Genomic DNA, 135971 nt, shown 5'->3' with positions numbered 1-135971 from the left:
TCTTTCTTTCTTTCTTTCTTTCTTTCTTTCTTTCTTTCTTTCTTTCTCTCTCTCTCTCTTTCTTTCCTTCTTTTATTTATTTTTGGCTGCATTGGGTCTTCATTGCTGTGTGTGGACTTTCTCTAGTTGTGGTGAGCGGGAGCTACTCTTCATTGGGGTGCATGGGCTCCTCATTGCAGTGGCTTCTCTTGTTGCGGCATGGGCTCTAGGCATGTGGGCTTCAGTGGTTGTGGCACACAGGCTCAGTAGTTGTGGCTTGTGGGCTCTAGAGCATGCAGGCTAAGTAGTGGTGGCACACGGGCTTAGTTGCTCTGCGGCATGTGAGATCTTCCTGGAACAGGGCTTGAACCCATGTCCCCTGCATTGGCAGGTGGGTTCTTAACCACTGCACCACCAGAGAAGTCCTCATTTTCCATTAATTCTTTTTTTTTTTTTTTTTTTTTTGCGGTACGTGGGCCTCTCACTGTTGTGGTCTCTCCCGTTGCAGAGCACAGGCTCCGGATGCATAGGCTCAGTGGCCATGGCTCACGGGCCCAGCTGCTCCGCGGCATGTGGGATCTTCCCGGACCGGGGCACGAACCTGTGTCCCCTGCATCGGCAGGTGGACTCTCAGCCACTGCGCCACCAGGGAAGCCCTCCATTAATTCTTGTCTGACTTTTCTCTATATTAATAAATAAATGTTAAGGTAATATTCTTCATATCTCTAATTCAGGAGTCTGTAATTTCTTACCATTTTATTGAAACATCTTTACAAATTACAGTTAAAATGGCATATATAAACTTTATCAACTTTTTAATAAATGTGTTATTGAAGGTTTTTTCTGTCTTCAAACATGTACTTTAGACTCTTAAAGTATTATTGTTCCCATGTACTAAGTCTTGAAAACATTATAATGAGTGTATTATTCCACAGCCAGAGTTATTAAGAAACTCACATGTTGTTAAAGAAAAATCCAAGTCATGTGTGTCTTCAAAATGCTCCATCTGCAAGGAGCATAAACAAAACAAAAATGTGTTGAAAAAATTGGTAGTCAATTTTCCCCTACCAATGAGATTAGGTGAATGAGCTGCATACTGCACACCTTCTGCAATTCTTAAAATATTTTAAAGAGCCCTTACAGCCATTTGTCTTCACTATTGTCATATGCTAATTACTATATTAAGCACTTTACATGCACTACTTCTTTTTTATTTCCACAACTATCTTATTAGTTGTGGATATAATGACTATTATTGTCCCCATTTTATAGGTGAAACAGTTGCTTGAAAGTGTATGTAGCTAGGAAAAGACTGAGTCAGAGTCAAGCTCAGAATCTCTGAATCTAGGACTCAGGCTCTTAACTACTACAAGACACTGCTTTCTTTAATGTCTGTATTTATATAAGTGGGAAAAAATATTTAGAAGAAGGAAGTATTCATCCTGAAGGACCTGAAATGTCTGTATAGCCTTAGCTTGGGGCTATGTGTGGCAAGGAAAACACATTTAGCAAAGCTGAAATGGTCCATATTTTTTCCCACTACTTGTTCCAATGATTGACTGGATTGTGGCAGACATTTTTAGCCTCTGAGACCTGTAGAGGGAGCACGTAGGCTTGAAGCTCTTTCACTGTTTTGTTGGCTCTACAAACCACAACTTTAGTGTGTTGGAAGCATGATGGTATCTTGAATCCACCCCTGACTGACTGTGACCTCTGTTAACCTCTATCACCAGACTAAGCTACAGCTTCCTCATCTATAAAACTATGGAGAACTATACTAAATGGTCTCTGAGGGTTTTTTCTAGCTCTAAAATTCTATAAACTTCACTTGCAGTGCCAGTTTAAGTAGGAACATGGGGTTCCTAGTACCAAAGACATTTATTCATCTTGCTGAAGTCACACTGTTTAAATATGGAGTCATAGTTCCAGGCAGCATGTATAGTAAAAGACAAACCAAACTATTGCCTCTTCTCAAATATTCTGATTTATTGACTATGCACAAAATTAAGGTGAAGGGGCTTTGAGAGTAATATGCTGTATTGTATATAAGTAAAGGTATTATGGAAGATAATACTGCTGATAAAACAATAATCATAATAATGTTCTTACTTGCATTAATATTGGTTTATGGTAACCAGATGTATAACTTCTATAAATCCAACTTAGAAAGTCAGTCATTATTGAGGCATGTTTATAAATAAATATTCCTGACAAAGAATTATAAATGACCAAGAAGCTCATGAAAAAAGTATCTTAGATATGACCCCTCAAGGTATGAGCAACAAAAGAAAAAAAAATAGACACATTAGTCTTCATCAAAATTAAAAACTTGTGCATCAAAGGACTTTATCAAGAAAGTAAAAAAGACAATCTATAATATGTGAGAATATATTGGCAAATTATGTATCTGATAAGGGTCTAGCATCCAGAATATGTAAAGAAATCTTACAACTCAACAGCAAAAAAGACAAACCAAATTAAAAAAATGAACAAAGGACATGAATAAACATTTCTTCAACAAAGGTATACAAATGGCTAACAAACACATGAAGAGATGCTCAACATCATGGTGACTAGAGAAATACAAATCAAAATCACAATTAAGTACCATTTTACACCCACAAGCATGGCTATAATTTAAGAAAATGCACAAATATAAATGTTAGCAAGGATGTGAAGAAATTGGAACACTTATATGCTGCTGGTGGGAATGTAAAATGGTACAGCCGCCATGGAAAACAGTTTTGCGGTTCCTCAAAAAGTTAAGCATGGAATTACCATATGACACAGAAATTCCACTGCTAGATATATACCCAGAAGAATTGAAAACAAGTATGTGTACACAATATTCATTGAAACATTATTTCACGGTAGCCAAGGATGGAAACATCCAATCCATGATGAATGGATGAACAGATGGGTTATATCTCTGCAATGGAATATTATGCAGTCATAAAAAGGAATTAATTAGTGACACATGCTTTAAGGTGTATGAATTTTAGAAAGATGCTAAATGAAGGAAGCCAGACACATGGGATCACATATTGTATGATTCCATTTATATGAATTATCCAGGATAGATAAACCCATAGAGATAGAACATAAATTGGTGGTTGTCAGGGGCTGTGGGATAGGGGAATGGGGATAATTTTATAGCTATATTTGGAGTATAACCTTTAAAAATTGTGAATCACTATAGTGTACACCTGTAATGTAATATTGTACATCAACTATACTTCAATAAAATTTTTTTAAAAAATATTTAATTTTATGTTATGTGAATTTTACCTCAAATTATTTTTTTTAAGTTAGTAGAGGTTATCTTTGACTAGGGGTGTTATGCATGATTTCTTTCATCATTTATCTGTATTTTAAAAAATTTAACAATGAACAGTATTGTTTACATAGTTCGGAAAAACTTATAAAAAAATATTAGCTCCCAAGAACATGACAATTTAAAGCTACACTTTAAGGCAGCTGGAAAAAATGGCTAAGGAAATTCTAAACATCTTTTTACACACTTTGAGAAAAACATGTCTTTGAAAAAACTGTTAAAAACATAATGTTTAGAATGTTCATCTTTGTTCATTAGCAATTAAGGTTTTTTCATGTATTACTTCCTAGAACTGTTTTAAGCAAATTAAGAAGAATGGCAGCAGAAAAGTTCATAGACTTACGTTAGAGCTAGTGTCTTTGGGAGAAAGGAGAGTTGGTGAGAGGGATGGGATAACTGTGATGAAAAGGTAAATTCAAATCTACTTTTATGAAAGAAACAACTAACCATTTAGAGAATGAGAGTAAAGTCCATTTCACAGCTGGCTTTGTTTTCCCTCCCTTTCTCTGCTTGATATAGAATTGAGAGAAAATAAATGCACAGTACTCTTTTTTTTTTTGGCCTTAATCATAAAACTATTCCCTGAAGAGTTTAGCTAGGGCAGTTGAGTTTTGGTTTGAAAAAATTAGAGAAGCAATAAAGGAGAAGGATATGCACTTCTCATGGCTTCTAATTTCCTTCTGTAATGAGTTTCCTGCTTAAATGTGCATGCAGTTTGTCCTCCTTCCTGATGGGAAAATATGTGCAGTAGCAACTTTTCCAAGAGCCAAGTTTCCTTCTAGTGCTCAGTTTGCTCCATTGGGGAAAAATACATACTATTAGTACCAGCCCAACCCTGTGTGGGACACATTTGGAAAAACATGGAGGGTGTTGCTAAAAGGAATAATGGATCAGAGCTTTTAATTTGTCTTGTTGTGAGCTATTTACAAGAAAACCATATATATCTAATAAAATAACTAGATACTACAAGAAAAAAATGATGGCAGAATGTGTTTCTCAAAGTGTGGTATGCTGACCACATGAATCAAAATTTTCCAGGTGCTTGTTAAGAATACAAATAGCAGGTCCAACCCTAGAACCACAGAAACAGAGACCTTGGGAGATAACACTACTTAAAAAACAAACAAACAAACAAACAAACAAAACCTCACAGAAACACACCTATGTACTAAGCTAGAGGTCAGTGAACTATGACCAGTGGACCAAATCCAGCCCACAGCCTGTTTTTGGAGGTGAAGTTTTGTTGACACAAAGCCAGTCTTAGTCTGTGGCTGTATTTGTGTTAAGATGGAAGAGTTGAGTAGTTGTGTCAGAAACTCTACAGCCTGGAAAGCTTAAAATGTTTACTATCCAGTCCTTTACTGAAAAATTCTGCCACCCCTGTTCTAATGCCTCTCAAATTCAAATGTGCATACAAATCACTTAGAAATCGTTTGAGAAAGAAGATTCTGATTCAGTAGGTCTGGGGTAGGCCTGAGAGTCTCTCAGATCTCCCAGGTGATGCTGATGCTGCCGACTTGTAGATCACAGTTAGTAGCATGACCCAGAGAAGTGGTTCTCTGAATATGATAAATGCAAATTCTCAGCTCCGAGGCAGACCTACTAGATCAGAAATGCTGCAGGTCAGACCCAACAATCCAGGTTTTATCAAGCCCTCCAGGTGATTTCTGATGCTTACCAAAGCTTGCAAACCACTTGTCCAGATTTTCCTTACACAGATTAAACCTCAATAACCACTATTTTCAAAGAGCCTAAAATCGTATGTTTACGCTAGACTCCATTCTCATTGATCTCCTAAACATAGTATATATTTGTTGATCATTATAATCAACACGGAAGGAGACATTGTACGAAATTGCCACTTAAAACCATATTATATATTTCTTCCTTATATATTCAGAATGGTGTGGTTGGATAAATAATATTTCAACTGTGTCTTTCTTTGGAGGGAGGGTGTCTTCTATTTTTGTGGCTGCTCAAAATAGTTTCAAATGCCATATCTTTTCTAAAAGGACCAATAGAGGGAGCTGGTGTTATAATCCTCATCCTTAAAGACCAGGGGAATTTTTCCTCATTGGCTGAATCAAAGAAAGAACGACATCTTGACTCTTCCTTGAGTAAAATGTTATTGTTTGGATGTATAGTTCCTACTGCCCACGTTATATGCAGCTCTTTCTAATGCCAAAGCAGCTATATGATATATTCAAACTGAGTGTGACCTGTAAGCAATTCTATTCAATTATTTTCAACATTCACAAAACCCCCTAATATATTCAAACAATGTTGACGGTACAAGAGACTCCTATAACACAGATCCTATTCTCATTACACATATGGTTCCGGGGAGAGCAGGTGTTAACAAAAGCACGTAAATAAATCTAATTATATAGAATATGATCCCTTTCCAAGATCAGAGAGGAACTGAGGTAGATGTTTTTGTGCATTTCCTAGAAGATAGGGTAGATGATATGAGTGGTCACAGGAGGAACTGAGCCATGTAGCACTGAGCTGAATGATGTCCCTTACCATAGCACTAGAAGAAGTAGGAACTCTTAATCTAATTGTCCAGTTTGTCAGCAGGAGAGACGGTGTTTACAACATGCAAAAGAAGATATTCCCAGGAGTGAGAACCAGCACACAGATGACAAGTGGACCATACTTGTCCCTTGTCTTTATCTCCAGGAAAATTCAAAACCCATGACTGGCGTGGGTTTTGACTCCATGATTTGACTCCGTGATTCAGGAGTTGGCTTTGCTTACCCAGTTAATGATACAGTTAAAGGATTGAAACAAATGATATTGTATCCATTTGTCCTACCAAGTGACTTTTTTCTGATCAAGGACACCATTTAATGGCACATTTTGTACAATTATGGGCCAAGTACTTAGTGCGGTGGGGACTAAATAAATGTTTGCTGATGTATGAAGAGACAGATGAAGGACTGAATGGCTGACCGGATTGATGGAATAAAGAGATAGTCAAGGTCTGGTGAGGGTGGGAATGAAAGGAAAAGACAAACTAGAGAAATGTTGTATATATAGCTAGACTCAGGGTTTGATAATTATTTAGATACAAGGATATAGAAGTCAGTGGATACAAAATGACTGTTGACTGAGGGATGATAAGGTCTTGAGCACTAATAAAAAAATTAGAAAGCTAACTGAGCTTGGGTGGTGAGTATCCAGAGATGTGTTTAACTTTAGACTGAATTTGGAGGATCTATACCATCTAGGATGAGGTAAACAAGAGGCTGTTGTTACTGCAAGTTTCAGGTTTGGAAGAGAGATTTGGAATAGAACTAGAGATTGGAGTTGCCTTCAGAGCGATCTTAGGATAGCTTAGATATATGATCAAAAGAAAATATATTCAGTCACAAATGAACTGATCCATTCCGTAGCATTTATCAAAGACCTAATGTGTTCTCTACTCTGGGCTACAGGCTGAGGAGTATATTAGACAACATTTTTAGAGCCTTTATTATATGATAGGCACTGCCTGGCACTGAGGTTGGAAGAGTGAATTTTGATGAAACTTAGATTCTGGTGGGGAGAGATAGAGAATAACTTAATAAGTAAAATATATCCTCTTAGGTGGTGATATGGAGGAAAGTAAGGCTGGAGAGCAAGACAGAGGATATTAGGATTAGGGACTATCAATTTTAAATAGTGTGATCAGGGAAGACCCCACTGAGAAAGCAACATTTGCACAAAGACCAGATGCAGGTCAAGCAGCAATGGTATATGGGAAACAAATGTTCCAGGCAGAGCAGCAAGTAGCAGCAGGAACGCTAAGTGCAAAGGCCCTGGGGTGGAAACATGCCTGGAGAACTGGAAGAATGTCAAGAAAGCCAGTATTTCAAGCAGGGCTAGAATAGAAGAAGGTGAGGTCAGGGAGGGAACAGAGACTAGTGAAAGTGACTTTGGCTTTCACTAAGAGTGAGATGAGAACCTGCTGGAATGATTTTAGTGGAGGAGTGACATGATCTGACTTACATTCTCATAGTATCACTTAGGCTTCCGCTGCAAAAAAATAACTAAAAGGGCAAGAACAGAAGCAGTTAGGAGGCTAATTCAGGTGAGAAATGATCGTGGCTCAGGCCAAGTTAATAGCAGTGGAAGCGGAGACCAGTGGTTGCATTCTGGATCTATTTCGAAAGTAGAGCCAATCAGACTTGGTGATTGATTGATTGTAGGGCATGAGAAAGAAAGGGGAATAAAAGCTGACGCCAGCATTTTTGGCCCTGAGCAATGGGAAGCATGGTGTTATTCCTGGCAGGATGGAGAAGACTGAAGTGGAGTGTGTGGGAGGGAACAAGGGTCAGGAGTTTTGTTTGGACAAGTTAACTGTGAAATCCCGCTGGACGACCAAGTGAAGTCATAGAGGATACTGGTTTATATATGGGTCTGGAGTTCAGGACGGAATTCCAAGCAGGAACTATAGACGTGGTAGTTTTCCTGTACAGATGGTGTTTGCAGCCTGAAGTGGATGAAATCACCAAGGGAATGGGTGTAAGTAGAGAGCAAAAGCTCAAAGACTTTAACCTTGGCGCATTCAGTATTTAGAGTCGGAGAAAACCATAGGAAATGGTAAAAGAGAGGGCGTCCAGGAGGTTATATGAAAGGGAAACGCAGATGGAAATAAGTACAAGTATGTTTGTACTTATTATAGAGGGCCTTCAAAAGAGAGAGAGGTTGAATTTACCAAAGTAGTGAGCAAACAAGAAAGATCTGATAGAGAGGGACACACTGGAAGGGGGGTCATGGTGTTCCAGACAGAGAGGGATGAGATTAACACATCCAGCTCAACTTTGGACCCAGATTGCCTGGATTTGAATCCTGGCTCTGCCACTAACTAGCTGTGTGACATTGGTCAATCACTTAACTTCCCTGGCCTCAATTTCCTCATTTATATAAAATAAGGATAATAATAGTACACATCATAAAGTTGTTATGAGAATCAAATAATTTAATATTTGTAAAATTCTTAGATTCCATAGCATGGTATGTGCTTTGTAGCAGTGTTTGGATTTGACAATTTCCTGAATGATCATCAATGATTTTGGAGAGAGGAGTTTCTATTGGGTTGATAGAATAGAAGCTATCCACTCAAAGGACGAAGGAGGAAGTGAGTATGAAAAAAGATAGAGAACAGTAAACAGAAGAGCCCTTTAAAAGATAATTGTTTCAAAATATATGTTCACATTAATTTAATGGAGAAGGAACCCTATGATATTTCCAGGTACACCGAGATGCCTGTATTCAAAACCTATCAGTTCTTTGGTTGTATCGTATAATAATTTCCTGAATTTGACTGTTTTTAGTCTACAGATGTAGCAATTTAACCCAATATTCCAAAATATCATATGTTAGATTTCTTACTGACTAGAAGTCAGGCCCTTAAGTCCTTTGTGTCAACTACCAAGTCTAAGTCTAGAGAGAATATCTGAACCGTAAAACTGCCAAGAAGACTTTGTGGTTCATGAGACTCATGGATAAAGGATAATGAAAATTGAACAACTATTAATTTCATTTTTAGTGTTTGTCAATAGCTTAAGCTTTATGTAAAGAATAATAATTTCTATAATACAGTATTAGAAATAAGCAGATATCTTTTTTTGCTAGATTTCCACACATACTCTGAAAATAAAAATCTTGCTCTAGATTCCTCAGTTTTTAAACTAAGTATTTTTGAGAGTGAGATGGCTATAGTAGAATGAAACTATGGTAATTCATCTGCTAGAGACATCATTGAGTGAAAATAACTTTAGTGAACTTGATTATTTTGGACCTTACTCCTTGCTTCAGTAATTTTTTTCTCGAATGTAACTGCTTTGAGGCCAATGATGTGAAAGGCATGTAAAATGCAATTAACAGAAGAAAAATATCTCTTGTGATTTGATGTTAAGCAGAAGTGATGTAGTGTGACATTAAAAACAGTATCAGAGGTTCACAGTTTGCATTTCACTTTAATTATAACAATTTCAGACTCTGAAACACTGCAGTTTCACACATGCTTAATTAAATTATGTCAGAACCCATACTTTTAGGTCAAAAAATTTTTTTGGAGGAAGTTTCAGAGACAGATAAGATGGAAACAGCAATTCTTTGTCTTTCTGGCTACTGGACCAGAATAAGCTCTTAAAGTTTCCTTTATCTGTAAAGATCTGTGGTCATGATAAGGAGTGATTTGAATGGAATTCAAAGCCCCTAAGACAAATGACATCATTTCCAGTATGCTTGGGGCTCATGGAGGGAAAGTGGTCTGTATTAATTCTACAACTCTCCACTCCCCATAGGGAGTTTCAGACCTAAATATTTTTTTGAAGATGTAAAAAACAGACAACAAACAGAGAGACTAATATAATTTTTTCACAATTAAAGAATTAAACCATTTCTTTTTTTCCAAAGAAAAATTTTAAAGCTCTAATTATATTTGTTTTATAGATATGAAACTAAAACTTTAAGATATTAATGCTTAGGCTGTATATTGCTCATTGTACAGTGGATGTCCAAGCTTAACTATAACATACCATGCACTAAATCCTCTTCTACACATTCTTTTCAACGGATTAGATCAATATGCAGGAATTACATATTTTCTTCCCTGTCCCTCCTTAGGTTAATAGTAATGGTCTTTTGCCTCTCTAGTGCTCATGTCCTGCCCTCTTCTCCACTTAACCCTTTTCCTGGACACATTCCGTGATAAAAGTTCAAGTGCAAGTCATTGCAGGGGTGTGAAGTCCTCATCTGGGAGACGTTAGTTACACTGTAGTACTAGTTATACTGTAGTACCAAGTAAGCCTCAGGGGCATAATGGTTACTTAGATTCTGAAGAAAGCATTTGAGACTACAGAGAGTACCAGCTTCAGACATTTTGAAATAGACCAGTTGTTTGCTGGGGCCTAGGACTGTTCTTTTGGAACATTTTTAACACGAGGTAAAAACCTTGAGAACAAAATAAAACTTACATTTTATATTGGTTCCATTTATTTACTTTGTTGACAAATAGGTTAGGTAATTCTATTCATAATGATAGTTCCCATTCACTGGATAATATATGTTATATTTACACATACAGTAAACATACATACATACATAATATAGCCCTCATTTAAATGGTATTATGATCCTTCTTTTTTTAAAATTAATTTATTTATCTATTTTTGGCTGCGTTGGGTCTTCTTTGTTGCGGTGCGCGGGCTTCTCACTGCGGTGGCTTCTCTTGTTGTGGAGCACGGGATCCAGGTGTGCAGGCTTCAGTAGTTTTGGTGTGCGGGCTCAGTAGTTGTGGCTCGCAGGCTCAGCTGCTCTGTGGCATGTGGGATCTTCCTGGACCAGGGCTCGAACCCTTGCCCCCTGCCCTGGCAGGCAGATTCTTAACTGCTGCGCCACCAGGGAAGTCCCATGATCCTTCTTTAAAGATGAGGAAACAGAGAAAGTAAGTGACTTGGTCAAAATCATACAACTCGTATGTAATAGAGCTAAAATTCAAACTCTGTCCCCTCTGGCTCCAAATTCCACCCTTTTCCACCCTGTCACACAGTCTCCAAAAGGAGACCTCAGATATTTCTTAGTCACATATCACCCTCGTGGTTGTTAGTGTAACCTTGTAAAGTGGAAAATCAAGTTATTGTGTGGTCCCCTCAAAATCCACTTCCTTAACTGCTGAACTCAGCCGACAGGTTAAAACTGACAAAGTAAAAAGTTAGATAGCCCCTAACTATTAAAATAATAAGAAGAATCTTTTATAAGCAAGGATTAGTAATAGACATAGAATTTCATTGAACCACTTACTTTTTCCGGAGACACTTAAGATATTTCATAGTTCTTTCACTCATGCTTATATTTTCTTGTTAAAAATAAATATTCCCAATTAAAGCCTAACATGAGAAGGAGAGGAACACACAGATCCTATGTGTACAGCTTGGTGAAATATCACAACATGAAACCATTCTTGTAATCATCTTCCAGATAGAAAACTTTGCCAGCACTCTGAAGCCCCCTCATTCCCTTCCCAATGGCTCCACCTTCTCTCCTTCTGAAAAGAAACCATTGTCTTGGCTTCTAACGTCATAGATGAGTTTTATCTATTTTTGAATTTTTTTTTTTTTTTTTTTTTTTTAGCCGTGCGGAGCAGCTTGCAGGATCTTAGTTCCCTGACCAGGGACTGAACTGACCTTGGTTCCCTAACCAGGGACTGAGCCCAGCAGTGAAAATGCAGAGTCCTAACCACTGGACCGCCAGAGAATTCCCTTGAACTTTTAATAAGTAGAATATTCACGTTTTTAATCTCTGTGTGGATTCTTCCGCTCAACACGTTTATGAAATTCATCCAAGTGGTTGCAAGTAACCATAGTTCTTTCATATTCACTGCTGAATACTATTCCACTGTATGAATATATCACACTAAGAAATTCATTCTACTGTTGTGAAGCTTTGAGTTCTTCCCATTTTGGGGGGTGTTATTACAAATAACACCACCATGAGCATTTTTGTATGTCTCTTGGTGTAAAGGTTCAGCTGTAGTGGATAATTCCAAACAGATTCCTGAATTGGTTGTCCTAATGTACAATCTCACCAGCCATGTGAGGGTTCCTACCCTACCTTTTCATCTTGATTTTTGATACTTGTTAATAAGGCTGGGTGCTCAGAGGAAGCATCACCTCTGTCCTAGTGCAGATTTAATTTATTCCACCCATGGTGATTCAGCTGTCTTCTTGGACTTCATTGTGACCTACTCCCTCGCTGCAAGTGTTAGCTCTCTAGCTGGAACTGTTTTCTAGAGTATGCTGTAAACTGAGACAATTTAATAACCTATGGCAGGGCCCCAGTGTGATGATCTCATGTGTGAGTGACCACTTTAAAATCATCTTTGCATTGTTGTTGCTTCATTGGTCTGAAAAGAACAATGCCACAGTAAGCCATTCAGAAGGTAGAAGCACATTAAGCCCGGAGGCTGTGCTGTGGTCACAGCAAGAATGAATGCTGAGGTCTTCCTGATTTGTTGTATGGTTATCATAGTGTTTGGATGGAAGTTCTAAGGATGCCAGAACTTCTGCAATGCACCACTCTAGAAGGTAGGGTTAATTGAACTGACAACAGGTGCCTAAAACTTCTGACACATTTCTTTTAAGTAGGTCAAACCCTTTTATGAGAGTTTCTTATAAATCTTACTTCAGAAATTCTTATAAACTATACCTGCTTTTTACTTCCTTAAGAGGAAAGCTGTGAGAGATGGTCATTTACCTTAGGTAATCCTAGGTGCCAGGGACAATTCCAGAAGTACATTTGCAAAATGAAATGGATCTATTACTTTAACTTGTCTCTGAAAAGTTTAGTGAGAGTGTGGAGATGGTGTGGAGAATAAAAGAGAATGACTTTTTTGTGAGTAATAGGTATGTATCCGTAATTTTTCATCTTGCCGATGTGAAGAGAAACTGAACAAGCAAGTTAAACTTGTAACCTTCAAAGAGAACCTCTCCTCCCTGCCTCCCGTACCTTAAGTGGTAAAGAAGAAAAGACAGTGTAATCCCTAATAAACAGAAGATTAACAGAGGCTTAATTTCCATGGTATTTCTAGCACCCGAAGTTTCTTAGATCACAGAATCCATTCTCAACCTCTTAGTTGTCTCTTTTTTTTTTTTTTTCTAATTACATGAATGGTCAATTCTAATTCACCAATTTCTAATAGAGGATCAATATTCTTAATTACCTTTCTTCAGCACATGGAGTCATATGAAGGATGGTGCTGTCAAGTGTCTGGTGATGGAAAACAACAACAACAACAAACAACAGCAAACCCAGTAACCTAAAAGTGAGGCTTTCATGCTCAAATCTACTGATACTGTCTTCTTACCATTAGCTTTCAGTGGCATCAGTTGACTTAATTGATTTCTATAATACATTCGGCACAACCCTGGCAATTATTTCAAGAAACGGTAGAAATCCCCTAGTACATGGGAAAAAAAGAAGGAAAGCGAGGGCAGGGTTAAGCGAGGAGGAGGAACCTGGAGTAACTTGCACATTTCACAGACGTTAAGTCAATACACGTGTAACTGGCAGGTTTAAAGAGTGGAACTTCTCACTGTGCAAGAAGCCAGCAGGGGCTTCCCTGGTGGCGCAGTGGTTGAGAGTCCGCCTGCCGATGCAGGAGACACGGGTTCGCGCCCCGGTACGGGAAGATCCCACATGCCGCGGAGCGGCTGTGCCCGTGAGCCATGGCCGCTGAGCCTGCGCGTCCGGAGCCTGTGCTCCGCAATGGGAGAGGCCACAACAGTGAGAGGCCCGCGTACCGCATTAAAAAAAAAAAAAAAAAAAAAAAATGAAGAAGCAAGCAGTTTCCTGCTTTCCCTCAGCCTCTGCACAGGTTGGAGAACCTCTGCGGGGGAAGGTGGAGACCTCTCCTCAACGGTCTTCCTGCCTCCACAAGGCTACCTCTGGCTGCTCTAGTCGGGGGGAAAAGAAGAAAAAAAAAAAATGTAGAAAAAATCTTATTTGACTGGAATGGTTTGAGCTACAACTTATTTACATCTGAATAATAAAGTTCATTTGAAATTTGTTTTGCTCTTAGTGAATATTTAAAGCTGCCTACTTTTTTTTTTCATGAGATGTTACTATGGATTCTTTGGAGAACCTGCCCCCCACTCTCACCCAAATCATTGAGAATTTCTCACTTGCCATTTTCTTGACTCAGGGGACTCTTCCATCTCTCTGCTTATAATGCCCCCTTCAGCAAGATCTTGCTGGGCAGAAGGGGGCTGGACAAAAATAGTAAGGATCATATTATGACATTTTCCCAGGAGTCTGAATCTGAAGAGTCAGTGGCATATATTTTAATTTTCAACCATTATATTGCACCCTTAAATTAGATGACAAATAATTAAAGTACACAGTTAGGGTTTTTTGTTGTTTTTGTCAGTGCATCTTTCTTTTTAGGTTGTTAAAGAAAAGCTCTGTGAAATTAATATATACATCCTTGAAACTTTGATTTACTCTGTTCTATTTTTCAGATGAGGAAACAAAAATCTAAGTTTACACAGTTATTTAGTAGCAGAATAAAAAGTCGAGAACTAGGGTTTCCTACATCTTAGGATACTATTCTTTCAACTATACCATTGTGACTTTAGAGTGGATAACTAATAAAATTGTTTTATGAGTGAGGCCAGTGTTTTTTTTTGCCTGGCGTATCTTAAAATGTTGAAGCAGAGGGTTATGAAATAGACAAAAGTTGCTCTGACTCAATTCTCAAACGATCTTCCTGAGATAAGCTTATCCAATTGAAATGAAGGCAAAGGAGAATTGAGACCACAATTATGACACTTAAAAAAAAGCTTCTCTAAGGAAACTAAAAGGCCCTGTGACAGTTTAAATAGTGAGCAAATTGTGTGTGTGTGTTTATGACACATATTGTTATTATGATATATGGTTTTCCTGAGGGATAAGGGTGGAGGCCAAAAACCACATAATTAATTTTAGTGTTAAATTTCCCAAAGCTATTTAAAATCCATACACGAGTATTGCTCTAATCATCACATGTTAACTATTATTTTCATAGGCCAAATATGAATTGATAGAAATAATTTTAGGCTAATCCCCTTCTCTTATTTTTCACCTTAATATTTCTCTCTATGAAGTGTTTTTAATACTGAATCACTGAATATATTTGATAGTCTTGGTAAACCTGTAATTTGGGATTATGTTATTGCTTACTCTGGAAAAATGGCATTCAGACAATAGCTGCAGTTGGATTATGAAATACTCTAATTATGCTGAGTAGAGTGGAAATGATTTTTCTTCTGAATGTTTTGCAATAGTCATGTTAAACAAGTTTTTGGAGTCATTATTACTTGGTCCTTCCTAGCCTCTAGCTTACTCTAAATTAAAAATGTAATTGGAATTACTGTTCTTTTTCACTCTTCCTTTTGCTATAATTAATACCTCTCTCTCTATGTGTGTATATATATACAGAGAGAGAGAGAGAATATATATACACATACACACATATACATATATGTACATGCACATGTATACACGCACATACACACATAACGTATATTTTATAGAATTTTATTTATAGGTCTCTTTCTCCAAAGTATTTTATGTATAATATATTTGGATCTGTAAGCAATTTTTTTTTATCAGAGATATTGACCTATGATTTTTTTTTTTTTACAAGTTCAATAGACTTTAGTACTCTGTTTTATTCTTTTTCTTTTTTTTTTTTTAACATCTTTACTGGGGTATAATTGCTTTACAATGGTGTGTTAGTTTCTGCTTTATAACGAAGTGAATCAGTTATACATATACATATGTTCCCATATCTCTTCCCTCTTGCGTCTCCCTCCCTCCCACCCTCCCTATCCCACCCCTCCAGGCGGTCACAAAGCACCGAGCTGATCTCCCTGTGCCATGCGGCTGCTTCCCACTAGCTATCTATTCTACATTTGGTAGTGTATGTATTCCCTGGGGGTAAGACGGGAATAAAGACACAGACCTACTAGAGAATGGACTTGAGGATATGGGGAGGGGGATGGGTAAGCTGTGACAAAGTGAGAGAGTGGCATGGACATAAGATTCTCCTTTAGTTCTGAATTCAAGTCACACATCCCTATTCAGAAGTGAAAGTATATAACTTTACAGGATTTGCTTATAATACGTCTGCTCAACTAATAAGAGCTAATTGGGCAGAGATCAGGTCCGACCAGAAATTACTGCCAAAATATGCAAATAAAAATTCTATGACGTGGGTGTGGGCACCAGAGATCAAGTTTTACTTCTGAATATGCATAACTGACTTGAACTAGTTCGATTCCCTCAGAGCACCCAGGCCTTAAGGCTTGGGGTTGTGAAAGTCAGTGTGCGAAAGAGCTGGAGCCTTGCTCTGTGAAATGAGGATTTGCTGCCACTTGCTCAGGAAAGATGAAAGCAAAAGGAAACTTGTTCCATTTTTCACAAGACTCATGTCTACTGGCAAGTGATTAATAAAAGGTTTGTTGAATTCTGAAGCGCTTTTTATCTTGTTTCCAATTCAGACTTATATCCTCACTTGCTTTCAAACGAGATATTAGGCAGTTATGATATTCTGTTCTGTAATGGAGCCCAACTTCTGTTTCTATAAATATATCTCAGAAGTGATCATGTCAAGCAAAATGCAAAAATACAATACAATGGAGAGATATTCAATTTGAAAAAAAACTTTTTTTTTTTTGTATGGTAAGTGGCATAAGGTGACTTTCATATAGTAAGTAACGTTCAAAGAGACACTGGTAAGTGACATTCTTTCCTGTTTCCAGAAGCTGGACCTATTCTAGAATAGTAGATGAGAAGGGAGTTCCAAGATCTATTTCAGTTTAAGGCTGAAAGACAAGTTTAAGGCTTCAGTTGCTGGACTGGTTTGGGTCTGTAGCTTCTCAGAGGATTTGTTACGGTACCTTTATCTGTCTTTCTTGACTAATTAGAGTTTTTATTACTTTGTATGATGTGCTGCTAATACAGCTGCAGAAGTGATACTATTTTATATTGTGCAACAAATGCAATAAAACTTGTCATAACAGAGCCATATTCCCCCCCCTTGGATCCACCTATAATTTCTATGGAAAGACAGAGGTAACAGAGGATGTGTGGGAAAATCATTAAGCTTTGCTTCTGAGTCTCTTCTTGCAAAAGAGGATGTCGATGACACGAGAAAGGGAACACAGCAGGATCTTCTGGTCCTTACCCAGCCTGGCCAGGGTGGTGAAGAATCCCTGTTGTGAGTCGTACACTGGCAGATTTTACTATGCAGGTTGTGTATCTCACCACATGCGACAACCTTAGGGACAGCCGAGTGTCTGTTTATGGTTCACTTGGTGATGCACTAACACTAAAACAAAGGGAGAGCTGGGTATTGATGTGCGTTGCTTCACAGTCTGTAACCCAGTATTAGACAAGGTCTTTCTAATCTGAGCACAGGTTACCTCAGGTTGCCTTGCGGCATTTGGCACATTAGTTTTAAACAGGATGGTACACCCACCTTGTTCCTGCCAAAGAGATGACCTGTTCAAGCTAACACACCAACAAACAAACAATCAAAAATCTAGTTTCCAGATACAATTGAAAGCAATTAGGACGGACGATATACACAGCTCACCCCCTGCAAAAGACTGTGGTAATTCTTGGAAAATTCACCTCATGTTATCAAATGAATTTATCGATATTTTCAAAGACATTTAATACCTGAAAATTTTCAGAATGTGTTGAAAAATTTACTAAATGTTGATTAAATTTAAAAAAATATATGAATGCAGTTCCTTAAATGGTGTAAGCTTAGGTGACAGACTCCTTGAAGACAAGGACTACAGCCTATTCCACATGATTGTTAGGTGGTCTAAAAATGCAGGCTGACTTGAATCAAAGGAGTCTGTTGTGTGCTTGCCTTTCATTTGTGGATAAGCGGAGCAGTGCGCACCTGACATATTTGTGAAAGGCCAGATGAATAGAGAAGGACTGACTCTGCCTCACAGCCTTTCTTCCCTCCTGTAAGGCAACCTTCAGGTTTTACATTAGATGATACTAGAGTCCCATGATAATGTCATACTTGAAATTTAGGCTTTGGAACTGCCGGATAGGTGAGAATTACATTTCACAACTCTTCATCCAACATCATTCAATTTGAGATACTTGGAGTGAGAGTACTGTTTATAATTACAACATGACAACGATCATCAGTCAGACCTGTCCCCAGGCTACCTGGGGCCCATAAGCACCATATCTTGCTCTGTGCCCAAAACACTGTGTTCAGTTCTGCTAATCTATCAGGGCAGAAAGGCCATTAGGAACCTCAGCTTTGTCCTGAGGGATTAACTATTATTTTGAAGCTACAAGATGGATGACAAGACATGAGATTTGTGACACAAATATTCTTTATCCACCTTCTAAGATAGAGCCAAACCAAGATCATGGTTTCCCTCAGTGATAACACCCACTCAGCTCCCAGTTCCTGTAGGAAATCATGGCGTTTAGCCAACCTAGAGAACAGAATGTGGTTCATTGGAAACTCAGATTGGTTTCTCATTATTAACAGTGAGTCACTCAACTGAGAAACTATCGCTGTAAAGGAGGAATTCAGGAACACAAGAGGCAAGACAACATGGGGAAAACGCATGGGAAAATAAAGCAAACATTTCACTACATTGCTGTTCAATTTATACCTTTAAGTTTGATATAACTTAAGGGTATAGATTGAAGTGGGCAGGCAAACAGACCCAAACACTGGCATCACCTGGGAGTTCATTAGAAATGCACGATCTTATGCCCAGAGACCTACTAAATCAGATTCTGTGTTTTTTTTCCAGTTTTTTTTTTTTTTTTTGCGGTACGCAGGCCTCTCACTGTTGTGGCCTCTCCCATTGCGGAGCACAGTCTCCGACGCGCAGGCTTAGCGGCCCTGGCTCACGGGCCCAGCCGCTCCGCGGCATGTGGGATCTTCCCAGACCGGGGCACGAACCCGTGTCCCCTGCATCGGCAGGCGGACTCTCAACCACTGCGCCACCAAGGAAAGCCCAGTTTCTGTGTTTTTAACAAGACCCCCTGGTGATTTGCATACTAAAATTTGAGAAGTAATGCTTTATAGTGATCACTTTGCTTTTCCTCCTCCTTCTTCGATTCATCTGGGCATGTACTTAGAGAAGACTCAGTGGTCTGAACACGGATTACTTTGTATAATCTCTGCAATGATTCATTTAATGTAGTGCTCTTTCTTTTTCTACCAGCAGTGTGCTTCTAGGCCACCAATGCTTGCTGTCCTAGGAAATGATTATACATTATAACTAACTTTATGGAATGTACATTCATCTATACAAACTGCAGCTGGGAACTTGTCTTAAGCAAAATTACACGATATACACCAACAGTATGTGTGCGATTGTGGAAGCTGACAAGCTACTAACACTTATCAAAGAAAACCTGCGAAAAATACTCCGTTTTACCACTAGGTGGAAATAGAGTAATTTTGAGTGTATTTTTCAGGGCTATCAACTACTGCAGGAGTACTTCATAAACTGAAAGAATTCTAAGAAATTAATTAGTCTAATCCTTACCTCCTTAGTTCCATAGATGAGAAAACTGAGGTTTAGAGATATTAAAGAAAATTGCATCTGTCTTATAACTAGTAGTCTACTAGAGCCACTGGGGGAAGAGTCGCTAGTAATTCAGGATTCTTCAACCATTTTCATCTACAAGAATAATGTATTATTATCCTCCAGCATGAAGGAACACATGATGTGACACCTATACTGTCACTATGCTGCCACTAAAACTAATGACCAGCACAGTTCCTTCTGTTTGTAAGGATAGGCTAGGATAAAACTGTTGTCCCTTGTTCCTTGTATTGTAATGTAATTAATCTCAATCAAGTGATAATTCTCCTCCCTTTTTCCAATGAAGAGATACTCAACCATCCCGTCGACTGAAAAAAATGCACAACCTAAAAACTGAGAATTATGTTTTATTCAGTGGACTTTCAAGGACTTAAGCCTGGGATACAGCCTCTCAGATAGCTCTGAGGGACTGCTCCAAAGAGGTAAGGGAAGAGCCAGGATATAGAGGACTTTGTGTCGGTAAAAAAAAAACAAAAAAACAAAACCATGTAGTTGAATATCAAAATATTACTGCTAAACACACAAAAAACAGACATCTCGAGTTAATGATTTTAGTGCTTTTCTTTGTATGGGAAGATGCAAGAGTCTGGGCTCCTTGAAATTATTCTTTTGCTATGCACCTTAACTACTTAGGGCCAAGATGCTGTTCTCCCTCCATCCTGAATCCCTTCAGAGCACACATTGGGGGCGGCTTTATGGCCACAGCAACACCCTCTGTTTACTGAAATAGCAGGCGATATTTTTTGTCCACAGTCCCGTAAAGTCATACAAGACTTTAATCAGATTTGTTTTCACAACAGATTTGGTTTTTGCACTTATACTGGGTTCAAGTTAAGTCTAGAACAGGACTTTAATTAGCAGGTTAAGAAAGTATTCAATGTTTTTCAGAGCTTGTAATCCATTACTAGTATTCTTTTTTTTTTTTGCGGTATGCGGGCCTCTCACTGTTGTGGCCTTTCCCGTTGCAGAGCACAGGCTCCGGATGCGCAGGCTCAGCGGCCATGGCTCACGGGCCCAGCCACTCCGCGGCACGTGGGATCTTCCCAGACCGGGGCACGGACCCGTGTCCCCTGCATCGGCAGGCGGACTCTCAACCACTGCGCCACCAGGGAAGCCCCATTACTAGTATTCTTAAGAAAGGAAGGGAATCTGAATTTTGGGCTTGAGGTCCCTTAGAAATAATTGACTTCAATCTCTCTCTGTATTTGTAATAGGGATGAGAGGCATCAGACAACAAGGGATTACGTGTGTTGCCCACAGTAGCAGAGCAATCACAATGCCCTTCCTCTTTGTTCCATGAGAGACAGTAACAGGCATTTTGGCCTATATGTCTTATGTTTGTTGATGTGTTTTAACCACGAAAGGATTGTTTCCACTTGTCAACTGAAAAAAATGCACAACCTAAATGTTGAGAATTACGTTTTATTTGGTGGAGTTTCTGAGGACTTAAGCCTGGAAGACAGCCTCTCCAATAGCTCTGAGGGACTGCTCCAAAGAGGGAATGAAGGAGTCAGCATATAGAGGAATTTTTACAACAAAAACCAGATAGAGCACCAGAAGACTACTGTTAATTAAAGAAAACCAGACATCTCAAGTTAACAAAGTTAACGCTTTTCTATATATGGGAAGATGCAAGGGTCTGGGCCTTTGATATGGGCCTTAACTATCTAAGGCCAGTATTTTGCTTTTTTCCATCCTGAATCCCCTCCGGCGCACAGTCAGGGCGCTGCTGTGGCTGAGGCCTTGATGGTTGCAGCATCCTTTGTTTACTGATGTGGCGGGGACATTTTTCATCTACACACTCATCACATCAAAGACTGTGCTTAAAAGATAAGTTTTGGGTAATGCCTCTGGTATAAAAACAATTTAAGTACCTGAGTATTTAGTACTATAGTGCCAATTTCCTTCTGATATTTCTATAGCATGGTTGACTATGATAATCTAAAAATTAGTATTCCGGCATTGAGTCCTGGCTATTATTACCATATTCTATACAAAAATGGACGAAACCTGCCGAACTAGCACATTAAGAAGGCAAGTCCAAACACGTAGGAACTGCTTCTCCAGGAGGAGGGGCAGCGGGCCGCGCTAAGCGTCTGGAAGCCAGCACTTGCTTTGCTGAGCAAATGACGCGCTCAGGTGCCCTCAGAATGTGAATGTTTGCTGAGCAGTAGAGCCTCAGGTGTGTGACCTACCGGCCCTTAGTGGCACAACTGCATGGCCTGAGTCGCTCAGTATTAAAATGGTACCACAAGGAAAACTGGGATGACCCTAAAATTAGGGCAGGAACTTGAAAGGGCTACAGTGCAGGGGAGTAAATGTCCTGAGTCACGCGGGGAGATGACAAACAAAGCTGAGATTTCAGTTTGTTAGGGAAGGTACAAGAGCTAGTGTCTTGGAATAGTTCAGAGGACTGTAGCCTCTACTCTTAATCCCTTGAGGAGAGTGAGCCAGGTGTGGACCTATTTCACAAGGTCTAGAGTGAGAAGGATCTGGGCAGGCATTCTGGTTCTGCCACTCTGCAAACTTTCCCTGCCATATCTCTCTTTCAGAAAGTTGGGATAATATTCTTCAGCAAAAATCTAGCGGAGATCAGTTAATGGATATAAAGGAGCCAGGAAGTACAGCATCCAGCAAGGAGGCACTCAGTAAATGGACTTTATCCCCACCAAGTTGGCTACCCTCTCTGTGTGGCAACTTCCTCACCTCATCCCAGCTCACTCCCACAGAAACCCAGGAGCACCAAGTAAGATACTGCGACAAGCACACTTTGAAAAGTATGACGTTCTACATACAAACCCAGGGAATTATTATGATTAAAGGTGAAGAGGAGAAGCACTGGAATCTAAAGACTTGGGAGCCTGAGGGGAAACTGAAAATATAAAACATACTTGAATGAGAACATTTAATAGCAGTGGCAGTCACTTAAGCTGATACCTGCTACAGAATCTGAGTTTGGAAAACCAACTTCTTGGGACATCTCCATCCACCCAGCACTTTCTGATAAAATGGTCTAACTCAACACAGGTATACACCCATCCTGAGGCCCCATTTGGTCCGGGAGTGGCCTGAGGGTGGGGAGAACGGGTTGTCTCAGGAGGGTGTGGGATGAGGGTTTGCCCCGTCTGCGAGCAGTGACTAGTGAGGCAAAGAAGTTTATCAATCGATCAATCAAACTACCGATCAATCAATTCCTGCCATTGGAGCGGAGCGAAGGCTAATCGATTCTTTGGGGGTGTTTTGAATGGAAGAGGGGCGGCAGCTTGACGTGGGATCTGTGGGCCGGGTCCGCCGGTAGCCCCTCTGGCTTCCTGGGCGTAAGGAGGCGCGGGAACGTGCAGGGGCTGGCGTCCGGTGTGGTGTGGGGCGCGCCGGGCGAGTCCCTGCTTGCAGGAGGCGCCGGAGGAGTCCTCGCGGCCGGGGCAGGTGGAGCGGGTTTGCCTGTCTGGACCCCCGGAGCGAGACCCGGAGGCGGGGTGCCGGGCGGGCGAGGCGCTCCTCTCATTGGCCGCCGGGCGCCGCCCTGCGCGCGCTCCGCCTTTATAAAGCAGCCGCGGTGGCCTGGCGTCCGCACGCCAGGTTCCCGGCGCCCGACCCTCCTTCGCTTTCTCTGCACGCTCGCCCGCCCGCGCCCACCATGGCCACCATTCAGCAGCTGGTAGGAAGATGGTGCTTAGTAGAGAGCAAAGGCTTTGACGAATACATGAAGGAAGTAGGTGAGGTTCCCCAGCATGCGGCGCTGCAACGTGGCACGTGTATGTCTATCTGTCCCTAGGTCCCCTTCGGCGTGCTGGGCTCAGAGGCTGGGCATGCTTGGCTGCCTATCGCCGACCCCGTTATCCTCTTCCACCTCCGTCACGGGCGAGCGGCGGGGAGAGCGTGGGCCTCTCGGTCTGCCCCGCTCTCTGCTGCTTTCCCCTGGGCGCCACCGCACTTGCTCCCTGCCTTTAGCGCGCTCACCCCCCCTCCCACCCCCAACTTCACTTCTTTCGACCCCTCCAGGCAGCCCTCTTAACTTTACCTATTTTTTTTCCTCCACTACTCGTCCTCCCTAATCCTGACCCCGTCCTCCCACTCGCACTCACTCCGTCGTGGCCGCACCCACTCGCCTTGCCCACCCTGCCGCATCTTTGTTCCTAGATGGCGCGCGGGGTCCCCTCCCTCTTCTCCACGGGGACGCGGTTTCTAGCAGAAATCCTTTAGAGGGTCTGAACCGGGCTACTGCTTCAGCTTCCATTCCGCTCTCGGCTGCATCTCCCTTACCCGCAGGTCCCCCACCCGCCCTCTCCGGGTGCGCCGGGCCCTTTGGGTTGGCACGGCTCACCGGGGAGCATCGGGGCATCCTCGCCTCCGCGCCCCAGAGCGGCGCTCGGAGGCGTGGCACTGGCGGCGCTGTACTGTTGGCGGGTGGCCTGTGGGAGGAGCGCAGTGAGGTTGACTGTGCCCGGGGATGGGGAGGCAGTGCGCCGCGGCCCTGGCCTCTGCATCTAGAGGGTGGAGGGCAGAGAGGCTTTGTTGGGAAACCGCGATCAGAAACTGCCGGTCCCTCCTGCGGCTGCTTTCCTACCACATCCAAGATGGCTGTGGCTTTGCAGAAGGCACTTGACTTATTAAAAGCCTTCCAAGGAAGGATGAGTCTCTGTAGGAAGATTCAAGTTGTCACTCAAAATAGTGCTGAATTTTCTCCTGTCTTTTTCCTGAGCCGGTGACAACGATTGCATGCTGGTTGAAACACTGGGTAGATTGGCAAACAGAGATGAACCTTTGTCACAGGCCCCTAGGAAGTGGGATGGTGAAGCATGGCAAAGATCCTATCTGAGACAACTGCTGGGACTGGGGGACGCTTTAGAAGTCGCCCTCCCACAAATGTTGACATGACTGCTTTCTGGTGCACAAGTCGCTACAAAGACCTAGGCCCTGAGGTACTTCGGAAACACACCTTCACTAACCTTTATGCAAGACAGAGGCTGCTTAAGGCTGGTTCTGTGGTGACTCTTGAGTGTCCTTACGAGCCTGTGAGTAAAGCCACCTAACGTACTCAAATCAAAGAAACACATTTGTGTTTGTTCACATGTGTGAGGACCGGAGAAGGCTGTTTCTCTGCCCATTGAAAGTGAATGTGTTTATCAGATGGCTGGTTTCCAGAGTTCTGGAGTCATGAAGGTTGTCAAGGCTCAATTCATTAGAGAGCAATCAAGGTGTAGGAAAAGCAGAGCCTTTTATTTGTCCAAAGTGAGAATATCTAATGACTCTAACAAAACAAGGCACCAGCCTTGAGCTGGCAAAAGAGAAGTCTTCATGGGGACATTTCAAGCCTGGCTGAGTGTTCATCATCAAGTCAGTTCCTCTGTCTAGGTTGTAATCTCCTCATCTGTGAAACCGAGATTTCGCCTAGAACTAAGTTTCCTACTAAATGTTAACATTAAGGGGACATACACAGATTATAAATTAAATATGTCAATACAGTAGTTGAGTTACACAGCTCTGAAATAGTTACTCTGTTTGAGGGTAAGATTTTTCCTGTTTGCTAGCGTTATGATTGTGCAGTTAACTCTTAAAACTTTGTGTAATTGGCGTATCTCAGGATCAATGTTGATTTTGTATAGTCTGCTAATCAAATATTTATCAGGGACCTTTTATGTGCCAGACTGTGTGCTGGAGTCATAGAATACAATGGTTGGCAGAATTGAGGAAATTGTAGAAGTTTAGATATCTTCCCTAACTTTCTGAAAGCCAGCAGAGCGTGGTGGCTGAGCTATTTGGAGGCCCACGGCCTGCCTGCATTGTTGGTTCGCAGCCCCCTCCCTCCCTAGCTGAATGAGCTTGAGTGAATTACATCAGTGCCTCACCTTCTCATCTGTAAAATGGAGACAGTGTATCCACCTTCCACAAGGTTGTCATAAGGCTGCCATGAATAATATATGTCAAGTATGAACACATGGTGAGCACTGGATATGTGTTCACGGTGGTTATTGATAAGTGAATAGGTGAAAATATGCACAGCATAGTGATTACAATTGAATTGCTGCTTTTATTATGCAAACTATAACTTTGGTCTTCCTGTTGTTTAACACGATATAACATTCTACAGGAGTGGGGCTAGCTCTGCGAAAAATGGGTGCAATAGCTAAACCGGACTGTATCATCACTTCCGACGGCAAAAACCTCACCATAAAAACTGAGACCGCTTTGAAAACAACACAGTTTTCCTGCATCCTGGGAGAGAAGTTTGAAGAGACTACAGCTGATGGCAGAAAAACTCAGGTCAGTCCTAACTTATAATATCACAGAAGCTTCTAGAATGATAGATTCTATTAATAACAGTCTTACTGCTTCCAGGCAAGAACTTAATGAAAAAGTCACAAGTTGTTTTATGAATTGAGTTGTGACAAATTAGTGAAAGTACCAGCTTCACAACATAGTCTATTTTGTAAAAATAGTTGAAGGGACACGAGAAAGAGTGCGTATCTCTTATGCGCATCTAGATTGAAAAGTGTAAACTGTGTTACAAATGAAATCAGTATGGGCTAATGAAGTAGACTCGGAAGGGAAAAGATGAAAAAATGTTGGTTAAGGAGGTTATGAGTCACAGAAACTCTCTTTTATTGTACTTTGGAAGATTAAGAAATATACTTTATTTTGGCAGACTGTCTGCAACTTTACAGATGGCGCATTGGTTCAACGTCAGGAATGGGATGGAAAGGAAAGCATAATAACAAGAAAAGTGGAAGACGGAAAATTAGTGGTGGTAAGTGTCTGACATCTTCTATTTTATTGGGCTTCTTGTTTGAACTCGTAGTTCACATAGGTGTTCTGTATCACTGATCATGAGCAGAACTAGGTTTGGAAAGGAAAAAACTGCAAAGTAACAAGGTAAATACAAAACGCTAATAACTAAGAAAGCCCTTTGTAGAGATAGAGAAGTGAGATGATGTACTAGAGGATGTAGCAGGAGCTGGGTTTAGTCCATGCTCTGCTGCTACATTTACAGTTCAGGCACACTTCAGAGATATTGCAGGTTGGATTCCAGACCACCGCAATAAACTGAGTATCACAATAAAGTGAGTCATGTGAATTTTTTGGTTTCCCAGTGCATATAATTTATGTTTATACTATTATGTTAAGTGTGCAATAGCCTTATGTCTGAAAAAACAATATACATACCTCAATTAAAAAAATACTTTAGGGCTTCCCTGGTGGCGCAGTGGTTGAGAGCCCGCCTGCCGATGCAGGGGACACGAGTTCGTGCCCCGGTCCGGGAGGATCCCACATGCCACGGAGCGGCGGGGTCCGTGAGCCATGGCCGCTGAGCCTACGTGTCCAGAGCCTGTGCTCCGCAACGGGAGAGGCCACAACAGTGAGAGGCCCGTGTACTGCAAAAAAAAAGAAAAACAAACAAAAAAACTTTATTGCTAATAACTGCCCCCAAATTACAATAGTAATACCAAAGATCACTAATCACTGATCACCAAAACCAATATAATAATAATGAAAAAGTTTGAAATATTGTGAGAATTACTAACATGTGACACAGAGACAGGAAGTGAGCAAATGATGTTGGAAAAATGGCGCCAATAGACTTGTTCAATGCAGGGTTGCCACAAACCTTCAATTTGTAAAAAAATGTCTATATATTCTTAGGCATACGTTTTTCTGCTTCTTTAATATGAGGAATAGTGTTTGCTGAGACTGAATGAATAGTTTAGATATTGCAAATCAGTATTTAGTTTTCAGTTAAGCATATGCACATCATAAGCAAAATAACAGGTTCTAGCTTTTCAAACCCAGGAATCCTAAAGTGCATTTTCTTCGTCTATGAAGTAGATTACAACGTTTTGTAGGATTGTGGTCCTAGCATTTAACTATCACCATTGCTCTGTGATGTAAGACTAACCTGACTCTTCTAATATCACTCTTTCTCCTAGGTATGTGTCATGAACAATGTCACCTGTACTCGGGTCTATGAAAAAGTAGAGTAAAACTTTCATCATCATTTTGGATAGGAAGCTGAGAGGATGAAGAAGCTCAGTTCAATGAGCAAATCTCCATACTTCTTTTTTTTTCATTACTGTGTTCAATTATCTTTATCACAAACATTTTACTTTAACTATTTCAAAGTGTCGGTTTAATTAGGATCATCTCTTTGGTTAGTAAATAAATCTGTTTGTGCTATACCAGTTTTGCATGTTTTTTTAAGCTTTATAGGAATTTAGTGATGAGTTTTAACATTTATGAATGGAATAAATTCTGGGGTAGCCTTGAGGTTACCATATTGAGATTATATTTTAGTAATTTATATGTAGAACTACTTCTGTGGCAAATAAACTACCAATCATTAATCTTGCCCTATGCTATTTGAACTTTGTATCAACTCAAGAATCTTAAATTTGTGACAGAGACTGTTCTCGTTGAAAAATAGCTACATAAATAAACTTTATAATTTAAATATTAGAATAAAGGTTAAATCATACTGTTAATAGTGTGCTTATAACTATTACTCAGGAATTCTGAGCCAGAAATTCATTTAATAAACTTTCTGAGGACCTACCATGTGCCAGGCAGTCTTCCAGAGGTTAAGGTATATCTGAACACAAGGACAAGTCATTGCACTTGACAAGAAACACTCATCTTTGAAAGTACATAGTGTGCTCATTAACAAAAGCCGTAAAAGTAATTGAGCTCTGAATGAAATACTTGTGTGTATATATAAAGAATAACTAGAATTCTAGTGACTCCTGTCCAATTTCTCAAGCCAAATAACAACTATCTGCAATTCACATTTGGAGAAATTCCTATAGGCACTGGGCTAAAACTATGTACATGATCCTCAGAGCAATACTTAGGGGAGCTAGTAACATCATCTATGTGCTGCAAATAAGAAAATAGGTTTTTGACTACCTAACTTGTTCAAGGACATAGGAAGCAGGAGAGTTGGAGTGGGAACCTACAACTCATGGAGTCCACTCATGACTGGTCAATCATTCTACAGCACTGCCTCTTCTCAGTGGTATAAAGATCCTGAGTTTAAAGTACCTAAATGTAATAACTGAGACTTTTCTGAAACTACTCTCTAGGCACTAAAATATTAGCTGGCAAGAATCTTTAATTACTGAGAGCTAGCAGTCAATGAAAGAGTTGGACTCACTGATACCCTAGCTCTGTGTTGTCCAATATATAGCTGTAGCCCCAGGTGGCTGATGAGCACTGGGTAAGTAAAATACACATAAGATTTAAAGAACTTTATACCAAAAAAAAAAAAAAAAAAGGAAAACACCTCTGATTTTTTTTTATATTGATTACATGTTGAAATCATATTTTTGGATACAGTTGGTTACCTAAATATTGTATATTAATCAAATTAATTTTACCTGTTGCTTGTCTTTTTTAATGTGGCTAGGGAATATTTAAAAATTACATGTGCTAAAAAAAATTACATGTGCTGGCCTTTTTTTTTGAGGGGGGGTCCATATTTTTAGTTGGACAGTGCTGGTCTAGACTTCCTTTTCTATTTGAATTTCATCTTGTTTATTTTCATCTCCATACTAGAGTTCCTCTTTCATCCCCCTTTTCCACTTCTAATAATAGTGTACATTTATATGACTCCCTGAACCGAACACTGGGCCAAGTACTTTTAAGAGTTTTATAATTCTCAGAACCACCCTAAATGATGTGTATTAACAATTGTTTTCTGCATTACTTAGATGAGGAAACTAAGTCTCAGGGTCTAGGTAATGATACCGAGCCATACAGCTAGTATGAGTCAGAACAGATTGGAGCACAAGTTCATCTGACTAAAACCTGTGCAACCAGCGCCATGTTCTAATGTCTGTATTGCTTCAGTTTATGGACAGTGGAGTATTACTAGAGGAAGGGTAGGCCCATGTTTCTTCCATGGGGGGAGTTGTTGACATTTTGGGTGAGAGAACTTTTCTTCATTGTGCTGAGCTGTGGCAAGTCGGTGTCCTAAGATCATTGCCACAAAATGCCCATGGCACCCATCAGTCTACCCCAAACACCCTATACATTTCCAGATGTCTTCTAAGGGTATGGTAGCATACCTAGTTGAGAACCACTGGGTAGAACAAGAACAAATGCAGCTCAGCTTCATCTTATCTAGTGTCAATCAAGCCCTTCTTTCTGCTAAGCAATCCTTTAACATCAGTTCACCCCTTATCAAAAGGTATAAACTAGTGCCTTCATTGAATATTTTTATTTTCTCTTAACTGGTAGTATGTTGGAATGTATTCTGTTTAGTTCTACAACACACTGCATGTGTTGGGAGTTTCACTCCCTGAGTTTCACCCAGGTCTATCAGATCTCCTGTTTTCTTCTCTATGCTTCAACACTTTATTGCCGATAACTTATTGGACATTTCCCTATAGATGTCACGTTTAATTTCAAACTGGTTTAATCTCTCTAAAATTTAGTGTGATGATTTAAGTGTTGGGGCTTTGGAAGCAGACAATACTGGAATCCAATTCTGGCTCTCTACCCTTTTAAGAATTGTGTGACTTAGGGCAGGGTTACTTAACTCCTCTGAACTCTAGTTATACCCTTTGTAAAAGACACAGACCTACTAGAGAACGGACTTGAGGATATGGGGAGGGAGAAGGGTGAGCTGTGACAAAGCGAGAGAGAGGCATGGACATATATACACTACCTAACATAAGGTTGATAGCTAGTGGGAAGCAGCTGCATAGCACAGGGAGATCAACTTGGTGCTTTGTGACCGCCTGGAGGGGTGGGATAGGGAGGGTGGGAGGGAGGGAGATGCAAGAGGGAAGAGGTATGGGAACATATGTATATGTATAACTGATTCACTTTGTTATAAAGCAGAAACTAACCATTGTAAAGCAATTATACCCCAATAAAGATGTTAAAAAAAAAAAAAAAAAGATACAACATTGCCTGACTTGTAGCACTTCGCATAGGGCCCAGCACATAGTAAAGGCTTAATGTCTCTCCAGTACTGCCCAACAGAACTTTCTGCAGTGATGGAAATGCAGTGTATCATCTGCACTATTCAACACATGGGCACTAACCCCGTCTAGGTGGGTATGGAAGCACTTTAAACACGGCGAGTGCAACTGAGGAATTGAATTTTAAATTTTATTTAATTTTCATTAATTAAAATGTAAATTTAAATACCCACATATGGTCAGTAACTGCTGATTCGGACAGCACAGGATGGTAACCTCATGTTTTCCAAAATCAGGCTTCTTATTTTGATTCCAGACCTACTCCTCTTGTGGTATTTGTTCATCTCAATCCATGGGAATGTTAAATTTCTAGTTCTCTAGCGAAATGCTTTGGAGTCATCTTTAATTCCTTTCTTTCTTTCCCATGCTATAGCTAATCCACTAGCAAATTATTTCAGCTTTTACTTTCAGAAAGTATCTAGATTTCAAGTACTTCTTACCTCTTCCACAGATACCACCGTGATTCAGACTCCACCGTTCTCTCTCCCTTGATCTCCCTGTTTGCATTTTTATTCTTCCAGAGCTATCATTTTAAAATACACGTTTAAATATGTCACTCCTCTGGTGAGAATCCTCCACTGGCTTCTCATTTCATTCAGAGTAGAAGCCAAAATATTTGCAGAGGTCTTATGTGATCTTGCCGCTTCTCCTGGTTGTTTTCTCCTTTCACTCTCTTAGCAAATATTCCCTTCCAGTAGACCATTGTTGACACAGCTATGCTCCTGCCTCAGGGCCTTTGCACCTATTGTTGCTGCTGCCTGGAACAATCTACCTTCTGAAATCTGCTGCCCAGGCTTTCTCTGCTTTCTCACTTCCTTAAAGGAAGTCTCTTCTCAAATGTCACCCTAGCAGTGAGTCATCCCCAGAGTGTATATTTGCTACCACCCCTCCCGCATACTCTGTATTCCCCTATGCCGCCCTTACCCTTATCACTAGTCCTGCCTAACTATATGTTTACTTGGTTTTTCGGTTAAAAAAATTTTTTTTTTGTGGTTATTATCTGTCTCTCTCCCTGGAAAGTAAGCTCCATGAAGAAGGGGCTTTGTTTTTATCGTGTTCTCTATCACTCACCTAGGAAACAACCTAGCACATAGAAGATGCTCAATAAATATCTGTTAAATGAATAAATTCATTAATAAATTAATGGCTCTTCTGTGGCTATTTAACATATTTTAATATTATTTAAGACCCTTTATGATTTTGCTTCAATTTATGTTATTTTTTTAAACCATATTTCTTACCTTTGTACAAATCATTCAACTTAATTAGGTCATTTACTTAGCCCAGAGGTAGTGTACTTGATGACTGTAGAATATGAATGTTTGAAATAGGAAGTAAGGAACTCAGTCTAGTTTCTGAACTGGCATGCTGTAACACTCTGCCTCACCAAGAACTAGGCTGCCCGATTGTGAGCACCATTTAAAACTTATTTTACTGCAGCTGAGTATTCTGCCAACAGGCAATGTCTGTCAAACAGAACTCGACCTGAGTTGTTTGTGGAGCGTGGTCCAGATTAGATACAATCTACCACAAGTCAAATGGTTTAACATAAGTCAAGTTCTCACCAAAGAAAAATGTACAGGCAAGAGATGACTTTACTTTCAGATTATGTCCTTGAGTGCTGCGAGGGCATTGACTGTTCTCTTCAAGCAGAATGAGTGCCTAAGGATGCAGGGTTATTGGCGCATCACACCTGTGAGGTCTTTCTAGGCAATATGTGGCTTTGCTCTGTGCTAGTATAATTATGTTTCATTTATTGCTAATTTAGCGGTTTCTTGAGTCTTAATCTCGTCAACAGTTTTCTCAAAACTCTGGTATTTGAAATTATGCTAGGACCATAAAATGATGGAGAGCCATGTTTTTAGCACCTAGATTTTAGTTTTGCTAGCTCAGCTGAGGCTCTTACTCAATTCTTTCTGCTTATTAATTAATGATTATTAATGTTGTACTTAAAATTCACTTTTTTCTATTTTTTTAAAATTGGGGTATAATTGCTTACAGAGAAGTGAATCACCTATATGTATACATATATTCCTTCTTTTTTGGATTTCCTTCCCATTTAGGTCACCACAGAGCACTGAGTAGAGTTCCCTGTGCTATACAAGAGGTTCTCATTAGTTATCTATTTTAGGCATAGTAGTGTATATCCCAATATACACTATTGTGTATATAAGTGTATACACTATTGTGTATATAAGTGTATATCCCAAGTAGTGTCAATCCCAATCTCCCACTTCATCCCACCCCCTCCTCTCCACCCTTGGTGTTTATACGTTTGTTCTCTACATCTGTGTCTCTATTAAAATGGTACAGATGAACCTATTAGCAAAGTAAAATTCACTTTTTAGTTTATGAGAATAATTATAGATTTCCCCTGGGTTCCCTGTACTCACTGTTCTTCTTTTTTCTTGTTGCCCTCTTAGAATTCACTGCTGTTTGGTGGGTCACATGTGATGTGGGTTAGTAGGAAGAACTGATGAAGATGGTGAAGTGGTTTAAAAAGCTGAGTGACACATGTTTTGAAATATTGTGAAAGGCAGGGTGGGATGACACATCACTGGTCCCACAGCAACTGGAAAATACCTTGTCTTATGACATCTGGTCTGTCAGGCTCTTGTCACCAGATTATACGTGGACATTTACTTAGGAACAAGTCCATCTCCTCACAGGCTCCTCCTCCCACACTGCACGCTTTGAAAATGTATGAAAAGGAAATAATAATACTTTTCACAGAGCACTTTTTAAAAGTGCTTGTGACGCATGATATGAGGAACGAGATAGAGCAGGGCCAGGGTCCTTTTCATGGAACTGGCATCCTGGTGAGAAAAGATAGAATACACACAGTTAAACCAAGTGCCATAGAGTGATAAGTGCAGCAAGAAAAAAAATGAAACCAAGTAGTATGAGAAAGAGTGAGTAGGGTTGAAGACACTTTATATGGGATGGCCAGGAATGCTTCTCAGGGGAGGTATTGTTTGAACCCAAACCTGAATCAGGAGCAGAAGGTAGGCAAGTAATGTCTGGCAGCATAGTGTTCCAGGCAGAGGAGGGCAACTGCAAAAACCCTTTGTGGAGCGGACAGGGGGCAGAGTGACAGAAGCTGATGGACAGAGAAGCAATGAGGGACAAGATGTAGTCTGATATCTGAGTAGGAAGCAGAGCCTGTGGGACCTGGTACTTCTAGTTGGGGATTTGGGTTTGTCTGAAGGTCAAGGGAAACCATGGAGGGTCTCAAGTAGGAAATGCCAGAGCACTTTAAAAAATACCCTAGTTTCACTCTCAGTAATGGAAAACTTGATATTTGGAAATTCTTCTTACTAAAAACAACTGAAAATACTGGAATATATATATATATTTAAATTTCCTTAAAGTGACAAAGAGCTAATAAAATACTGAGAAATTACTTGGCGTAGATCTAGGAATCCAGAGATACAAGTTCAACTAATAGGGCTGGTTTTGCCCTGAAGTATTTATTTGTGGATCCAGAAGAAGTGGCTGAGAGGCTGAGCTGTACTTTTGGCAACAAAGAGAACAATTGACCTTTGTCTGATGGTAGACAGGCTGATTTCATCTTCCATTGTCTTAGAAAAAGAGTTCCTAACGGTTGAAAATTTTGTTACAAGGATGTTCATCAAAGTGCTATTTATATCGGCAGAAAATTGGAAGGCACATAACTTTCTAGAAATGGAGGGCTGATTAAATAATCATGATGTGTCCATACAATAAAACACTAACAGGCATTTCAAAAAGTAAAAAGACTAACAAGAGCTTGGAAGAAGCCTCATAATATGCTCTAAGGTGAAAAAAAATCCTGACTATAAAATATTATGTAGGGGAGTTTAGGATTGACATATACATAGTACAATTTTTAAAATAGACAACCAACACAGACTTACTGTATAGCACAGGGAACTCTGCTCAATATTCTGTAATAACCTAAACAGGAAAGAGTTTGAAAAAGAATAGATATATGTATATGTGTAACTGAATCACTTTGCTGTACACCTGAAACTAACACAACATTGTTAATCAACTATAGTCTAATATAAAATAAAACATTTTAAAATTATGTACACATCCCATTTGTGTAACATTATGTGCATACATGTAGGAAAATATACAAAAATGTTAACAGTGGTTATCTCTTGGGATTGGGGTGATGTTTAATTTCTTATTTACTTGCTTATATATCTGTAATAAGAAAAATGCAAAAACCTAACGCAAATTGCTCTGTATTTTTAATGATAAATAAATAGTATATTAGAAGATACTGCAGAAAAGTACAAATAAGAAAATAAATAGTCCTGGAAGCCTCACTTCCGTAGAAAATCAATATTAGTATTTGGTTATGAGGCATTGAAATAATTCTTTATAAATTTATGTGCATATAGACCCCAAACATTTTATAATGTTTGGGATCATAAAACACAGTATTCTGTTGGCTTACTTTTTTTTTTTAACTCAAACAAATATAGATTCACATTTTTTAAATCTCACATTATTTAACTTTACTTCAACTCAATTTTTTATTTTATCAATTTCCTATTGATAAATGTTTAAGTTTTTGAAAGTTTCAGTTATGAACAATGGTTCAATGAACATTCATATACATTAAAGTAATACAATCATTAAAAAACGTTTACAATAGCATTTACCCTTTAGATAGGTCCCCAGAGCATTTACTCAGCCTTCCTTAAAACACAGGCCAAGTAGTTGCCAGGCTGCAAACAAAGCTAACCTCACAAAGTGGTAGAGTGCTGTAGCACGTGATTAAGGAAACTTCTACCCTACAAAATATTTTGCCCCCAAGATGCAATTTAACTGTTTTAGCAAGGAGCACATCTTTTCCTTTATACAATTAAAGATCTAGAGCGAGGGAATTGTTGGTTCTAAAGTCATCCTTTTTGAAAAGTTAAAGTTATTTATGATGGGCAGTTTTGCTCTTTCTCATTTGCTGGGCTTTACACAAGGCCATGATGTTCACTTGGGCATAATTCCAAGGGCCTCCATTCTCATTCTCATCTGAGTGGATGGCTCTAGGTTGTGTGAAAATTATGGGGCATGCCACTGAGACCCTAGTATTCAGTTTAGTTTGTTTTTTGCTTGGTTATTTTGTTGGTTTATTGAATTCTCCAACCAGACCATTACTAACAGAAATACATGAGAAAAAAATCCCAGGAATATGTTTCAGGGTTTCAGAACAGTAGCAGTGAAAATAGTGTTTACACAGAAGTTCAGAAAAGTTACATATAAGAGAATAAAGACTTTTTTCATAATTTAGACAGAGTTGGTTTGAAAAAGGTTTTCAGCAAATCACATAACCAAATATAGAATGAAGGTTGCTAACTCAGGCTATTGCACTAACCACTAAACTTAGCTTCCTCTCTTGGCTGCAAAGGGCAGAAGCACAGGAAGAAAAAAAATGCCACTCTTTCTGGAACAAGCAGACTTTTGGAAAATGGCTAGTTCTGGAGCTTGACCTATACGACGCATCCTCCTACAAGGTGTGTACCACACCCAGAAACCTTGGAGAAATCATGACACAGATGAGATAATCTCAAAACCTTCTGATTTCATGTTGAAGTGATTAATGATGAGTTCTGATGAGAACTTAAATTCTTTACTCTGGAAATAGGTGGTAATTCTAGGATCCCAGAAAGTTTAAATCTGTCAATTCTGTTTGTTTGGGCAGTTGATGGGAAAATGGTGTTGTTTCAAGTCCACGTATCACGGGCACAAATACACATATTAAAATAAGAAATAAGGCACCAGATTAGAAAGAGGCAACACAATGTTAATGAAGGCAGTTATGTCCAGGAGGTAATTTTATTAAAGTGTCATCAGAGTATTTGACAAGTAGAGAATCACATCTTCTCTATCATGTCTCTTATTTCACTATACATAGATTTGTATACCTGCAGTCATTCTTTTTGGACCTAAGAGAAATATTTTCTTTGTACCAAGAACAAATTCACATACAAGTCAGTTCTTCTTCATTGTATTAGCTTTGCTTAATTAGCAGATGAGGTCTTTGAGTCCCATTCCAATGTTAGCATGTCTGAATGGACTAATTGTTTGACTGATTCATTCATTCAATTCAGCAAATGTACATTGAGCCCCTACAATGTGCCAGGCATTGTGCTAAGAGCTGGACATACAAAATTGAATAAAGGTGAAAAGTCCCTGACTTCATGAAGTTTAGAGTCTGGAGGGAGAGATAGATAATAAACAGAACACTAAGGTAATAATTATAGATTGACAAAATTGCTGTGAAAGACTAAACAGGGTGCTTGATGGAGAATAACAGCATGAACCAATAACGTGTCTCTGGGGAGGAGAAATTTAAGTCAAATCCCGAAGGAAGAAAAGGATCCAGGCAGGAAAGGAATGGAAAGCGTATTTCTAGCAGAAGGAATAGCAAGTGCAAGTGGCACAAGGTAAAGTCATAGCAAAATGTAGACACTCGTATCCCAGTCCCTTGCGCCAGATATATCTCTGAATTCAGAATTTGATTTGCATTTTAGAAAGTTAATATAGTGTGTATATGATATCCATATATTTACCCATGTATTATATGTCTCCCATAGACACCTGGGGACAGTACCCTGTAATCAAACACATTAATATATCTGCAGTGGAACATTTAAATATTAACACAAAATGGGATAAATAAAGACTATATATTTTTTTGACATGGCCTTCTGTCGGTTTGCTTCAAGCTTTGCTGCCAAATGAGTTCAGGTCCAGTTAGGTTTTGCCACCTGCTAAATTATGAAAAAAATCATTTTTCAGAGCCTTTTGGATTTGTGGATTAGAGATTATAGATCTGTAATTTCCCCCGCTTTCCCCAATTATTATGACTAACATTCAGTAATTCATTTATTCAACACTTTCTTTTTTGAAGGATTTTCTATACATCAGGTAGTGTTTTGAATGTCTAGAAATGTATTCAACATGACAATATTTATGTATTTTAAAATAGAAAGCCTACTTTCTTAAATATAGCTAAATAAGTTTGAATGTTAATTTTATACCAATATAGTAAAATATTACTAACAACAACTTTAGAGAAACAACAAGAAACCCCATAAGCCAGCACAAAGTATCTTGGTGTGTAGGCTAACTCAGAGAATCTAGAATAAGATCTTGTAAGAGGGTAGTGAGGGGCTAGAATCTACAACTGGCGCCCCTAAAAATCCTTTAATGTGATACTCTTGGAATCCATTCAGAAGTTCCTGATACTCACATTTGCTTTTGATAATTAAGGGAGCAATTGTATCTTTTGGATAATTCCTGCTCCAAATAATGAGTTTCAATTCTGTTCTTGCATAGTACCAGATACTAAAGTAAGAAATTTGTAGGCATAATTTCACTTAGTCCTAAAAAATAAGATAGATATGAATATTATTTCCTTTTTACAAATCAAGAAAGAGTTTTAAAAGCAATCTAAAGGGGACACTGGATCTGCATCAGTAGAGCCAGGCATGCTTGGGGGTTTAACCCCTGCTGTCCAGGGTAGTAAAGGACCAATGACTGACAGGTGTGGAATGAGAATGCTCAGGCCCCTCGCATCAGGTTAGGACAACTTTGAGATGTAATGGACACTCCAGAGGTGTACAGTGGACCAGGTGGAGCCAGCCTTCTGCAGAACTGACGAGACCATGCCCTGCCTTGGTTTCCTCCTCTTCCTGCTTCCCCTTCTTCCTTGCCTTCCAGATCTCTCCCGACTTCCTTTAGCAAGTTGCTTGCTCAAAAAGTCTTGCCTCAGGGTCTGCTTCTGCTTCTGGAGAACTCGGAACAGCCCTGCTGAGCCCTGGGGAATTCCCGACCCATGGAAACCATGAGAGATAATGATTGTTGTTAGTGATTGTTGCTTGAACCATGATTTGGGGCACTTTGATAGGCAGTAATAGGTAGTCAGACCTCTCTGCAATGTTTCAGTACGTGTATACAGCAAGGAGTTCCTAGCTCTTCCTCAGCAGGATCTGTGGCTCAGTCCATCCCGATCTGACACACACACACATTCCAGATATAGGGTTTCTGTTCTCGATGTAGTGTATCAGCTAACACCACTATCTCGGGGCCCACCGAGTGTCTGATCTGCTGAAACAGCATTGCCTTGGATTAAGGAACCCACTTTATAGTAAATAAGGTGTGACAAAGTGTACATGGCATGGGATCCACTCGTCCTACCATGAAGCACCTCACTTGGAAGATGCTAGCCTGACAGAGCATGGAACAGTCCTTTGAAGGCAAAGCAAAGATGAGGTGTGGTCCTTCAGGGTGTGTTGTGTACCACAGAGTAACAGCCATTACATACCACTGGGTACCCAATAGGAGGAGTATAGAGGTCCCAGAAACAGAAGCAGGAATAGGAGTGGCCCTGCTCATCATCACTTCCAGTCACCTACTTCTTCTTTTTTCTTTGGATCTGCTTCTATAGTTCCTTCTTGCTCCCCCAGCTTTGGTTTCCAGCAGCCACAGCTGTGGCTCTTCACGGGCAGACTGTCCTCTTCGGACTACTGGAGACATTTTTTTTTTTTTTTTTTTGTAGTACGTGGGCCTCTCCCTGCTGTGGCCTCTCCCGTTGTGGAGCAACAGGCTCCGGACGTGCAGGCTCAGCGGCCATGGCTCACGGGCCCAGCCGCTCTGCGGCATGTGGGATCTTCCCGGACCGGGGCACGAACCCGAGTCCCCTGCATCGGCAGGCAGACTCTCAACCACTGCGCCACCAGGGAAGCCCTACTGGAGACATTTTACTTTCAAGTGAGGAGGGCTGGAGATGCCCTCCTTTCCCCACAGGGATGCCGGTGCAGTTGTGGGGAACAAAAGCCCTTGCTCTGAAGCTGAACTTGCCCTCTGACTACCCCCACGGAACCAGGATGAGCTGAGGTCTCATCCTCTCCTTTCTTCTGCTTCGAGGAATCTGACCTAACTCACTCTCCAGGGTCACAAACAAAATAAATGGTGGGATCAGGACCTAGGGTTGCCATACTGAGCAGATAAAAATACAAGATACCCAGTTCGATTTGAATTTCGAATAAACAGCAATTTTTTTAGTATGAGTATGTCCCATGCAATATTTGGGACATACTTGTCTTTAATTTTAAACACTGTTTACCTGAATTTCAAATTTAACTGGGTGTCCTATATTTTATTTGGCAACTGTATCAGAACACTAGCCAAAGTCTAATTCCGGTACCTAGGAGTTTTTTAATTAATAAATCATTTAAAATCTGTAAATAAATTCAATGCATATATTACAAAATTCAAAAGGTAATATTGTAACCAAGCAAGGGCTTTTGGGCAGAGAGCCAAACTTTGACAGTGGGTTTGTAGCAAAGTAAGTGTTCATTGCAGGGCACCAAGCAAGGGAGTGGGAGACAAGCCTCAGATCCACTCCAACTTGATCATTGACTTGGGAGTGTTTTAAAGGGGAAGAACAAAGGAGCTGGGGTTAATCATCGTTTTGTGACATTTCTTAATTGGAGGTTTGGAAGTCAGGACGTCTCTGGTTTACGATTCTCTGGCCAGGTGGTCCATGGCTAGGGGTCTGTTAGCTCATCTTGCTCCGGAGAAACAACCTGGTTTGTATGTTAATAATGATTTCTATAATAGCAATTTTAGTACAGTAACATGTTATCAACAACAGCAATTTTAGTCATCTGACTCTGGTTGATTAGTGTTCAATTAGCACAGGATTGAGGTCAGAAGGGACAAGAAAGGGAATAAAGGTTTGGATAGAGAGAGTAATCATAAACTCAGCAGGGGAACTTGGTTTTAGGGGGAGTCTGTTTCAACAGAGTAAACAATGTCTCCCTACACCCCTGTGCCCAGCCACTCAGGTCTCCCATTTAGAGGCTATCATGGTAGCCTGTTTCTTATTTATCTTTCCAGCAATATTCTCTGTAAATGCAGGTACAATTATATATGCATCTCTGTACTTTTCTTTATTAGTTTAACAGCCAATCTTGGAGAAAGGTCTTATCAGCCCCTCTGGAATTGCTTTGTTCTTTTTAATAATTACACAGTTCTTTAAAAAGGCTTATTAGTCACGTGGATTGTTTTCAGTCTTTTGCTTTTATAGATAACCAAAGTCCGGGCTATCTTGCTTTATTTAATTTGAAGAGATTCCAGAGTCCAAGTACCAAAATGCAGATCAACAGATTGAAATGATAAATGCTCCTAATAGAATTGAGGAGAGATGTAGTTTACTTGATAATAAGGTAGAGGAAGTTCAATGGATGCTATCTATGTTCTCTGACATTTAAAATTATTCTGCCCTCCAATAAGTATGCTGGAATTTTTTGAGTGGATATGAATACATTTTGCATGTAATCCTTTATAATAACTCCCCAAGAAAACTAATAACCATTTACCGATACAAATATGGTTATCATTTGCCATAGGAGTGAGAATTCACGGCATTGTACTTAATGTCACCTGGGAGTCAGTGCGTTTTCTAAAAGGAATTACTTGACAGTGGAGTGCCTACTGCTCACATGCACAAAGGCAAGAATGTATTTTAAAAAGACTGTTTCTGGGATAAGCAGAAAGGCCTATAAGTCAGTAGCATTCCTTTCTAGAAAGGCAGCCTTAGAGAAGGAAGAACAGATGAGAGGTAGGCTCCTGGAAGTTTGTTATGTTAATATGTAACAGAAGGGAAGATTCATTACAGGGAAGGAAGACATAGAGCCCAATTTGCTCAGAGTTGAGATATATGCTGGGCTTGGGGGTTAGAGAAGATTGACAAGGGCACGTAGTGTAATGTATCATCGAATAGGGAAGTTCTTGCTGGCTGCTAAAATGATGGAGAAAATGGAATGACGGGGTGGCATGCATGAAATTCTTGTTATAGACTGATATTTTTGGAGGCAGCTGTGGGGTTAGAAATGTCCCCTGCCCTCAGTAGATTTATAGAATAATAGACTGACATGGAAACAAAGATGCTCTCTAAACAAACACAGAATCATTTTGAACAGAATTCGCATACTACAGTATAAAACATAAGTAATATACATGGTGTAGATTTCTTTAAACTCCGTAATTCTCTGCTAGTCAAGCGTATTGAACTAGACCCTGAAATAAGCCTCAGCAAAAGCAGGCTAATGTAATAAGAATTTAGTTTAAAAGGGAAAATACAGGTCCTTTAATTCCTCTGTATCCTGGGTTTTTCCCTTTCCACAATTAATCTTTTCACTGCCTTTCAAAACTCTTCTGGTAGATTTAAAAAAATCTAGTTCTACGGTAAATTTATTATTTGGAAAAGGAATACTAGCCGAGTAGGCCCTATAGCTTTGGCTTTCTTTCTTTTGCGGTACGCGGGCCTCTCACTGTTGTGGCCTCTCCCGTTGTGGAGCACAGGCTCCGGACGCGCAGGCTCAGCGGCCATGGCCCACGGGGCCCAGCCGCTCGGCGGCATGTGGGATCCTCCCGGACCGGGGCACGAACTCATGTCCCCTGCATCGGCAGGCGGACTCTCAACTACTGCGCCACCAGGGAAGCCCCTGGCTTTTTATCTGACAACAAATGTCCACTGGGACAGGGTGCAAGTATTCTCTGAGTTGTGTGCCTGGTATGTGTGCTCTCACACTTTAGTTTATATTAAATAAATATCACAGGAACTGAAACAATCTAACACTCTCCTTAGCCACAGGATTTTCTTCAGCACTTCCTTAGAAGCGCTACTATAAATACACAAGCCGCATCACCCACTTACAAATAGTACTTGACACCACGTGAATGAGTCTCTAGAACAAACTCATTCCTTTGGGGAGGGGCTAGAGTGCAAAAAATACAGTTTCTTCTAAAAACAAACAAATAAGACACTGATATTTTTCCAGGCGTTGCCTGGTAGTACTAGTGTGCCTACAATCCTGCTTCTTATTTCTTACTCTTTCTAGGCTACCTACACTTCATCATTTCCTCACCAGGTAAAAGATGGTAAAAATAGTGAAAATGATCTTTATTCCTAAATCTTCTCACTTTCCTGTCTTCATCAGTCCACTGATGGACTTTCTTGTTCTCGTGGGTTGGTATTGTAGGGGAGGAAAAAGTTTTTCTCGTCCTTCTTAGGGTCCTTGGCTGGGTCTGAAAATTAAACTGACAAAGACAGATGAACAGGAGAAAAGCATACAAATTGTATTGAATTTTTACATGTACATGGAGCTTGCACAGGAGAATGAAGGCTGGAAGAAGTGATTGGAGCAGGAAGCATTTGTATCTTTTAGACAAAGGAACAATAAATTTGCAAAGAATTGACAAGAAAAAGGGGTTTGGGGTATTTCCCTGCTGGCACAGTGGTTAAGAATCCATCTGCCAATGCGGGGGACAGAGGTTCGATCCCTGGTCCGGGAAGATCCCACATAAAGTGGAGCAACTAAGCCCGTGTGCCACAACTACTGAGCCTGCAAGCCACAACTACTGAAGCCCATGCGTCCCAGAGCCCACACCGCAACTAGTGAGCACAAGCACCGCAACTACTGAAGCCTGCACGGCTAGAGCCTGTGCTCTGCAACAAGAGAAGCCACTGCAATGAGAAAGCCACACACCACAATGAAGAGTAGACCCTGCTCGCTGCAACTAGAGAAAGCCGGCACAGCAACGAAGACCCAACGCAGCCAAAATAAATAAATAAAATAAATAAATAAAAATTAAAAAAATAAATAAAAAATAAAGTGTACAATTCACTGGTTAAAAAAAAACAAACAAAAACAAAAAGGAGTTTGGGCTAAGGGTGGTAAACGGTGAAGAAGTAACTTGGAAGATAAGAGTTAGTTTAACAAGCTTGTTTTGCAGATTCTTCTGGTGCCTTCTTTGGGCTAAGAGTCTGTCTCCAGTGAAAGGAGAATTTATTTCCTGTGTTTAGGCAGAAAAGAAGGTAAATTTATCTGCATTTACTGCTTCTTAATTGCCTTCAGCTCAAAATAATTTTTATGTCAAAGAGGCATACTTTGGGATGACATTCTGGTTTCCTTCAGCAAATAGGAGTCATGAAATTAAATAACTCTAAGCCCGGAGGTACTTGGAAAGGCCATTTGGTAGAAAAATCCAGGAGAAACAAACATAGACTCTCAGATTTTCAGGGCTGGAAGGAAACTTAGGAGAATACAACCCCATATCACATATTTGAATCTCTCTGGAAATATGTAGAATTGTTAAAAGCAATTTCTAGCTTTTTGAACCGTTAAATTTTTTAAGCCTACTCCCTTCCTACCTTCAAAACACTAATTACCAATTCCTAACTTTCACCAATAGTATTCTAAAATGTCGTAATTATTGAACTTAACACAAAAAAAATAACATTATATGTCACTGCCTAAATTATGTTCATGATTTATTTATTTTGCTTTAAAACAGTAATTCTTTCTTTCCCCATATAATCTTCCAGTATATTTTTCTATTTTCTCATTTCTCATAACAGTGAAAAAACAGATATTAGCTCTGTTTTCCTCTTCTTGGTTCCAATCTCAAAGGGTATCGAACTGGAAACTTGAGGGGCCTAATTAGCAGAGAAAATAAGACAAGAAAAAGTAAATACAATAAACTATTTAAAAAATCAATTCTGAAGCGGAGGGGACCTTAGTTAGATATCATCTAGCAAAATATCTCCATATTGCAAGATGAAGAGAGGAAGGTACAGAATGTTTGTGTGACTTGTCCAAGGATACACAGAGGCTTAATGGTAGAGCCTCTGCAAGGTCCCATTCACTTGACTTCCAGACAGGGCTCTAAGAAAGATCTCAAGAGAAACTTCAATGCATAAAGAGTATTTTGGTTTCCCTCAGTTTATGAAAACATGTTTACTAGGCATTTGGATTCTAAGAAGTTATTTTCTTCGTTCGTTCATTCGTTCGTTCGTTCCTTCCTTCTTTCCTTCCTCTCTCTCTATTTCTTCCTTTCTTTCCTTCTCTATACTAAGCAGCTAACTCCAATTTAAACTCTTTTGGCTTCAAAATTATAGGAAATATTTATCTACTGAACCAATTCAATTCTCAGACAATTCTCAGTGTCTGGAAAGAACTCCAGAGACTCCCAGTTCTTGGCTGTTTACAATAATAGAAGGGAAGCAGTAGTATAGGTAATCCAAATTAACAAATAATTCTTGAGAAATTTCAAACTAAATTAAATATGGAAATTAATAACTAGATTGATATATTAATGGGATCATCCTTCTTAGGCAAGGCATATATACCAGAATGTTTAGGGCTTTGCTTTCAAAAGGGGGGGACTTACATGACATCATTCAACAGTATCCCTACAGCCTGTAAAATAAATTTTATAAGAGCAACTAATATTTTGGAATATACTTCAGATAGGAGAAGTCTAAGCAATTGGTTATGGTTTGTTTTAAAGTATGGAATATATTCAATATATGAAGGAAAGGGGATAGTAGAGCTGATAGGCCTTCTGTGATAAAGTTCCTAGGGTGGATCTCATTTGGAAATGCTAAAAAGTTGAGAGAGGAACCAAGAGGAGTGATCACTTGTAACAATTTCTAGAAATATTATTAATGACGCTTTCCCTGTAACCCCTTGTGCTCATTCCTGCCTGCCCCCCACCCCAGTGAATTATTTTTTCAAACTCATTCAAACTCTGTGCATCTCCTCTCTTCTGATTATCATTATCTTTCTGATTCTCACTTTTTTAAGAGAGAAGGTAAATTACTGTTTTTATTGAATAGGAATTCCATATTTTACATCTCTTCTCTTTGAAAATTTTGCAAAGTAGACATCATGAATAATTTAGAGTTTTCTTTTATTGGAAACATTTTTTAAAGACTGCATCAACACATGGGAAATAAAAAGATGTTCTGATACAAAATGAAAAGATGCTGACCTGTCAGTTCACTGTCCTAAAGACCAGTGTGCATCCATGTATCGCAGAAGTTCTTGAATGATTGCTTTTCAGACTGCTAGATTGGAAGAGTACAAGTGGATGAAATTCTTCTTCATTCTCTGAAGATGGCAGAGTTCCAGATTCTTTAGACTCTTTTTATTTTTAAGGATCATGTGACCCTTTGCATTTTCTGTTTTCTTTAAGTTGATTCTTCTTATATAAAGGATTCCAGAATCAGACACCTTTATGGACAAGTGTTTTGCTAAAAAGCTGTTCTTCCTTTACCTATAGATTTTCCTCTTTCAAGCCATTCCCACTTCCTCTTCCTTAAATATCTCATTTCCCAGTTTTTGACCACTAGGTGTCATAAGTATTCACACAAATGCCTCAAAGATGTAAAAATAAACTTTCTCTTAAAATGAGCCCCTGAATATATGACTTTCCATATGCAATCTTATATGATTTGGGCTCACATATTAGTTCCAATTTACATGTGATTCAAATTCAGATTAGAAGGTTCAGGAAAAGTCACAAAATCAAGGAAAAATGAAATGGAAATCTTGTGGTGTATAAATGGTTTGTCAAAGGGGCAAACCTGTGTAGCTTTGAACTCTGCAGAACTTGTTCCTTCCAGGCCCCCTTCCTTACTTGACCTCCAGAGTTTCCTTAGACTCATTGTATGAAATCAATAGGCACCTCCTTTTAGGAATGGGCTTCGCAAGAGCACATTGAAATAGCCTTTAGAGATCTTTGCATTACTTTGCAATAGTGATACTCATGAGACACTGGAACCCACTATCATTCTACTTATTTGAGTTTCAGCTGAAGGGACTGATACATTAGAAGATTATTTGCAAGTCATGGCTTTTTAAATCTAGGTTGATCAATTCTAACCTTTTCATTTTGTGTTGGGGAAATGATACCTGCAGTAGTTTGCTCATTGTCGAAAGATGTTAGCAGAACTACACATTGGACGCATGTCTTCTGACTCCCAGGCATCCTAGGTCTTCTGTGTAGTTCTTACTGTTCTTAGGATAGATTCATGTATCTGCCTTGGAATTTTGAAAAAAACAATAAACCAAAGTATTCCTTAGACTGTGTTCAATATTATAACAAAAATCTCAGCTCAGTAAGCTTCCTCTGTGGAGATTTAATGTTAAAAACAGAAGTAGCCTGTTAGTTGTTGGCACAATGACAGGAAACAAATTTTAATGCTCTCATTTTACAGAATTTGCAGATTTCATTTTAATTCAGACAGATGGAATAACTGTTGCATTTAACTTTTCTTTGTATTGCAAGTCAACCAGATCTATACATATCTTTCAATGAATTTTTTAAGGAAGATGACCATATTTAATGAAAAGATAATCTTTTGGTATTCTAAGTAAAAAAGAATACTACTGTTGTTCTCACCAAGATAGGCTTAGTCATTTGACTATAAAAGCAGTGAAAATATTGCATTTTAAGTAGCTGTACCATAAAATAATGAATTTTATTTGTGTAAGGTACTTTATTACTTGAGATAAGAAGTGCTGTCCTTGTATGATCAAAAGACCTGAAGGGTCCATGTCCTTGGTGTTCACTCCGTTCCCATGGAGAGGACACTCCATATCCCTCTGGTAAATATGGCCCTTTTGTTTATTCTGACTGAGGTTTCCATGGTAAGTCCAGGCGCAGAATTTCTTTTGGGTAAGAATTTTCCCTAATTACAATACTAAACAATTACTTTACCTAAATTCTCTTATACAAATTTTGAAAGACTGAATTAAAAATTAATTCTTTGGCCACAATGACAGTGCATGGAACTAGTTAAACTAGTAATTCTGAGCACTGTTTAAGATATTTTACCAAAAAATGTTGTAAGGTCAAATAAGTTAGAGAAATAGGTTGTATGCTTGAAATCCTTTCTTAGACATTAAAAATGCTGCTTAGCGTATTACAGGCTCTGAAAAATCCTTCAGTTAAGAAACTTGCTCAAATCTATTGAAGCTAACATTTTCCAAGCATCATTGGTCAGAAACGTTAATTGTAAAATACCAAATAACTTCTTGTGAAAAACAGATTGAGAAATCGATTGCCCAAATGACATACAATCCTAAATCAACTACTCTGTTTCTTGCAATGTGCAATCCTTCTATTGGATTTTTATCTCATTTATTGTCAGTATCTAAACAGTATTCCCTTTGCCTCCATGGCTACTTTCTGGCCAGTAAGGGTCATAGTTGCAACACAAAAGGCCAAAACCCTGCTAAGTTTATACACAGAAATTTCCAAGTATCAATATCCTGTCAACAGATGGACTATTTTAAAATATTACCCTCCTGCGTGTTATAAAACAGTTGTTTCAGTTGATTTCCTCTAACCCATTTATTTTCTTTCACTTAATGTAAAATTTTTCCATGTCAGAGTCCATGATTAATTACTAGAGGTCAAATAAGCCTGGACTAAAAATACAATTGTTGTATTTCCTGGGAGTTGACATTATGGCTGTTACCTTATTGTAGGAGTAAATTTCACATTCAACATAGGATACGAACTCGTTAGTGTGGCATAATAGGTTGAGTGCAGTCGTTTCTAAGGTGGCATGGAAGTGGTACACCCAGATCACCACTGGTTATGTGGGATTAGCACAAGAAAGCAAGATAAAGCAAGGTAACCGGGCTACTGTCTCACTTTCTTGTTATCATCAGTTGGCCTTGGGTCCTGATACTTCCATAACTGGCTTATTCCATAAACCTCACAGAGAATTGTTAACAATATTTCTGGATACAGCCATTGCTTAAGTGATTTGCTTTCCCTGTGGGTATTTTTTATTTCTATATCCTGCAAGAGAGAATTCATTTAGATTATTTTGTCACCATCCCATACAAAGAACTCTTACTAAGCAGTTTTATCCCAAGCTACTGCAAAGACCATTAACTACCTTCAAGTTCAAGTTCAATCCAGAAATTAGCCCAAACTCTAACTCCATTAGTCATGTGCAGAGTATCAACATTTTCTTCTCTTGATATACATGCCATGAATCCTACAAAAAAATTTCTATAAAGAATTACTTGCTCTTTCTGTCATCAAGGGTGATATAATGATTGTGGTTGTGGGAACCCAGAGTTTCATAGAATTTGTTTTGGTCCAAAACATATTATGATCTGGTTCCCCCCTGCTACTTCAACTGATATCCCATTACTCTTCTTCTTTCTTTTTTAATAATAAATGGATTACTAGTCTCCAAATATTCCATGATTTTTCTTGCTGTCCTTTTTTGCGTATATGTTTCTCTTCCACTGGAATGCCATTCCCTTCCTTTATCACACAATTGAATTCTTCTCATATTTCCAGATTTGGTTCAAGTGATACCTCTTCTAGGGTATCTTTCATGTTCATTCCTAAGCTCAAAGAAAATTTTAATTGCCATGAAAAAATTGAGATTAAGGACTTCAATAGTTAGTGAATTACTTGGGATAGGAGTAGTTGCTGTATCACACAATCCTCAAAATATATAATTTTTCAAATATGTATGATAGAAGTTTACTTGTCAATCACATCAACTCCCAAAGAGATTAGTGGGAAACTTTCCTCCAACTAGTGATTTAGGATTTCAGCCTCGTTCTGTCTTGTAGGTTCACCATCTGACACTGCGCTTACCTGTAGTCAGCTAGTGGAAGAAAAAAAAGAGTGAAGAAGATATAACCACTTCTTAACAATCTTGATCTGGAATTAATAAACGCTTGTTTCCATTACTAAGAACAAGTCACATGGCCCCACCTAGATGTATTGAGGTTGGAAAGTGTGTTGCCTGACTGGGTTGCAGTTCCTGGTAGGAACTCCAGGAAGGAAATGCATACATTTGGGGCATAAGTGTTAGCTATCTCTGCTACAGTTAATATTCTTATGTTTGCAATGACATAAACTCCAACTTAAGAAAGATTAAGCACCAAGGTTGTTTTAATGAAGTCATCCAGGGGGTTGTTCAGAGAAGCCAAGGAAGAGCTGCAGGGATCGGGCAAACTGGGGAGCTTCAGATATAGGACCTGGAGACACAATGCCATCATGGTTGTCTTTTGTCTCTGTTTTTCCTGCTTATTGATTTTATCCACTTCTATTGCAGAGAGATGGATTCATATACATGGTGGGGGTGTGGGAAGGTAGCCAATTCCCGGCTTAGAGTCTCCAAATTTTGTGATTCTAGAGCAAAGTAAGAATACGTTTTTTCCCTATTTTGCTATATAAAAATTCCACAGACAGACTGGACAACTTAGCTCACGTGTTCACCCACTGAACCAATCACCGTGGCTACCGCTAAAAAGTGAGATATATATAGGGCATTTGTGGACCCAGTCCCTACATGACCTGGGACATTATAATCTTATTTCAAAAAGTCCTAGAGTAAGTGGAAGAATTTTATTGTCAAGGTGGATACAAACTTGGGATATAAACTAGATTAGAAGAAGGGTTTCAACACATTGGAGAAGTGTATGCAGCAAATAAGGAGTATGGGAGCAGTTCAGCTTCTGCTGTTTTAGCTGAAGTCCAGGCTTTGTTGTTCCAGTTATAGAGCACAGGAAGAGCAGACTGAGCATAATTCTGAAGGGCCCTAGGATTTTTGGAATGGTAAATGAGCATCGGCTTCACCGTAAAATCACCAGCTGCTTCGGCCCCTAACAAGACAGTCAGCCTGTCCTTTGAAGATTTGAAGTCAGGCACTGACGTCTCCTCTCTAGATATGAAAGTCTAGGTGGCATCTTCTTCCAATATAGGGTGGTTTCATATACACTGAAAGTCTGTTGTTTCGTGTAACCACCTTCATTAATCATCTATAGCCAGATCTTCTGGATAACTTGCTGCAGCTTGTATATCAGCACTTGCTGCTTCACTTTGCACTTTTATGTTATGGAGACGGCTTCTTTCCTTAAACCTCATAACCAACCTCTGCTCGCTTCAAACCTTTCTTCTGCAGTGCCTTCATCTCTCTCAGACTTCATGGAATTGAAGAGAATTAGAGCCTTTGTCTGTATTGGGCTTTTGGCTTAAGGGGATATTGTGGTTGGTTTGATCTATCCAAATCACTAAAACTTTCTCCATATCAGCAATAAGGCTGTTACAGTTTTTTTTTATTATTCATGTGTTCACTGGAGTGGCAATTTTGATTTCTTTCAGGAACTTTTCCTTTGCATTCCCAACTTGGCTAACTGTTGGGCACAAGAGTCCTAGCTTTCAGTCTATCTTGAATTTCACCATGCCTTCCTCCCTCACATTAATCATTTATAATTTTTGATTTAAAGTGAGAGACATGTGACTCTTCCTTTCACTTGAACACTTAGAGGCCATTGTATGATTATTAACTGGCCTAATTTCAATATTGTTGTGTCTCAGGGAATAGAGAGGCCAGAAGATATGGAGAGAGAGGGAAAGGCTGGTGGGTGGAGCAGTCAGAACAAAGGATTTGAATAAATATTTTTCCAAGGAAGACATACAAATAACCAATAAGTACATGAAAAGGTGCTCAACATCACTAATCAGGGGAATGAAAATAAAAAGCACAGTGAGATATAACCTAACACCTGTTAGAATGGCTATTTTGAAAAAGAGATAAAACATGCTGGTGGGGGTGTGGAGAAAAGGGAGCCCTCGGGCACTGTTGGTGGGAATGCAAATTGCTGTAGCCACTATGAAAAACAGTATGGAGGTTCTTCAAAAAAATCAATAATAGAACTACTGTATGACCCAGCAATCCCACTTCTGACATACAAAGGACACAAAACCATTATCTAGAGAGATATCTGTACTCCCATGATCGCTGCAGCATTATTCACAACAGCCAAGGTATGGAAACAACCTAAGTGTCTGTATGTATATCTTAGTGTCATGTAATTCATAGGCAAACCTAATCCTAGCTAATCCAGAGAACTTGCTCATACAGAGAATAATGAAATCCAGATTAAAAAGCTCTTGGGGGGAGGGATAAATTAAGAATTTGGGATTAACAGATACACACTACCATATATAAACTAGCTAAACAACAAGGACCTACTGTATAGCACAGGGAACTATATTCAATATCTTGTAATAACCTATAAATAAAAGAATCTGAAAAAGAATATGTATATATACATATATATATGTATAACTGAATCACTCTGCTGTACACCGGAAACATTGCAAATCAATTATATTTCAATAAAAGAAAAACTCTTGAGGGGCTAAGATGATAGTCAAAGCTGTTGTGAAATAAAATGGAAATAAATGTAAATAACAACAGTTTAAAAATATTTCCAAGAATAAATTTGAGGAGAACTGGCTAAAGAGTAGTTTGTATATAAAAACTTGAGTGTGGGTTGGGTGGGGAAGTTGGCAGACACAAGTTTCATATGGGTGAACGGGGGAAATGTACCTTCAACTATTTAAAGGGTTGTCATGTGGAAGAGTGTGATGCCTAATTTGCTTTTTTCCCAGAGGGAATACTTAAGACCAATGAATAAAATGTACTAGAGGCAAAATTCTGCTCTATATAAGAAACCATTTGTCAGTAACTCAGGCTGTCTCAAATGAGAATGCATTGCTTCCTGAAGTGTTAAGTTTGATCATCATAAAATCATCAGGGGCTCTGACCTTCATTCGGTGATTTCTATGGGGCAGGTGCTTTGCATCTGTTTTCTCATTCAGTCCTCACAAACCTGTGAGGCAGCCTGAGTTTTTATCTGTTTTACAGATTTGGAAGTCGAGGCTTAGAAAAGTCAAGTAACCTACCCAATACGGTCCTGTGGTGAAAGGCAGAGCCCCGCTGGGAAGCTGCTTTGCCTCCACCTCTAGCTGTCCATCCACGGAAGCCGTTGGGCACAGGCTGGCCAGAAGGGCAGGGGCAGCTGGTGGTACTGCAAACCACGTTCCTGAGTTAAGCCACATCTAGAAAAGCCTCTACTTCTTTATCTTGAAAGCATTTTCTTAACTCTAGTAGTAGCATTGAGACTGTGTGTGATACGGCAGGAGAAACCCCACTGGGTTGATCTAGGAACCTGAAAGTAAAAAGGGAAAATCATGAGACAAGTAGGGGAATGGATCAAACCACCTAAATTTAAACGTTGAATTTTCCCCTTCTAGTTGTAGAGTTTGGGACAGGACATGTAAACTGTTCGAACCTCAGTCTCCTAATGAGCAAAATCCAGGTAATTATAGCCAACTTGCACAGTTGTTTTGTGATAGCTAAAAAGTAGAATGATTAGCTCAGGCCTCTTGGCAGGGAAGATGCTCAGAACTGATCATTAATTCTCACTGACACCTGGCATGTGCTGAGGTGTGTATTAGTTGCAGCTCGTGGTTAGAAAAATTCAAATACTAGAGTTCCTCCAGGGTTTAAAGCAGAGAATTAAACTCATTTAGACTACATGATTTTTATGATGCCTTATTCACTACTTGTCTAGAAATTTAGAACTTCACTCTTTTGATGAAACATACATTGTAGGGACTGGAAAGCTAAAAACGACATTTCCCAGGCTCACCCAAGATTAGGGTTCTGGGTATGATTTAGGTTTTGCCTATCAAATGCACTCGTGCAAGACTTGAATAAGTGGAAAAAAATAAACAGGAACAGAGGCACAGAGGCCGTGGCATGCAGTGTTGGGGAAATACAAAAACAAGATCCCCTGCTAACCGAGAAATCCTCCCCACAAAAATAGAAAAGAAAAAAATGTTGTTATTGAACAAGCCTGAACCAGAATGTGATGTGAATTACAGGTAACCTGGTAGGAGACTGCAAGGAGAGAAAGGAATCTCATCCTTTTGTGCAGCTGAGCAGACACAACCCATTCCATCCGGCTTCTCAAGATAAACAGCACAGGACAGCACAATTTATCACACATGGTTGGTCCTAAATTCACTTGGTAATTAGGGTAACCACCTGTGCTCATTGCTTTTACCCAAAGGAAAAATAAATTTCTTATATCATTATGACAGGAGGTAGGTTTGCAACTTAGAGGCAGGAGCCAGCTTCTACCCTCCCATAAAAACTGAGAGATAGGGGCGTTTTCTTCCTTGATGCTAACATTTCAGACTTGGTTTCTAGGTTGAGGAAACATTCCTGGGTTATAAAATTGGCAAGAGGCATATTTAGTTTTTAAAAAGGATTACAAATATTTCAAAGAAACAGGAATTATAAGTTTTCTAAAGTGAATGTTCTAAGAAAAGGGAGAGGGAGAAATGCTCCATTTTATTTCAGTACAAAGAATTAAAGTTTTTTTCTTATTTTTAATTTGTTTTTACCCTTATATAAATCATTATGCGTACATGGTCCAGAGGTCAACATTTAAGTGGTGGCTTTCCATCCTCTTACCCCGATCAACAATTGTAGGAAATACTCTTTCCTTATATGATGACTAAGATGATGGTCCACTTGAGACTGCAGCTTCCTGACTTGCCAGCTTCCTGGTGATGACAGTTAGCAGTCCTTTGCTGGGCTTGTTCTGTGGTGTTGATCTACAGCATCCTGGATTTTGTACCTCCAACATTTCCAGTTAGTTTGTATGCACCAAATTCACTGTATTAAATCCCTTTCTTCTTAAGTGCCTGAAGTGGTGTCTGTTTTCTACAAATGAACATCTAATTTCAAATCTAATAAAAATATTTCATCTAGTGAGCCACAACTCTGCTTTAGACAAAGTTTCTTCAAAATTATTAGTTTAAACAGATGTCTAGAATTTGATACTTTAGATGATTTTACTAGTGAAATTAATGCTCTAACAGGCATAGGTAAATACCTGTTAACTTTTGATTATTTTATGGATAATATAAAATAAATGAGACTTGAGTGTGTTCTTAATTAGTTTGGGGAACTTCAAAAGCGGATTTCCTGTACAGGGATTTCTTTTTTCTTTTCCTTCTTTTTTCTCCTTCATGTAATAAAAGAAATGCAATTTTTGAGTAAGGTAGTCCAAAACATAGTGAAATTTAAAAGTAGAAGGGGTGTGGCTAATCTGGGATGTTCTCATTCCCAAATTTCAAGGAACAATCCTGTGTCATATAATAGTATCCAGTTCTCCTCATGGTTACAGACATATGTCTGTCCTCTCATCAACAAGTAAGGGCTAATTCTCTTCCCCTTGAATCTATGCTGACCTTGTCACTTGCACTGACCAGCAGAATGTGGCAAAAATGACTGCAAATTCTGGTCTAGCCCTTAAGAGACCTGGCAAATCTCACTTTTGCTCTTTTAGAAGTCAGCCTCTGTTAAAGAAGTTTGACTATCTTGCTGAAGAGAGAGGACACTTAGAAATTGCACTAGGGATGTGAGACTGTGAAGGGTGACAGCCAGCCCCCAGCCATTCCAACTAGCCTCTGAGGTGCCAGACGTCTCTATGTCTTTGTACCTGCTGACCCTTCCCTGGAAAGACCTTCGATCTCCCCTTTCCTAACTAACCCCATTCATCCTTCCAGACACGGCTCAAGTGTCACAAATTGTAGATCATTCAGAGAAGCACGAAAATGTGATAATTACTGCCCAGTTCTTCTAGGAATCGTAGCCTGGGGGTGAAGTGGCGGGAGAGATGGGAGAGGTTTCATATATAATTAAAATCATTTTCTATATATTTATTATTTAGTAAATGGTTACTAATTGCTAGTACTACTACTACTACTGCTAATAAATAAAATACTAGTCATTATATAGCAATAAATGTTATATATTATCATGCAATGAATAGTGTACAGGAAATTTGAATAGTTATTATTTTAAATATAATAATAAAGTTATAAATTCCAGGCGGCCCTTGGCCCCCACCCAGATTTCCCTTCCCAGGTCCTCCTCAGCCCCATGTTTGATATGTATAAATAATGATTTCATAATACTTATTATTACATATAGTATTTTACCTCTTAATGATAGTAATAGATATTTAGTAAATAGTATATTTTTTTTTTTAGTAAATAATATTAATTATTGAGGGATAAAGTGCTAAAAATTGTAAGGCAATGAATAATATTTAGACAGTTAATCTTACGTTGTAATTATATAAAATATTTATTTCCTAGAGCTCCATGCCTAAACCTCATAGATAATTCACTTCAATTCTTAAATACCATGCTTTATTAATAGTGCAGAATTTCAGCCTCCATTAACTAACTTCTGCAGTTCTGTGCTGACACTCCTGTGCATTAGCTTGAAGAAGCTGCTGTTTACAGTGCCCAGGACTTCTGAAAAATTCTTTTTTTATAGTCAATAAAGGAGCATAATTATGTTAATACAGCATAGCACACCCTACCATTGTATGTCACAGTAAAGAGGTTAAATAACTGTCATATAACTGATACAACACAGAAATAAAGTCAGGGGGAAAACAGGAGTATTGTCTCATGCAATCTTACTGCACTGTCACTTGGTTCTTAATGCCTTTGTAAACTGTAAACAGATGTCATAAACCATGTCTCTAAATGATCATGGTATCTAGAGAAATAATGACATGTCAATAAACTATATTCCTACTTCTGATTCTTCCTGTCTGTATCTAGTTGAAAGTTGGTGCTGTCCTTACCATGTCCATTTGCCAACCAGTAAACTCACTGACAAAGAGATGAGTGCAAGCTCAAGTGAGCTAATGATGCCAAGGGTCAAGTCCCTTCCTTAACTTCCCACAAAAGTGCTCTTTTATTTTTTAGTTATTTTTGATTCTCTAACTCCCTAGAAGAAGATGCTAATATTAGTATGATGTTTTGACTCCCACTAGCCTCCAGGAAAGAGTTTCCACTCCAAGTCAACATAGAAACCCATAAATTTAGGTCCAAAGGTAATGTTTTATTTAGCATCCACTATGCACCAGGCTCTTTGAGTTTTAAGGCACAGAAACCCATTCAAAGTAGGTGATGTAAATTGGGATGGGGCCGAAATCATTTAGGACATCAGAAAAAATATTTAAAGAGTATACTCCATGATCAGTTGGGAATTATTCCTGGAATGCAAGGATGATTCAACATATAAAGGCATAAAATCCCTTAGTGGCAACCAAGGATGGGGCAGTGAGAGTGATCCACTCTGAGTGCAGGCAATAAAGGGATGTGTTGTCTGTAGAGAGTTTAAAAATGATAATAAAATCATCTAGGTGGTGTGCTTTTGAATATCATCATGGACCAGCAATTTTAACAAACCTTATGATAAAATAACCCACCCCTTGAAAAAAAATCTTTTGTTGGTCTAGATTCTAAATAGTTGTTGTGCTTAAGTTGAATTTTAATAATATATGTAAGTTTCACATTAGCTTGTGTTTATTACTTATTTATCTTTTCATAAACATTTAATTCTGCATGGAAGCTATTTGAAGAACTCCTCAGTTATACACTTGCTCTCCTACACACATGCAGATTCAGGTACATGTATTTGTTTCGAGGGCAAGACTGTAAAGTTTTGAGTTCACTTTGGGTACAGTTTGTCTCCCTGCATATCCCTCAGTGTAAATAATAAAAGATAATGTAGTTTTTCTTTGTTGTGTGCTTAGAATCAAGGGAATGAAAATTAAAACTACAAGGAGATAACACTAAACCCCACTAGAATGACTAGAATTTAAAATAACTGATAATGCCAAGTGTTGACAAGGATGCAGAACACTGCAGAACCTCTTTGGGAAGACTATTTTTTATCTATAAGAATTAAACATCTTCATATTCTATGACCCAGCAATTACCTCCCCAGGTAAATATTTAAAAGAAATACATATGTACACCAAAAGATAAAATAGAATGTTGAAAACAATATCATTTGTAACTGGAAACATTTCAAAGAGTTGAATGAGTAAACCAATTGTGGTAGATTTATACAATAGAATAACACACAGTAATGAAGGAAAACCACTGCTACTCTCAAAACCTGAATGAATCTCATAAATATATTGTTGATCTATAGAAGCCTTATACAAAATGATACATAGTTTATAATTCCACTTAAATAAAATTCAGAAACAGGAAAAATTGTTCTCTGGTGTTAAAATTAAGGGCAATTCAGGCAGCTAAAGTATGGCCTCGGAGGGGCATGAGGGTATTTTCTCAGGTTCTAGGAGTATTCAGTTTTTGACCTAGCTGTCACTTACATGGGTGTGTGCCCTTTGTGACAGTTCAATAAACTGTACCTTTATGATTTGTATACCCTTCTGAATGTATAATTCAATAAAAATGTTTATTGAAAAAAGATAGCCAACAGTTAAGGTATAAACAAAAGATCTAACAGGCATTGCATTTGGGGATATGAAATGCAATCTGATATGGGTGGACTCATGAATTTAGCTGTAACACATTCAGATAGAATTCCCCTTAAGAAAATCTGAAACAAAGAAATCCATATTTATAAGAAAAATAAATGAAGAGCAGCATTATTTACATAGTATTAAATGCATTCTTTAAGGAATGACTCTCTTTTTTGGTTCATTGAAATGTAGTGTGAATTTCAAATATTTTATTCTAACACTCAGAAAGAAATTTATTATGTAATTTTTTAAAGTGCTTTAAGTATTCCACCTTCCACCTCACAACTATGTATTTCTTTTTCCTGCATATTTACCTTATGAAACTCTAATAAAGTATCTTTAGTATCATTATCATCATCATCATCATTATCATTATTCCATTACTTAACAGTAACAAAGAGCTTTTTTGGATTGCACGATAAGCTCAGAGTTTAGGAAGGCAGATATCAGACTCACATTCCACATGAGCAAACAGGCTCAGACTGGGTATAAGATTTTCCTCATATCCCACCACTTATATGAGATGAAGCTGCACCATAGTCTGGTAGTTTCTGTTCATTAGGCCTTGAATCTGTCAAGAGTCTTGGTTGTAAGCCACTGAGACCAAATGTGGTTGAAAAGAAAGAGAGAGAGAGAGAGAGAGAGAGAGAAAGGAAGGAAGGAAGGTTGGAAGGAAGGAAGGGAGAGACAGAGAGGAAGGAAGGAAGGGAGGGAGGAAGGGAAGGAAAAAGAAAAAGAAATGGAAAAAGAAAGCCAGAATATGTATATCAGAAGCGTATCAGGTGCACAAGTATTAACAAGAGTCTGGAGCACCCGTCTTGGAAAACTGGCAGTTCCAGGCAGCTCCTCAGGCTTGGCAGCAGGAACTATAATGCAGAAACCATCTGGTCTTTGTGTTGCTGTTGGGATGATTCTGAAAGCCAAAAGGATTTGTTCCTTGCTCAGAATTCAAAGTTCCAGGAAGGAGGCCTGATGGACTGACTTTTGGTTTTATGCCCACTCCCTGACTACACAAAGGGGCCAGGAAGGATTTGAGTCCCTTCATTCCTGGGTGGAGGCAGTCATAGTTGGGGAATTTCCCAAAAGGGGTATTCTTTTGGGACTTCCCCTAATGAGATATTAGGGCAGCAATCCCCAACCTTTTTGGCACCAGGGACTGGTTTCATGGAAGATAGTTTTTCCACGGACCAGGGTAAGGGGGGACGGTTGATGGTTTGGGGATGAATCAAGAGCATTACATTTATTATGCACTTTATTATTATTGCATTGTAATATATAATGAAATAATTATACAACTCACCATAATGCAGAATCAGTGGGAGCCCTGAGCTTGTTTTCACTTGACACCCACAGATAGGGTTTTGATATGAGTCTGCAAGCACTTGATTTATCATGGTCTCTGTGCAGTCAAACCTCTCCGCTAATGATAATCTGTATTTGCAGCCGCTCCCCAGTGCTAGCATCACTGCCTCAGCTCCACTTCAGATCATCATGCATTAGATTCTCATAAGGAGCACGCAACATATATCCCTCGTATGCGCAGTTCACAGCAGGATTCAAGCTCCTATGAGAATCTAATGCCGCCACTGATCTGACAGGAGGTGGAGCTCAGGCAGTAATGAGAGCGATGGGGAGCGGCTGTAAATACAGATGAAGCTTTGCTGGCTCACCTGGTAACAGTCTGTAGCCTGGGGGTTGGGGACTCCTGTATTAGGGTGTTGATTGGAGTGAGTTGTTGGATGCTGGAGAGCCAAAGAATGGCAAAAGTCTTCTGTAATATTCATCCTCTTACTGGAGAAAAGACCAGATAGATGAGTCATGTTAGCAGCTAAAATCATGATCAAGGTGAAAGGAAGTCTGAGGGATGGTGTAGGTAGAACACTAGGTTATAATTAACCTAACTCCACAGACACAATGAACCCAGTGCTTCTGGGAGATTTTACAGCCCTCATGGGTGCTTGGAGCTAAGTGTGTTGCTTTAAGCTGAGCCCCCCATTTGCTTTCCAGACTGAGTTGACTCTCAGTCTTAAATATTGAAATACAAAATAAGGCTGCATGCCAATCATTTTAAAGACATAACGGGGTGAAAAACAAACAGAAAACAATCACAACAGAAGAGCTAATGGGTGCCTGAGAGAATATGAAATAGCAATCAATAATGCAGTGGCAACAAGAAAGGTTGAGGCTGCTGCCAGTGTAGCAGCTGCAATAGTTTAGGAAAACAAGAGGAATTTTAAGGGTATGTATTTGTTTGTTAGGCCTGGGGAGCTGTGATTCTTCAATATAATTTTCAATATGATCTGTGGAATTTTAATATAGTCCTGATTGTGATCATTGTGTTTACGTATTAGTTTTCTAGGGCTGCTATGACAAAGTACTACGAACTAAGTGGTTTAAGCAGCTGAAATTTCTTTTCTCACAGTTCTGGAGGCTAGAAAGTCAAGATCAAGGTTTTTGGCAGAGTTGGTTCCTTCTGAGGGCTCAGAGGGCGAATCTGTTACTTGCGTCTTTCTGTCCCAGCTTCTGCCGGTTTACTGGCAATCTCTGGCTTTCCTTGGCTTGTAGACGCATCACCTGGATCTCTGCCTTCACGTTCAAGTGGCATTCTCTCTGTGTGCCTGTCTCTTTATCCAAATTTCCTCTTTATATAAGTATACAAGTTTTATCGGATTAAGGCCCACCCTAATGACCTTATTTTAATCTATCTTTGTAAAGACATTATTTCCAAACAAGGTCAGATTCTGAGGTACTGGGGGTTAGGGTTTAAACATATCTTTTAGGGGGACACAATTCAACAGAGGGGATGCTTGTTATTAATCAAGAGTAATACTTTGTAGTTTGTAGTATCTTTTTCTGGAGACCAAAAACCATGTCCAACACTTTCATATACAGGAACAGCTCGGTTTGGGAGAAGGTCAGTAATTTTACTAGACTCAAGACAATGCCCAGGGAAGCAGATATTTTGTCCAGAGGTCTGACCTTTACTAATTCTACTAAGTTCCTAGTTTCAAGTTTACTACAAAGTATAAAAATCCTTTCATAGAAAAGTATTGGCTTTGTCATATACTCCATAACACATTTATTGCATTTAGAGGTTTTATTTCTTCCATTTCAATCTCAGTTTTCCAAAACTTGTTGGGGATTTTGCTGCTGTTAATAATTTTTTGGCCTTTAAATATGACATCACTGGTAAGGAGGTGTTATAGGTTTGGAATTAACAATAATAGCTAACATTTATTAAACAGATATTATGTGCCAGAAACATAATGAGATCTTTACATATGTTATCTCATTTAATTCTTGAATTATTCTCATTTTGCACATGAGGAAGCTGAGGCTGTGGAAGTTTCCATGAAAGTCGAGTAATAGTGAGGGGAGAATTTAGACTCAGGCTGATTGTAAAGTCCAGATGTCACCACCACACAGTACTGCTGACTAAAATTACAATTCTCCCCCAATTTGCCTTTCAGCTCCAGCCATTACCTTTTTTATTCATAACTAGAACTTATCTAAAATACTTGCGGGGTAGTAACAGCAACATTGCAGTCAACTGTTCTGCATATCTTTTTTTTTTTTTTAACATCTTTATTGGAGTATAATTGCTTTACAATGGTGTGTTAGTTTCTGCTTTATAACAAAGTGAATCAGTTATACATATACATATGTTCCCATACCTCTTCCTTCTTGCGTCTCCCTCCCTCCCACCCTCCCTATCCCACCCCTGAAGGCAGTCACAAAGCACCGAGCTGATCTCCCTGTGCTATGCGGCTGCTTCCCACTAGCTATCTACCTTACGTTTGGTAGTGTATATATGTCCATGCCTCTCTCTCGCTTTGTCACAGCTTACCCTTCCCCCTCCCCATATCCTCAAGTCCATTCTTTAGTAGGTCTGTGTCTTTATTCCTGTCTTACCCCTAGGTTCTTCGTGACAATTTTTTTTTCTTAAATTCCATATATATGTGTTAGCATACGGTATTTGTCTTTCTCTTTCTGACTTACTTCACTCTGTATGACAGACTCTAGGTCCATCCACCTCATTACAAATAGCTCAATTTCGTTTCTTTATATGGCTGAGTAATATCTTTTAGGGAAGCTGCCAGGGAGGGGAAGGGTTAGAGAAGGAGGAAGAGGGGAGAAGGTGGGGGACAGGAAAGGAGGAAAGGGTGTATCAGGTCATCACCTGTGAAGGTTTCGGTGGACATAAGACTGCACGGCCGCTCTTCTCCTCCCCGCCACACCCAGAAACTCAGATAAGATGGCAGGAATTGACCTCTTAGAGGGGGATCCAGAGGTCTGAGCCCAGTGCCTGAAGCTGACCAGCTGACAGCTGTCTAGAGAGTCATGTCGGCTGAATAAAAAAGGACAACCCAAAAGTTGAGAATTATGTTTTATTCAGCAGACTTTCTGAGGTCTTATGCCCAGAGGACAGCCTCTCTGATAGCTCTGAGGGACTGCTCTGAAGGGGTAAAGGAAGAGCCAGCATATAGAGGAATGTTTGCAACAGAAACCAGATAGTTGGAACATCAAAAGATGACTGTTAATTAAAGAAAAAACAGACATTGCAAGTTCATGAGTTTAGCACTTTTCTTATATGGGAAGATACAAGTCTGGGCTCTTTGGAATCAGTCCTTTAGCAGTATGCACCTTACCTAGGGCCAGGATCCTGTTTCTCTCCGTCCTGAATCCCCTCCACAGTCAGAGCAAATGGGATTTGAGGTAGCGTTGAAATATTATATTGGAATAACACTCTTTAGATATAATCACTTTATTATATAAAAGATTATTTTTTTCTTTGGGCCCAGGTTAGCACTCCTCTGGGTTATTTCAGAAAGACATTCAGCACTGAGAGATGAATTTGTCTCTACCCTGCGTCTGCACTGGATTAGACGTCTATGGATTTAAAGGGGGGACAACATGATTGTCCCAAATAAACTATTATTCTTCTGTAAGGCCGGTAATGGATGAAAAAAGCTGCATTCTTTTCTTTCCGAAGTCTGGAGAGAATGGGAAAGGGTAAGGCAGGATATACTGACGTATCCTTTGGCAAGCTTCAGCTTCTGAGTTTGCCCTATGCCTTTCCCAGGATATATGCCACATCAAGAATGCACAGGGGCACAAGAAGAAATTAATCTTGCCATCAGGAACACTTTGCATTTGGAAATTCTCTATTTCAGAAAGCATCAGCTTCCAAGAGGTCGGGCTGCTTTCTTAATTATCTTGGAACACAGCAAATACTCCTAAAGGGAAGTGATTTGCTCTTTAACTCTCGTTCTCCCTGACTGAGTACAAATACTATGGCTTTTAGCAGGTTTTTTTTTTTCTTTTCTTTCTTTCTTTCTTTTTTTTTTTTTTGATGGGCTTGAGAGCTATACAAATAAATCCTTTATGATCTTTTACATTTATTCATTTTTTCCAGGAATGTGCTGAGGTGTCCAGATTGTAAAAGTAGTGTGATGATGACCGAATTGGATGGCAAATGGAAGCAACATCAGGTATCCACCAGCCAGCAGGACACGGGCTTGTCCCATGGCAGCAGAAAGTTGGTCTCTGGGCCAATAGCAAGGCTGAGAAGTGGCCTGATCGGGAAAAGAGCCAGTGCTGACTGCACCCCAGCGCTGCCAGCCCAGCCAGGGCCCAGGCAGAGTCCCGCCCCCTCTGCTGACAGTGCAGAGCCGCCCTGACAAAGGCTCTCTGTAGGCTCTGGGCATAGACCTCCCACAGCTACAGATAAAACAGAAGGAGATTAACACGTGTTAGAAGCTAAACAAATAAGTTAGGGGATAATATTTTTAAATGTTTACATATCTAGATTCTGACCTTTTAAAATTCAATTTCAAGGTATGCAGATATGACGGCAGGAGAAACCCTTAGTCCTGTGCAGCATGTGCTAAAACAGCCCCTGCTTTCTGTGGGTGTCAGGGTCTAAATCTTCCTTAGCTATCAGTTTGTTTCTCAGGAAGTGTGCCAAAGAATTTGCATATGCAGAGGGATGGGGGACCCCAGAGCTTCACTGATTGGGGAGGGCATTACGGATGAGAGTTCGTTCAGAAACTGAAACCACGGTTTCTTCCTCTACTCCTGGCCCTCTTGGTGACTTTCTGCCAGTCTGAAGCAGGAAGTTTCCTCATAACAACAAAGAGATAGAGTGGGACCTAACATGGTTTCTTATGAGTTGTCATCTTTACACCTTTGAATTGGAAATGCCTCTGTAATCTATTAGGCTAACAGAAAATATATGTTGTGATAGCTAAAAGCAAGCTTTTTGGGGTTATTAGATAAGAAGTGTTAAATACCTGTAGAATATCATTAATATTCAATATGTGCTGTTGAATTATGCAATAGATTATTATCTCTACATCTGGATTCAAAAAAAAAAAAACAGAAAGAAAGAAAAGAGGAAAGGAAAAAAGACTCCAGTTACTATCATCTCATATCTCTGAACTTGAACTATTGGAATGATTGCCTTTGCTGTATAAGCAAAGTTAACCTGAATGTACCGGCATTTTCCCTTGGGAGAATGGTATTTAGACCATCACACGATAACCAACTATTTCAAATCTGTTCTGGAAACCAGTTAAATAGAAATAATCTCAAAAAATGAATATTCGGAAAATGACGCTCCCTTTACTCTGGAAAAGGAGTGCTTTGAGCAGCTAGGAGAGCGGCTCTTCCACTGCTCCTTTCCCTCTTCATGGGTTCGTGTTCAGGTTGAAGAACCACGTTACTCCACAGAAGATGACACAGCAAATAACACGAAGAAGTGCTGCGACAGAGAAACAGGACAATGAAGTAAGAATGGGAAAACATTGGTCCCGTGCTGCCGTCCTCTCTGCCCTGCTTCCTAGCCCTCCTCTAACTTCTTACTCACTGGTGGGAAAGCTCTCTCTCTGTTTCTCTCTGTGTCTGTCTGTCTGCCTGTCTCTCTCTCTTTCTCTGTGTCTATCTCTCTTGACTTTTCTTTTTCATTCTGTCCCAGGAAAATGCTTCTCCCTTAACAGTTTACTCATGGCATCTAAAACACAACCATTTCTATGTTCTCAGTATTCTGAAAGACTAAGAATTCTGATTCCTTCATTCTCTAAGCAGATGTTCCTGTGGATGAAAAATGTCACTTGCCATATCAGGAAACAAAGGATGTTGCAGCCATCAAGCCATCAGCCACTATAACCGCTCCAACAGCGAGCTCTGAAGAAACTCAGGGTGGAGACAAACAGGCTGCCAGCCACCAAGTCGTCAGCCACTGCCTCAACAGTGCACCCTGAGGGCATTCAGGATGGGAAAGAGCCAGATACTGGCCCTAGATAGTTGAGGTGCCAAAGGAATGATTTCAATGAGCCCAGACTCTTGCATCTTCCTGTACGTAGAAAAGCTCTAAATTCATTAACTTGAGATGTCTGGTTTTTCTTTAATTAACAGTAATCATCTGATGTTCCAACTACCTGGTTTTTGTTGTAAAAACTCCTGTATATCCTGGCTCCTCCCTTTCCTCTTTGGAACAGTCCCTCAGAGCTCTCTGAGAGGCTGTCTTCTGGGCTTAAGTCCTCAGAAAATCCACTGAATAAAACATAATTCTCAACTTTTAGGTTATGCATTTTTTTTCAGTTGATATCCCCAGTAATTTTAATAGCTTCTAGACTCACTCCATGGAAGTGCTAAATATTGGAAAGTCTCTTGCACAGTGTATATAAACCCTTACAGAGAAGTCTCATGACCACAGCCTTTGGGACACATTACTCAACACAACTTGCCTTGGGCAGGTCAGGGACTGGGATACTGATACCACCCTGGGAAATACTATAAAGATGCAGTAAGGACCAATGAGCTTTCTCAAGGAGTCCCCTATTTCTAGGTTAGAGATCATAACTCAGTGTTAATTAAAAGGCTGAAAAGACACAGGGGAAATAATTCCAGAAAATTTTCAGAGAGTAATTCTTTAGAAACTCCTATGAGACTAGCTACTAAATTCATAATGGTTTCACCAAAAGATCTGATTGTTGGCACTGTATGTTTCAGAAATGCAATTGCCTTAGCAGAATTGGCTGCCTGGGCACGTGGCAGCTTTTTTTTTTTTTTTTTTAAACGTGCTGCCACTATAAGCGTTTGCTATTGTTAGTTATTATACATCATAAAATGTCAGTAAAATGGGAGCAACTATGAAAAATACCCATGACCCAGTTTTTATGAAGTTATAATAAGTAAGGGATTTTTTTTTCTACTGAATATAACAAGTTTAATCTTATCTGTGTGCCAGTAAGAAAGTTGGCGGGGAAGTCTGGAAGGACAAATGCCTCAGATAAGCAGCAAACCACAAGCATTCAATTACGTACAACCGTGTGTAACTCAACCCCAGGGTTTCACTTCTTACTTTGAAGAGATAGGTTTCTTGAAAGAAGTGTGATGAGGCCAGATACATCAAGAGTAAGAAGGAAAGTCATCTCGGGGGGGATTTTTATAGGCAAGGGGGTTACTACCACTATTATTAAGCACCTACTATTCATCAAGCACTGTTCTTGGCGCTTTGCATATTTGATCTCATGTATTCTCAGCAACTCTATGAAGTTGGTATAATTATCTCTGTATTGCAGATGCCTACCATCGGGAAGTTAGGTAAATTTTGCAGTCTCACAGACAGTGGCTTTGGAGAGTCCCAGGCCGTTCTGATTCCAGATCTGAAGCGCATGCTTCTGCCGTTCCTCCTCTAGGTGAGTACCAGGGGCGCTCAATCAAGGACAAGTGAACTCCGAGGAGCGCTGCCTGGAAGATGCCTGAATGAATGAAGGGTAAAATCTCACTGCTGGGCCACAGAAAGGGAGCCTGTGAATTCTACTCTCCTATCTTTAAACCAACCAAATCCCCAGCAAAAAACCCAAACCACAGTGGTATTAGCTCATCACCTCAGTCCCTGGAATTCATGCAGGCAAGCTCCAATTTCATCCTGTTTCTCTGGTCTTGTTTAGCATCTCATCTTGGCTTCCAGTCATTGCCTTTCACCTGCTTACATCCTCGGCTCCTTCTGTCCACACCTCCTCCATATGCTCCATTGGACGGGATTCTGTGATTCTGATTTGTGTGTTTCAGCTTCTGCCTTTCACTCATGTGAGTAAAACCTGTGGGCCAGGCCTCTTGCCGCACAGATTTTGGCCAGGAAGGATACTGTACCATGTTCAGAGATGAATGTTTAATCACTAGTAACTATATTTGGACATTTTCCTAAAAGTTGTTAAGCTATTGCTTTTCAAGCTGGTAAAACCATTTTGTGTTTCATTTTATTTTATTTTAAATCCATAAGTTTGGTTCTTTGTCAGTTTAATCATTTGGTAACTTAATTCTTTCTTCATTTCCCACTGGGGACCCCGGGAGTGATGGCTCAACAATGCTCAGCCCCGTGGTTCCTTCCTTCAGTTGGGCTTCTACTTCCTGCAAGTAGAGGTGGAATTCCTGAGTCAGACCCTAGAGATGATGTGGCAGGGACATGGGACAAAAAGAGGTATTCTATTCGGGTGGCTGGGGAGGAGTGGGTAGAACTTCCTATGGTCCAGCTGGGTCCAGACAGTCTTGTTCCTTTACCAGGACTCCCCCGCAATGCTCACCTGGGATGAGGCTGCAGCACCTCTCTCTCCAAGTCATGCAGAAGGAAGCAGAATCTAGAGCATTTAAAATCGCTTATTTTCCTTCCCTTACAGAGGTCCAAGATGAATATGCTGAGAATTAATAGCTTTAAAGAAATGGCTTAACAACTTTTAGAAAAATGTCCAAATATAGTCATGATGATTAAATACATTTTTCTGATCACAGTTAATATTTACCAATTCAAGTAGAAACTTTTCAGTTTGTATCGATTTTTGTTTCAAAATTTTAAACATCACTTTCAGTTTGTTAACACTCTAGCATCTAAATTTAATGTCTTTTTGGATTTTTAACTTTAACTTAGCTTTAATTTTTAAAGCTAAGATTCCTTAGCTTTCCTTACAACTTTACATAGATCATGACTAAATATCAAATTAATTTGAGGAACAAATCGCCCAATCCATTAAAGTGTTCCCTGCAAAATATCCTTACTACCTTTCTGTTGATTTGAGCAGTTTTCTGTTTTTAAGTTGAAACTTTCTGCAAACTGTTACTTATCTTTCTGTTTCTGAAATTCTTGATAGAAACCAAAATATCAGCATTTTATCTCTGATAGGACTCTTGGCTAATTCTGATTTATTTCTGATGCTCTTCCATTTTAAATTTCATTTAATGAAAATTCAATTTAATTCTAAATGAATTTTAATTAAAATTTAATTTTCTGTGTTTTACAATGTAAATTAAACTAAAAATCACTTGCTAAAAATGTAATTTAAGGCTGACATGCCATTCGGGGAATTGGTAAAATGATTCTAAGTGTGCTTACATTTTGGAAAGAATCATTTCATGACAAAATATCTGAAAAAATCAAAAGTCACATGCTGAATGCCAAAATTTGGATGGAAAAAGTGGTTCATATTGGTACATCCAGTAAATTTATTATTTGCCACCATTTTAGCATTCTATTAGGATTATTTTATCAGGTAGCTAATCAAGCTCAATTTAGCCAATATGCAGAAGAATATATTTGATTACATGTAATAAAAAATATTTTTATTAAAACTACTTAAAACTACAGTTTGTAAATTTTTGTCATTCTGCAAAGTAATTAGTTCAAGAATTGATTTTTAGTGAATTGGCCTGCCTCCCTATCCAGGACTCTGTAGTTAAAAATACAAACAAGAACATCAATAATAATGGCAACATTTATCGTCAATAGACAGTGAACCAGCGCCTGGGCTTGGTACTCTGCCGTAATTGTCTTCACTGAATACAAACAACTTTTCAAATAAGGTATTATTATTATAATTTTACAGAGAAGGGATTTGGGGTTCAAAGAAGTTAATAATATAAATTGATCTGGGGAGGAAGAATCAAAACTTCTTGTCTCAGTGGCCAGGTTGCCTAATATAGTTCCCAAGCTGTGAAATGCAAGATGGAAATGATCCACCTCTGCCCTAGATCTATAAAGATTGAGATGAAGAAAGAGGTTCCTCCTGTTTCACTGTCTAAGTAGAAAGAGTCCAGCAGTTCCACAGATTGTAGCATCTGGGGCAAACTGCAGGTGGACTGGGAAGGTTTCCAGCCCATTAATTGCTGAGGGTGTGGGAGCGGCAGTAGAGGTGACACAGCTGATAGGTCAGGTCTGGGCATCTAGCTTGCAGGGGGTTAGAGACTGGCCTCTCCAGGTCATGGCTGCAGCTCCACATTCAGCATAGTCAGCTGCCTGCTGGTCCCAGCGCCTCAGCACAGTTCTCCATTCTTCCCCTCTAAGGCCGTTAGGTCTGATAGATACAAAGGGATGGGTTGTGGCTCCTAAGAGCAGCCTGGAACGGATTATTCTCTGGAATGATGTCAGTCAACCCTGCATGGCTGGGAGGAAAGTGAGGTCTCTTGTCTTCTAACCTCAAAGCGTAGAACTGAAGGGCATGTGCTCAAATCCGGTTCAAGGGATCCAGCTGTCAAGGTCCACAGACCAAGAGGGATGCATATGGGATGCTTTTGACTGGCATCTAGCAAGCTTTTGTTTGGGTAGATTGGGATGAGATGTTTATGGGCTGAAATGTTGTATGAGTCTTAGTTCTTTATTAATACCAGCCAGAAAATAACCCCTCCTCCCTTTCCTATCACTTTCTGTAACTGTCACTGACCAGCCTGGAGTGATTATCCTGAATTTTTCTACCCCAGTGACGGGTCTGGGTGTAACTGGTGATTGCTATGTGCTCTGCCATTCTTGCCTCAATGCTGCTTCCCCTCTCCTGCTGCAGCTTCAGGAAGAACAGAGCTAGAGAATGAAGGGAAAGGGACCTGGGAAGATTTCCTTTTCCTTCTTATTTATTTAGTTATATAGCAGGTTCTTATTAGCTATCTATTTTATACATATTGTGTATATATATCAATCCCAATCTCCCAATTCATCATACCACCACAGCCCCCCACTTTCTCCTTTTCCTTCTGCTCGAGATGACATGACACAATATCTGTCAGATTATTTTTCCCTTCTAATACCTCATCTCATACCCTTCTCAGAATGAATGTTTCTAGTTAGTGAGATGACAAGTTTTTATATATGATTTTTTAGTTTATTTTTTAAAATTTACAAATCAGTGTTTTTTTTAATATATTCACAAAGTTGTACAACCCTCACAAAGTTGTATAACAGAAAATTATCACAATCCTCAAAAGAAACCCTCTTCCCATTAGTCCCCTTTCTCCTCCCTTCCCAAGCCCCTGGCAACCACTCATCCACCTACTGTGTCTATTGATTTGCCTTTTCTGAAAATTTCATAAATATAGAATCACAATATATGACTTTTTGCTTCTGGCTTCTTTCACTTAACATGATGTTTTCTGTTTTCGTCTATGATACAGGCTACAGCCTGTATCAGGACTTCATTCCTTCCTATGGCTGAATAATATTCCAGTGTGTGAATATACCCCATTTGTTTATCCATTCATCAGTTGATGGAAATTTCACTTGTTTCCATTTTTTGGCTATCATGAATAATGCTGTTATAAATGTTCATATACAAGTTTATGTGGACATATGTTTTCATTTCTCTTGGGTAATACTAAGCAGTAGAATTGTTGGGTCATATTGTACTCTATATTTAAATTCCTGAGGAACTAACTACCACATTGTTTTCCCCAGTGGCTGCCCCATTTTACATTCCCACCGACAATGGTACAGAGTGAAGCAAGATAATAAATTAGTGCCAAGTAAGGCAAGTAAATTACTGAAAGTAGAAATGGACAATGTCATTAGTGTGTGAGATTAAAATGAAAAAGAAAATACTACAGTTAGTGACTGCAAGGCGAGATGGGAGATGGTGTTGCTTAAAAGAAGAAATAAAAAACTGTTTTGATTCACTGATGTCAGTGAACAAAGTGGGATTTGTACACATAACAAACACTAAGCTAGGAAACTGCCTTCCATGTGCAAGAACAAGAAACTAGGAGAAGAAAGGATATCCTGAAATATTCAAGGAAGCTTTCCTTTTTCTGCCAACCTGAGAGATAACAATAGGGGATTTCGAGGAAGAGAGTTTTTAAATGTTTGTAGACTATTTTTGTTTCTGTCAAAATTCCTCAGGTGAACAAAGGAAATCAATATAAATGACAGAGGTCTCTGATACATTTAGGAAATGCAGAACAATGGCAACAGTAAGAGCTGGACAGATCCTAACTGATACAGAAGTGGTGGAAAATTCCATTACCTTCTGAATATTTATCCCTGAGACTACAGTAGAACATCTACTGCTAACATTCATTCAGTCAGTGCAACGCTGAGTTAAAATGGTTTAATCAATCAAACACATGAGTCAAATTTTTACCCCCATACCCAGGAGAAGCAGTCTTTCACAGATGTTTTATACATATAGGATCACCTGGAAAAGAGACATGTTCTCAGCTAAGTATGGAGAAGACTTGATTAGAATGACCTACAAATATTTTGGGGCATTAGTCTTAGCTATTAGGATGTTCTGCATAAAACCCCCAGAAGTTAATAGGAATTAATACTGTAAATCAGATCTATGATCAACCAGAATAGGATTAGGCCCCAATTAAGACTACAGGGATGGTTTATGGGATGACACCTGAGATTCTGGCTCTCAACCTGCACATAAGGAACATACTAGAACTCTTTCTCATACTTTCAGAGCCCATGTTTGATCTGTCACACCCATAAACCTTTTACAAAATTTCATCGTATGTATACTTTTTTCTTTTCTCTTTCTCTTTCTGGCTGTGCCGTGTGGCTTGTGGGATCTTAGTTCCCCAACCAGGGATCGAACCTGTGCCCTGTGCAGTGAAAGCGTGGAATCCTAACCACTGAACAGCCAGGGAATTCCCAAAATTTCATTATATTTTGACTTGCCATACATATTTGTTGAGATTGGGTTTCACTACATGTTGCAGAGTCCCAGAATACCAATGGCTTAAACAAGATAAAATTTTATACCTTTCATGTAAAGTCCAGAGGTGTACAATGCAGGGTTGATATGGCAGCACTAATCCACGGTGACCCAGCCTTTGCCCGCTCACTAGGCTACTTCCATCGTGTGTGCCTGTATCTTCGTGGTACAGCCATCACAGCTGTGTCCCAGGCAGTAGGAAGGAGGAAGAGACAAGCAGCGGCAGGTGTGCCCGAGCTTATTCATAAGGAGGATTAGAGAAGCTGCCAGAGCCAACTTCCACTCCCATCTCACCTAAGAACATAATCACATGACCACACCAAACGGCAAGGAAGGCTGGGAAACCCAGTTTTAATGCCCGAAACCATTTGCCCAACAGAAAGAAAATGTAGGTTTCCATTTTGGTAATTTGTTTCAATTACCATGAAAGAAAGGGACAACAAATACAGGGGGGCAGACTACAATACTTGCCACATTTTGCAAGTAAAGTACTAGTCTAGGTTGGGTATTGTAATTCTTCCTTTTAGTTTCCCTACGTTTACTTTTTTGAGTTTCAGTGTTGGCTTCGACTTCTACTGTAACTGGCTTGATCCCTGGGAGCTCCAGCCATGGAAATGAAAACTAGATAAGTGTGCACTTCATGGAGTAACAGTGAAAACGTTTCCTCTCAGTATCACACTATTATCACTGAATGGTTATACTTATCTCTTGTGCCCTCTTCCTGTGATTATTGACTTTAGTTTTTTAATTTTTAACAAATTATCAAATTTAGCTACTCAGTAAATCATCTTTCCAGACTGATTCCTAAACGTCATTGTCTGTTTGCGTGACAGCCATCTCCACATCACTATGAACACTTTGGATGCTCTCTGGACCTTCTGAAGCACGGATGTCTCTTCTGTGACAAATGTCAGATGTGAGTAAATGAACTTTACCTCAATGGAGAGAGAGACACACTTTGCATAAATGATCAAAATTCATCAGTGGTTTGCCAACTTATGGATCATGAAAAGGAACTATCCTCTATGGCCAAAAAGATGGGAATAGATAGTGTCCTTTAAAATCTGGGGCTACAGGTAATAATAGGCGTTTTGTATTTGAAAGTTGCTAAGAGAGTAGATCTTAAAAGTTTTTATCACAGGAAAAAAAAATTATAACTGTGTGCCAATGGATGTTAGCTAAACCTATTGTGGTGATCATTTTTCAATAAACACATACATCAAATCATTATGTTGTATACCTGCAACTAATATAAACTTATATGTCAATTATATCACAATTTTAAAAAGTAAAATAAAACGTGGGAATATAATTACAGAAAAAGTTGATAGTGAAACATCATAAACATTGAAAGAAAATCTTGCTTCAGGTGCCAATTAAAGTGGGCTACCAAGTTAAAGAAGAAAAAAATAGTCTATTTAAACTATATAAATATAAGAAGGATATTTTGGGAACAGAATTATTCCTCAAAATTATTCATCCAAATCTTTTTATTTTGTCGATGAGGTTACTGAGATGCAGGGAACTGAGCTGAAAACACTACTGAAATTAATTATAAACCTCTTGAGGATATCATTTCTATTTTTGTCATTATTGAATAATAGTCACCTGTAAAATCTGACAAGATTTTGTCAGATTCTCACAGGGATACAAATGATTAAAAATAATGTAAATCATTAATTAATGTAAAACCCTTAGTAATATAAATTTGGGAGCAAATTCCTAAACTTCTAAAAATGAGGGGAAAGAATTATTCATAAAAAGACATAGTTCAGAGGATGAGATTGACATTTAAGTATAATACTGTCCTTTTTGTGCATGTAAAAGAGCCAGTCAATATTTAAGTGTAATTGTCTAACTACTAACATTTAAAAGAAAAAAAATTATCTAACTACTAACATTTAAGAGAAAAAAAAAGAAAATTGGTTTTTTTTCATCATTTATTTCCTACACTCTCATCTCTTCACAGTAGGCAAGATATAAATTTTTCTTGGTGAAATCTAATGAAGAAACCCACCAACCTGCCCATCAGGGCCGAAGCCAGGGCATCTATCGGCTAACAATTACAAGTTGTATTTAGTCCCATTTATTTGTAAATTAGCTTCTTCTTTTCAGTATATTCTTCCAAAAGAAGGTTTGGAAAATATTTTATCTGCTTCTATTGGTTAAGGAACATTTTCTTTCTTGCTTTGATTGCCTAATGAAGAAAACAATAACTATGATCAATTTAAACAAGACCACAGATAATCTAACCGTGAAGCTAAAATAATTGCTAACTTTCCATCATTTCTGCATCTTCCATAGAATGACCTTCAGCCTGAAAAGTTCACTGAGAAAGTCAGTAACAATTCCTGTCATTGCTTTGTATCCCTGATCATTGTGCTCAGAAAAGAGCTGACGTGACCAGTGCACTGAAGATGTCGTTCCTGGTTCTTTTAAAGGGCATCTCTGTCAATTTTGCTGCTGTGGACATCTATCCTTCCTTAAGAGTCATAAGTTAAAATTGAAGAATTTATGAAAAGTTGTTATTGAGGTGATATTAAGATATAGTAGCCTTTAATGTATTATCACATTCTTAACGAATGTTACTGGGATGGCAAAATAAGGCAAGAAACAATAAAAAAATGGGAACAGAAGGGATTTCATAGGATTTGTCCTTGGTTTGTCATTCTCTCTCTCCCTCTTTCTTTTTCTCCCTTCCCTTCTTTCTCCCTTCTTAGAAACTGGTTGTTGAAAACCTGTTACTGAATGATTTTGTAATGGCAGAACATGCTCTGGCAACATATCAAATGCTTGAAAAAATTAACGTGAGGAACAGGCTGGCAGCTTGCTGAATTCATTTAAAAGACAGCAACTGTTATGAAATAAACAATCAAAAGTGAACACTAGCTGGATTTTAAAGTAAAATTTCGTACTTAATTGAAGACTGGTATTAATTGAACTAATTCTTCAATGCATAAGGGCCATTTTCACACTGTCAAAGTATTGTTTATAGAATGAGTTATGTCTTCTTATGCACTCTCTGGAGGGATTGTAAAGAGCTTGTGACCATTTTTGAACGGTTAAAATACTCAGTACATCATCACCAAGATGTCCTTCTAGGAAAGAATTTCATTTAAATCCAGTTAAAGTAGACTTTAATATTCATAAGAGGATAGAATTGTCATCTGAATAAATCTATCATGCAGATAGATAGATAGATTCTTGTGGCAAGAATTAAATAAAGTCCAGAAGCTTAACATTTTACTGGAATTTTTTCTTTCAAAAACTGGAAATAAAAATAATTTAATCTTTCAGTTCATGGAAATGAGCTTATAAAACTTTCAGACCACAATGGTAAGGTAGATGCACAGAAAAAGGGGAAATTTAAAAAATCATGAGGTTTGGGGGTTTTCATTTGTTTGTTTGTTTAATTCTATGCAAATAACTTTGAAAACCTGAATAACATAAAGAATATTTTGAAAAATATAACTTACCAAAACTTAACCAAAAGATTAGAAAAAAAAATCTAGGCAGATAGATTTCCAAAAAATAAATAAAGTAGTCCAAAAGTTGCTTTTGTTTCTTCAAACGTTTTCCTGGGAGAATTCTATAAAATCTTTAGAGAACATATAATTCCAATGTTATTTAAATTGTTTCAGATCATAGAGAAGGGGAAAAGTCCCTAAGTGCATTTAATAAAGCAAGTAAAACATTTATACCAAAGGAATGACAAAGATCACAAACAAGGAAATCTATAAACCAATCTCATTTATTAATAAAGTTCAAAATCCAAAATAAAATATTAGCAAATAAAACTAAGTAGTTCCTGAGAGGAGACCAAGATGGCCGAGTAGAAAGATGTAGAACTCACCTCCCCCCATGAATGTATCAATCATACATCTACCTGTGGAACAAAAACTAACCAGAGACTGGAAGAAAGATTCCTGTACAACCAGGGCTATAACAAAGGAACACATGGAATCGGGTAGAAAGGGAGGAGAAGGAATCAGGTTGTGAACTGTGCCCCTGGGAGGGGACTCAGAAGAAGAGGAACATTGCTTGGGTGGAGATTCTCCCTGGGGAGTGAGCAGTTCAAGCCACATACTGGGCACCACCGCCCTGGGCTCAGACACAGGTAAGACAAGTCCCCTTGCTTTGTTGGAGGGGCAGTGACTAACAGACGGGCTGAGGGAAGCCTGTACCCCACTCATGAGAAGCACGCACATGTTTGCTTATTCCTTTAACAGGGTAGGGGGGCAGATTGAAACTGCAGGTTTCCCGCAGCCTCTCTGGAGAATGCGCCTGCCTGAGCTAAGCATCTTCTCTGGCCCCGCCTGTTTCATGACACAGCTCTACAATATGACCAGGACAAGAGTGGCAGTGGCTGAGGGGAGAGCTCAGCTGTGAGGGATAAAGGCAACTCAGACCTGGAGTAGCATCTGAGCAGGGCGGGGGACAGTCACTACTAGTGCTTAAACAGGCAGCAGCACATCAGAAGCCATCCAGGTCACTGAATGTGACCAGGGCAGCCACTGTCCATGCCCAGATCCATGCTGAGCACTTGCACCAGCCCCTCTTGCTCCAGCACTACTCCCCTCTGGGTTGAAGATGCCAGTTCTGGGAGAGGGGAGAGCACACACTTAAAGGGAACAGAGCCAGCTCAAACCCAACAGTCAGGGCTTCTACTCCAGCAACTTGGGACCCACTCTCACCCTGGATATGGTGTGATGGCCATTGAGCAGAGGTGAAGCCTAGCACAGCAATCAGACAAGAAAAATAAATAAAAGGCATCCAAATGGAAAAGGAAGAAGTAAAATTGGAAGGAAGTATATTGTATGATATAATACAATACATAGAAAACCCTAAAATCTCCACCCAAAACTATTAGGACTAATAAATGAATTCAGCCAAGTTTTGTGATATAAGATTAATACATAGAAATCTGTTGCATTTCTTTACACTAACAATAAAATATCAGAAAGAGAAAGCAAGAAAACAATCCTGTTTAAAATCACATCAAATAGAATAAAATACCTAGCAAAAATTTTACCCAAGGAGGTGAAAAATCAATATTCTGAAAATCATAAAGCACTGATGAAGGAAACTGAAGGTGATTTAAAAATTGAAAGATAGGGACTCCACTGGTGGTCCAATGGTAAAGAATCCACCCTCCAATGCAGAGGGTGCAGGTTCGGTCCCTGGTTGGGGAACTAAGATCCCACATGCCGTGGAGGAACTAAGCCTGTGCTCTGCAACTACTGAGCTCGTGTGTCTCAATGAGAGATCCCCTGTGATGCAAACTAAGATATCCTTTGTTCTTGGATTGGAAGAATTAGTATTGTTAAAATTCTGCCCAAAGGATCTACAGATTGTTTGCAACCCCTATTAAATATGACATTTTTCACAGAACTAGAACAAATAACCCTAAAATTTATATGCAACCATAAAAGACCCCAAATTGCCGAGGCAATCTTGAGAAGAAAGAACAAAGCTGGAGGTATCATGCTCCCTGACTTCAAACTATACCACAAAGCTACAAAAATTAAAACAGCATAATACTGGAACAGAAACAGACACATAGATTAATGCAACAGAATGGAGAACTCAGAAATACAGCCACACACTTATGTTTAATTAATATGTGGCAAAAGTGACAAGAATATACAATGGAGAAAAGATAGTCTCTTCAATAAGTGGTGCTGGGAAAACTGGACAGCTACATGTAAAATAATGAGATTAGAATATTTTCTCACATCATATACAAAAATAAACTCAAAATGTATTAAAGATCTAAATGTAGGACTGGAAACCATAAAACTCTTAGAAGAGAACAGAGGCAGAACAGTCTTTGACATAAATCATGGCAATACTTTTTTTGGTTGGGACCTCATTAAACTTAAAAGCTTTGAAAAGCAAAGGAAACCATTGACAAAATGTAAAGACAACATACTGAATGGGAGAAAATATTTGCAAACGATATGACCAATAAGAGATTAATATCCAAAATATATAAACAGCTCATATAACTCAATACCAAAAAAACCAAACAACTCAATTTAAAAATGGACAGAAGACCTGAATAGAAATTTTTCCAAAGAAGATGTACTGATGACCAACAAGCACATGAAAAAATGCTCAATATCACTAATGATCAGAGAACTGCAAATCAAAACCACAATGAGATATCACTTCACACCTGCCAGAATGTGTGAATGTCTACAAATAACAAATGTTGGCAAGGATGTGGAGAAAAGGGAACACTTGTACACTGTTGGTGGGAATGTAAATTAGTGCAGCCACTATGGAAAACAGTAAGGTGGTTCCACAAAACACTAAAAATAGAACTACCAGCAATTTCACTTCTGGGGATATAGCTGAAGAAAATGAAACCAGTAATTCTAAAATATACATGCACTCCAATGTTCTTAGCAGCATTATGTACAATAACCAAGATGTGGAAGCAACCTAAGTGTCCATTAGCAGATGAATAAAGATATGCTCTCTTTATATATACAATGAAATATTACTCAGCCATAAAAATGAATGAAATAATGCCATTTGCAACAACATGGATGGATCTAGAGGGTAGAATGCTTAGTGAAACAAGACAGGCAAAGAAAGACAAATAATCTGTGTTATCACTTATATGTGGAATCTTAAAAATAAAACAAATGAATGTATATAACAAAACAGAAACAGACTTACAGATGTAGAGAACAAACCAGTGGTTACCAGTGGGGAGAGGGAAGGGAGGAGGGTCAAGATTGGGGTATATTATTAAGATATACAAAGTATTATGCATAAAATAAATAAGCAACAAGGAAAAATTGGGCAGCACAGGGAAATATACCCATTATTTTCTGATAACTTTAGAGTGTAATCTATATAAATATTGAATCACTATGTTGTATACTTGAAACTAATGTAATATTGTAAATCAACTATTCTTCAATAAAAGAAAACCTCAGTAGTTCCTTAAAAAATAGTAGATCATTACCAAGTGACTTTATTCTAGAAATGTAAGTTAAGTTAATATTATGACCTGTATCGTCATATTATAGAACCAAGAAGAAAATGCATATGACCATCATCAGCAATGCTAAAACAAAAACAAAACACTGAGCCAGCATGTTTTATGGGAACAATTGAGAAATATTCTGTTGATATCCAGAAAACATTAAACAATGTCTACTGTCACATTTCAATTTAAATTGGACTAAGATATTAACAAATGCATTTAGGAAAAGAAAAAGATATTAGAGTTTCAGAAGTTAACAGGAAAAGTTAAAATGATCGTAACTGAAAATATTATTTCATTCTTAAAAACTGCAAGATAATTAAACTAAAATTACTTCAAACAATAAAGAAATTTATTAATATAATGATGTACAAATTTAATAATGGTAAATCAATGGGCTTTATGCATATGGCAATAGGACATAGAAGAACAAATTCCATTTGTAGTATCAATAAATATAATAAATAAGGAAACATTTAAAACTAATATGAAAAACCTATACGAGAAAACAGTTTTGAACACTTCTGAAGGCACAAAATAATACTTGAAGAAATGAGAAAATGTACCATGTTCTTTGATAGGCACATTCATTGTATAAACGTCAATTCTCTCTAAGTCAATTTGTTAATTTAACATGATCCCAATAAAAATGCCAACTGTTTACCGTTGATTTTGTTATTGTTCTTTGTTTGTTTGTTTGTTGGGGTTTTTTTTGCGGTACGCGGGCCTCTCACTGTTGTGGCCTCTCCCGTTGCGGAGCACAGGCTCCGGACGCGCAGGCTCAGCGGCCATGGCTCACGGGCCCAGCTGCTCCGCGACATGTGGGATCTTCCCGGACCGGGGCACTAACCCGTGTCCCCTGCATCGGCAGGCGGACTCTCAACCACTGCGCTACCAGGGAAGCCCTGTTCTTTTTTGTTTTTAGATCGAGGGATTATATCTAGTAGAGGTGATTCTCAAGTTCATTTTGAAAAATGAACATACCTCATGCATATATCCTGATAAATAACTCTGAATGAATCAATGTTTTAAATGTAAAAAATAAAACAATAAAAATATAATATAAAAATACAAGTAAACTCCTATAAAGGAGGAAGTTTTTTAAATTATAGACTCAAATCTATAAGCCATAAAACAAAAGACTGTAAAATTCAACTATATTAAAAAAACTAACTCATGTGGTAAAAATATTATAAGCAAATTAAAAAGACAAGTGAAAAAGTGGGAAAATTATCTGTGACTCATATCACAAAGGAAAGACTCACCTTCCTCATATAAAACTGTCTTTGAAATAAATAAGAAAATGTCTACTAAACAAATAGGGAAAAAATAATAAAAGGATATGAATAGACAGTAAAGCAAAGGCAATATAAACAAACTCTAGATTTGTAAAAAGCTGTTCATCTGCACTCATAATAAATACTAATTCAAACATTAACATACTTGTGGTCTCAAAACATGGCCCCAGAATTATTTGGCATTCCTCCCATCAGGTGGTGTCACTTTCCCTTATATCTGGGGTCTGTAATGTTCTGACAAACAGAATACAGCAGAGGTGTTTCAGTGCCAGTTTCTGGGCCAGAGCTTCTAGACACTGGACGTACTGTCTCTTTCTCTTAGAACCCAATCACCATACTGTGAGGAAGCACAAGCCTCCAGTAGAGATGCCCATGTGGACAGGAACCAACAGCCAGTACCAGCTTGCCAGCCATGAGAGTATGCCATCTTGGAAGGAGACCCTCCAGCTTCAGTTGAGCAGTCCTAGCTAACACTGCATGGAGCAGAGATGAGCTGTCCTCACTATGTTCTGCTGAAATTGAAGATTTGTGATTAAATTAAATGATTATCTTGTTTTAAACCATTAAGGGCTGACTTAGCATGATTTTTGAAATACAGCCAATAGGTAACCAGAGCAGCCATGATTATTGTTTTTCACCTCTTTTAGAAGGGCAAATATCCAGAAACTTGACAACATAGGGCTACGTGGAAATAATTACTCGTACACATTCCTAGGAGATAAGAACACGAATTGAGGCAGCTGTGGAAGCAATTCTTTTCCTGTTTTGTTCTTTTTTACTCTTTTGATTTTGGAATTATATGAATATAATATCTTTTCCACGAGTCTAATTTGAAAAGAAAAAAAGTTTAAAGTATACGCAAGTTACTTTATTATGTAGGAAATTTATACTTAATATGCGTATTAAACTATATAGTTTATAAGAAAGACAATTTCACAAATATTGTCTCATTTTATCAATCATAGCAATTCTGTGACGAATACATAAGTAGGGTGATTATTATCCTACAATAATCTAATTACAAGCAAATGGCATGGCCAGAATTTAAATTGAGCTGTCCTTGCAAAAGGCAGCTTGGCTTACTGGAAAACAAACTAGAAATTAGAAGACCCAGGTCCTACTTTTAATTTTGTCTTTGATTCCTTGAATATTTTTGAATGAGTTGCTTAACTTAGCTTGCATTTGATTTTATCATCCGGAGACCAGACATGAAAATACCTACTGTTCTAACTTCCCCTGGAGAGCATTATAGGGATAAAATAACATAACAAATGTGAAGGTGCTTTGAAAATAAGTAAACGCAGAACATTATCACCAGCAATTGTAAATATAAAGCTAAAATAGATCATGGCTCTGCTTAAATATAACAGAATAAACATACTGCATTTACAGTAAAAATGATGGAGGAAGAATACCTGTCAACATGAGATGTAGACAGATTTCCAGGAATTAGGAAACAGATGGAGAAAAGGAAACTGATGAAGTAGGAGAGAGGCAGCACTGTGTAGCATAGACTCAGGAAAAAATACAGTCAAAAGGTTGATGATCATCCCCAAAGATCTCTGGACTGTCTCAGGATTTGGATATACTATGTTCATTTCTTCCACCACAAGCCAGAAATAAAAGGCTTTTCTATAAAGATATCAATGTCCACTCCATTCAGGCATTTAGGTGTCTCCAGTGAGATGACTGACTCTTGTCCAGTCATCTCAGAGTTAACTGACAAGTCCCACCCACATACCCAGGCCTCTCAATCAGCTTTCTGTTGCCTCATTCTTAAAAATGACCATTGAGAAAACTGGAAAAAAAAATAAAAAACAGGGAATAGAAAAAAAAAATTTAACTCCCATTGGTATCTTTAGAAAGTCTCACCAAAATTTTCCATCAGTTGTTATGATGAAGGAAAGAAAGAATAAGAGAGAGAGAGGCAGGAAGGAAGGAAGGAAGGATGGAAGGAAAGAAAGAAGGAAGGAAAGAATATACTAAGTAACAATCAGAAAACAGAAAGACCTCTTTGACATTCTTTCCACCCACACAAAAATCAGTAGAAATTTAAATTGCAAAAATATTCTAGAAAGTAATACAAAAGGATTAAGAGTTGTAAGATAGAGGGGAAAAATTCAGAGTTATGGAATATCAATATATTAGATCCAACATATAACTATGAAATTCCAGAAAGAGAGGATAGTAAAATTGAAAGGAGGAATTATCCAAGAACTAGAGTAGCAGTTCTCAAGGTGTGATCCAAGGACCTCTCAGGTCCTCTCTTCTTCTTAGTAACCAAAACAACATAACTCAACAGATAGAGAAGGATGTCAATAGATAATATGAAAAACTGGAAAATCTAGAACTAGCTGTGTGAGGCTTTTATCTAGAGATAATAACCATTTAAAGACATAACTACTACAAGAAACAGGTAAACAATTAAAGAGATTGTCTGTGGGGATAGGAATGGGGACAGAATAAATTAGTTAAGAATCCTTTCTTTTAAATATCAGTATTTACGTATCTAACTATTATAGATAGCTCAGTTAATAGAGGGTTCACTATCATGAAGGAATTTCCCACAGTTTCACATTAGGAGGCTGAGAGTTGATCCTTCCTGAGGTTTGGAGGTGAGAATTATTGACACTAGTCTGCAGGTGGGTCCTCCTGTTGACTTCATGTACTCCCTTCCATGTAACTGTGAAATTTTGTGTGTGTTTGAGGAACATTTTGTTGTGCTATCTTTCTCAGTCTTAAACTACGAAGTAAATTAAATCCCCGCTAAATGTTCTAGCTCTTCTATCTTCCTTTCCTTGTTCCCCCTCCAATTCCTTGTGGGGTTGACCCTTTATAATTCCTTATTACAAACTTGAAACTAATGAGCTGGAGTTTTTATCAAAGAGTTTTATGTTCTTTTAAAGAAAAACAATTGGGCAATTTATATTGAAGCAAATTCTTAGAATCTCTTACCCTAGTTTTTAGTGGAATATTTGGGGAAATCCAGGGACATCTCTGGAACAGCAAAGCTCTTTAGATTGGATCCTGTCTCCTGAAAGGGGACATTAAGTGATGACCTTGAGTAATGGACACTCTGGAATGGAATGATGGAAATGGAGTAGAGACACCTAAGAGCCTTGTACCCCTGTACAGACATGTGGGTCTACTGTTTCCTGGAACTATGGAAGTCAGCCATTAGCTTGATATATTTCACATGCCACTCAAGGGGGGAAAAAGGACATAAATACATCTTGCAGCATAATAGTTGCAGTATGACCAACCATCCTGGTTTGCCTGGGGTTATCCCAGTTTTAGCACTGAAAGTCCTGCATCCCAGGAAACCCCTCAGTCCCAGAAACACTGGGACAGTGGTTATCTTATGGTTGTATGCCTAGTGTGAAGTCAACTGCCTAGAATAAAATCCCAGCTCCACCACTTATTAGCTGTGTGACTTTGTTGAAATTATTATTTTTTTCCCACATCTTTATTGGAGTATAAATGCTTTACAATGTTGTGTTAGTTTTTGCTGTACAACAAAGTGAATCAGCTATATGTATACATATATCCCCATATCCCCTCCCTCTTGAGCTTTCCTCCCACCCTCCCTATCCCATCCCTCTAGGTCGTCACAAAGCACCGAGCTTATCTCCCTGTGCTATGCAGCAGCTTCCCACTAGCCATCCATTTTACATTTGGTAGTGTATATACGTCAATGCTACTCTCTCACTTCATCCCAGCTTCCCCTTCCCCCTCAAGTCTGTTCTCTACGTCTTCATTTTTATTTCTGCCCCGCCACTAGGTTCATCAGTACCGATTTTTAAAATTCCATATATATGCGTTAGCATACGGTATTTGTTTTTCTCTTTCAGAGTTACTTCACTCTGTATGACGGATTCTATATCCATACACCTCACTACAAATAACTCAATTTCATTCCTTTTTTTAAAAAAATTTCATTCTTTTTTATGGCTGAGTAATATTTCCATTATATATATGTAGCACATCTTTATCCATTCACCTGTCGATGGACATTTAGGTTGCTTCCATGTCCTGGCTATTGTAAATAGTGCTGCAATGAACATTGTGGTATATGTCTCTTTTTGAATTATGATTTTCTCAGGGTATATGCCCAGTAGTGGGATTGCTGGGTCATGTGGTAGCTCTATTTTTAGTTTTTTTAAGGAAGCTCCATACTGTTCTCCATAGTGGCTGTATCAATTTACATTCCCACCAACAGTGCAAGATGGTTCCCTTTTCTCCACACCCTCTTCAGCATTTATTGTTTGTAGATTTTTTGATGCTGTCCATTCTGACGGGTGTGAGGTGATATCTCATATGTGTTGAAATTATTTAATCTCACTTTTTCTCAATTGCTTTAATGAAAGTGGGGATAAACTAGTACGTATGTGGTGGGGTTGTGATAATAAATGACTGAATATGTGTAAAGTCAAAGTACTGCCTAGTAGGTAGCAAGCAATCAATAAATATTACCTAACAAAACCAATAATAGCGCTACTATTTTCAAGTAGAAAGATGATTTATTGCACACCAAAATAAATAGAGTTGTGTACATAATATCATTTTGGTTTGGAGATTACTGAGGTCAAATAGCACCAACCAATGGATATTTGGGGATGTCAGTTAGCTGAATCAAAATCAAGTATTTATTTGGTTAATCCTATAAACTCTGCAGAAATAGCTGTCAGGAAAGGCAGCACCTCATATTCATCTGAGCTGTAGACAAAGCTTCAAACAATAGGTGATATTAAAACAATCCAATAATCAAAGCTACTTTCATACCTAAGATGTGAGATCATGTTCATCTTGCATCAAATATTTTCTGTTGAAATCGAAATGGACATCAGGTATTTACTGTTGAAAGCAGAGGTAGCAGAATAGGGAATGTAGTGAATCAGGGCCATGTGTAATTGAGCTCGAATTGTTCTAGTATTTTTTTTTTGGAAGGCAGCAATGCTTACCACTATACCACCAAAGCTATTTTTTTATATTAAGTAAATTCTAAGTCTTTCTGAAATTGATGGTTGTAAAAAATGTACAGTAGACATAGGCATTTTTCTTTTCTTTTCTTTTCTTTTCTTTTTTTTTGCTATTCAACATCTGAACATCTTCTTTTTTGTTAATCCCCCATCATGTGAGCATTGGTCCCACTCTGGAACCAAAAAGGCCAAATTCTACTTCCTCCTCCCCTATTGCAGGTATAACAGTAGTTTTCAAACCTTTGTGTGTGTCAGGATCACATGGAAAGCTTTTTAAAACATGGATTGCTGGGCCCCATACCTTGGAGGGATTGAGAACCTACATTTCTAAAAAGTGACCAGGTGATATTGATACCGCTGGTGAGGGATCACTTTAAGGACTAATAAGTTAGTACAGGAGCACAGGACTTAGGTCAAACAAAGAGATGCATCTGTCTGGGACTTGAGACAATAATGCAAACACCAGGATGGCTGAGAAATTATCTGTAAATAGAGCAGGCATATCAGGAATCCAGCTCTGTCAACAGAAATGTTCAACAGCAGGTTTCAAATCAGGTTTTTATATGTGTCCTTTGACACAGCCTAATATGTAGGGCATAAAGATGCTAGGAGTCTGTCCTTTGTAGTTAACAGTGCGGTCAGGGAAAAGGGGTGAGAGATGTGGTAGCAGGGAAAAACTCAGATGAGGGAGGAAGATGCTGCTGTGAGCAGCAAGCAGCCCAGAACAGTGATGAGTAAGTTGCTGAAGGCACTGCTAAGAGACTGGCCTGATCACGTGACCCCACCCCCAAACTTAGTTCTGACCTTGTGACTCACTACGTGACACAGGGTGAGCCATCTGACTTTCAGTTCCTACCCTACTAGGAGGAGTAATAAAGCAGACAGAGATTTTATTGTAATAAATAAATTAGATTAAAGGAATCTGCATGCACTATAAAACAGAGCATTCTTGTGGAAAGGGCAACAAGAGTGACATTTTTAACATTAAAAAAAGGCTCTTCTTGCATCAGTATTTCTACTGCATTTAGGATCCCCTTTCTAAATATCACTCTTTATTTCATCTTGTTTTAGCCACAGTACTGATTTGTTAATTTTTAAATTATTTTTTCTTAAAAATTCTTATAATTCAAGAGATTCAAAGTTCTTTCTAAAATCCAAACCATAAAAGTAGATAATTCAGTGTTAATTTAGTCTTCTTATGTATCTATAGGAAGTCTACCCTATATATTACATTAATTTGATTCATAATTAAAATTATTTCCACAAAGAAAATTCCAAGCCCAGATAGCTTCATTGATGAAGTTGATCAAATATTGAAAGAAGAACTACCAATTTTGCACAAACTCTTTCAGAAAATGGAAAAGAGAATATTTTTTCTCATAGAAAATTTTTTTATTGAAGCATAGTTGATGTATAATATTGTATGTTACAGGTGTACAACATAGTGATTTACAATTTTTTAAAGGTTATACTCCATTTATAGTTATTATAAAATATTGGCTGTATTCCCTGTGTTGTACACTATATCCTCGTAATTTATTTATTTTATACATAATAGTTTGTACCTATTAATCCTCTACCCCTATCTTGCCCCTCCCCCTTTTCCTCTCTCCACTGATAACAACTAGTTTGTCCTCTATATCTGTGAGTCTGTTTCTTTTTTGTTATATACACTAGCTTGTTTTATTATTTTTTTTAGATTCCACCTGTAAGTGATATATCATACAGTATTTGTCTTTTTCTGTCTGACTTATTTCATTAAGCATAATACCCTCCAAATCCATCCATGTTGTTGCAAATGGCAAAGTTTCATTTTTTTATGGTTAAGTAGTATATATATATATATATATATATATATATATACCACATCTTCTTTATCCATTCATCCATTGATGGACACTTAGGTTGCTTCCATATCTTGGCAATTGTAAATAATGCTTCTATGAACTCTGGGGTGCCTGTGTCTTTTCAAATTAGTGTTTTTGCCTTTTTTCACATACACAACCAGGAGTGGAATTGCTGGGTCATATGGTAGTTCTATTTTTAGTTTTTTGAGGAACCTCCATACTGTTTTCCACAATGGCTGCACCAATTTACATTCCCACCAACAGTGTACAAGGATTCCCATTTCTCTACTCTACAACTTCACCAACATTTGTTATTTGTGTTCTTTTTGATGATAGTCATTCTGACAGGTGTGAGATGATATTGCATTGTGGTTTTTGATTTGCATTTCCCTGATGATTAGCAATGTTGAGCATCATTTTATGTGCTATATCTTTTAAAAAAGAGTGGATATCATCTAGGGAAGATCAAAAGAAATACAAGCACGGTGTATGGAGTCCTGTCTCCTTTGCCCTTCACAGTCTTTCATAGCACACGATTCCTTCAAACACAAAATCATTGATACTCATACAGCTAAAATGTATTGATACTAAAATATGAACCCTGACTATAGGTAGATTGTACTCATTTAATACTCACAAAATCCCTCTAAAACTATTACTATGATTATTCCAATTTCACAAATGAGAAATCTGTAAGTGAATTTAAGTAACTTGGTCAAGGTCACACAAAAGCTAAATTTTGTAATCAATTTTCAAACGCTCATTTGATTTCTTCTGAGAGATAGAAGGTAAAAATAATAATCTGAGAAGCTTTGCATGTGTATCTTCTTGGTAGTCAGAGTGTTGCTTAGCTTTGTACACAGCCCTAAGTGATGCTCCTCTCCAGATATTAGCTAAAACATTAAAAAGACTTCCTTTTTCCATAGAACTAGAAAGGATCTTGAAAAAATTGTTTTCTAACTGTTCGCTTCTGAGAGGTGTATTAGTGCACACCCATTTTATATTGCCATCAAATCTTAAATCTCCTGGTTGGAATTCAAAGTAATCACATTGTTTTGATATTTCTAAAACAGTGAGAAAGCAGTGAGGTAAAGCAGCATCCTCTGCCTTGCTCCCAGGTCTAGATGCTTCTTTTCTCCTTGTGTGTTCTTACATGACCATTTTCTTTCCCATCTTTCCACACTCAGCCCACACCCAGCCTCCTCTGCTTCAGACCTACTTTGTAACCTTGCTGTCACATCAGCACACTTAAAGAAAGTTTACTTTTTTCAATCCATTCTACGTATTTCAGCAGTGTCCCTTCTGCATCATGCTAATTTGGTCATGTTATGCTTCTCCCTGGAAATCTCCCCCAGCAACTTATTGCTTAAAGAATAAAGTTGAAACTCCTTAACATGGCATGACACTGATACATTAATCTATCAAATGAGAAATATTTACAATGATTGTTCCATATCTTAGTTTTCCTTAAAACATTCCTATGAGGAAGATAGATGTCAAATATTCTCCCTACTTGTAAATTAAAGAAACAGAGGTGAATTACTTTCCAAAGCTATCCAGGAATTAGATGATGAAACCAATGACAAATTATATTTCTTAGTCCTCTGTTTTGCCTCGAGAACAGTGATTTTAGTCTTTTTTTAATATCGCTTTGGCACACACAATAAATAACTCCCATGTTCCATACATTCCCATGTGCATACTCACGACATGTCCAATTGGTGGCTCTCTATCAAGTATCCCTTTTCTACCACTTATGAAAACCTATCAGCGCATGCTGGTGAGGGGCAGTGTGGGATCAAGGTTAAGAATCAAACTTTATAGCTCCATAGCTCTGGGTTTCAGCCTAGGCTCTGACCTTTATGACTGTAAGACTCTGCGGCAAATTGTTTAACCTCTTCAAGGCACCATTTTCTTATCTGTAAAATGGGGGTGAATAAAACACAGATCTTAGAGATTTAATGAGAATAGAATGAGATATTTATAAAGTTCTTAGCACTTCTATTTGCGGTACGCGGGCCTCTCACTGTTGTGGCCTCTCCTGTTGCGGAGCACAGGCTCTGGATGCGCAGGCTCAGCGGCCATGGCTCACGGGCCCAGCCACTCTGCGGCATGTGGGATCTTCCCGGACCGGGGCACGAACCCGTGTCCCCTGCATCGGCAGGCGGACTCTCAACCACTGCACCACCAGGGAAACCCTGTTCTCATTTATTTTGAAATTTCCTGTCTGAGGATTTGAACTCTATTTTAATAATAAGTTCCTTGCAACACAGCCTCCTAATGGATTATGACAAAGCAGTGTGTAATAATACTGCTTTCTAGATAATGCATCTTTAAAAGAGGTAAGTAGGGAACTCTGTGAGTTTCCTCATGCAGTCTGGTCTCCTCCAGACTCAGGTGTGCCTGGAAAAGAGGTGCAGAGCACAGCAAGCATGGGGTGTGGCCCCTCTGCTAAGGAGCCCCCAAATTGTTAACAGCAGAAATGAGGAGTAGACTGCAGTCAGTGGTTTCTTTTCAATAGGTTTTTGAAAAGAACAGTCTCTTTTATTAGGGGTTAATAAATACCATACAAGTATTTAAGACAGTCTTGTATTTTTTACATAATTATTGAAATATTGCTGATTCTAGAATTAATGAGAGCAATACTCAAGAGTGTTAAAAGTCAAATCTTTGACTTCATCTCAAGCTGGATTCACGTCTCCACTCCTTTACTTACTAGGCAGAAATCCTGAAGTTACTTGACTTCTCTGGGTCTCTTTCCATAGTTGTATGATGGGAAAAATAATAAAACCTACATCATAGGTAGATGGTTTGAAGACTAAATGAAACCTTAGATGTAAAATGTTTAGTACAGTTCCTGTCACATCCTAAGGACTCAAACAATAATAACCCTTATTATTTTCTCATTTGAAATCACTTCTCTGGTCTCCTATTTGACCCCATTTTGAAATACTGTTATTTTTATCCATGGTTATTCTTCTCAGTACCACCCTCACTTTTCCTGATCTCTTGTGTTCAGCGAAATTGTGTCTACAGCAAAGAAACCTCAAGTGTGGGCTGAAATGTAGTTGGAAGGTTGACAGAGCACCTAGTGTTTGGATTTCTTGGAGGCCTTAACTGGGATGACGTTGGTCAGGACATGTAGCATCGTTATTCGACTTGCTCAGAGGGGATCTGACCAAATGAAGGGACCATGGAGTCCAGGAAAGGAGAGCAAAGGGGTGCTGGAGATCACCACAGACTTGGGGAAACCTCAGCATATGCATGACTGAGATGACCTCTATGCTGAGCAGATGGAATGAGAAATGAGGCACAAACTGAAAACAGCATTTAAAAATTTCATTGAGAAAGTAGAGGCTCTAACTAAGGAGGAACTGGACTTTGAAGTGCCTTTTGGGGACTTGGGATTTAACAGAGCTCCTATAGGAGTACCTGCTTCCTTCAGCCTACTAGTATTGTGCTGGTAAATGCTACAGAATGGCCACCTTTTGTGGTGACGTTGGATGAAGTGGAGCTGATTCACTTGGAGCGAGTCCAGTTTCACCAGAAGAACTTTAACACAGTAATCGTCTACAAGGACTACAGCAAGAAAGTGACAACCATCAATGCCATTCATGTTGCCTCTCTTGACACCATCAAGGAATGGTTGAATTCTTGTGACCTAAAGTACACAGAAGGAGTACAGTCCCTCAACTGGACTACAATTATGAAGACTAATGTTGATGACCCTGAGGGCTTCTTCAAACAAGGTGGCTGGTCTTTCCTGTAACCTGAGGATGAGGGGAGTGATACTGAGGAAGGGGATTCTGAGTCTTAAATCAAAGATGAGACTTTTAATCCTTCAGAGGATGACTATGAAAAAGAGGAGGAGGACAGTGAGGAAGATTATTCATCAGAAGCTGAAGAATCAGATTATTCCAAGGAATCACTGGGCAGTGAAGGAGAGAGTGGACAGGATTGGGGTGAACTGGAGGAAGAAGCCCAAAAGGCTGACTGTGAAAGTCGCTATGAGGAAGAGGAACAGAGTCGCAGTATGAGCTGGAAGAGGAAGGCATCTGTGCACGGGTCAGGCCGAGGCTCTAACCGAGGTTCCAGACACAGCTCTGTGCCTCCCAAGAAAAAGAGGAAGTAACTTCGGAACTTTGACCCTCAACTGCATTCTTCCTTCAGCCAATCGCTGGAAATTTTACATGACATAGAAACTTAAAAAAAAAAAAAAAAAGAAAAGCAAAGAAAATGGAGGCTGGTCCTCCATTCAGAGTTCTCATTAAGTCATCAGGAGCAGACAAGCTGGCTGTGTTCTGAGAACCTTCCAATTTGTGCAGCAGAAAGCTTCTCTGAGAAAGTGTTGCTTGAGCCTTCCTGTCGTGCGTGGGAATGTCAGCAGGCTGTTGGGTACAACTCTAAGCCCGATTACAGTTTAGCATTTATAAATTACCATCGGCCCACATGATTTATCTCAACCTTTGTACCAGTATGGTTTTAGTAATAACATTGCATGTTTTTAGGTGAGATAAATGGTAAGAGTAAATTCCTCCTTGAAATTAAAAAACATATGTTAGAAAGATTAGCAGTGCCAAGCAGTTTATAATGTATCTTGCTCCTAAGGGAAAATCCTATGGACATTTTTACAGCCAATTACAATGAATCCAAAGTAGCATGAAGAATTGCCTCACTCTTCCCTTTTCCTAAATTCATTGCATGAAATGCTGTCCTCATTTTTGATAGAACTGAGTGACCGCCTTGTGTTCAGCTTGTCTAACAAAGCAATTGCAGACCTAACCGTTCCTGGAAGAATCCAGCCAACTGCTAGAAAACTCAGTAATGTTGTAGAATAGTGGTCACAAAACGTGTGATTTCTGGAACCAACAGGTTAATCACCCAAAAATATAACAGCAGATTGTGGCTTAAGCTACTACTCAGCACCCTGTCTTTTTCATCACTGTGCCTCTCCAGCCTTTCTTAATATAGTCTTCTTTCTCCTTTCACTTATATCCTTCCAACTGCCTCAGAAAAACAGACTTACACATGCACATGCACCTTGATATTTACACATTTACTGTATTTCTCTATCCTTTCTTCAGTCCTCCTCTTTTGTATATATATTAAAAAAGGTAAGCTTTAGGCATCAGATCACTATGTTAATTTTCCTCTTGATATCTAAACTTATTACTGGATAATTATGCATTAATTAGCAGTTTAGGGAAACTAGCAACTTCATATACAAGAAATTACTCTCTGGGGTTAATAAAGATCATACAAGGCACAAGAAATGCAGTGAAGCTAAAGGAATCCCTGGTGTTCCATTAGAATGGTTACCTATTATAATTCTCCCTAAGCTGTAAGCCCTGTGAAGGTGGGTATTGCATCTACTTTTTCCATCACTGTATTGTCAACACTTAAAAATAATGCTCACTATATGGCAAGGAATCAATAAATATTTGCAAAGTAAGTGATCTCATGGAGCAGCGGCCACGTATGAAGAACTGAGTTAGGTCCTGAGTAACAAGAAGCCTCAGTACTGAAGGAGTTCACAATCTATAAAGAGGAGCCATGGCCTTTGCTCAGGGATTATTGTGAAGAGGATTTGAAATTTAAGCTGGACCTGTACCCATAAGTGGGAGTTCCCCAGATAAAATGGGAGAGTGAGGAGAATATTCTAGACAAAGAGAATAAGATTACAAATGGCACAGAGGCTTGATAGTGCATTTGGGAAGCATAAGTGAAAAGGGTAGCCAGAGTGTAGGCTCTATGTGAAAGTATGAGGTCAATGAGGTTTGAAAGGGGGCCGAAGAGGTTGGACTTTATCCAGTAGAGGGAGCCATTTAGGATGATTGCCCTAGAGTGATAGATAACTCGGCTCAAAGTGAGAGAATGGATGAGAGAACCTGGAGAAAGCGCCCTGTTTGGCAGACATGGCAAATGTGCCTGAGGGAGCAGAGGAGGGCCTGGATGAGAAGACAGTCGATGGGAAAGGATGGAGTGGATAATTGTGGGCAACAGTGTGGAGGCAGAGCTAACAGGATTTAATTACTAATTGAAGGATAGGAGGGCGGTAACTCCTTTACTCAAAGTTTTCTCTAAGAAGTGATACGCATACTCAGGTGACATTTACCAAGACAGTAAATGGGAGAGTAGAAACATCTTCTGGGAAAATGATGAGTTCTGTTTAGAAGATATTCATTAATGGTTCCAGCTTTGATAGTTTCACAATGATGAACCATGAGTAATTGGAATGGGAGTTCAGATCTCAGAAGAAATGTCAGTGCAAGGGACAAAGTTAAGAGTGATTTGCTTTAGAGATGATGGTTGAAACATTTGATGAAATCGCCAAGGTAGAGCATGCCAGATAAAGGACAAGAAGATTAAAGAGTGGGTCTTGGGAAATGTTTCTGTTTAAGGGGGAATATAGAAAGGAGAATGAATGAAGGGCTAAAGAATAAATTATCAGGAAATATACACCATAGACAAGTAGAAACCAATAAGAGGAAGTTTCATAAGGGAGGAGGAATGTTGAAGAAGACTAATAACTGTAGAGTGCTTTTGGTATTTAAAACTTCATTGGTGGCTTTGGAAACTATAGTTAATTGGTGACTGTGGGATTCAAATTACAGGGAGTTAAGAAGCAACTATAAAGTGAGAGATGAAGGCATTGAGCATTTTGACTATTCTATGAAGATTTTAGCAATGAAAGGAAAGGAGGATCCATTGAGAGCTTGATGAGGTAGCAATATCAGAGAAGGTTTTATTAAGATGATAGTGTAAGCTGTCTAGGAAAAATAATCATCAGAGAGGAAAGGATGGAAGATTCCAGAGAGAAAACTTTATTCATAGAACAATCCAGAAGAATGAAAGAAGGAAGTAGAGTCTACTACTTGGGCCTTAAAATGATTAAATTCATTCTCTCACTGTTTTCAGATGATAGAAATTGAGTGTTCTCTGAGGTCCAGAAACAATAAAGGTTTTCTAGGGAATATGTATTAGGTTACAATGATAAAATAACCTTGCTGTTTTGAGGATTTGGGGCGGGGTGTTGAAACCTTAGGATACATGGGAATACAAACTCAATCTAGCCTGAACTGAGAAGTCAGCAGCCAGGACTCTGCCCCGAGGGTTGGCACCTCTGCTTTGCTTACATTTCCTTAACCTTCACTATGGCCACTCCACTCCATTTATTAGACTAAGGAAAGTAATTATTTATAATACAGTCCATTCAACTTGGATCTGCAGTAGAAGAAACCTAATTCCTGGTTATAATGTGGTTGTAAAAAAAAAATTTGCTCATGTGTAATGGGCAGATTGTGGGCTGAGAGATTAAAAAATCCTGGACACATTTCTTCTGGGTCTGTGAACTGAGCTTTTAAGGTGATACTGGAAATGAATGAAAACTGTGATTGATAAATTAACCATTGGACCAATAAGTGCACTCATATAGCTTGCAGGTGATGTCAAAGCACAGGATATTTTCCCCCTCAACCTCCTTCCTAGGAAAAGAGAGCGAAGAGAAGTTGATGACATTTGTGTTCAATTAATGTGCTTGGTTGTAGAGGGCTTGTGAACTCGAGACACTAGGAGCATTAACAATAACCAGATACCAGATAAAGAATGGGTTTGGACACTTATCTGATGGGCTGTTACATGACCTTCACATTGGATTAGACTTTGTGTTTCAGAGCAACCACTTTTCTCATGAAGTAGAGTGTATCTCATGAAGCTTCTCTAAGTGAAGCTCTTTGTAGAAAGTAATGACTTTCAGTAGTTAAAATACCTGATGAATATCAAAACCATGAGGCAGTAACTTGTACAAACAAAACTGGGGAGCCTAAAAACGTACAAGTTTGTCCACTTCTGAGCCAAAGGGGGAGTTTCAGATTTATAAGAGTTAAACCCTTGGCTGTTTGAACAAGCTTGGCATTGCCTAAGTTGCTAAGTGAAGAATGTCCTGAAGGAGAAGAGGAAGGAAAGAGTGGTTTGCTAAGTAAAATATATTTAATTTGTTTTTTTTAAAAAGTGGTCAGTATTTATGAAAATAACTGAAGGAAAAAATCAGTAAGTAGAAAATCAACAAAACAGAGTACTCAGGTGTCCTTATGATTTTTTTGCAGTATTCATTATACAGGGCTGGCCTCCAATTTCAAACTCTAGGAGGTATGGTTTGTTAGTTAACAGCGGAATGGGCCACACCCAAAGACTTTGGACCTGAAACTAGACCCTCATCTTTAAAGATGAACAGAGCTGTTCAGGAAGAACTAAAGATCTAAGCTGAAAGACAAAAGAGGGTATTAAGGCAGTAAGAGCACCCAGATATCCGAGGATTCTGTCCTCGTCATCGTTTTGTCCCTGGGATATGCATAATTCTCAGTCCATATATGACACTGAAAAATGATTTTTTGACTAAATGAAAACCAGGTAATCAATGATCCTATGGACAGGGACCCTACAATGATGGGGAAATTCAGGAATAGAAATGCTCAGAAACTCAGGATGTTGGAATTAGGGAAAATTCGGTTAGGAGACAGTGAAAGACAAACCTAGGTCAGAGTTCAGGGTCAGGACCCAAATCTTAAGAAAACAGGTGCTGATAGTGAAGGGAAGTTGCCAAAGCAAGATCTAGGCCTAAGCAATAAGGCAGAAGCCAATTCATCAGGCCTGCATAACTAAAGCATGCATTCATTCAGCAATTGATTATTGAGTGCTTTTTCTGTAACAGGCACACTACTAGATGCCGGGAATAAAGCCAAAAGGGACAAAGGTTCCTGCTCTCATATGGCAGATAGTAAGAGGAGACAAGAAATAAAGAAAAAAAGGAAAGTAAAATACATACCGTGCTACATGAGGTTAAATGTTTTAAAGAAAAATAAAGCAAGAAGGGGGATAGGAACCAATGGAAGGGGTTGTGATTTTAAATAGGGTGGTCTGGGAAGATATCACTAAGGTTACAACTGAATAAAGCCAAAGAAAAAAAGATAGATGGAGCAATTCACATAAATATCTTGGGGAGGAGTAGCCCAGGGGAAGGAAGCAGAGGGAACAGCAAATGCAAAGTCTCTGAGGCTCTGAGACTAGAAAGGATCCGAAATTTTCTAGAAAGGAGGGAGGCTTGTGTGCTTTGAGGGAGCGATCAAGTGGCAAACTATCAATAGTAGGAGATGAGATCAGAGAGGTAAGGGGAAGGCCAAAATGGGGGCAGATCACATACGACTTTGTAGAATTGGACTAGAGGTGCTGAAATCTTGCTTCTCCAAGATCAGAACTGTTCAAGACCAAGGTCAGGTTGAACCTCCCAGGATCCATCAAATAAAAGCACTTCTGTGAGGGGTGAACAGGTTGAGAACCAGATAAGTCCTATCAGCTAATCCTCAGGGGAAAAAATTGTATAGGAAACAAAATGTGTCATCAGCCCCCCCTTCCCCTTCTTCTGGGGTCCTCTCCTGCTACCCTCTGCCCAGTAGCCAAAGGAACACATTTTCTGTCCTATTTTCTGTAGAAAGCTAAAGCATTCACTTTGCTGGCTTAATGTGGAGCTAAGGTTATTTAAATTATAATGAGGGCAGACTAAGAAGTCCTCAGTATGTAATGGAACATAATGATGGAATGAGAAACATTGGAGCTCACAGGTTTGGGCAGGGATCTGGTTATCTTTAGCTGGTTCACTATTGGCAGCTCCCTGTGTGAGTACTAACTGATATCCAAATAAAGCTCCCAATTTTAGAGTCTTTCTCTCTATGACTATGTGAGTATATGGGGTTTATTATACACATACTTATAGTTAACTCTGTTTGTTGAAGTAAAATTCCAAGTGCGATTAAACTTTTAAAGAAAGATAATAAAAACAAAATGAAGTCTAAATTTAAGTGAAACATAAGTGATCTCCTACATTCTAATTCTGGGTTGTCCACCCCTTTCCGTTATGCATTTTTGTAAACCAGTTTTCAGGCAAGATCTGACACCTACATAAGTGCTAGAGGAAGGGAACTTCTGGAACTGGACGGAGTTCAGTGGGGACATTTATAGACCAACTTCCATTTGCCTAAAGTGACTCAGCTTTCTCAGTTTTAATTATTTCAAAATCCTCAGCACCGTCTCTTCTAGCTAGGGTGCATTCCTGGTTCTTTACATACATGATAGGCAGCAAAGGTGGGATAGATGACACAAGTTTCTTTGTTTTTTTCCCCTGGAAAACATTACCTCTTGAGTGGGGGGGAGTCAGAACTCTCTAGGAATGAAGTGATATCCTATTTCATATTCATTATAAGCCCAATCCAGGCTTCCACGAGTCTAAATTCAGTTGTTCAGCCACTGCTTAGCACAGCTAGTTTATCAAACAGGGTATTGTGCAGTCTAAATAGAAACAAAAAGCTTTTTGATTTGGGCAGTTCTCATGAGAGCTCATTGAATTTATTGTGATATTTCTCTACACAGAAAGGAACCAGATTAGTATCCGATAACAGATCAGCACATTTATAAATGCTGAATGCTGAGCTGTGGTCACCATGTGATTGGATACAGAATTTGTAATTATTTTTGCTTTATCGTGTTTGCTGCAAGGACAGGGTGAGTTTACGAGGCACTGATCTCATCTGCAGGGGCCTGGGATAGCAGCCAGTCACTGTGGGTGCACACCAGCCCCACACGGAGCTGGATGCAAGCAGCTCCCAAGAGGCTGTGCAGGCAGGTGTCAGCACTAAATGTGCAGACTCAGAGCAGAAGGCGGGGGATGGAGGATGCGTGGGCCTTAGTGGGTTAATCTGTACTTGAGCTGACAGGTGTCCCTATCACCCCTGGGGCAAGATATCCATCCACATATGGCACCACAGTTGAGGAGGAAAGGGGAGCCGTGGGAATTGTTCAGGAGGCAAGTGTCAAGGCAACTGACTCTGAATATTTGCCTGAATGATCAGACTGAAAACCAGGGAGACTTTTCTTTTTTTAGATTTGAAAGCATTTAATGACACAGCATATATTTAACAGGTAGGGTAAAAGTTGAGAGGTTCAGGTCATATAACTGAGTACTAAGCCTGAATAACCACCTCTCTGCTCAGGCCCAGCCTCTGGAGTTCATTCCTATCAATACCATTTTGATTGTGCAGTAAGATGAAAATTTGTCATTACAATCATTACAGTGACAGAGAAATTCACACTATGTATCAAACAGCAAGGTAATGAAGCAAATTATTAACACAGTATAGCAACGCACAAGCAAGTAATCATTAGGGTAACATTACTTTGTCCAGTAAATGTTTCTTTTCCACTTACTAATGACTTAAACTGTTTATTATACAGCTAGTTTTATTATACTTTGTACTAGAATTATCTCAAACATATAATATAATGTATTTCAGGAAAAAAATCGAAATTACAGATTATTTAAAACAGTATCAGTTTTCTATTCCTTCTTGTATACCGACATTCTTAACTGTTGTCAGAGCTGATGCAGAAAAGTCACATCAAGAGAAAGTGTTAGTCACTCAGAGGCAAGAAGAGGTTCATTTTCCTGGAGGTGAGTTAGACTGACAATACTTGTGGTTTTTATGCTGTAAAAACAATACAAAACAAGACATACACACACACACTTTTTATTGAAGTATATACAGAAAAGTACACATTTAATAAGGATACAGTGAGAGGAATATTTCCAGACTGAGCTACTCATGTAACCACACCAAGAGTCATTATCAGTATGTCCCTTTCCAGCATTACAATTCCCAACAAAACCACTATCCCAGCTTCTAATAATATCCATTAGTTTTAGTTGCTTTGACATTTAATGTAAATGGTATCATACAGTGTATCATCTTTTGTGCTTGGCTTCTTTCACTCAACATTATTTTTGTGAGCTACATCCATTTCGTTTCATGTTTGTTCTTGTTGCTGTAGAGTACTCTCTCACATGAACATATCTCAATTTTTATATCCATTTAGGGAAATAAGGGACACTTGGGCAGTTTTTTTTTTTTCTTGTTAACCTCCCTTAACCTTTATTAGCACTCCTCACCCCCACTCTGCTCCTCCAGAACCAGACGTTTCCTTTGGGCACTTTCTAATCTGTATTTTTAATAGAACTTTCATGAACATTCTAGTACATTCTTTGGGTGACTACATGTATGTGTTTCTGTTGGGGATATACCTAGAAATGGAATTACTAAGTCATAGTAAAGTGCATGTTCAACTTTGATAGAAACTGCCAGTTTCTAAAGTGTTATACCAACTTTCGTCTGTTTTTTATACCTGTGAGTGGCACAAAAATTTCCACTTAGCTCTTGCCTGAAGTACTTCCTTTCTTCCTTCTTGTCTTAAAGTGTCTGTGTTTTCCGTAACAGCAAGGCTTTCTGCCAAGTCCCAAGAAGTAGAGGTTGTAGAATAACAGAAAGGAGGAAATTAGGGAATAGGCCTCAGAATTTAAAAATTACCTGAGATTGTCATATGACTCGGGCCCTAAGTCTCTTTTGCTCTTATTCTCTCATCCAAGTACCAGCTCCTATTTAACTCTATGCTCCACTCAAGAATCTGACCCTAATTCTCACTTTCCCTAAAGCTCCCAATCACCTCAGACTTCTGCACCAAGTCATAGAAAATGGATCTTTGGGCCCCTTGTGCATTGGGAGTTGGTTCTGTAGTATCTGAAGTTTGACCTTCTTGTCATATTTTCTCAAGGAAATAGTGTTAGGTGACTGGGTTGAACTCTACAGCTGGGATAGTAACATAATGGTTGATAAGCCTTTTAGGGCTGTCTGTAATCTAACCTTCATATATCACATTACACCCATAGGAAAAGCAGTTTTAACAACTGACTATTTTTTTTTAAGCACTGGGAATCCAGATGGATAATAAATTGGGAACCCCTTGTATTTCTATATCAAACCTCAGTGTTCTTAATTTATAATAATTAGAAGCCACAAATAAATTAATGGACTGCTGAAGGCTGTCTTCCTAATGAGAGCCAATTGTGTAAAAAGCTGAGTTATCAGATGTGAGAACACATTTTGTGAACATTTGGAAAAGAAGGCAATATCTCTGTGCTTGACCCTAGGGCATGTGGCTAAGATCAGCCCCTGAGCTGGTCTCTGATTACACAGATTCATCTATTAGCCTTCTGCCATTAATCTCATTTCTCACAGAGAAGGGAGTTCCAACTGTAGGGTTTTCAACTGTTTTTCTGGAGGAAGAGGTCCTTTATGACATTAAACAATGCATACCTTCCCACAGGGTAGAGTCCCTTGCTGAGTGCACATGCCAGTTTTACTTGATGAACCACACAGTACTGAAGAGACCACAACTACACTGTTTATTTTATTAAAATCTCCACTATTGTAGCTCCTATTGCATTACCCTAATGTTGAAAATTAAAGTTATATAATTCAGTTAACTGCTGATCTCCAACTGATCACCTCAGACTAATCCTTGGCACAGAGACACACTAAAGCAACCAAAATAAAACAACAACAGCAAACAACATTGAAGGAAGGGGGAAAATTTGATTTCCAGAATTACCAGATTATTAGATTCAAATGTTTCATTTTCAACAAAAAAATCACAAAGAAACAAGAAAGTATGTCTCATTCAAAGGAAAAAATAAACCAGCAGAAACTGTCCTTGAGAAAGACCTGATGGCAGATTTACTAGATAAAGAACTGTCTGAAAGATGCTAAAAGAGCTAAAGGAAGACATGGAGGATGTAAAGAAAAATGATGTATAACAAAAGGGAAATATCAATAAAGAGATGAAAAACCTAAGAAGAATCCCAAAAGAAATTCTGTAGCTGAAAAGTACAATAACTGAAATGAAAAATATTCATTAGAGGAATTCATAGACAAATTTGAGCAGGCTATTAAAGAGTCAGCCAACTTGAAGATAGGACAACGGAAATTATCAAGTCTGAAGAACTGAAAGAAAATGATCAAAGAAAAGTGAACAGAACCTATATAGAACACCATCAGGTAGACCAACATACGCATTTGGGAGTCCCAGAAAGAAAAGAGAGTGAAAGAGGCAGAGAGAATATTTGAAGAAATAGTGGCTAAAATTTCTTAAATTTGATACAATGCATTAATATGAACATCTGAGAATCTCCTCGAACTCCAAGTAAGATGAACTCAAAGAGACCCACAGCAAAACACATTATAACCAAACTGTCAAAACCAAAAACAGAGAAACTTAAAAGCAGGGAGAGAGAAGTGACTCTTCACATACAAGAGATCCTTAATAAGATAATCAGCAGATTTCTCATCAGAAACTTTGGAAGCCAAAAGACAATGGACTGATATATTTATAGTGCTAAAAGGGGGAAAAAAGCCAACAAGAATCATATATATGGCAAAACTGTGCTTCAAAAATGAAAGAGCAATCAAGACCTTCCTAGATAAGCAAAAGCCAAGGAGTTGGTTACCACTAGATCTGAACTGCAAGAAATGCTCAAGAGAGTCCTACAGTGTGAAATGAAAGGACACTGGACTGTAACTTGAACTTGTATAAAGAAGTAAAGATTGAAGTAAAAGTAAACACACGGGCAATTATACAATCTGGTATTATTGTAACTTTGGTTTGTAACTCCACATTTTGCTCCTTACATAATTTAACAGACTCATTCATTAAAAAACAATTAGTTTATGTTTTTGGACACACTATATGAAGATGTAATTTTGTGACATCAACAACTGAAGGGCTGGGGCTGGAGCTAAAAGGAGCAGTTTTTGTATGGTATTGAAGTTATGGTAGTAAAAATTCAAATTAGAGTGTTATAACTTTAGGATATTAAATGTAATCCCCATGGTAACCACAGAGAAAATAACTACAGAATATACACAGAAGGAAATGTGAAGGGAATTAAAATGTTTCACTATAAAAAAAATCAACACTAAAGAAGACAATAATGCAGGATATGAGGGGAAAAAGCTATAAAGCAAATAGAGAAAAACAGCAAAATAAAGTCCCTTCATATCTTTAAATGTAAGTGAATTAAACTCTCCAATTAAAAAACAGAGATTGGCAGAATGGATTTTTTTTTAGAATGGTGATTCAACTATATGCTGTTTACAAGAGACTCACTTTAGATATAAGGACACAAATTGGTTAAAAGTGAAAGAATGTAAAAAATATATTCTATGCAAATAGTAACCAAAAGAGAGATACAGTAAGTCCCCTTACAAACAAGTTCCATTCTGAGAGTGTGTTCACAAGTCCAATTTGTTCATAAGTCTAACAAAGTTAGCCTAGGTACCCAACTAACACAGTCAGCTATATAGTACTGTACTGTAATAGATTTATAGTACTTTTCACACAAATAATACATAAAAAACAAACACAAAAAATAAAGAAAGCATTTTTAAGCTTACAGTACAGTACCTTGAAAAGTACAGTAATACAGTACAAGGGCTTGCAAACAGGGGCTGACATCAAGTGAACAGGCAAGAAAAATTACTGACTGGAGGAGGGAGAGGAGTGTCAGCAAAAGGAGATGGAGGGCTAGCTGTAATTTCACTCACTCACACCCTGGGCTTGAAATAAAGATACTGTACTACTGTACTCCATACAGTACTGTAAGTAAAGTACACAAAACACAACCACCTGTAGAAGATGCACACACATGACAATGTATGTCAGACACGTGAACTAACTTACATGATTGGACATGCGAACACACTTTCGCATCTTTGAAAGTTCAAATCTTGAATGTTCGTATGTAGGGGACTTGCTGTATATACAATGGAACATTATTCAGCCTTAAAAATGAAGGAAATTTTGATATATGCTACAAATATGGTTGAATCTTGAGGACATTATGCTAAGTGAAGTAAGCTAATCAGAAAAATACAAACACTGTATAATTTCATTTATATGAGGTACTTACGGTAGTCAGAATCAGCGATAGAAAGTAGAATTATGGTTTCTAGGGACTGGAAGGAGGGAGGAATGCGGAGTTCTTATCTAATGGGTATAGAGTTTCAGATTTGAGAGATGGTAAGTGTTCTGGTGGTGACGGTTGGACAACAGTTTGGATGTATTTAATGCCACTGAGGTGTACACTTAAAAATGGTTAAGATGGAAAATTTGTGTTGAACGTATTTTAGCACAATAAAGAAATTGAAAAAAAGATACTCTCTGATTTTGTTCTTGACTGTTAAACAATGAATTTCATTATCCTTTCTGCAGATAAAATCTATTTTATTTTATTGAAATCAATGTGGTTTTAGTTGCAGACGTAGTAGTGGGTTGAACAGATTTCATATTGACCCCAAGACAAATCTGTACAGATGCTTTTATGAACAAATTCTTGTTATTAGCTTTTTGAATAAACATTTTGCTCTTTCCCATAAATTTTGAGGTCCCAGGAGGAAAATTGTTTATATTTCTGGTGAACCATAGCTCTGCTTATGTGTAATCTCCTTGCTTCTTTAAAAAAAATTGCTGGAATTAACAGAGAAAATGTGCTCTTAAAAATCAACCATGGAAGTTTTACTGTGTCCTTTATAGGTAAAGAATTAAGGAAAGAACCAGAGACAGGATCCTTGACCTTGGGGAACTTATATCTAGCTGGCATATGGTTTTAATTAGAGCTCTTCAGTTTTAGTGGCAGAAACCCCATTTAAGTGGACTTAAGGAATGTCAGAAATGGATTGTTCGGCTCTGGTGGACATCCCCTCTGCACCCAACACTTCTGTTCTCACTGGCCTGACTGCTGACGTCCAGCACCTGTGACTCTTTACCTGCAGGCTCCTTTGGCCTTGAGTGGGAGAGGCTGGAAGTGCTCTAGAATTAATAATTAGGAGCATTCATCCACCAGCGACAGGAGCTGGTGGATAAACACCCCAGCTCCCTTGCCTCTCAGGCAGGAGAACAGAAGCATGTGTTCTATATTGGAGTTCTCCAGTAGGAGTTGGTTCCTGTTGCCCAGAATGACAGCTTATTTGTTAATGTACCCTTAATTGGCTTTTTTTAATCTTGCCTGTCTCACTAAACTATTTTCCTGCCAGTATTTTCTGGGCTCAATCCCTACACAAACTACTTGCACTATCATCCTTATCTCCGGGACTACTGCTGGGTGAACTCACACTAAAATAATTGGCTTTTCTAAGTGAGAAGTCCAATGGTAAATTTCGGGACACTGCTGCATCCAGGGGTTTAAATGATATCATTGAGAATGTATGTCTCCTGTTCAGCTCTTCAATCCTTTATCCTAGCTCCATTCTCACTCACTGGCTTCCATCAAGGGGACAAGATAGTTTCCAGCAGTCCATCTCTGGACCATATTCTCTCAGCAACACCAACCCAAAAGAGCTATTCTTCTGTAGGTTTTCTGATAAAAATTGGCATGATTTAATTGCCCTGAATTTAGTTCCTGCCTAACTCTAATTTAATCAGTATGAGATGTGAGATGGAATATGCTGACTAGTTTATACCTAGGTTAAGTATTTAACTCTGGAGCCAAAGTCAGGTCAGGCCAGTCCATACCACATTCTATATAAATGGATCAATGGGTTTTCCAAGGGAAAATCAGGCTGCTATTTACAGGAAAAAGATAATAGATAATAGAAAGGTAAAAATTATAAGGAAGCAAGATATTTATATTTCATAACAAAGTACAAAGCAAATATGGATGCCAAATATGGATGACCTTAAAAGGGAGGATTACTACCCAGAACTGAGGAATTGCACCAGGCAGAGGAAGGGAAAGAATGCTAATAATTCCTATTAATCAATTGCTATGGACCTAACTGTGCCCCCCCCCATTCATATGTTGAAATTCTAACTCCCAGTGTGATATTTGGAGATGGGACCTTTGGGAGGTAATTAAGTTTAGATAAGGTTAGGAGGGTGGGACCCTCAAGATATGATTGACAACCTAATAAGAAGAGACCCCAGAGCCTCCTTCCCTCTGTCTCTTTTTCTCTCTCTCTCTGTCTCTGTCATGTGAGGATGCAATGAGAAGGTAGCCATCTACCAGCCAGAAGGAGCGCTCTCACCAGAACCCAACCATGCTGGCACCCTGATCTCAGACTTTCAACCTCCCCAACTGTGAGGAAATAATTTCTGTTGTTTTAAGCCACCCAGTCTAGGCTATTTTGTTATGCTAGCCCACACTGATTACATGATACATCGATCAATGGCCTCCAGCTGTGAACCATGACCAATATTACATGTCTGAAATATCATTTGGTAAATATCATTTGAAATGAGACATAGAAAAACTCCACCAAAGGTAGCCAATGGCATGCTCTAGTCCTGTTGGAAGAGAGCCATCAATACACATTTTATATTTTGAGCAGAGTATAGTGAAACATGCTTTTTCAGGGAGTAAAAACATCGAAGAGTCTACGGCACATTTTAATTATTTGGTAACGTAAATTAATTTACTTATTTTGTAAGATCTGATGGGTCAGAGTTAAGGCAATGTGTAAAATACTATTAAGGGTAGTACTTATGTGATAGAGATTGTGAAATCCACAAGATACTTTGACATAATTTTTACCTCTCTCTGTCCTATGTGTTGAAGCAAGAAAACTGAGAGCATCTTCCTCTGACAACCTGATGATCCCCTTTGGTGACTGTCATTCTTGACTGAACTGAGCAAGATCTTTGCTGAAAGGAAAAGTTCTATGGTCTGAATATTTGTGTTCCCCCACGCCCCGCAAATCCATATGTGGAAACCCTAACCCTCCACGGTGATGGTATTAGGTGATTAATCACATTTGGAAGTTAATTAAGTCATGAGGACAGAGCCCTCATGGATGGGATTAGTGTCCTCATAAAACAGACCCAAGAGGGGCTTCCCTGGTGGCACAGTGGTTGAGAGTCTGCCTGCCGATGCAGGGGACACGGGTTCGTGCCTCGGTCTGGGAAGATCCCACATGCTGCGGAGCAGCTGGGCCCATGAGCCATGGCCGCTGAGCCTGCGGGTCCGGAGCCTGCGCGTCCGGAGCCTGTTTTCCACAACGGGAGAGGCCACAACAGTGAGAGACCTGTGTACCGCAAAAAAAAAAAAAAAAAAAAAAAAGAGAGACCCAAGAAAGCCCTCTTGCCCCTTCTGCCATGGGAGAACACTGTGAGAAGGTATTGGTCTACGTGGAAGGGTGTTCTCACTGGACATCAAATCTGCACGTGTCATGATCTTGGACTTTGCAACCTCCAGGACTGTGAGAAGTAAATGTTCATTGTTTTTAAGCCACCAGTTTAATAGTATTTTGGTATAGCAGCCTTAGTGAACTAAGACAGTACATTGAATTTCCTAGCATCAGAAATTTTGATCTCTTATCTGTTAAAGGGGGAAACTGATATCACCTGATAAATTTGTTGTAGTAGAAATATGGAATTAACTTATGTATTTGTAACTCATTTTCATAAAGGAGTTGTCATTCCTTGTACCTAAAGACATAGAAATAACTATTAAAAACTTAAATAGGGCTTCCCTGGTGGCGCAGTGGTTGAGAGTCTGCCTGCCGATGCAGGCGACACAGGTTCGCGCCCCGGTCCGGGAAGATCCCACATGCCGCGGAGCGGCTGGGCCCGTGAGCCATGGCCACTGAGCCTGCGCATCCGGAGCCTGTGCTCCACAACGGGAGAGGCCACAACAGTGAGAGGCCTGTGTACCGCAAAAAAAAAAAAAAAAACTTAAATAGAAAATGTGTTTCAAGACAAAGAGTAGATATAAAATATGCTTACTGGGGGAGTTAAAATAATTGCCATGACTTGAATTCAAATTTGACTTTGAGGTTTTTGGTTGTTAAGGCAAATAGGGAAGATGGCAAATATTACATTACCAAAATAATCCTCAAGGGAGACTGTATGTCTGTGTGTGTGTATGTGTGTGCTTGTGTGTTCCGTAAGTCTTGAGTCAGCTTTGGGTGCTGAGTATTCTTAGTATTCGGCAATGGGGCAATGTGCTCATTGTTTTTGTTTGTTTTTCATCGGTATTTGCATGTTCTGTTTTAGTTTTTTTTTTTTTTTTTACTATCTTCTTGCTCAGGCTTATTCCTGAGTCCTAGTCCCACTCTTCTATGGCCCATACACATCCACTTTAATGTGATTGATTGTTTGGCGTCTTTCCACAGATGCAGAAATATGTGTTATTTAGCTATTGCTGTAAGACTTTTGAGAAAGGCAAAAAGTACACCATTAAAACATGATTACAGAAAAGCTCTTCTGTTAGGGGAAAAGGTAATTTGGGCCAAGTGTTACAGATATCCAGTGGTCCTTTTAGATTCAAAGAGAGAAATTAGAGTAGTTAGAAAAATGGATGTTCATGGTCTCTCCAAGTACCCTTTTGCTCATATAGGCCTTTTTTATTTTTAAGAAAGGAATAGCTAAAATATCATCACAGAAGATTATAAAACTCAAGTTACAGCCTGGAGTGTTGCTATTTTCTACCAATATTTCTATATAATTGCTCTCTGTGTGTATAGGGAGGACACCAAGTGTATTAAAAAAGGAAAGGATTTGGACAGACCTGTGTTCAAATCATGGCTCTGTCATTTACGAACTGCATGAACCTATGGTCTGTAACATTCTTCAGATCTCTAAGCCTCACTAGCCTCACTTATAAGCCTGGTTTGATAACACCTTTCACAAATTTGTGAGGATTAAATGAGATCATGAATTTATATACAACATCTGATAGCTCACAGCTCAATACATATTTTTAAATGAATAAAGGACCCTCAGAGAATATGATTATGATGATGGCAATGATGATTTTTTTAAAGAAAAATACTGACTGAAGGACAGAAACAGGTACAGAATAGTAATTAAATAACAATTTCAACAGACCTATAAGAATTTGGTTTGTCATCATCAAAAATATTTTTAAGCAAGGAGAGACCATAGAAGCCAAGCTTAACTCAGAGAGCTGGTATATTCCTACTAGTAAAAATTGGTCCAACGGTTCATTTTCTACTTTGAAGTAATTGAAAAGAAATAGAATGATTAATTTTTCTCAAAAAGAAAGAAATATGTAATCATGAAGTGAGTTTCCTCCATATTTCTTTGTGGGAAAATCGTATGACCTTTTGCTTCTCTGTGCCCCTGGGGAACAGGAAATATGCTTTTGGTGGCTCTGGGCCATTTTACTTTATTCCTTACAAGGAAGAAATTCAAACTAGAAAATTTTCTCAAGAATTCAGGCTGCCCTTTGAATAGCTAAAACATACTTGTTTGTGGTTTATTTCTTCTCAAATATCTGTTACATATATTAAGCAAATCCATTGCTTTAAGAAGAGAGAAACAAAGTCATTCAGAAAGGCTGACAATAAAAGAAAGAACAAAGTCAACCTAGGCAAATGCAAAAAAAAAGAAAGCAAGGATTGTCATATGTATATCAGTCAAATCTGAATTTAGAGCCAAATAAATTAAATGAGGCAACAGAGGGAATTTTACAGTGATAAACATGATCCATGATGAAGAATAAGTATGCATCAACTAACATAGCATCACATAAAGCATAAGTTAAAAACTACCAGAAGTACAAGGAGAAATAGATGGAAACATAGCTGTAACAGTCTCTTATAGCACATGACCAATCAATTCACCAAAAAAAAAAAAAAAAAAGATATGAAAAACCTAACTATAAAACAATTTCAGAAATTGGCCATTAATTTTTCTACAAAGAAAATCATAATTAATTTCCAAAGATAGAAAGAGTACAGAGATCGTTCTCCAATCAGATTGTAATAAAACAAGAAATTAATCACAAAACAACAACAAAATGTTAAGACAGTGTGGTATGAAAGTTCATATAAATCTCAGATAAAAAAGGAAATCAAAACCCACATTAAAGAATTTCTCAAAAATATTATTACTAAGACTATAAACATCTGAAGCTATGGGATAATTCTAAAGTGTTTTAGAAAAAATTCACAGTCCTAATAATTATGCCGATAAACAAGAATAAATGAAAATGAACAAATAAGTGACATAGCTAATTCAGGAAATTAAAAACAATAAAAGAATGAACTAAATAAACTTAAAAAACAGAAAGAAATTACTACTAATAAATGAGAAATAAAAAAATACTTGAAAAATAAGAAAATAAGTCAAAATTATGGTTATTTACAAAAATGAGATAAACATGTTCAAAAGTCAACATGTTCATTCACCAAAGAATACAAAGTCCGTTTAATATTAGAAAATTAATTAATTTAATTTATGCTTTCATAGATGATCATATCATCATATGCAAAAAACATGTTTGATAAGATTCAATTCCCAGTCAAGATTAAAAAAAAAAAAGTTCTTAGTAAACCAGGAATGGGAAGAAAACTTTCTTTAGCCAGATAAAAGGTCTCCAGAGACACCTCAGCCAACACCATAATTAATGGTGACATATTGAAACCATTCCATTTTAGATTAAGAATAAAGCAAGGATGTCTTTTATCACTATTCTTCTTCAACATTCTACTGGTTATCCCAGTCAATGCAGAATGATAAGAAAAAAATATTGACAAATATCCAGCCTAGAAAGGATGACGTGACAGTATGATAGCCTGGGAGGCCCTGACTTTCTAGTCCTGGGTCCTACCTCTGACCTCATTCTTTGTGTTCTGCCCAGGCTTACTGCCCTCTTGCTGTCCCTCTAAGAAACCAGTCACGCTCATAATTCAGAGCCTGTGCACTTGCTGTTCCCTCGGCCTAAGGTTCTCTGTGTAACTCCTTCAGATTCTTGCAAAAATGTCTGTTTCTCAGGGTGACCTTCTCTGACCACACTATTTAAAAATTAAACCACCTTCTCCCTTCCTCTTCCTTCTAGCATTCCCCTTCTCCCTTCCTTTCTTTATTTTCTCCAAAGCATTTCTTGCCATCTAACAGCCGTTTATTATCTATTATTTATTGTCTGTCTCTCCCTAAGAGAATATAAACTCCATTTAAGCTGTTTTTTCTTTCTTTTTTATTCATTACTAAATTCACCTTGAACGGTGCCTGGAACAGAGAAGACATTAAATATTTATTATATAAATGAATGAAATCTAGAAAATCTAAAAGATTCTATATTAGAATGAATAAGAGTTTAGAAAAATTGCTTAAAACAGAATCAATATAGAAAGTTACCTGAATTTTTCTACATCACCCCAGTCAGCTAGAAAATATAATTTGGAAAAAAATTACTTTTTTATAAAAGTAACAACAAATTTAAGAGACCTAGGACTTTTAAGTTAAAAACTGTAAACTAGTGTTAAAGGCATAAAATAAGACTGAAATAAATGGATTAATAGATCATGTTCTTGGATAGAAACTCAACATGATAAAGATTTCATCTTTCTCCAAACTGATCTTCAGTTTCAAAGCAATGCCAATAAAAGTTTCAACAGGGTTCTTTTTGTGGAAATATGACAAGATGATTTTAACATTTTAATATGGAAGACAAAAGGGCCATGAACAACCACTCCTAAGGAAAAAGACAGACCGTGGGACCTTCCTTATCAGAAACCATGATAAAGCTATTGTAATTAAGACAGTATGATATTGGTGCATGGAGAGCCAAGTAGACAAATAGAACTGAGGGGAGATGCCAGAAGCTAACTTACACACATATCGAAGTAGATTTATGATGTAGTGGATAATGCAGATTCATGAGTCAAGGAGATAATTGATTTTAATGTAGTTGAATTTACCAATATTTTTCTGATAATACTTGTGCTTCTGGTGTCTTGTTAAAGAAATCCTTTAAGACTGTAATGATAAAGATATTCTCCTAAACTACCTTTAAAACTTTTATAGTTTTTCCTTATATTTACATCTTTAATCCACTTGAAACTGAGATTTTGTTCATAACGTAAGGTTGGAACCGACTTTTATTTATATGTTTGTTTATCTCGCAAGAAGAATCAATTGTTGCAGCCCTTCTTTGCCTCACTGATTTGCAATACCCATTCTGTCATAAATCAGGTTTCTGCATGTCTGTGGGTATGTTTCCTGGGCTTTCTATTCTGTCCTGTATAAATATGAAGATGCCTTACCTCATTAGTCTTAGAAATGCAAATTAAAATCATTTCTTATATACCAAGTTGGCAAAATTAAAAGGCCAGATAATATCAGGTGTTTGCACAGATACGAAACAGAGATGCTTAACCATTGCTGGTGAGAGTGTAAACTAATAGGATTATCTTAGAAAAGTTTGGCATTGCCTAGTAAATTTGAATATTCTGACCCAGCAATTCAATTCCTAGATATATTCCTTAGGAGAACTCTTGCACATGTACATCAGGGATGTGGAAACAATGTCCACAATAACATTGTTTGTTAACCAAAAACCTGGAAGTAAACCAAATCCCTGATAACCTGAATAAATAACTTATATTTGTATCATAGAAGAAACACAGCAATGGAACTGAGCTAACTTCCGTTGCTTGAATCAACATGGAGAAATCTCAAAAATACATCATTAGGGAAAGAAGCAGTCACTGTAGAATACATAAATTATAAAGTATGAAGAATAGATGATTAGGAATATACACAGAAGTGATAAAACTATAAAGGAACACAAGGGAATGATTAATTTAAAATGCAGGATGATGGTTATTTCTGGGGTTGGTTGGGATGAGAGGGGGATGTGTTCAAGAGGTATCTAGACTTTATGGTGGATACATGCTTTTAAAAAATTATTCTTTATACCTATAAATCTGTATGATTTTTATATGTGTGATATGTTCTACAATAACAATACTTTAAAAAGGAAGTGACTATAATACAATAGATGAATCTTACCTAAGAGTTATTTTTTAAAATGTATCATGGAAGGAGATTGGAATAATTCAATAAATAATTGTTTAGAAAGCAAATCAATGTTTGTAGTGGGCAAGTTTAAGCCAGGAACCAGGGCAAAGGGAACTGGATGGTTTTATGGTCAGGGTCAGGACACTGAGAGAGCCAAGTGACCCTCCTACTCTCAGGACAACAGACTGGACGTCAGAGGACAAATGACCCCCATGTAGTATTAATGATGCACTGGCAATTTTATTACTTAATTCTGGTGTGTGCGGTCTGAATGAGGAGGACCACTTATCCTTCTGAGTGTATTGATGATTAAAATAGCACTCCTTATTTATTCCAACATAATTTAAAAGCTAGTTATAAATCCCATGTTTGCACAATTATTTTCATTGGTTTCATTTTTCAGTGGATTGCTTTAGAGAAAGCCACCTTAAACTTCTCCATAAAATTTCTCCAAACTATGTTATAAAATTAGTTGTGTCTTATATTTCCACAAACAAGGTTATGAACAATCTTGTTTGATTTTTTTATTAACAAAAAGTTATTCCCTCAGGGCCCCTAAATTTAGTCGTCTATCTATGGTTCTCAGCTTGGTTTATTCCTCGCAGTAAGTAAATTCAGCTGTTACCCATTTCCTTGAGATAGCAGTAAACTTGATCTGTAGCATAGGAATATTTGATTGAAAGATTTTCTTCTCAAACAAAAAAGAAGTTAAAAAAATCTCAATTGTTCCTCTCCAAAGACAGGTTAAACTTGGCACTGGACTCGTTTTTTTGTAAGTAATCTGTGTGCCTCAGCACTATAAATGAAGAAATATGTATAGAGCTGCTGTTCCTAGTCTTCAAACATCTGCTTCTCCAGGGCTTGTCAATCCTGTTCCCCTAGGAGGAGGAGGACATGATGTTGTAGTTCTCTCTCTCCTTCCCCTACTATCCTCTCACTTTCCTCCAAATCATTTATCACAAGGTTGTAAATCTCCCTTCACTTATCTTCCATTCACTTTCGGCAGGAGTAGTCCAAGTATTGGACTAAATTTATGGACTCTAAGAGTTCCAATGATACTGAAGCCCCCAGGCAGTCACTGATGTTTTCTCAATTTCACTCAGAAGTTGGGTACAGACATCATGTATACTCCTTGCCAGCTCCTTGGGGCTCTTTTTTCTGAATTCCTTTAGTCTCAGCCTCTTAGTTTTCTGGGAACTCTTTCAGGACACAGTGGGCAGAGTAAACAACAAAGAATGGAACTAAGTGCACGTTCTGATTCTGAGAAAGCCCCTCCTCTGTGGCAAGAATTCAAGCACGAGGATACAGGTGGGACAGGGTGTGGAGAAGAGAGCACATTGTTTACCAGCTCTCTGCAATGTTGAAGAAAATTACTTCAGATATTGGCAGAAATAGAGATTTCTTTAGCACATTGGGTCCACATAGATACTTTTCTTTTTTTTTCAGTTGAGAATTTGGACTGTTTCTTCAAGGTAGATTACCAGACTTATTTACTGAATTTTCAGCATCCATACTTAGCACACTTACAATAGTCCTTGTAACATGAGCATCCTTGCTCTGCAAGGAAAATCTGTAAGGAAAGTTTGAATTGGTCAAGTGATAAAATCTACTCTGAAAAAAGATAACTTTTCATGAATTCCGTCACTTGATGCTGAAAACATGAATAAGTGATTTTAGTCTCTGGCACTATTCACAAATAGCTTATGTCCAAAGCATAGATGGATTATCAATGAATTTTTAGCGCAAGTCACACAATGCTGCTGGCAGAAGTTCACTCAAAAAAACCGTGTGTCTCTGACAGTGTGTTGCTAGGAATTCTATCACAGATTATTATGAGGTGATGTGATGGGAAAAACATAAACCTAACATGAAAAATAAATTCATTCTATAATAAGTCCAGAGAAGCTTAAATAAAACCAGGCAATAAATGTGATAAAACATGAAATCTATTTAGTTCCTAAGAACCAGGCTGTCAAGTTTCCAGGAACAAATCTTAGAATGTGAAAATCAACTTTCTTAAAAATTAATTTAAGAAATAATAAAATAAAAACTGATTTTGTTAACTAGCTCTATTAAGTAAAACCAAAATTATTTATCAATTTACCCTAAATTAACAAAACCAATGTCACACTTATTGCCACATGAAATACCTTAAATAAAGATTCCCCTATTTTAAATTCCCTTTTCATTTAGTTTTTCTTGAGAGTTTGTATTTGCGGGGGTGGGTGGTGGGGAATATGAGATAGGAGGCACTTATGAAACGTTTACTGAGTGGCACTTATGCTTTCCTGGTCAAATGAAATAATTCAAAGAAGAATGCAGAGTTTTCCTGCCCTGGATGCAGGGCACCTTGCCCTGGCGGCCACAGCTGGTTGCAGCCTCCACCTTCTTTCAGCACTTCCAGAACAGCCTACTGGGAGGCACCCCCTTCCTCAGGAGCCCCTTCTCTAAACCCCTGGTCCCAGCAGCAGCTGGATAGCAGCTCTATCTCTTCCACAGAGCCATGTGGCTGACAGGGTCTTGGTGCTCTCTCTGGGTGTCAGGGCTGTGCCTCTGAGGTGGGAGAGCCGAGTTCAGGACATTGATCCACCAGAGACCTCCTGGCTCCACATGATATCAAACAGTGAAAGCTCTCCCAGAGACCTCCATCTCAACTCTAAGACCCAGTTCCACTCAACAACCAGAAAGCTATAGTGCTGGACACCCTATGCCAAACAGTTAGCAAGACAGGAACACAATGCCACCCGTTAGCAGAGAGGCTTCCTAAAATACTAATAAGGTCACAGACACCCCAAAACACCACCAGATGCAGTCCTGCTCACCAGAAAGACAAGATCCAGCATAATGCACCAGAACACAGGCACCAGTCCCCTCCACCAGGAAGCCTACACATCCCACTGAGCCAACCTTAGCCACTGTGGTCAGACACCAAAAACAACAGAAACTATGAACCTGCAGCCTGCAAAAAGGAGACCACAAACACAGTGAGTTAAGCAAAATGAAAAGACAGAGAAACACACAGCAAATGAAGAGCAAGATAAAAAACCACCAGACCAAAGAAATGAAGAAGAAACAGGCAGTCTACCTTAAAAAGAATTCAGAGTAATGATAGTAAAGATGATCCAAAATCTTGGAAATAGAATGGAGAAAATACAAGAAACATTTAACAAGGACCTAGAAGAACTAAAAAGCAAACAAGCAATGATAAACAACACAATAAATGCAATTAAAAATTCTCTAGAAGGAATCAATAACAGAATAACTGAGGCAGAAGAATGGATAAGTGACCTGGAAGATAAAATAGTGGAATTAACTACCGCAGAGCAGAATAAAAAAAAAAGAATGAAAATAATTGAGGACAGTCTCAGAGACCTCTGGGACAACATTAAATGCACCAACATTCAAATTATAAGGGTCCCAGAAGAAGAAGAGAAAAAGAAAGGGACTGAGAAAATATTTGAAGAGATTATAGTTGAAAACTTCCCTAATATGGGAAAGGAAATAGTCAATCAAGTCTGGGAAACACAAAGAGTCCCATACAGGATAAATCTAAGGAGAAACATGCCAAGACACATATTAATTAAACTATCAAAAATTAAATACAAAGAAAAAATATTAAAAGCAGCAAGGGAAAAACAACAAATAACATACAAGGGAATCCCCATAGGTTAATAGCTGATCTTTCAGCAGAAACTCTGCAAGCCAGAAGGGAGTGGCAGGACATATTGAAAGTGATGAAAGGGAAAAACCTACAACCAAGATTACTCTACCCAGCAAGGATCTCATTCAGATTCAACAGAGAAATTAAAACCTTTACAGAAAAGCAAAAGCTAAGAGAATTCAGCACCACCAAACCAGCTTTACAACAAATGCTAAAGGAACTTCTCTAGGCAGGAAACACAAGAGAAGGAAAAGACCTACAATAACAAATCCAAAACAATTAAGAAAATGGGAATAGGAACATACATATCAATAATTACCTTAAACATAAATGGATTAAATGATCCAAACAAAACACATAGACTGGCTGAATGGATTGAAAAACAAGACCCGTATATATACTGTCTACAAGAGACCCACTTCAGACCTAGGGACACCTACAGACTGAAAGTGAGAGAATGGAAAAAGATACTCCATGCAAATGGAAATCCAAAGAAAGCTGTAGTAGCAATTCTCATATCAGACAAATAGACTTTAAAATAAAGACTATTACAAGAGACAAAGAAGGACACTACATAATGATCAAGGGATCAATCTGAAAATAAGACAAAACAACTGTAAATATTTATGCACCCAACATACGAGCACCTCAATACATAAGGCAAATGCTAACAGCCATAAAAGGGGAAATCGACAGTAACACAATCATAGTAGGGAAATTTAACACCCCACTTTCACCAATGGACAGATCATCCAAAATGAAAATAAATAAGGAAACACAAGCTTTAAATGATACATTAAACAAGATGGACTTAATTGATATTTATAGGACATTCCATCCAAAAACAAAAGAATATACTTTCTTCTCAAGTGCACGTGGAATATTCTCCAGGATAGATCATATCTTGGGTCACAAATCATATCTTGGGTCACAAATCAAGCCTTGGTAAATTTATAAAGCAGAAAGTTGAAATTGTATCAAGTATCTTTTCCAACCACAACACTATGAGACTAGGTATCAATTACAGGAAAAAATCTGTAAAAAATACAAACACATGGAGGCTAAACAGTACACTACTAAATAACCAAGAGATCACTGAAGAAATCAAAAATACCTAGAAACAAATGACAATGAAAACACGACGACCCAAAACCTATGGGATGCAGCAAAAGCAGTTCTAAGAGGACATTTATAGCAATACAATCCTACCATGAGATACAAGAAAAATCTGAAATAAACAACCTAACTGTACACCTAAAGCAATTAGAGAAAGAAGAACAAAAAACCCCAAAGTTAGCACAAGGAAAGAAATCATAAATCTCAGATCAGAAATAAAAAAAAGGTAATGAAGGAAACAATAGCAAAGATCAATAAAACTAAATGCTGGTTCTTTGAGAAGGTAAACAAAATTGATAAACCATTAGCCAGACTCATCAAGAAAAAAAGGGAGAAGACTCAAATCAATAGAATTAGAAATGAAAAAGGAGAAGTAACAACTGACCCTGCAGAAATACAAAGGATCCTGAGAGATTACTACAAGCAACTCTATGCCAATAAAATGGACAACCTGGAAGAAATGTACAAATTCTTAGAAAAGCACAGCCTTCCAAGACTGAACCAAGAAGAAGTACAAAATATAAACAGACCAATCACAAGCACTGAAATTGAGATGGTGATTAAAAATCTTCCAACAAACAAAAGCCCAGGACCAGATGGCTTCACAGGCGAATTCTATCAAACATTTAGAGAAGAGCTAACACCTATCCTTCTCAAACTCTTCCAAAATACAGCAGAGGGAGGAACACTCCCAAACTAATTCTATGAGGCCACCATCACCCTGATACCAAAACCAGACAAAGATGTCACAAAGAAATAAAACTACAGGCCAATATCACTGATGAACATAGATGCAAAAATCCTCAACAAAATACTAGCAAACAGAATCCAACAGCACGTTAAAAGGATCATACACCATGATCAAGTGGGTTTCATCCCAGGAATGCAAGGATTCTTCAGTATACTCAAATCAATCAATGTGATAAACCATATTAACAAACTGAAGGAGAAAACCATATGATCATCTCAATAGATGCAGAAAAAGCTTTTGACAAAATTCAACACCCATTTATGATAAAAACCCTCCAGAAAGTCAGCATAGAGGGAACTTATCTCAACATAATAAAGGCCATATATGACAAACCCACAGCCAACATCGTTCTCAATGGTGAAAAAGTGAAAACATTTCCTCTCAGATCAGGAACAAGACAGGGATGTCCACTCTCACCACTATTATTCAACATAGTATTGGAAGTTTTAGCAACAGCAATCAGAGAAGAAAAGAAATAAAAGGAATCCAAATTGGAAAAGAAGAAGTAAAACTGTCACTGTTTGCAGATGACATGATACTATACATAGAGAATCCTAAAGATGCTACCAGATAACTACTAGAGATAATCAATGAATCTGGTAAAATAGCAAAATATAAAATGAATGCACAGAAATCTCTTGCATTCCTATACACTAATGATGAAAAATCTGAAAGAGAAATTAAGGAAATACTCCTATTTACCACTGCAACAAAAAGAATAAAATGCCTAGGAATAAACCTAACTAAGGACACAAAAGACCTGTATGCAAAAAACTATAAGACACTGATGAAAGAAATTAAAGATGATACAAACAGATGGAGAGATATACCATGTCCTTGGATTGGAAGAATCAACATTGTGAGAATGACTATTTTATCCAAAGCAATTTACAGATTCAATGTAATCCCTATCAAACTACCAATGGCATTTTTCACAGAACTAACACAAAAGTTTTCACAATTTGTATGGGAACACAAAAGACCCCGAATAGCCAAAGCAATCTTGAGAAAGAAAAACGGAGCTGGAGGAATCAGGCACCCTGACTTTAGACTATACTACAAAGCTACAGTAATCAAGACAGTATGGTACTGGAACAAAAACAGAAATATAGATCAATGGGACAGGATAGAAAGTCGGAGATAAACCCATGCAGATATAGCCACCTTATTTTTTGATAAAGGAGGCAAGAATATACAATAGAGAAAAGACAGCCTCTTCAATAAGTGGTGCTGGGAAACCCAGACAGCTACATGTAAAAGAATGAAATTAGAACACTCCATAGCACCATACACAAAAATAAACTCACAATGGGTTAAAGAACTAAATGTAAGGCCAGACAGTATAAACTCTTAGAGGAAGACATAGGCAGAACACTCTATGACATAAATCACAGCAAGATCCTTTTTGACCTACCTCCTAGAGAAATGGAAGTAAAAACAAAAATAAACAAATGGTTCCTAATGAAACTTAAAAGCTTTTACATAGCAAAGGAAACCATAAACAAGACAAAAAGAGAACCCTCAGAATGGGAAAAAAATATTTGCTAATGAAGCAACTGACAAAGCATTACTCTCCAAAATTTACAAGCAGCTCTTGCAGCTCAATATCAAAAAAACAAACAACCCAATCCAAAAATGCACAGAAGACCTAAATAGACATTTCTCCAAAGAAGATATACAGATTGCCAACAAATACCTGAACGAATGCTCAACATCAGTAATCATTAGAGAAATGCAGATCAAAACTACAGTGAGGTATCCCCTCACACTGGGCAGAATGGCGATCATCAGAAAATCTACAAACAATAAATGCTGGAGAGGGTGTGGATAAAAGGGAACCTCTTGCACTGTTGGAGGGAATGTAGATTGATACAGCCACTGTGGAGAACAGCATGGACATTCCTTAAAAAACTAAAAATAGAACTACCATACGAACCAGCAAACCCACTACTTGGCATATACCCTGAGAAAACCATAATTCAAAAAGAGTCATGTACCACAATGTTCATTACAGCTCTATTTACAATAGCCAGGACATGGAAGCAACCTAAGTGTCCATCAACAGATTAATGGATAAAGAAGATGTGGCACATATATACAATGGAATATTACTCAGCCATAAAAAGAAATGAAATTGAGTTATTTGTAGTGAGGTGGATGGACCTAGAGTCTGTCATACAGAGTGAAGTAAGTCAGAGAGAGAAAAACAAATACCGTATGTTAACACTTATATATGGAATCTAAAAAAAAAAAAGGTTCTGAAGAACCTAGGGGCAGGAAAGGAATAAAGAATGGACTTGAGGACACAGGGAGGGAGAAGGATAAGCTGGGAAGAAGTGAGAGAGTGGTATGGACATATATATACTACCAAATGTAAAATAGCTACTGGGAAGCAGCCACATAGCACAGGGAGATCAGCTCGGTGCTTTGTGTCCACCTAGAAGGGTGGGACAGGAATGGTGGGAGGGAGATGCAAGAGGGAGGAGATATGGGGATATACGTATATAAATATAGCTGATTCACTTTGTTATAAAGCAGAAACTAATGCACCATTGTAAAGCAATTATACTCCAACAAAGATGCTAAAAAAAAAAAAGAAGAATGCATAGGTTTCATTGCTAGATTAGACACTGAGGTTTAAGAATAGGGAACAGTGAAAGGGAGGAGAAAAGAATGGATGTGGTTAGAAAGGAGAGAGGACAGTGGTAACTGTGATCCTAACAATGCAAGTTTTATGAACTGATGATCATTTTCGAAGTTTATTTAAACACACAAAAAGGTTGAGTAATTTAGGAATTGTATGAGGCTCCCTTCTCAACTATAGTACTAGTTCCTTCCCAAGCTTCCCTTCTCCCTTGATAAATTATATTGTGCACAGTCTTTTTTTTTCATTTTACTATTTTTAAACAATAACAAAAAACGCCAGGGGTGTGTTTTGATTCTGCAGCTGCAGCGGTATTGTTCTCGTCCACTTGATGTGATGGTAGATGCTGAGAATTCAATGGCGATGATGATGATGACTTCTGGCAGGCAGCTTTAGAGAGATCTCTGGGGTTTTGTGTGACTTGGGACATGTTTTTCCTGAACCAAAGGGGAGAGTCAAGGTTTTCTTACCTTACCTCTTGAGAAATGTCCTATAGTCCTCACAGATACAGAGAGTGACTTGAGCTAAAAGGATGATTATATATTGAAAGAGCTAGTGCTGTTTGATCAGAAGACACAGAGTAGAGATGGGGTAGTCGTCAGAGGGAAATGGAAAAACTGACTTGAGACAGTGTTATTAAAATAAAAACAACAAATGAAATAGAAATACCTTCTGATATTACTGTAAAATGAGACAGATGCAGGAAATCTTAAAAACAGTAAGATGTAGGAGCTCGACACTTCTTCTACATTTGGAAAGGCAACATTTATCTATTTTCTTAAAATGACAGGAAAAGAAAAAGCACCTCAAACTTCTTCCGTGTTTTATAGATTTATTCTTGGCACTGGCATAGAAACCATCCAATCAACACATAACCGCTTCTGTCAGTGAACTAAGATACTCCACATACAGTTGGCAGGAGGGCTCACCTCAAATGTGGGGCTGCTTCATGGATTTTATTTAATTAATTAATTTATTTATTTTATCGGAGTATAATTGGTTTACAATGTTGTGTTAGTTTCTGGTGCACAGTGAAGTGAATCAGCCATACGCATACACACATCGCCTCCCTCTTAGACCTCCCTCCCCCCACATCCCGCCCAACTAGGCCATAGCAGACCACCGGCTGAGCTCCCTCTGCTATACAGCAGGTTCCCACTAACTATCTGTTTTACACGTGGTAGTGTATTTATGCTGCATGGATTTTAAAATGCCAGAAATCTCATCTTCCCCAAAATAGCTCTCCCACCAAATGTAAATCTCCAGTATTAGTGTTAATACCGAATTAGATAGCTACATAGCTTCTATATGGCCATCTGACCCTCTCTTATCAGTTTATCACAAGAGGATACATTTTAGGAGAAGCAAGACTTTAACAAGCCCTGCTGTATGGGAGTAGGTCCAGGGTCAAAAGGTAAATCATAATACATGCCTGGGAAGGGAACAGTGGTTCCAGAGGGAAGACGGTGGGATATTTACTACAAGAATTGTTTCTGTATAGTTCCTACTCCTCCATCACGCTTTAGTGAATGTAAATTTTGGAATTCTGTATTACTCCAGTCTTAAAGGAAGAAATACCTCATCAACTTTTGCTCCTGGGAAATCAAATCTGGAAATCATCAGGGTGGGATACTAAAGAAATTTTCCAGCTTTATTTTATCTCCTGAAAAATTATGCCTGAGCTTGAGGTTCTGGTCAGATAAAAATTGGCCAAGAGCCAATTCATTGGTTCCGCACTAGTTTCTCAAGGTCATGGAAAAATTCCAGGAATGACAGCTTTCTTCCTGCATGTTATCAGGTATGGACTTCACTCTGCTGTTCCATTCAAATGGTTCAGTTACTGAAAAAAGAATACAAAGGAAAATATGAGCAGAAGCATTACCTGCCTTCTCACTAGGCCTTAATGATGTATCTAAAATGGGGCCAAGGCATGGAATTTTTTCAGGTGTATGTAATCTAGTGGAGCCAGCTGCACAGGTGAGGTCCATGAATAATGCACTGAAATGGTAATGAGAATTTTATGAATATGTGTGTGTGTATATATATATATATATATATATATATATATATATATGCCCTTCCTGTGAGAAAGAGTTTATGTTTTTCATCAGCTTCTCAAATGGAACCATGACCCAGGAAAGTTTAGGAACTGTCATAGAAGATGTAAAGCTTTGAGTGAGTGACTCTGCTCTGAGGGGAAGGGGAGAGGACTGTAAAGGAGGAATTTATAATGAACACAGTTTAATGATATTCTCTGGTGTAACACTGCATAAAACAGGCACTGTGATGTACAATCATAATTCGTTTGAGTCATGTTGCAATAGGCACAGGCACTTGGCTCCTGCGTTGTATGCAGAAACTACGTGTTGTAATTTGCACTTCAGGCAGCTAGGGGAATGGAGGCTGATCTGATGGCTTACTGACGTTTACTTCTCTACCAGGAGTTAAGGGGGTTCTTAAAAATGGTGGGGTCTGAATAGTGTGATTTGAGGGAAGGAGTCTTGATGAAATAAAGATGTCCACTCCTTTTACGTCAGTTTAAATAATTGCTTTTCTAATACTTAGCACTAAAATATGAATGAATTGTAGAATTCCTATCCACTTAACTCCTCCCAGATCTGTTTGTGTTGGTTTGATGGTTATTTAAAGAGAGCTGGTATGGTTTTAGTAGAGGGTATAGTGAAGATGTTAGTCAAGTCCTGAACAGAGTTACTTACATCACCTTCCATCTTTCCCCTGGTGGTGTAGCACTTAATATTCTAACATAACAGCATTTCATGATTATTGTACCCTGCAACTGAGGTTAAGTGGGAAAATAATATGAAGAGAGATACGAAATTACTTATTATCTATGTTTGTAAAACCACTGAAAAGAAAACACCAGTGGCTTAATTTAAAAGGGGAAAATAAAATTTTTAAGAGTGAACAATTATTTAGTCATGTAAATTTTATTATAAATAATAACTGCCAATTGTTCTATGCATGCAAAATAAAACAAAGATAAGCTGTGGGTAGCATGAATATTAGAAATTCTCTTCAAAATATGCAAAAGTTTGAAAAGAATACTAATTTTATTCAGAAAATCATCTTGACATATTTGGTTATGTTGACTAATTTGATAAAGAAGACAAGATAATTAAAAATAATAATATTTTGAAGTACATTTCACCATAATGCTATTTCTTATTGAGTAGTTAAAAGAATCATTAATGCAAATGGATATTTTAAGCAATAGTATTTAATAAGTATTTCTCTATCAGGAAATATAGGCTTAGTTTTTTTCCAGTTACTCTTATCAAAAACTTTAATATAAAATCTAAATACCTCTTAGATAAAAGTGTTTACTCAGCAGTTATTGCACAATGATGAAATGCACCATCTTTAAAAGGCCACATACCTCAGCTGTTAAAATGTGCTTTATTGACGATTTTGTTTTAAAGAAAATCCACCCTTTAGTCTACAAAATATAAGCAAGGAGCCAATTATGACCAACATTGTTACTAGGCTAGGCTCTTAAATTACATCCTATGTGCAGGGTGAATAGAATAATGTGGTTGAATCAAATGCTAAATAAGTAGCAATTTATTAAAGAATGTGGATTGCATAGCTGAGATGACATTAAAAGGTATTAAAGCTTAAGGAGCAGAATCAAAACCTCTCACTTAGTAAAAAGCAGCAGAAGGATTCTAAAAGTCTCCTAAGCTTTGCAAGATCTGGGTAAGACCTAAGACAAAAATCTTACCTATAGTTTCAAAATATATGAATAATTACCTAAAGTAGTGCTTTAAATTTCACAGAGTGCTTTCAAGCACATTGTTGTATTTAACCCTCACAATAAACCTTTTTTTTGGGGCAGGGTCTGTACTTTTTTCACTATAGTATTCTCTATGTCTTTACTGTGCCAGGCATAGAGTAGGCACTCAATAAAGTTTCAAATGGATGAGTGAAAGAAAGGTAAAGTGACTTGGTCAAAACTCTCAGTGTGTAGAGGAACTTAGGTTCACTCTTGGTTTTCTGATTCCAAATCCATGTTCCTTTTTACAATTTTAGCTTTCATCTTTCTATAGAGAAAATGTTTTTTTGTGTGTTTTTCTTTTTTCCTCACTTCTGAACAAAATCTGATGAGTTCTACATAACTCATAACCTCTATCACTATTTTTAAATAGTGAAGCTAGGTAGTTTAAATCAGGTGTTGACAAACTTTCTCTGTAAAGAGCTAGTTACTAAATATTCTCAGCCTTTTGGGCCTTATGGTCTCTGCTCTAACTCTTCAACTCTGCTGCTGCCAAAAAAAATCATAGACAACAGTCAATGAATGGACACAGCTGTGTTCCAATAAAACTTTATTTATGAACACTAATATTTAAATTTCATACAATTTTCTTGTGTCACAAAATATTCTTCTTTTTCATTGAAGTATAGTTGATTTACAAAATTATATTAGTTTCAGGTGTACAACATAGTGATTTAATATTTTTGTAGATTATATTCCATTCAAAGTTATAAAATATTGGCTATATTCCCATGCTGTACAATATATCCTTCAGCTTATTAATTTTATACATAGTAGTTTGTGCCTCTTAATCCCCTACCCCTATCTTGCTCATCTGCCCTTCTTTCTCCCAACTGGTAACTGCTAGTTTGATCTCTACATCTGTGAGTCTGTTTCTGTTTTGTTATATTCATTCATTTGTTTTATTTTTTAGATTCCACACATAAGTAAAAACATACAGTGTCTGTCTTTCTCTGTCTGCTTATTTGACTAAGCATAATACTTTCTAGGTCCATCCATGTTGTTGCAAGTGCCACAATGATATCTCATTGTCATTTTGATTTGCATTTCTCTGATGATTAACAATGTTGAGCATCTTATCATGTGCCTGTTGGCTATCTGTATGTCTTCTTTGGAAAAATGTCTATTCAGGTCTCCTGCCCATTTTTTTTTTAACATCTTTATTGGAGTATAATTGCTTTACAATGGTGTGTTAGTTTCTGCTTCATAACGAAGTGAATCAGTTATACATATACATATGTTCCCATATCTCTTCCTTCTTGCGTCTCCCTCCCTCCCACCCTCCCTATCCCACCCCTCTAGGTGGTCACAGAGCACCGAGCTGATCTCCCTGTGCTATGCAGCTGCTTCCCACTAGCTATCTATTTTACATTTGGTAGTGTATATATGTCCATGCCTCTCTCTCACTTTGTCACAGCTTACCCTTCTCCCTCCCCATATCTTCAAGTCCATTCTCTAGTAGGTCTGTGTATTTATTCCCATCTGACCCTTAGGTTCTTCATGATATATATTTTTTCTTAGATTCCATATATATGTGTTAGCATATTATATTTGTTTTTCTCTTTCTGACTTACTTCACTCTGTATGACAGACTCTAGGTCCATCCTTCTGCCCATTTTTTAATTGGTTTTTTTTTGATATTGAGTTATATGAGCTGTTTTTTATATATTGGATATTAACTCCTTATTGGTCATACCAGTTGCAAATATTTTCTCCCATTCAGTAGGTTGTCTTTACATTTTATCAATGGTTTCCTTTGCTGTTCAAAGCTTTTAAATTTAATTAGGTCCCATTTGTTTATATTTGCTTCTGTTTCTTTTGCCTTAAGAGACAAATCCAAAAAAAGTATTGCCATGATTTGTGGCAAAGACTGTTCTGCCTCTGTTCTCTTCTAGTTTTATGGTTTCCAGTCCTACCTTTAGGTCTTTAATACATTTTGAGGTGTTTTTTTTTTTGTATATGGTGTTGAAAAAATGTTTTAATTTCATTATTTTACATGTAGTTGTTCCATTTTCCCAGTATCACTTATTGAAGAGACTGTTGTTTCTCCATTGTATATTATTATCTCCTGTGTCATAGATTAATTAACCATAGGTACATGGGTTTATTTCTGGGCTCTCTATTCTGTTCAATTGATCTATGTGTCTGTTTTTGTGATAGCACCACACTGTATTGATTACTATGGCTTTGTAGTATAGTTGGTAATAGTCTTCTTTTGATTTTTAAAAACTATTTTAAAGTGTAGAAGCTATTCTTAGTTTGTGGGACAAACAAATACAGGAAGTTGGCTAGGTTTGGTTCACAGGTCTTAGTTTGCCAATTCCTGGTTTAAGTAATGAAAGTAGCAATAATAAGAGCTCAACTTCCTGTGTAGTAATTAAATAAAATCAGTCTAATCATTCTTTTCTTTTAAATTGAAATATAGTTTACATACCATATTTGGGTGTACTACATAATGATTTGACACTTGCATACATTATGATATGTCTATTTACCTGTCCCTATACAAATTTATTACAATATTATTGACCATATTCCTTATGCTGTATATTACATCCCTGTGACTTATTTATTATATAACTGGCGGTTTGTACCTCTTAATGTCCCTCACCTATTTTGCTCACCCCCAACTTCTCCCTTCCGGCAAGCACCCATTGTTCTCTGTATCTATGAGTCTATTTGCAGTTTGTGTTGTTTTTTAGATTCCATGTATAAATTGTATTTGCCTGACTTATTTCACTTAGCATAATACCTTCTAGATCCATCCATGTTGTTGCAAATGGCAAGATTTCATTTTATGGTTGAGTAATATTCCATTGTATGTATATACCACATCTTCTTTGTCCATTCATCTATTGATAGACAGCTTGGTTGCTTCCATACCTCGACCCCTTTCAGTTTATGTGTCTTTAGATCTGAAGTGAGTCTTTTATAGCAGCATATATATGGGTTTTGTTTTTGTGTCCATTCAGCCACTCTGTATCTTCTGAGTGAAGCATTTAGTTCATTTACATTTAAAGTAATTATTGATAGGTATGTAATTATTGCCATTTTGTTATTGTTTACTGGTTGTTTTTATACTTCATTTTTGTTCCTTTCTTCGTTTACTCTCTTCCCTTGTGATTTGATGACATCCTTAGTGTTATGTTTGAATTCCTTTAATCTTTTTTAGTGTGTGTATCTATTATAGGTTTTTGCTTTGTGGTTACCATGAGGTTTATATATAACAGCCCATATATATGTGATTATTTTAAGTTGACTATCTCAAGTTCAAATGAATTCTAACCACCATGCGTTTTTACTCCCCCAGCCCCTATTTAAAATTTTTGACATCATATTTGACATACATCTTTTTGCTTTGTGTGTCCCTTAACGACTTATTGTAGATATAGATGATTTTACTACTTTTGTTTTATAACCTTCCTATAGCTTTATAATTGGTTTATTTATTACCTTTACTGTATGCTTGCCTTTACTAACTAGATTTTTCTTTTCATAATTTTTATGTTTCTTGTTGTAGTCTTTTCTTTTCCACTTAGAGAAGTCCCTTTAACATTGCTTGTAAAGCTGGTTTAGTGGTGCTGAATTCTTTTAGTTTTTGCTTGTCTGTAAAACTCTTTATCTCTGCTTAAAATCTGAATAATAATCTTGGTTGGTAGAGTATTCTTGGCCATAGGTTTTTTCTTTTCATCTCTTTGAATACCTAGTGCCACTCCCTTTTGGCCTGCAAAGTTTTTCTGAAAAGTTAGCTCATTGTCTTATGGGAGTTTCCTTGTACATAGCTAGTTGCTTTTCCATTGCTGCTTTTAAGATTCTCTCTTTATCTCTAATTTTTGCCATTTTAATTATAATGTGTCTTGGTGTGGACCTCTTTGTGTTCATCTTATTTGGGACTCTCTGCACTTCCTAGACCTCGATATCTGTTTCTCTTCCCAGGTTAGAAAAGTTTTCAGCTATTATTTCTTGGTTTGGGATTATATCAGTGTTGAATCTACCTAGGACTTCAGGAAAAGAAATGCCACTACTAAGAGCAGGAAAGTTTTCCTTTCTGAAAAAATAATACTATTTTTAAAAAACCAAATACTTTTGTTTGAAAATTGATGCATCTATCCTGACATAATCAATGACAAGAACATATCTCAAAGACTAATGTATGTTCTAGGGAAAACATAGACATCATGCCCAACTTCTATAGGAAAATGAAGAATGAATTCAATGAAAAAGATACAGAAATGCTGCTGAGGGATGGATGAGGAGTGTTAGGAGAAAGGAGACATTTCCAAAGTTAAACGGGAAAGAAGATGAGAGTTAACTGATTCAGAAAGAGAGGTGTTGGCTTTCTTTTTCGTTGTGTATCGCATTAGTACTATCAGAAATATTTATTAAAATGTTGAAATATGATCAGAATATGACTATAAAATAATCTGTCATGTTTCATAAGAAATTGCATGGAAAATATAACTTTAGGATGAGAATCTCTGCATTCATTCATTTGCCATTATTTGTGGTTAGAAGGGAGCTATGAATAAAATGGAATGTTAGAATCGTAATATTCATTATGGAACCCCTACTTTTAAAAATCCATTTCAAGTGTGTTTTTAGTCCCATTCATTCACTGTAACTCTCAAGGAGCATATGTTTCTCTTATTTTGGAGAGGAAAATTAGCGTCAAAATTTTCTTCTGAGAGCTCAGTTCATGATGATTGTCCTGGTCCCAATGAGGACACATCTGTCTGGATTAAATAACTTGTGGCTAACTTGACAATTACTTGTCATTCTGCTGAAATGAAGAATGTCTTTACAAATGGCATGAGAGGGTTACGTTCCAGTGAAGACCTTGTGAAACATCCTCATGGGAAAAATATATTTTGTGTGAAAAACTAGCAGACATCCCCTCAAAATCGTCCTTTGGTCTCATGGAAATACTGTCATTATTCCAATCCACACATCAGGGCAGGTGAGCATCATCAAATATTCCTATTCATCTGACCTCAAACTTTTGTTGTGGTTTTACTCAGAAGGAGGTAAACCATGCAAACATGGTGAGACACAAGTTCTTTTGAAACACCCAGTGGAGTCTGAGATGCTGCTTGCTGAGTCAATAAATTTTATATTTAAACTTGAATGTTTGTTTCTTGTATGTGAAGTCCCCACCCCTTCAGTGTTGATTTTGGAAGTTACATAAATTGTTCAGATTTCTCCTTGCCGTTTTCAGATGTTCATTTCTGAAGGGTGTATTAATGAAGGTGTATTTCCTGTGTGTGTCATAGGGGTTTCTGTTTCATCTTCCTTCTTGAACTGAAGTATTAGACTATGACCTCCTGTTCTTGTCTTCTTGACCAAGTCCTGCATCTCCTCCGGTGAGAATCTTCATGGACCAAAGGGCTTTTATTCCATTTGTGTACAAGCTCCGATGGGAGTTAAAAGAGAAAGATCTCTTTATTTGGAGGATGTCCTGTTTAATGCGAAAAAAGACAGACTGTGACAAAACACACTGGTCTGTGTCAGCTCTGTTTTTAATTGCTTTGAAACATTGAGATATTCACCAAATCCCTTTCAGCTTTTTCATCTGTAAAATGAGGTTAATTGAACTACATTTCAGTCAGGATAAGCTTGGTTTTGCTGTGGTACCAAACATGTCCCAAATTTCAGTTGCATAAAAACGCAAAGTTTTTCACATTGTCCATGATGAATTTGCAGGAGATCTTGAGCCCGGGTAGTCACTGAGGGATTCAGACACATCAGATACTGCCCAAAGCAACCAATACATGCTATTAGTATTCAGTTTTCAAATCTCTTCCCCAGACCTTGAGTTTATTAAGTATATTATATGTTTATGTTTCCAATTTATTTCAGGTAAGGATTTACTAAATGTTTGTTACTAAATGTTTTGCCACAGAATAACACAGAATGCAATTCTTTAGGCCTCCACTAACAGTTTCCTTGCCAGTCACTGCTTGGTCCCTAAACTAATGCTATGTATTTTAGTTTAGCAAATAACCTCCCCAAAAGTTAGTGGCTTAAAGCAACAAAAGATTAATTTTCACCCAGAACACATTACATTAAGTGTCAGTTGGCTGTTTACTCATTGCAGCCCCCCAAGGATCCAAGCTCAGTAGCCACCACATCAAACATTGTTGGATGTAACACCAAAGAGCAAAGAGAACTCTGAAGGGTCTCACATCAGCAATTAAATACGCAGCCTGAGAGAATCACATGTTCTTTCTACTCGGAACTCAATGGCAAGAAAAAGTCATATATCCCCACCAAGTTGACCAGAAAATGGCAGCTCACAAATATTTGATGAAAAGCACCAATGACTATTACAAGCTATTCCCTTCCAATCATAAAATTACATGATGGTATTATTCTTACTATGGTTCAAAAAAATCTTTGGGTGCCAACCATTGGCCACCGAGAGATAGTCATTATTCATGCATAAAACAATTTTTGGGGTTGGCCAAAAAGTGCCTTCAGTTTTTAAATAAAAATAAAAGGCACATTTTTCATTTTCACCAAGAACTTTACTGAACAATGTATTCATCCTTTCTTCCACTAACATTCTGCCATTTTTCAGGCAACTTCATAATTCCATCTTCCCCAAACTTTGTATCTTTTTGAGCAAAGAACTGTTCCAGGTGCCTTCTACAGTCTTCCAGGGAATTGAAATTTTTTCCATTAAGAGAATTTTGTAAAGACCTAAATAAATGGAAATCCAAAGATGCAATGTCTGGTGAATATGGTAGATGAATCAGAACTTCCCAGCAAAACTGTAACAGTTTTTGCCTGGTCATCAAAGAAACATGCAGTCTTGCGTTATCCTGATGGAGGGTTATGCATTTTCTGGAATTTGACCAATTCCAGAAGCTTTTCGTCGAGTGTTGCTTTCAGTTGGTCTATTTTTTTTTTCAATTTTGATGCATTTATTTTGTTCTATTTTAATGTCTTTTTTTAATTGAAGTACAGTTGCTTTACAATGTTGTGTTAGTTTCTGCTGTACAGTGAAGTGAATTAGCTATATGTATAAATATATCCCCTCTTTTTTGGATTTCCTTCCCATACAGGTCACCAAAGAGCATTAAGTAGAGTTCCCTATGCTATACAGCAGGTTCTCATTAGTTATCTATTTTATACATATTAGTGTATATATGTCAATCCCAACCTCCCAATTCATCCCACCTCCTGTTTCCCCTCTTGGTGTCCATACTTTTTTTTCTCTATGTCTGTGTCTCTATTTCTGCCTTGCAAACAGGTTCATCAGTTGGTCTATTTGGGAGCAGTACTTGTTGGAATTAATCGTTTGGTTTTCCGGAAGGAGATTATAATAGGGGCTCCCTTCCAATTCCACCATATACACAACATCACCTTCTTTGAATGAAGACTGGCCTTTGGTGTGGTTGGAGGTGGTTTATTTCACTTGCCCCATGATCTCTTCTGTTCCACATTATTGTACAGTATCCACTTTTGATTGCCTGCCACAATTTGTTTTAAAAACAGAATGTTTTCATTACATTTAAGTAGGGAACCTCATTCAGAAATATGGTCAAGAAAGTTTTTTTCGCTTAACTTATGTGGAACACAAACATCAAAGTGGTCAACAAAACCAAGCTGGTGCAAATGATTTTCAGCACTTGATTTGGGTATTGTGAGTATGTCGGCTATCTCCCACGCGGTATAATGTTGATTGTTCTCAGTTAATGTCTTGATTTGATCGCTATCGACTTCAACTACTTGACTGTGGAGCATCAACCAGTGAGAAATCTCCAGCACTAAACTTCACAAACCACTTTTGACATGTTCAATCAGTCACAGCACCTTCTCCATATGCTGCGCAAATCTTTTTTTGCATTTCAGTTGTGTTTTTACCTTTCCTGAAATAGTAAAGCATAATATGCCAAAAATGTCGCTTTTTTATTCCATCTTCAATATTAAAATAGCTACACAAAAATTCACCCATTTTGATGTCTTTTTTTAAGTGCACGCTGCTATTACAGCTGTCACGTGCAATCTAACAAAATTCTTTCGAATGAAGTTAAAAATATCCAAATGCTACTAGAGCCGTCTTATGGAAAAAACTGAATGAACCTTTTCGCCAACCCAATAACACTTAAAGAAGTATTCCTGAATCTGTAATCGCTGTGAGATTTCAGCACCTATGAATGAAGATAACTAATCAGGACTCTAGGAGAAAGTGGACTAACTGTATTTAGTTCACACCTCCTATCTACTCTTTTTGTGCCTTGGTTTCTCTGGGACAAATGCAGCCAACTCCAGTGAAGACTGAATTCAAGGTTGGAAAAAGGCACAGCACTCTCCTCTGTTTTTTGTCCAGTGTGTTGGCTGGCATTGATAGCAATGAATTTTTCAGCAGCCAATTTTCCACCTATATCCATTTCCAGAAGTTCTGAGGGGATTGCTAAGCCAGCAGTCAAGAACAGAGGCATCGGGCTTCCCTGGTGGCGCAGTGGTTGAGAGTCCGCCTGCCGATGCAGGGGACATGGGTTCGTGCCCCGGTCTGGGAAGATCCCACATGCCATGGAGCGGCTGGACCCGTGAGCCATGGCCGCTGAGCCTGCGCGTCCGGAACCTGTGCTCTGCAATGGGAGAGGCCACAACAGTGAGAGGCCCGCATACAGAAAAAAACAAAAAACAACAACAACAACAAAAAAAGAACAGAGGCATCTTTATTTGGCAATGGTGTAAGGTATTTTAAGCACACTGATTGATGTTCAACCTGCAAAACACTGTAGCTTCATTGTGCACATGTTTCCAAGCCCATATATTGGAGCAAAAGATGATGAGTAAAATAGGTAGCCAAGAATATGCTCCAGTTCTGTCATCCCTTGGTGCTTGCATAGCAAGGGGATGGACATGAGCAGAAAATGAGAGAAAATAAAGGTCACATTCTGTGATTAAATGTACAAATGGTTATAGTTATGAGACTTCAGGTAAAAAAAGAAAGTTTCTTCCCCAATATATGGTCCACAAGCTTGAATGCTGAGTAATGCAGATAATCATTTTCAATAGGACAAAGTGTGCCTCAGAGTTTTGAGAAAGGAGTCACTGGGCTGTGATAGAAGAGGGCTTGATGACCACTACCTGTGACCCTTTTGGGGGTCTTCAAGTTCCTGAGTCTAACAAGTTCCTGACTTATGATTTATCTTGCAGAAGTTTAGTCTTCTAGACTAGAAAATCTAGAGCCATCTTTGACAGCCTGGCTCTGCAGCCTTTTAGCTGTAGGACATGGGACAACTACTCTCTCTGTGCCTTAGTTTCCTCGTAAATAAACATTACTACATGCAAAGTTAGTCCACTGTAAGCACCTAAACTGCATTATCGTATGGGTTCAGAAATCATCAGTTACTGAGGAATATCCATGGAAATATTAGTTCTTTTTTTAATAAAAAGGTTTTTTTTATTGAAGTATTTACAATGTTGGGTTAGTTTCTTGTGTACAGCAAAGTGATTCAAAGTATACATATTCTTTTCCATTGTGTTTTATTACAGAATATTGAATCTAGCTCCCTGTGCTATAGAGTAGGACTTTGTTGTTTACCTATTTTATATACAGTAGTTTGTATGTGCTAATCCCAAACTCCTAATTTATCCCTCCCCCACCCCCTTTCCCCTTTGGTAACCATAAGTTTGTTTTCTATGTCTGTGAGTCTGTTTCTGTTTTGTAAATAAGTTCATTTGTGTCATATTTTAGATTCCACATATAAATGATTTCATACATTTGTCTTTCTCTTTCTGACTTACTTCACTTAGTATAATAATCTCTAGGTCCATCATGTTGCTGCAAATGACATTATTTCATTCTTTTTTTATGGCTGAGTAGCTTTCCATTATATATATACACACCACATCTTCTTTGTCCATTCATCTGACGATGGACATTTAGGTTGCTTCCATGTCTTGGCTATTGTAAATAGCGCTGCAATGAATACTGGGGTGCATGTATCTTTTAAAAAAGTTTATTTTTGTGCAAAAATATAAATATAGCACTCTTTTAGTGCTCTTAAAGAGAATATTTATCAACTTGAACAAATAAAATGTATGTATATATAAACTTCTAGTAACATTTTGATATACTGTAGATAACAGAGAAATTTGGAAATCATTTTTTAATTAAAATAATTTTATTGAATTATAGTTGATTTATAATATTGTATAAGTTTCAGGTATATAGCACAGCGATTCAGTGTTTCATATATGTATATTCTTTTTCAGATTATTTTCCCTTATAGGGTATTACATAATATTGATTATAGTTCCCTCTGCTATACAGTAGGTCCTTGTTGGTTATTTATTTTATACATAGTAGTGTGTATATGTTATGCCAGACAGAAAAAGACAAATATCGTATGATATCACTTATATGTGAAATCTAAAAGGAAAAAAAGAAAGACACAAATGAACTTATTTCCAAAACAAAAAGAGACTCACAGACATGGAAAACAAATCTATGGTTATCAAAGGGAAAGGGAGATCGGGGAGGGATAAATTAGGAGGCTGGGATTAACATATACACACTACTATGTATAAAATACTACTTCTAAATTGTGAGTAAAGAAAACATTCTCAAAGTGGTTAATTAATTTAAAGATGTTCTAAAGTGTTTCCCCTGCTCCTCCAGAGCTTTCTGCAGAAATTTGACTCCAAAATCTCAAAATGCTTCTGGTCCCGAAACTCAGAAGTATTGTTCACAGACTCAAGTTCAGAATTCCCTGTATGTCAGTGTATTCTGGAACATGGAAATCATGTTTCAAATACTTGTCTCAATTTATTCTTCTTAACCCTCTTTGGGAGAAAAGAATTTTCTCTTACAGAAGAGTTGCCCTCAACATTAAAATGACCCCTCATGATAAGTTTTAATCAAAATAAGTTGATGAATCTTGGATCAAAGTTTTAAAATTAGTGAAATATTCTTTAAAATCAACTAAACCATGGAGTTAGCCATATTTTGAAAAATAGTTGACTTTTTTGCTATTGATTGTAGCAGTGATTAAAAAGTGAATGCTAATTTTTATTTTTTTTGGCAGTACATGGGCCTCTCACTGCTGTGAACTCTCTTGTTGCGGAGCACAGGCTCCGGACGCGCAGGCTCAGTGGCCATGGCTCACGGACCCAGCCACTCCACGGCATGTGGAATCCTCCTGGGCCGGAGCACAAACCCGTGTCCCCTGCAACGGCAGGCGGACTCTCAACCACTGCGCCACCAGGGAAGCCCCAAATGCTAATTTTTAAATTAAAAATCTTATCTCTTGGAGAAAGGTGGCTCTTTCCATTTTTAGGTCAGATTTCAGAATCAAGAGGACTGGCTGTTTCTCAAATTCAGGAGATTCTTCTCAGGCCAAAATGGTCATGTTGTGTAATATTATGTATGTGTAGCTAAAAGATATTTTTGATGAAAAATTTGGGTTAGGTTAATAGAATGATAAAGAAAATGGAGCCAGGAATTCTTTAAAGCCTTGATAGTAGGGCTAAACAGAGAAAAAGTCAAACGTCTATTCATTCATTCAACATACATTTATTGAGCACCTACTCTGTTCTGGACTGGAAGCTGTATATGCAAGGATGATACAGGAAGACAAGATTCCTGCTCTTGAGACTGCATGCTGCTGAGAGAGAAAGGCAATAAACCAGTAAACAAGACATGTAATAACAGATAATGATAAATGCCATAAAATAAATAAATGGTATATTCCGATGAAGAATAAAAAGGGGGCATTGACTTTATATAAGGTGGTCCAGGAAGACCTCTCTAAAGGATAACATTAAGGCAGAGATCTGGAGAAGATACCAGACTCAGAAAGAGGAGGGAGAAGAGAATTCTAGACAGAAAAAAACAAAAGTCTGGGGCAGAGAATATGTTGGCATGTGCAGTGTACGTAGTAAGGTTACCAATAAGAACCAATACATTTGTTTGCTTCATGAGTCTCTGAAAAGTCTCCATGGTTTAGAATTGTTACCCAAGTTGCCTCATGTTCACTGTAGCTTCCATTATTTTTTGAAGTAGTTAAATAATAGAATTTTAAAATAGACCAAGTATTAAAATCTGATGGCCAAGAAAGAACATATACACATAGAAGCCACTAGACATTTCAGAAATGTATAGATCAAATTACTGAAATGTAAAGAGCAAAAGTACTAGAATATGATTCATCTTAAGCTTATTTAGGTAATCGTGGCTGTTGCCAGTTTTTAACTGTATCCCTAAAACAGAGCTCACTTTAATTTAATGGAAGTGCTATCTCTCCCATATTTAGCTGGGGATGTGTTTACTTTATAACTGGAAAAATTACCCATTTCCTAGTTCTGCTGGATTTAAAGCAGGATTGTTTTCTCCACGTCGGGTATAGGGCTCTCTTCCAGCTCGAATCCCCAGGGAGTCCTGAGCAGCTATATCGGGAAATCCCATCGTGGGAGCACATTGCTATGCGTCAGCCCTTCCATGCTTTCAATGCAACCCTTCACTTACAGAACAGATGCTTAAGACATGGTTTGGAATCTTGACCACTCCCTCTGTGTGCTGACCTTTTCTTCAAATATTGAGGAAAACATTTTGAAAATTGTATCAAAACGGTTTGCTTGATTCCCAAACTTATTAGGGAACTTCCTAAATTGTCAAGTCACTTTTCACCCTGAAACTCTCAGGAGAAAAACCTAACGAGATTTGGTGATGAAATTTTTTTTCAAAGATGCTCTAATTCTTTTTCT

The 135971-nt window shown here is 38.2% G+C and overlaps 1 protein-coding gene, 4 long non-coding RNA genes and 1 pseudogene across 7 annotated transcripts; 3 read left to right on the top strand and 3 right to left on the bottom strand.

The window, feature by feature from the left end:
* The first annotated feature begins 22998 nt into the window (after positions 1–22998).
* On the top strand, positions 22999–27626 carry FABP5 (fatty acid binding protein 5). The gene is made up of 4 exons (XM_027089792.1): positions 22999–23165; positions 25541–25713; positions 26096–26197; positions 27375–27626. The coding sequence occupies exons 1-4, from the start codon at positions 23087–23089 to the stop codon at positions 27426–27428; spliced, it is 408 nt and encodes a 135-aa protein (XP_026945593.1). The 5' UTR covers positions 22999–23086; the 3' UTR covers positions 27429–27626.
* Positions 26066–26655, bottom strand: LOC113611177 (uncharacterized). Its single transcript, XR_003429373.1, has 2 exons — positions 26614–26655; positions 26066–26286 (listed from the first exon to the last, which is right to left on the bottom strand). It is a non-coding gene; the product is annotated as an uncharacterized LOC113611177 (long non-coding RNA).
* Positions 27627–34713: 7087 nt separating the features above from the next.
* LOC113611125 (uncharacterized) lies at positions 34714–64831 on the top strand. The gene is made up of 3 exons (XR_003429357.1): positions 34714–35932; positions 62898–64270; positions 64568–64831. It is a non-coding gene; the product is annotated as an uncharacterized LOC113611125 (long non-coding RNA).
* On the bottom strand, positions 41874–58830 carry LOC113611123 (uncharacterized). 3 transcript variants are annotated; one of them, XR_003429355.1, is made up of 4 exons: positions 58782–58830; positions 57993–58394; positions 52011–52276; positions 41874–42530 (listed from the first exon to the last, which is right to left on the bottom strand). It is a non-coding gene; the product is annotated as an uncharacterized LOC113611123 (long non-coding RNA). The 3 variants fall into 3 exon arrangements; XR_003429354.1 differs by lacking the exon at positions 41874–42530 and having other exon boundaries at positions 51405–52276; positions 53544–58394; XR_003429353.1 differs by lacking the exon at positions 41874–42530 and having other exon boundaries at positions 51405–52276.
* LOC113611124 (uncharacterized) lies at positions 64144–73023 on the bottom strand. The gene is made up of 3 exons (XR_003429356.1): positions 71511–73023; positions 66075–66246; positions 64144–64244 (listed from the first exon to the last, which is right to left on the bottom strand). It is a non-coding gene; the product is annotated as an uncharacterized LOC113611124 (long non-coding RNA).
* A 15274-nt stretch (positions 73024–88297) lies between these two features.
* LOC113611168 (FACT complex subunit SPT16 pseudogene) lies at positions 88298–90863 on the top strand (annotated as a pseudogene).
* The last annotated feature ends 45108 nt before the right edge of the window (positions 90864–135971 follow it).

This window comes from Aethalodelphis obliquidens, unplaced genomic scaffold (genome assembly GCF_003676395.1).
Source record: "Aethalodelphis obliquidens isolate GAN/ISIS:26980383/991018 unplaced genomic scaffold, ASM367639v1 scaffold68, whole genome shotgun sequence".
NCBI lineage: Eukaryota > Metazoa > Chordata > Mammalia > Artiodactyla > Delphinidae > Aethalodelphis > Aethalodelphis obliquidens.
This window is presented reverse-complemented; position numbering and strand designations above follow the sequence as displayed.

Excerpts from the sequence above, each read along its gene's own strand:
- FABP5 (XM_027089792.1), top strand. The coding sequence starts at position 23,087 with ATGGCCACCATTCAGCAGCTGGTAGGAAGATGGTGCTTAGTAGAGAGC. Across the intron at positions 25,714-26,095 it reads CTGATGGCAGAAAAACTCAG|ACTGTCTGCAACTTTACAGA; the intron begins GTCAGTCCTAAC and ends TTATTTTGGCAG. Across the intron at positions 26,198-27,374 it reads AAGACGGAAAATTAGTGGTG|GTATGTGTCATGAACAATGT; the intron begins GTAAGTGTCTGA and ends TCTTTCTCCTAG.